Raw genomic sequence first — 119,105 nt, forward strand, 5'->3', positions numbered from 1 at the left:
TCCTTTTACATATTACTATTGAAATAAAATACACAATGTAAATTTTAGCACTGGAGAATGAAAATTAACTAGTACGGTTTATATTAGTTTTCATGTTATTGAATAACCATTTAATACATATTTTTTGATAATAAAATATAAAAACAATTGTAATGAAAATCTTAAAAAGTTTATCAATAAAAAATTAAATTTATCATTTTTATATTAAATAATAATATAAATATTTTTATTATTGAATTTTTCTTCTTTTTAGTATTTAAAGTTAAATTTATTTTATCCAATAAAAATTAGCGTATACATAAAACTCAGTATAAACTTTTAAATAATTATACTTAAACCAGAATAAATTAAAATATTATATTTAATAAAGGTTTGGTGAAGGATACAACAGATAAAACCAATAGTCACGTGTCAGTCAATTTTTCTATATTCATCATCGAAAAAATAACATATACAAAATGAAAATTTATTATTTAAAATAAAATGAAGGTGATATGACGTAATTATTGATAAAAAATTATAAAAAAGCTATAAGAATGTAAGTAAGGACGTGAGAAAAATACAGGTGCACCAAGAACTTGTTACGTTGTCGTTTTAGCCTTTAGCTTACTCATTTAAGTCAAAAGTCTACTTCATTTTGTCATCGACGTTACTGAATTAAACCTAAGAAAAAAATCAGCATGGATTTGATCGATAATTTTGGATCCTAAAATAAGCAAAGTCGGCAAAAAAAATTATATTTTTTACAGTTTAAAGTTGTTTTTATCAGCAAAAACTATGGAGAAAAATAATTATTTATCTATATTGTTCTTATCGTTTTTAAATTTAAACAGAAAAATGAAAAAAAAAGTATATGATTTTTGGTGCGGAAATGAATGGTATTGATTTGGTTGTTCTAAAGATGACATTGCAACCATAATAATAAATAATAATAATAATAATAATAATAATAATAATAATAATAATAATAATAATAAATATATACATATTAATGGTGATAGATAAAAGAAAAAGGAGGGTAGGAAGAAAAGAAGAGAAGTTGAGAGAGTAATTCCCGATGAAGTAAAGATTAGCAGCGAATCAACAATGGAGTGTTGCAGTCGTCGACCTTGTTAGCAGTCTCACTCGCACTGTAAAAACTGTGTATACTTTTTATTTATCTTCTCTCAATTTCTTCCCATTTCTCTCTCTCTTTCTCAATGTATTATGCTTATGCAATTGCAATTGCAAAGCATTTCCGATCCAGAGAGAGAGAACCTTTGTGACAGCTCTATCAACCCACGAAAACCCTATTCAGGGTTAGATTCTTGATTCTTTCGTTTCTCTGCCCGAGATCTCGCTCTGTACTCACGGCTAGGGTTTTGGTTCGCTTCTTCGTGCGTCCGCCATGGCGAGTTCTTCGGGTTCCAGCTGGCGCGAGGGAATGTCCTCCGACAATATAAAGGGTTTATGCCTCGCTCTCTCCTCCAGCTTCTTCATCGGTGCCAGCTTCATTGTCAAAAAGAAGGGTTTGAAGAAGGCTGGTGCCAGTGGACTCAGGGCCGGTATCCTTCATTCTTCACCGTCGATTGCATTTCGTTTCGTTTTAGTTTTCTACTTCTTTTACTCGCTACTGCCTTTGATTTTAACTGCTGTTTATTTCTCCTGCTTCACTGATCTCTGCCTATTTAGTTTTTGTCCACTTGTTTGGTTTAGTGTGTGGAATGGTCTAGGTTAAATTTTCTGGGGATCTGAAGTTTTTTCTTCGTTTCTCTTGGCTACCCGAGTTCAATTGTCTGAAATCTCTCAAGTTTAAACTCGATGCGCTGTCTTTTTGTATGACTCCGTCTCATTTTACAACACAAATGGACGTAGAATAAGCAGACTGAGTGATATTTTTAAATTATTCTGACGGGCTTGCGGGAAAGAAAACAGTTTTGTGTGCTCAATTCTAATCCATTTTTTAGGAGTTTTTTTTTTTTCTTTTTTTCTCGTTTCAACAATATTTTCTTGTGCTCCTTGGGATGAAGTGAAGAGAGATCTGATTGTTTTCGCGGTGCGTTCACCGACACTCAAAAAATGGAGTCTGTGTGACCTGAGTTCCTGCTTTAAATGTTAGAAACGTGGTGGAAAAACTGGCTGCTAGTTAAACGTTTACTCATCTGTAGGGAAATCTCTTATTCTTCTCCTGTAGATACACTTTTTTTAATATTTAAATGAAATGGAGACTTATCAACTCGATTGATTCAGCCTTAGATTTATTTGTTTACTACATGCTTATCTTTTTCTTTGAATCATTTAATCTATAAATAGTTGTTGTCTAATGTTTCTTTTTTTCTGGCATTTGCTCTTTCTGTTAGGATGGATATAGTACAAGTCCGTTCACTTATGTTATCGTGCTGTTACTAGTTTATATTATTTTGCTTCATGGTCTCCTTGATGGATCATGTGCAATAGTGACTGATTATACAATTTTATCTGACAGGAAGTGGAGGTTATTCTTACTTGTACGAGCCACTTTGGTGGGTGGGAATGATAACAAGTGAGTTATACGTTATTCTGTTTGGTTTTTATAGGACCAGTGACTTGAATGTATTGTTGATTTTTCCTTTCCTAAGTGTATCCTCGAGTTCCCATTTTTTTTTATAGTTTTCTTGAGCTTGCAGTTATTTTAGAAATGCAGAAAGTAATGTAGTTACTATGCTTTTATATAAATACAGATTCAGTTCTATGCAGAACCTTAACTGATCGAAAGATCATTCATATAATTGTTTTCCCCTTCATCTCCCTGTTTCCATTTTCTGGAACTTATTACAAATATTTATGCACAAAAGTAAATAAAGGTTGCTAAAGCCTGTACCTTCCATCTATTCAGTCTAACTTTTTCTTTTCTATTTTTTCTTCACTCATTTTCCAAGCGAATATTTCATCATGGACAACAGGCCTTTTAAAGACGTTAACAAAATTTCCATGAACAATTTATTGATACGAGTTGCTTATTATATTGAGCAGATTCAATTATTTTCTAACACATCTGCAATTTCAACAGTGATTGTAGGAGAAATTGCCAATTTTGCTGCTTATGCATTTGCTCCAGCTATATTGGTCACTCCACTTGGTGCTCTCAGCATTATTATCAGGCATGAAACCACTTAGTTTTCAGATTCTTGCTTGGCTATTGGTACATTCTGACTTGTGACATTTTCTTGCAGTGCTGCTCTTGCTCATATTATTTTAAGGGAGAGGTTACATATTTTCGGAATTCTTGGTTGTGTTTTGTGTGTTGTGGGATCTACAACAATTGTTTTGCATGCACCTCAAGAACGGGAAATTGAATCTGTGACAGAAGTGTGGGATCTTGCTATGGAGCCAGGTAGCCATGTTCCTACGTGGTATACTACTCCCTGTACTCAATAAATGTTGTATTGAATGACTAACCAAGAAAAAGATTGTTCTTCTGCAGCTTTTCTCTTGTATGCGGCTTTAGTTATAACGGCTACTTTTGTCCTTATCTTCCACTTCATTCCTCTCTATGGGCAGACACACATAATGGTTTATATCGGTGTTTGTTCCCTTGTAGGTTCTCTAACGGTATGTCTCATTATCTCGTTGATGACTTTCTAATAGTAGTTTTTCTCTTTGTTATTTCCTCCCTGTATTTGTATTGTAAGGTTTTCCTTTCTAACAGGTTATGAGTGTTAAGGCTCTTGGAATTGCCATTAAGTTAACACTGTCTGGGATGAATCAGCTAATATTCCCTCAAACTTGGGCTTTCACTCTAGTTGTAACAGCTTGTGTTCTTACCCAAATGAATTATTTAAATAAGGTACGATTTTTTCTTGAACCATAATTTGTTGTGTAAGTCTTTTAACTTTTAACATGTTGCCATCACATATGACCTTGTGATCTCTAAGTAAACTACTGTGATTGATTGAAATTTTTGTCCAATGGTTTAGAAATAAAGAACATAGTTGGTCACATCCACTGTTTAATGAATACATAGTATCAAATATGTAAACAAGGGAAATATGTAAAATGCTTGCATTTAAATGATAAAGAAAGTCCCCAGATTTGACAGGAAAATTGATAGCTAAATGACGAAGAAGATCAACAAGGTAAAAAGGACAGTGTGACTCTCATTTGTCAGTTGGCCAAGAATTCATCATCTTTTAGTATTTTTTGGAAAACCCTGAAGCTAAAGTTCCAAGTTTCACCCGTGTGGCATGTGAACTGTTGGGAATTCAAAATCACCTTCATTTTGAAGTGGATCCTACATATGCAGTTAGAATAGTTATGCACATGGAAGCTTTGGCTTTTTACGAGTCAGAATATAACATTTATCTATCATATTTTTCGAAAAAATATAATAAGAATGAGTGGTCGCTCAGAATAACTTAATTAACACAACAAGGAATTTTATTTAGTACAAAAAAGGAAGGAAAATATTAATCTAGAAAGTAGAAATAGTGAATGCACTAACCAGTGCTCACTGTGAAGATATTTTGCCATGGTAGTTCCGCCGTAAATTCCTTCAAATCTTGTGTTTTGCATTATTGATTATGAATGAGGAAGAAGTCTTTAGTCCATGTATTTTCTTGAATCAGTAAATTAGTGAATTCAGATTGAGATGTTGATCAATATTCAAATGGCTGAAGTTGGGTAATAACATTGGAAGAAGGTCTGAGAACGCAAGTGTGATGAATTTTATAATTTAAGACTGGGAGAATTGTCAACAATACACTCTATATTATTGGCTGGAATTTATTAGAAATAACAAATGCACATAAAGGAAGGTTAAGGCATGGTTGTCAAACTCGAGATAACACTTAGACTCGTGATTTTATGACTCTAGGTAGAGAAAATGTATTAACTTACAATCAAACTCTATTCTGGATAAATTCTGGACAGTTTGTTAAACTCGAGTTAAGAAGTGAGAGTCAAAGAGTTTAAAAATTAATGTAATTTTTTACCCCCACCCTAACCCCTTTGACCCCATAGCTATAGTGTTTTCCAAAGCTCAATGATTTGAGGAAATTAACTCCTTTTTAAAATGTTCACTTTACTAATTTGTTTGTACAAATTTATTTATGATTTGGTCATTTAAATGGTTTGATTTTATTTAGTAATAATGTTTTATCTCACTTTATTTTTGTAAATGCTATTTTGCTTTATTTTAAAGTTGAAATGTTGATTTTTTCCCTAAGACTATTATGTTATGGGAATGTCATTAATTGTTTTTTCAATATCATCTTTTTATATTGGATAAAACTTGTACGTGTTTATGAATCGAGTTTTTAGAAGCTTCATGAGTTTATGTAGTCTTGAGTTTGACAACTTTGGGTTAGGTATCTGAGTGGTTTATTATAGGAATAAGTTCATTTTCTCTCTGGCTTTAACGTTTGAATTTGCAGTATTAGGATAAAACTACATGTTTTCATGGTCCTGGGTGTATTTTGTCGTGGTTCTGCTACTTACTAAAATTATGCAATTATTTTTATGCATATTAGTCTCATGATTTGGGGTATACTGAATACTTCTTCCTACTTTACCATTCATTTGATATATGTTTTTTTTTTCATTTCTGCAATCAGGCACTGGATACTTTTAATACGGCTGTGGTATCTCCTATATATTATGTCATGTTCACAACATTCACCATTGTGGCTAGTGTTATTATGTTTAAGGTAAGTTTTTTTGTCTAACAGGTATTCTTGGACGGCACTACATTGCTTTGCTTTAAGATTCTATCAGTTTTGTTAAAGTAATCAGTATTGGTTTTATATTGTTTAATATGTTTTAAAGCTTCCTTCAGGATATAAGTTTTAAGTATCTTTCTTTCTACCCTACTTTAATGTTTGTTTAAAATTCCATTTGTTTTCATTGTGACTGTAAAATAGAGCGCAACATTATGAAAGATATTATTAATAGAGGCAGAGAAGCTCAGACTTGAGAATTCTTTTTTATTTGCTCCTTGAAAGTTGGTGAAATCCCAGCCCTCTGATTGTTTATATTTATGCTATACTTTTGTCAATTGTCATTATACTACTTGTTAGTTTGTTAAGGTTTACGCATGTAAGAAGAATATTGTAGAAGTCTCAATAAGGATAATGGATCAATTGGTGGGAAAGCCCGATCTCCTTTCCAAATGCAGAGTGATCAGAAAAACTGGCGGGGAAACCTTCACGAGGGATTTGAGTCAATATTATAGATATGATTTAAGATAAAAGTATTATGACATTGGTTGGATGGAGTGTGTAACCAATCCGTTAATGGGAAAAGATGGATTGTTGCTGTTAGTTTGTTAGGATAATGCTTAATATCATTTTGTTTTGGTGTTGTCACATGATATTCAACGATATTTGTATGCTGGTTGTTGACTATAAGTATGTCGACCTAGTTTTATTTGCCAATACCTTTGTGATAAAATGCTTACAAATGAAGTGCGAGGTAGATGCTTTTATGAATAAACGTGAGTGTAGATTCAATAGGTTGTTAAGCAACTTTTGTTGCTTCCCTTATTAAGCATACGGAAATGCATATATTTAATTTCATCAATTCCTGATGTTCGAATTACCAGTTCAAATGTTTCTTGCACATTCATTGTCTTTCAAATCTGGATTATTTTGAAAGTTAACCTTTGAGAATTGAATTTGATGTCAGGACTGGGATAGGCAAAGTCCAACGCAAGTTATCACAGAAATATGTGGGTTTGTGACCATTCTTTCAGGAACTTTTCTTCTCCACAAAACTAAGGATATGGCTGATGGTATGATCTAGTTACAGTATCAATTTCATATTATTAACGACACTGCAGCTCATACGTATAGTATTCACACGTATTTTACTAATAATACTTGATGTGCAGGTTTACAGACATCTCCATCTATCAGACTTGCTAAGCATTCAGAAGAGGATGGGTTTGATGGTGGGGAAGGCATTCCTCTTAGACGGCAAGAATCGATGAGATCAACATGATAATATTTCTTGTATAACATGTTGCTTTTCTAAATGAGCTTGAGGCACTGGGGAGGGATTTTGCCAAGTTCGTCGTCTGTATTTTACTCTGATTATTTCCCTCCCCGTCATATTTTTTTCCTGATACAGTTGGAGTCGAAGGATGAGAGTTTGGCATCACTGTTGATGATTATGCTTTCTGACCTTCCCTTGCGTACTCCTCTACTCTCCTCCGTACCCATTGTAATTTTCTGAACATTGATTATATATAGTGTACCTCAGTTAAATGAAAATATTCATCATCAAATTTTGAACTGGACACTCTCTGCTGCCATTTCAACTCCATATTTTCTGCTTCTTTTACCTAAATATGGGAAATCAGGCTTGTAAGATTCCAGCTCCAATGCATTGCCTGCCTCATTGTTTTAAATTTTAGTCCATATATAGATTCAGCACCATGCACAGTAAAAAAAATAGTAAAATGCAAAGACATTCCAGTTTTTTTCTTTTTAATATAAACAACACTTCTGTTTTTTTTTAACTCTGTAGTTTTTTTCTTTACAGACTTCATTCTATGTTGAACTTGTTATTGCAAGAATTAGGAGTTTCTTGACAATATTGAAGAAACTAAGAAATTTCAGAGTAAGTTCAACAGAGGATAAAAAGGAAGCAGGAAACGCAAATTAGTAAAGATTTCATTTTTCTTATATATTTGTAACTTATATATTAAATTACTAATGGTTTTGAAATTTTACAGATTTTTACCTTCAACTTTTTAAAGGACCATGATTATCTTTTCTGATGTTTTATTATTTTATATTAACTCTTTATATTTTCAAGTTAGTTTTTCAATTTTTATTAAGTTCAAATATTGTTTTTTTTAATTACAATTTAACCGAAATAAATTGGTACATGGGTAGTAAAATCTGAGTGAAAAAAAAAGCCAGAGTAAATTTAAAAAGGGTTAAATATGTTTTTAGTCCCTAAACTATTGGTCGTTTCTGGTTTTCGTCCCTCTTTCAAAGTAAGGTACGATTTGGTTCTCAATCTTTAAAAAACGTTCGTTTTAGTCGAAAAAACGAACATTTTGAGGACTAAAACGAGGACTAAAAACAAAATTTTGAGGACTAAAACGAACGTTTTTTAAAGATTGAGGACCAATTCGTACCTTACTTTGAAAGAGGGACGAAAACCAGAAACGGCCAATAGTTTAGGGACTAAAAACATATTTAACCCATTTAAAAAACTGTTTATATGAAATAATCTTTATTAATTATTATGGATAAATTCAAGAACAAAGTAAAAAATGATTTAATTAAAATTAATGATTTGACATGCACTCTAATCATATAGTTACAAGTTCATAAAAGAATTGTATTATAATTTATATTATTATACATTAAAATAATCAACATGTTGAGTAATGTTTTCATTCTTTGCTATTTAAATTAGAATTTTTAAGATTTGAGAGGAGATGCATTTAAAAGAATGAAGTGCGATGACAATTACATATGAATTGTTTAAAACTATGTTAACATTTATTCATCAAAATATAAATTTTATTATAATTTTAAACCGCTTACAAACCATAGCTTATGTTATTGAACTTTCTCCTTTAAATTGTATTTTCATCATTTTAGGAGTCAAAAAGAAAATTTTAATATTACTATCATTTTAGCTTAAGTAATAGTTTTTAATTTTACATTACAAACTATATTAGATTTTTTTTTTCATCTTAAAGTGTTTTTAAAAATTGATATGTAATACAACTATTAAAAATATTATATTCCAACTTAAAATATTCATATAAATATATAAAAAATATTGTTGCAAAATATTTCCATTTGCATAAGATAAAAATATTAATTATAAATTCAAAATCATATTTAGGCAGTTATAAAAAAAATTCTGAATATCTTTTACTTTTATGGAAATTATATTGCGTTATTTGAATTGTCGTTATTCTCATGTTAAGGTGAAAAAGTATATCCTCGTTTGAGAATATAACAAATTATTTCCTTTTTTTTTCAATTATTTTAGAAATGTACAAAAATTAATAAAATATGTTTTAAGTTATGCCTGAGTATATTATTCGGACGATAATATTTTAAAAAATGTGATTTGAGATTATAAGATGGTAGTTATTATAAAGTATAAGTTATCACAAAATCTGATATAACAAACTTAGAAAAAAATAGTTCAATTATACGGAACACCAAAATTCAAAGGAAGAAAGTTAGAAAGTTGCGTGCGTGCGTGATGAACTAAAAGGGCTGTGAAGAGTGTTGCGATTGCTTTGTTTGGTTTGTTCTCTGAAACAGAGAATGGAAGTGAGCGACAAAGTGAAGATGGCTGCTTCTCTGTGGTTAGAAGGCTTTGGAGAAGCTTGTTGCCTTCATCGCGTTGTTCTTCTGTGTATGAGGTCCCACAACCTTTTGATGCGAACTGGCCAGTGTTTCCTCTTAAATGGTTTCATTTTTTTAGGAAGGTATTTTCTTTCCCTTTAATCACATTCAATTTTCTTTTCTCTACTCACCATTTTACCCGTTTTAACAAAAAATCACACCCCATCCTTTAAATTACCACAACTCTGCACTGGGAAATCAAATTTTGTAATCCAACGGATGTCAGACAGCCTTTGTTACTTGTCTTTTGTTGTGTTGTGTTGTGAGTGTGATCAATTTGCTATATTGGGTTGTTGGCGCACAGGGAGATAACGGAGGAGGGTTATTGTTACCTGGTTCTTCATAAGGAACGGAGAAATAGGAGAGCTTTGAGGGATAGACTTAACAATTTACTACAGTTTTAACGTTTTTGGTCTCCTATGGAAATTGTTGTCAAACATTTATGATCTTGATAGTGGTGTCAGTACCATTTTGCTCCTCTTGATTCAGTCTTCAGCAGTTTTCACAAAAATATATTATTCAGTGTGAAAAATTTAAACTTTCTGTTTTTCATTCACTTCTCAACCGTGTATAATGGAGTTCACGGTGCTCAGGATTTGAGGATTGTATTGTTGGAGTTTATCATTCCAATCTGTATATTCATATGTTCTTTATGATATTTATACTAATAGGCATTAATTGGGCACACTGAATTTTCAGAACTGAAATATTTGATAGATAATCCTTTTCACATCAGCCTTTCTAAAAAATCAATATTTTTCTCCAATTTACTGGGATATACGTCTCAATTTGAGTTTTAGGTAAGTTAGCTGTCTGTGGTTGGACGAGTGGGTTTTGGAGGGGCCAAGGTCTGCAAAATGAAATCTGTTTGTCCCTTATAAGTGCTTTGCTCATGAAATAATTGAACTAGGTTCAATTTATTTTAACACGGAGAATAAGAATTTGCTGCCAAGAATTGGATTATGTATACTTTTGACGTAATGAGTGGAAGAAATCTGATTGACAATTAGGTGTTGATACCTGAATATTTTTTGTCGTCTATGGATTGTACTTCACAATCACGAATCTGACTTCTACTTGTATAAGAATTTGAAAATCTTTAAATTTTTGTGCAGTATATTCGTCCTAAAGTCAGTTGTGATCCCTGCATTGTGGTGGATATTACCTGGTCAATGCTCACAATTTGTTTCTCATGAACTGTGTGACTTAGGTGGCACTTTGAAATTTTATTCTTTCTTACGTCTGGCACTCATTCAGCTCTGTTACGTAAGTATAAAATGTACTACTTTTAAAGTGCACACTGACCATACAAAGTACTTTGTTGTGTTTCTTTCCAAGTTGATTCTGTTTTCCATTATAACACATGGATTTTCATTATTCATATTATTTGAAGAATCTTTGACAAGTTTTGCCTTGAATGTTTGCATAATTGCTGAACCAGTTTGGAAGAATCTATTAATGAGAAAAGCATGGAAGGTCTAATGAAAATATGAAATTTCAAAAGTCAATGTTTGCAATGCTAGTTGTATAATTCCTGAGATTTTTTTATTTATTTTCTTTTGATGCAATGCATTTTAGATATTTTGGTGTATCTAGTTTGCACAAGAAAAAACTCTGCAATTTTGAATTTGGTTTTCCATTTAATCTGTTGTGATTGTCCTTCTTTTTGTTTCCTGCAGGTGCTCTGGTTTTACCCATTATACGTGTTCAGCATAGTTCTCAGCACAATTTGGTAAGATTTTCTTTCTAATCATCTGTCTTGCATCTTTATTTTCATTTTGTATATCTTGGGCTGACCATGGTTATTTAGTTATGCTCGTTGTTAAGTTTTTTCATATGTGTACATGTATGTCTGAAGCTTCATCAACCAGGTAGAATAAACAGAGTGCTCTTAAGCGGACTAGATATTCTCCAAACATGAAAAGAACAAAACGTAGAAATATTACAGCCTTTCAGCCCATTCTATATCCATATATGCAATCATAAATATTATAAACTGCTTTTTCTATCCAAAATCAGTGCTGGGCTGGAATTCTTGTTGGAAATTATAGTTTATAAAGATGTGATATGGAAGGGTGATCATGTAGAAGGGATGTGGTTGTTTTTAGTTTTCTACCTGAGTTCAAGGCTTGGAGGTTTCTCCATTACTAGGTGCTTTCATCTAGAGGTTTGTGGTAACATTTAAATCACCTGCATGACTATCCACATAATTGGTGCCATTGATTTGATTGATGCTTATGTAGAGGCTATTGAATCCACTCTCCAATCAATAGATATTGTTGCAAATTGTGGCTTGAAATTGAAGGAAGCCCTTAGTTTGGTTGAATGAACGTTCAGATAGGGTGAGCTCCTTGATGAGTAGCATCAGGAACCTAAGAAGCACAAACACATTTCTGAAACGCTGTTTCCATCCAATGTGGCCAGTCGGATCAGACATGGCCTACCTGCTGGACATGTGAATCTAACGCCGCTTATTTCCACTTTTTTCACAAACTCATGTGGTTTTCCATCATTTTTCGTGTTTACCCCATTGCTAGTCACTGTCTATCAAACTAGCCATTGTCCATAGTTGAACCAGTGTTGGTTCTTGCCCATGCAGGTTAAAAATTGATATATTTTTTTGGAATTTTCTTTACAATGATTGTTTCTCAAATTCTCTTACATTTTTTTTATGGAGTAAGATGTCTCTTAGTAATATTTTTATGAGACTTATTATCATATGAATATATGCATCTTATTGTGATATTTGATCTTAGATCTTATTTATTTTGTGATTTTGATAATATTTTCTAATATATATATATATATATATATATATATATATATATATATATATATATATATATATATATATATGAGTGTGTGTGTGTGTGTGTGTATAAATATATATAAGCCGTGTCCATGCTTCATAGTCAGGAACATTGCCAAGTTCCCTGTGGAAATGCATGATGACATGTAAGAGGGATTACAACACCCGCAGCATTCGTTGATTTCACCTTCCAAATTTTGGGTGTGAATGACAAACATAACCGAGGCTCCTAGATCTAAACATCAAAGATTTTATGATCAATACTGCGTGTATTGAATCCAATTGAACTGCACCAAATAGTGGCTTCCTAGAGTGGAAATCCATTAGATTGGTTGTCTAGGGCAGGAGAAATTCAGTCCTTATGTAGTTTGGACTCCTGTAGAATGATGACATATTTGATGTGTGTGATTACATTTTTCCCCTTTTTAATTATTTCCAGACGAAAAATGAGGAAATTATTTCATTTGAAGCTGCTATTATAAGTGGAAGGACTAAATTCTGTTCTATAGGAGGACTCAATTTTCTCCTCGATGCAAGAGGCTTCCATGCGTTTTATTACTGGCCAGCAAAAACCTGAAGGGTACAAATTAGTCATGGTTGTGCTAGGCACCTTTTCTGAATATGCCCCATTTTCTCCAAATAAAATACCCTTTCACTGTCATGGTTGTTGCTAGAATTTTGTTGAAGTGGTACGATTACATGGTTTTCCAAGTGCAATTTGAATAAGAGAGAGCTTTTGTTCCTCAGCAATGTCTGTTAATAGATAATTTGCCTACAAGGGACATTTTTAAGATTAGTATGTCCTATCCTATCGTCCATATGCAGAAGACAAACTGTGGTGTTTAGCATCTGTTTGGAGACTTATTTGCTGTCTTTTGCTTCTGAGCAGTCTAAACATTTAGCATTTAGCATTTATTCCTATCAGAATTACTAACACATTGTTTTTAGGTACAATGACATTGCCAAGTATGGGTATGCTGCAATGGGAAGATCTAAGCTGACTGTAGAGAAAGGCTCAAGCCAAAACAACTCTCCAAGTATGCAAGATGCTCATCATGTAAAAGGACCGTCTGGCTTGGGAGGGTAAAGTTCTAATTAATAGTTACTTTGCAGAGCAATATTTTTTTTTTCTATTTGGTATCAGTTTTTTTTTCACGGTAAATAGTGGAAAAGGTTCAGCTACTGTGTTTACTTAATTCAGGGTCATGATTGGAATAGGACAGCAGGTGTACTCGATACTGCTTTTGGGTGTTTTTTTTCTTGAGGTACTAAAATCGTTACAATTTCAGTTTCCATGAGTGTAGGATAACATTTGCATGCTCTGATATGCAGTAAAAATAATCCTTACATATGCTATTTCTGATGTTATATGCAGGTATATGCAACAGGATACATACCATATATAGGCAAGCTGATTAATTTTTTTCTCCTTTCCTGGATGTATGCATATTACTGCTTCGAGTACGTGGTCTGTAATTTCATCTGTTATTTGATGTCTTTGATAGTTGAACGCATGCTCATTAAATATGTTTTTTTCATTAGGTACAAATGGAACTTCAATGAAGTGGCTCTTGACAGAAGGCTGGACTACTTTGAGTCTTACTGGCCATTTTTTGCGGGATTCGGTGAGTATGCTTGCAATCAACTAGAACTAATCGGGAGAGTTAACAAATCATCTTGGCAAGAGAATTTCACATGTTAGATCATGAGGATTTCCTTTGATTGGTTTTATGCGATAAAAGGTTAAATCATAATCAGTCTCTGTAACACGCGTAAGTGACAAAGTTATAGGTTGTAGGTGGAAGGATGATGACTATGGGAATATGGATGAGGTTTGGAGAATTTCAACATTGTGAAGTGGAAAGTTAGTTAGCAGAATCCATATAATTCATATTGAAATTGTCTCCATAGCTGCTGAAGTTTAAAATTCATTCTTAATTCTATCATCTTGAAGAATGATAAACTACATTGGAACACTTTTTTTGTCCAATAATTTACCTATGTTTTGCATGATATTTGAGATTAATATGTAACTTATGTCCTCACAGGGAGCCCGTGTGTTTTGGCCATATTCTTTTTCTCTCCCCTTGTTAGTTATGGGATTATGGCTATACTTTTCCCACTGGTATGGTGACTATGCTGTTTATTTCCCTTCTAGTTTTTTGTCTCCTGCATTTTTTTTTATGTATTTTTCGTTTCCTTTTGATATTCAAAATTAAAATATCATGAATAAACTATATACTGAACTATAAACTTATATTGTATATTTCAGTTTGTTCTAACTGCAGCTGGGTCAGAGTCAGAGCAAGAAATATCCTTCGAAAAACATAAGTGGAGAGCTGCTGGATTGGAAAGACTTCCAATATTTTATGTTGCAGACAAAGTGTCGTAAGCTCTTCATTAAACATCCGTTTGCTCTAGACATTGCATTAATAAACTTAGCTACTAGGCAAGTAGACCCAAAAGAGTAAAAGGGTGAATAATGCCTAATGATTTTATATGATAATTGAAGACACTACATACTCCGATGAGTCAGTTGTTCCAATGATCATGAAAATTGCATTTTTCTTTGACGAAACTGAGGCTGCCAAATCCTTGTTAGTAACCATACATTTTCTTCACCTCTTCTTTGTTGCTGCCTCTAAATACATGGATCTTTCAAGTTGAAAATATATGTTAAAAGTTAATGTTATTTTTGTCTGTTTGATAGAAATCTTCACCATTTGCTATAGATGGAAAATGCTGCTATTATTTGGCCACTATAAGATATTAAACTCTTCCAGTGGAAAAGGAATTGTCTAATGTTATATTGTTATAGTTTAAATGATTCTGTGATTCTAGCTTATGATCAAAAACTAATGTTTCTTGATTCTCAACTTATTTCTGGTAGTTTACATTTTATCCAGAGTGTCTTTTTACTCTTAGTATGAGGTACAACATGCAATGAATGAATCGCAATTTGATGACCCAAAATTCTGGTAACGAGTTAATGAGTGATGGTGAGCTTGCATGATGCATTATGATTTTAGCCAAACTGATTGGTATTTGTGTAGGCTGTGGATATTATCTCTTTTCCCACTGGAAAAAGGGGACCAGGTGCAAGACAGAAAAGAACAATAAGGTTGTCGTGGTCAGTTATTCTGGCATTGCTGATGACAAGTGAGAACACAAACAGATTTGTCCTCAAAGGCTGTATTTATTTTATACTTTACTATGCAAATAGTTATTCAGCATATATGAGCAACTCCCTCCCACCTTCCCCTTTCACTTTTGCTAAAAGTTCATCAATTTGTTTCTTTTGCTATATCTGTCTCCTTTTTAATGGTGTAGGACCAATTTTATGTAACAACTGATGTGATGGGCTGCACACGTGACTCAGAATTCAGACGCAGAGAGATCAAAAATCACCAAACTGGACCACATTACAGACAAAATTACTGTATAGGAATCTACTCCTTCCTAACATTTTATACAAACCATGCTGTATTTAAAACATGGTCTTTGAAATTTGAAGTGTGCATATATCTTTCAAGCAGTGATGGAATGCTAGTCTTTGAAATTCTCTTTCATCTAATGCCAGGCTTTGAAATTTGACAGTTTTTTTGTTCTTGTAGTTCATGTGCCACAGCTACAAGAGTTTGTGGACACATGCAGTAGTTATCTACTACCTGATAGAAAGTCCTTGAGTTCATATATAAATGTGTCAAGGTAAATCATATCTATGCAGGTTCTCCTTTATGTATCATTTTTTATGTTTTAAATAAATGACTTTTATCTTCATTTTAGTAAATGGTCATTCATTTTTCTTATTTTAGTTGAAATTAATATCAGAAAATTAAATATAAAAAAAATTATTCATGAACAAAAAATTGATTAATTTAATTTATAGAAAATTTGTTCTCCTGTTTTCTATATAAACGACGTGTACACATTGAAACATAATTTGCTGCAACAAAGTTTTGTATGAAATATGGGCAATTGCATATATATTTATTACTTTTGTTTACGTGTTAATGTTTTTGCTATTCCCACTCCCCCTTTTGTTAAGTTCACTCCAACATTGTAATGAAACTAGTTACTGGATACCCCTAATAAATATTGTGCAAAATTACAACCGATAGCAGTCTCAATATAAAAATTTATACCAAACAAGTTTATAAAGCATTAATATATATGTTGTGTGTGTGTGTATAGATAAATAGATAAAATACAGTAGTTATTTAAGATAAAATAACTAATAATAATAATAATAGTTTTAGCTATATTTAGGTAGAACAATATCACGGTTGAAGACTCTGTAGGACAAAAAAAACACATTAAAGGATCGAGTGCCATTTTACTTTTATATAATATTTTTCCTTTTGAATTTTACGATATCAATTTTTTTTTTAAACTTTGTTTTCAGAGATGTTAATGATTTTAGTTCAGTTAATATTTAAGATATTATATCTAATGCATTTTCTTTCCAATAAACTTAGCCTTTACTCCAAATCATATAAGTCTCAACTAATGCAATATAAATTATAATGTTGAATAATTAAAATACAATTTTATACCTAATGTATAGTTATATTATATTATTTATGTTGAGATATACGTTACAAGATATAATAATTATAGTGGCCTACTTCTTTAAATTCATATTTAAAATCAGTACATCAAGTCAGCATTGACTTAAACTTGTCCTATGTACAGTGAAGTTTGAATTCCAATAAATAAACTATATAAAAATTTAAATATATTAAACAAAATATAAATATAAAATAATATCTAAGATATTATTCAGAAAGAAATAAATGTTAAGGACGAACTCTGTAGTACCTTCTCTAACATACCTTTCTGCATTTATTAAATAATTAATTAAAGGGAAGGTCGTAAAAATTTGTATTTTGATAAATTTGATGAAATAAAAAATTATTACTGTTTTTTTTATCTCACATGTTATGCGGTGGGAAAGAGTTTAGCAGAAAAACATAAAAGCAGTGAAAGAGTGGAAGAGAGAATCATTGTCCCATAGTTTGAGGACCACGCGCGGCACTGTTACAGAATCACACTTGCTTTGCTCAAAACCAAACCCGCACTTGGGAGGCATATGATTGGAGCACGTGAAGCGCGTGGCACTTTATTATTATGATTCGCTATTCACATATTCGGTGAGATGGTCCCCACCCAATACTTAATACAGCTTGATCGATGGATCGATAGAATCCATCCTGGCCGTTCGTTTCTTCCTTCAATCTCTCTCTCATCATTCCTCCGTGTCCTTTCCTTAAACACATAAAGTGAAAACCCCAAAACACGTCTTCCGATATCCTTATAATTAAACATGAAATAATTATTTTTTAATCCTTAGGTCAAAACTTGAGTTTTTCCTACTAACTAAAACCCTTGTATTTTAGTACAACTCCACTGTCATATACTATTCCCAATTTCATAGTTTTTCAAACCTTGGAGACTTTTTATTTTGATAAAAGAAGGTAAATTTTAGTGTAAAGTGAGTGAAAGTTTAGTTTTGTCTGGTAACAAAGTAGAAAGGTAGGGGTTTCCATATTCACATGTTTGTAAAAAAACATACACACATATATTAATATAATGTTTGGTTTGCTGTTTTAAACATTAGTATCTATGTTTGGAAATTGGATTGTGAAATCGAAAAAAGAATGAAAATTGGGAGAGGAAATAAGGGTAAAAGATAAAAAGGGAAAAATTAGAAAGAGAGAAGAATGATTGGGCAATGAACAGAGTGTAGTAAGTAAGTAATCTGAAATTGACTGTTAAAGTCAACACCAGAGTCATTTTCCTTGCCGTCCTGCTTCTTCATTATCTATGCATTTCTCTTTCTCTTTCTCTTTCTTTTGTCTTTTTCCCATCTCCATTATTCAATCTTCAACTTTCCCATTTTCCCCACTAAATATATATATATATATATATATATATAACCTTTTTTCATCATCTTTACATCACCAATTCTTTAAATATCACACCATCATCAATGTCAAACCAACCTATCACTTCCTAAACCTATACACAATCAACCAATATCATAGGTATACCACTAAACTAATAATTCAAGATATGCTATGGAGTGAGGATTTCAATTTTGAAGTTCTTTTATAAGTGAGAAAAGAAGAGTGGTGAAAATGAATGGCTTCCATCCTCTGACATCCCCTGAAGTTTATAAACTGAGATCTGTATAGTGAAGCTACCAATAATTACTATTTATATACTTTACCCTCACACTCCTTTCTTTCCTCACAATCCTATTTTGCTTAGTTGTCTTCTGCCATTCTAATTATTTTATCTTTTTCTGTTTACAGTTTTACTAAAAATTATTTCTTTCCTGCTGTAAGAGGAATCTTTGTATTAATTCATTTAATAACTTCACACAAACAATCAAAGTTAAAAGGGAAATATCATTTAATAGTAACACTAGAAGGAAAATAAACTGGCAGCATGTTTAATACAGTATATATATGCTATTTTATGAGTAGAAAAAATTGAATTATACAAGGAAAGAAACAAAAACATATATGAGGAGTAGCATGGAAGGAAGGAAATCAAATCTTTCCATTTAAATTCCTTTGTTTTAATATTTTTTTCATGCTGTCATACATAGAAAGAAAAGAGAAGAAGCAAATAAAGTAAATGAAAATAGCAAGACAAATTTCCTCCTATACAAACTCTCTCAGTCTCCTACGTCCCTTTGGACCAAAACCAAACATACCGAGATCTCCAGATCAAGCTAAAGAAAATGCACTCTCTACAAAGAAAAGAAGTGCAAAAAAATGTAAATAATAAATTAAAAAAAAAAAAGCATAATCAGAAGCACATCTAATTATCTACTCAACTGTGATGAGCATGAGCTAGCATGCATCCATGGATTTTTCAAAAGCACTCACTTATCACAAATTCATTCAACTCAACTTCCAATCTGCAAGAAAAAAATGGAAAAAAGAAATCCAATAATCAAACTGCAGCTCTTCCTCCACAAATTACAACTTCAAAATACAAGTTAAATGGAGGAACATATATATATATATATAGATTGAAATTTTGACATATTTACAGCACAGAATCTACAGATGAAAACGAAACCAACTAACCAATTTGAGAGTTCATTGGGAGCTGTTAGGAGCATCTTCTCCACTCTCACTGGGTTGATGTTGATGTTGATGCTGATGCTCCAAGGGATGATGATGGTGATGATGGTGATGGTGATGAGGATGATGATTGTCGGAATTAATATTGAAACCAGGTCTTGAGTAAGCATTAAGGGCAGCTAACATGCCGAAGTTGGAGTCGGACATGGCGAGACCCAGATGTTGAGAAGGTTGCTGCGGCATTAACATTGACCCTAATTGCAGAGAACCCGCACGTGCGCCTTGGAATTCAAGCGCACTCGGAAGATTGAACCTTGGCATGAAACCACTCTGAGGAAAAGGCCACATCTGACTCTCCGAACTCGCAGAGGATCCACCACCGCCAGAAGAAGAGGCTGAAGCGGCAGCTGCAGCAGAACCGGAAGAAGCCGCGGTTACCGGAAGCATCCAAATTGTGCTGCCCGGAGGTCCACTCGCTGGAGCGGGTGCCACGGCCCACATCGCTGTGGCGGGTAGCAAATTCGTGGGCCTGAGAAGCCCAGAACCAGCTTCGTTTTGCTGCTGGGGCTGCTGCTTCGGTAGCTGTAGATTCGGAGTTTTAGGCGAAGAACCGTCACCGCTCTCGTTCTGTGATTGGGAGTTAATGTTATCGTCTTTGAACAGATCTTCTCGGTAGCGTTTCCTGAGATAGCTATCGCCGGAGTCACCGCCGCCGCTGGGAAGCGCTTCCGCGATTTGATCGGCGGAAAGAAGTTGCTGCTGGTGCTGTTGGTGCTGCTGGTGAGCGTGAGCGTGAGGGTGGAAGCCAAGTAAAGCGGTGTGCTGAAAGGCTTCATCGTAAGGGTGGTGAGCGAGTGCGAGCGCGCCGTGAAAGGTGTGCGGGGCCGACTTGGACGGCGGTGCGGACAACGTGGAGCCGCTGCTGCGGAAGGAGACGTTGAGGGTGGAGAAATTAGCGGGGATGGTGCCGGTCCCGGTGGCGGCGATGATGGCGGGCTCGGCCTGCTGGAGGAGCCACTCGATGGTCTCTCCGTCGGACTTGTGGCCCAATTCTCTAGTCAATTGGAAAACCCTAGCAGCGCAGGTGGCGGGCATTCGAATTCTGCGGCCGCGGCCGTCTACCTTGGTATGCCTGTCCTTGGTGGATCGCTTGGGAGGGTTGGCGGCGGGGGAGGGCGCGGCGACGGCGGTGGAGAGCGGTTGGGTCTTGTTGGCGGAATCATCAGATCTGGTGGCGATGGCCAAGGAGGCATCGATGATGTGGGAAGAAGCTGACGCAGAAGAGGAAGAGGAGGAAGAATTAGAAGAAGAAGAAGTGGTGGAGGAAGAGATGAAAGGAGATGGAGGGTTTGGCCTGACAACATGGGAAGAAGAGGATTGTTGGTGATGATGGTGGGGGTGTGGACGAGGATGAGTAGCACCACTAACACCACCACCACTACCACCGCCGCCACCGCCAGCAGCAGCAGCTGCAGCTGCTCCTGGTGGTGGTCCTGTGTTTGTTTTTGTGTTGGTGTTGTTTGTGTTGGTGATGTTTTGCTTGTTGTTTTGCAAATCTGATAGTTCCATTTGGTGGGGGAGGCTCTGATCAGATTTACTTGTCTTTTTTATTTTTTTGTTTTTAATTTTTCTTTGAAGGCAATGGAATGAAATGGGTTTGGATGATGAATCATGACCCCCATTCTTCCGACTCTATCTCCCTCGTCCCCATTCTCTATTTCCCTTTTAGACAGAAAGAGAAAGAAGAGAGACAAAGAGAGAGAGAAAGAAAGAAAGAGAAAGAGTTTTTAAATTTTGAGTCTTTGGACCTCACTTTGTGGGGTTCTTCCCTTTTGATTGACTATTGTCTTCCTCTCTGCTAAGACCATAACACCAAACACAAAGCCACTCGTGGGGTCTCGTAAAAGGAATGCTCAATTTTCCCCTTCAAAATTCCATCTTTCTCTTTCTTTCATTCACCCAACAAACTCCAAATATGTTTTCAGCTTCAGAGATATGTTAAATCTCTAAGTAAAAGATAAAAAGGTAAGTAGGAGTTCTGGGGTTGATGATGAAGTGGGTGGGTGAGATCGTTAATGCCATACTGTATTATACTGTATTATACTGTATAATGTATACTGTTAATGTGTAGAATACAATAGAATGAATACAGATAAAGGCATCTAATGCACATTCTGTGTCTTTCTTTCTTTCTTTTTTATGCTTTTTCTATATTTCAATTCCTTTTCTCTCCCATGGTCAAATTTGGTTGAGCACTCCACTTTTTCACTAGTGGGATCATTCACAAAGACACAATTGCCCCTCTCCCTTTTCATGCCATCATCACTCTCCTCAAATTCCATGCAACACCATTCAAACAAAAACAACATTCATCAGTTTCTTAATCTAAATTAGGCTAATGCACTGTGGAATCATCCACATCCAATCTCTTCTCAAACAACCACATTGGAAGCTTTATATTCTTTGAATCCCATCTGAATTAAAGTTCATCTTACACACATGTCACATTCAGTGACTAAAAGTAGAACCTTTATCACTAAAATGCCTTAGCCTACTATATATAGACTCAATAATCTCAAAGGAAACAAAACCATTTCAGCTCAAAAGGGTCGAATGATTGAAATCAGGATTCACCACTCCTATTTCTGTGATTATCTTTTACACCACTGTTTTTCTTTCACTAAATATAATTATGTAAGTTAGTATATCATGTCAAAACCATTAACATGTTCAGAAACTTTACACAATAGTTTAAAAGAAAGAAGAAAAAACTGATAATGGAACATTAACATAAATATAGGGTGCAATTGGTTTGATCCTTTCATAAATACAGTAAACCAAACTTACCACATTTTCACCTTAATCCAAAAAGTTCAAAGCAGAATGAAAGAACCGTTACGCAATCATTTCAAATGTTTGAACTTTCCATATACTTATACATTGCATAACCCTGATATTATTATATACAGGTAATTTCAATTTTTACACACATGTCAACCCTTCTGTGTAAATATTCCATGAACGGAGAGAAAAAGTAAAGCAGTGAAAAAAAAGACACTTTTTTGACTAAGTAAAAATACAGTTTTTCCTAATTGTTTTTCCATTGGTTGCATTCAAAACTTTCTATAATGTTCTCCAGCTGGAGAAACAAGCTGTACCATTCTGATTTAAAAAATTAGATGAAAAGTTTGTGTATTCTGCAACCCTTTGAGTTGTATTTTTATGAAGTGTACAAATTTGTCCTGTCACAACTTTGGTGACCAAACTTGGAAACAGTACTTGATGCGTGTCTCTATCAGTTTTACTTTTTATATATTTCCAGCAGCTATATTATTCTGGTATCAAAATTCAGAAATCTTGAACTAAAAATAATGAAAACACCAATCAGTCAGAGCTTAAAAAAACAAAAGAAAATTACAATCCAATCTGGACCCCCTTTGGCTTATTATAGTGTTTCAGATTGTACAGATAATGATAACACGTAATTAAATGTACTAACCAAACCTTCGTCTTTATCTCTAACCTCTCATGACAGTATTAAATTCAACAAATCAGTTGCCATTATCACAGAGATCACAATTAATACATAAAAAAAAACAAAGGGGCATGTTGGTAAATGAGTATTGGTTTTACTGTAGTGCCTGCTGCTTGAGGACAGTCACAGTGAAAATTACTGTTCATACATCACACCACCTTTGTTTGGTTCTTTCCTATAAAAAAAAGGTTCTTGACAGAGACTTCTCCATTTGGTGTGTATTATTATTGTTGAATTTTGCTGGAAATTCCAGAAAAAAGAGTGGTGAAATATGAAATATGAAATATGAAATATGAGATATGAAATAGCAGTGGTGTGGTTTGAAAATGATGGTGTGGCAGAAATTGTCAGAGGAAATTGGTGTGTTTGAATGAAGATGATTAAAAGATAAAAAAAGAATGGTGTAGGTGTTATCTAAATCTGTGCCTTCTGCTAAAAATAAGTTTACTGTGTCCTATCAGTGGTATTTCAGTGCCAATCTTTATTTCTTTCTGTTCCTGCTTGCTTTCCTTTTTTAAAATCTCATCTTCCTGCTAATCAAGCTTTGCCAAATATAGCCATGCAACCATTTTTATTCAAAAAATAATAATCAAAATCATTCACTTTTGTACATCCACTTCCAACAAACAATTAATACATATTTTTATCTTTCTCCCTTTTGTAGTTTTTGATGGATGTTATTATTAATAGTAAATAAATCAATCTAATATGCTAAACAAATTTCTTTGTGTTTCGGTTAGATTTTTTTTAAACCCATAATATAAAATGTTATAAATTTATATGTACTGTTATTAATATTATGTTTCTATAAAAAGAAAAGTCAAGAATAATTGCATGCATTAAATTTAAATATTGCTTCTTCTTTCTTTGTGTCACTCTTTTTGTTTAAACATTCTTTAGTAAAAAAATTATTGATGATTCTTAAGTTGTTTTTTGTTACTCATAATCTCTGTTGCCAAATATTACATAAACATAAATATTTTTTTTTATAAGGAAGAACACACATTTCAATTGCAATAACTTGTTATTATATGCAACTTTGTGTACATAGGGATGAACTTAAACTTCACACACACATTCTTAATTTAGTATAATGAATTAAAAATTATTTATATGAGTTATAAAGTTATTTTAAACTATAAATCTTAAACATAACAAATTGTTTAGTCTTTATCTGTACTCTTAGTTGAAACACTTATAAATAGATTATGAAGGTGAGTTATCATATGATATTATTATTAAATCATTCAATACGGTATATATCAGAGATTCTTCTTCCATAAATCTGTGTTTTTGAATGATAGATTTAAAATAGTTGAAATAATTAAATTTGAGAAGAAGAAAAATAAAAAACGAAATTGTTTGAATTAAAAAAATAATGATAAAAAAATTGTGAAAATTTTATATTAAAAAATATTTTATAAATAAAATTAATTATTAAATTGAAGTGAAAACTAGATTTATTAAAATATGAAATAATTATTATTATAGTTAGTAAATAAAAAAATATGTTTTATAATAAAAGTATATTAATAAATTATAAAAAATATATAAATACATTTTATTTTATTAGTTATTTTTATTGTTTATTTTATATAACAATAAAATATATTTATAGATACTTAATTATTATATCTTCTATATTGATTCAAAACTATATAATAAATTAATTTAAAGTTTCAATAGTTAAATGTAAGTGTTTGAACAGTGTTTTCTATTCAAATCTTTCCAATAGTAGAAGGAAAGTTCAGAAGGTGAAAAGTCATAACATTTTTAATATTATTGTAATCCTCAAATTTTGCCCTTTGATAGTATGTCCTTATTTCTTGCCCCCAAACATTAGGAAGATAAGTCATGAACAACTTATATAAAACATATAGATTATAGATTGATTTATTGATATTTTTTTACTCAATATAAAACTCAATTTTATAGTTGAACTCCTATTAAATTTAACCTAAAAATAGAAATGTAATATAATTAATTACTCTTAAAATATGAATTAAAGAATAAAGGTAATGTTATGTGAAGAAAATGTGCATGGATGGAAGGAAACAAAGGGTCAAATAAAAAAAATTAAAGCTGCAAAAATTCAGAAACTTTCTCAGAGTTTGAGTCTTCTCCCTCAACATGCTATGCTTTCTGCAACGTCACCTTTGCACACATTTCTCTTATTTATTTATTTATTTATTTATTACTATTTTTCATATTTTTATGTCTTACAAATTTATGCAAAGGGGATTTTGGTGAGACCCATTTCAGATTTGCTGCATCACCCTTTTACTTTGTCTTTTTCTTTCAATTTTTAAGTTTAAGGATAACGATATACCTGTCATTTTTTGTTTTCCAATAGAAATTGTTTTTATTTTCATGCTTAATAGAATATGTTATTATTTCTACCAATCAGATAATTCTAATTAAAAATCAAGTATTTGTTAAAAATTAAAAATACAAAATACATGTTTAGTTTCAACCACTTCTTACATTATTTATTATTTTGATAAATATTATCATTTGTAAGAAAAAAAATTCTTTTAATAAACTAATTATGGTGTCTGATTCACTCTATCATTTAGTTGTTCAAAGATACAGAAATATAACCATACCTGTATTTCAAGAGAATGAAATACATTTTCATATTTTGATGTGATTGGGAATAGCAGGGGCAATGCAGAGAGCGCGTGAGAATCACTCCCTAATTATAGAAATGAAAGGAAGTGAATTATCACCTTTGCAAGTGGACCACCCCACTTCACCTCTCTTATTCCCAGTTACATGGAACAATTCAGACATAAATAATTAAAATATTCAATAAATTATCAAAATTAACTATTTATCATTTTAAATATCAAATCATGTTTACTATTTTTTTTTATATTTAATGATTAAGTAATATGTTGAACGGTTTTTTTCCAATCACGATTTTATCTTTATTAAATTATATTAGCTTTTAAAATTTGACTAATTTCAACCACAGTGTATATTTACTTTATACCTGTAAAACCTAAAATTAAATTTATTTACCCTCTAATCACTTCAAAAATATATTTAATCATCACAATAATTGAGTTGGTATTATATATGGTAGGTATTGAAAGTTTAGTGTAGGATTCAGATTCATTTATTTTGTTCTCACCAACACACATGCTTCTTCTACATTGGCAAATTCGAAAAAGGTTAAAGTTATGCATAATTATGGATTCTACCAAAATTAATTAATTGGTTGGTGTTGTCAGAAGAAGAAATTCTTTCTTTCTATCTATATATATATATATATATATATATATATATATATATATATATATATATATATATATATATATATAAAATTGTCTTAATGGATTGTGAACGTGGCCCAACTCACTTTGGGCTAAAGTGTGCTGGCCCAATTACATAATACTGAAAAGCAATAGCCTGTAAGATTGAAGAAGGTCATGATTTACACGTTTTTGTATGTTTATGAGAAAGAGGATAACGGTTCTCACCAAACGTGTGACATGTTGGGAGTGAAAGACAAAAAAATCCTTAATATTTGTTCACTTGAATGGATTTGAGGAAGAGTGATTGAGTGGATTTGAGAGGATTTGAAAATAAATTTTTTTGTTGTTTATTTAAGTGAATATGGAGGTAAGTGAGAGTGAATTTGAAAGCAATGTTTGTGTAAGAATTAGTGTAGGATTTGATTGATTTCAAAGATTAAAAAAATTTACTTTCAAATCTACTTTCACTTACTTCCAAATTCACTCAAATAAACAATAACAAAATTTATTTTTAAATCCTCTCAAATTCACTCAATCAGTCTCTCTCAAATTCATTCAATTCAAGTGAACAAAATCTACATATTGAAAACAAGGTAATTCTCTTACAACATATATGCTCCCTAAGGAAACATTTTAGATTTTTTTTACCAGTTACACACAATTCTCATTCTTTTAATAGTTACAAATCAAAAATTCATAATTATGAACTAAGAAATAAGTCTGGAAGGCAATGATTGTGTGGTTGAATCACTTTATTTTATGGGCTTTGCCAGCTTTATCTCGAGACACTAATGGGCCTGAAATGACAAATAAAATGGGTTGCTTCCTGCACCCTTTCATATTTCTTCATCCATCCTATCAAAAAAGCTACAGGAAATCTTTTCCCCTGACAGGGAGGGGTGATTTCTGTCCTGAAAAAATATTCCAAAATTGTTTTTGTGTTCCAGAAAAATAAATTCCAAAAATGTTAGGGTGCATAAAGCAATTCTGAAAGATTCATATCCTTCAAAAATCACTCCTTTATAATGCCATGCCAGATCAGATAACTAAAATCATCTGTTCAACACCTTCCATCAGTCACTAGTTAATTTTTTTAAAAAATGTATTTGATGTTTTAACCTTTCTAATTGAAAAATATTCCTGTGATACATTTAAACTTTTTACATTCGTTTAACATTATCTTTACTTACTTTTTCTTTATTTTTTTCTTAAAAAAAATACAAAACTTTACATTTTTATAATCATTTTACCCTTATATTATGTGTCAAATGAATGTAAAAGTGTATCATGATACAAAACCTTACTTTTTATCTTTTTCTTTCTTGAAAAAATACAAAAATTTACACTTTTATGACTATTTTATCTCTCAACTCTGTCAAATGAATATAAAAGTATATCATGGTATCATTAATTTTTGCATAAATAGACAGTTGCTTTTATATTTGAAGGTGACATATGACAAGATAATTTGACACAATAAATGATAAATATCTCTTAAAAAAACGAGTTTTGCATAATCCCTTTTGCTTTACACGTTCCAAATCTCTCCTTGGATGCCTTACTTGCCTTAACTCTATATAAGTAAGGCTTTGGGATATATAATTAGTTAAGTATTTAAATTGATTTATGTTTCATAAGCTTTTTCCTCTGATAAATAACAAGAAGTGAGCAAAGTGGGAGAGAAAAAAAAGTTAAAAAAAGTTGAAATAAAGAAGGGAAAGAATTGAGAAACGGGACCCAATAAGCAGCAAATGGTGGTATCCTTCGTCAGAATCCTGTCACAAACTCTTTAGCTTTTTCTTTTACTTTTCCTTTTCTCAATAATTCTCCGATCATATTTTTTCTTAATTTTGATTCTCTCTTAGCTCTCCAAAGCACCTTTATTCCCTGGGTTCTACGAAAAGCTCATCATGCATCAAGACATTATCTTATTCTTAACACCAGTTTTAAGAACATCACTTTATAACAATCTCAACTTCCATGTTTCTTTCTCTTCTTTTCGTACCTCTTTCCATTTTGTAGTAAATATTCCATCGAAAGAAGAACAGCGAAACCATGGAAGAGTTTGAGTATGAAGAGGTTGTGAAAGCAACAGAAAACTTCAACCCCAGAAGGGTCGTAGGGAAAGGAAGCCATGGGATGGTGTACAAAGGATTTGTTCGATTCAAAGAAAACAACAGCTTCCGTTTGGTCGCCGTAAAGAAGCCATCGCAAGGCCTTCAATCTCTTCACGACAACTCCAAACTCGAAAACGAAATCCGAGTTCTATCTTCTCTACCTGAAAACCCTCACGTGGTTAATCTTCTGGGAACCACGAGTGGTGATGATCACGGCCACAAACTCATTGTGATGGACTTCATGCCCAATGCCTCTCTCCATGACTTGCTTCATGCCAATGAAAACCCACCCACGTGGCCCAAACGCGTTCAAATCGCCATGCAAATCGCTCGTGCGGTGCAGTTTCTTCACCAAGGTAAGCCTGCGGTGATTCACAGAGACATTAAACCCTCCAACATATTGTTTGATTCACGTTGGAATGCGAAGTTGGCGGATTTCGGACTCGCGGTGAGAGGGGTTGATCCGGTGAGTCGACCCGCTGGGACAATGGGGTACTTGGACCCGTGTTACACTACCCCAGATAAACTCAGCACCAAAAACGATATTTTCAGTTTTGGGGTTGTGTTGTTGGAGATCATAAGTGGTAGAAAGGCCATCGATGCCTGCAAAACACCGGCTTCAGTTGTGGAATGGGCGGTTCAGTTAATGGATGAACAAGTTTTGAAAGAGATATGTGACGCGAGAGTGGCACTACCGGGTTACATGGTTGAAACGATCACTCGCCTGTTACGCTACGCTTCACGTTGTGTGTCAGAAAATGAAGATGAACGTCCTTCGGCTGGTGAAATTGTTATGGGAATGGAAAGTTGGCTGGCGAAACGAGTAAGGTTCCCCGTTTGGAGGCGCGTTTTGAATGGGTTGGTTTGGTTGAGGAAGAAGCCGATGATAAGTATTGGTTGGCAAACTCAGACCCGAATTCAGTGTATAGCAGAAGAAGAGAGCGTGGTAGAGGATGCTGGTGTTGCAGGTGGGAAGATATCCATCACCATAAGGGAGGTTTTGGCTGATGTTAACGTTGGAGTGACTCAAATTCAGATGAGTTGACTCGCTGCGAACCGGTTAGTCATCCAACTCGTTTGGGTCAACGGTCAAATCAGTTCAATTTCCCAATTAAAAAAAATTTGGGAATTTTGTTTTCAGGTTTGAGGTTGCAATGCTGGGCAATGGGGGCATGCACAACAAACATTCGTACCAAGCCAAACGTGATGGTTACGTACGGGGTAGACAATATAGGCAGAGACTATCTAAAGCTTTATCATGAAACTTTCCCTTTTCCCTTTAGTTTAATTCATGTCAAAAATCATATTTTAGTGTTAATTACTTCCATTCTTTACTTCTTTGAGATAATAAAATAAAAATATAAAAGTATTTTGTTGAAACCGCGTGGTGTTGTTTTTATTTATAAAATCTTTTTCTTCCCTAAAATGTGTTAGATTTTTATGTTCAACATTTCATTTATCTGTGTGGTTGTCTTCGATTTGGATTCTTGGTGTTGTAGTAGTACTGTCCCAGATTTGACATGTTTGTGTCTTTACCTTGTTTCTTTATTGTATCTAAACTAAAATGATAATTGAGTATAAGAAGACAAATTATACTACAGCTATCAGATCGATTCAGCTTTACGTTGTTATCGTTTATTGAATTGAACAGATTTGAAAAAAAATTACTTTCGTCGCCATGTTTTTGTATCACATACTTCTTCTTGGCACGACAAAGTTTCAGATAAAAAGGGAATCTTAACATCTGAATATTACACCAGTTTAAGACTTGGCAATGAAATTTCCCAGTGTTACAAACTAACGATGAAAGTTCGTTGACATGAATCAGATCCAAAGTCTACCCGTTGAAGAGGATAAAGATTTCCATACTCGCGACATCACATACTCACTTAAATTGAATCGTTAATTGATGACACAACTTTTCATATTTTGTTCTTCGATCAATCAGAGAGTGAAAACACACTTGACTCATTCAATCTTCACTTTAACCACACCAATTAATTAACTGAATGCTCAAATGCGATTTATCTGTTACTCCAAAAATTAATTTTCTGGAGTGTATTAATAAGGTAAAATGCAAGGTGACTATGATATGACGTCGCTGCTTTGGTTCTTGGTTATGGTGTACACAGGATATTGGCTAGTTTCGTGATTTGGGCGACCCCATGGCATAAGTGATGAAGGCTTGGTCCTCTTCACTTTCCAACCACGAGATCACATTATGCACCACCAGCACAACTTTAAAACGGGAAAGCATCAAACACAACACCAGATTTTTACTCAAACAAATATATGTCACGTATTATAAAGAAAACTCCCGGCCGGTCCTATAACCTTCCCATTTTTTTTCTTTTATCTTCAACTATTTACTTATTTTACAGATAAATTGGGTTCTAAGATCTAACTCTTAGCCTCTCTTCAAAGGGTGTGGAAGTTAACAAAGAATCATAACCAAAAGAAAAGTTTCTCAACTACTTTCATTCTTTTCCTAAATCAAGACAATGTGTCAAAGGTCTGAGAGAAAATAAAATTGTACATTTCGAATAAAACTGTAATGCTTCCGAAGAAAATAAGATACAAGTAAATACCAAAAATAAAGTACAAAAGAACTACAATTAAATTTAGTGAATGACCTAACAAAGCGGGAACTCTTTCTGCCTCTTAATGTTTAAGAACTTGGATTCCTGGGGCAATTGAAATTCCCCTCATCCTGCGGAAATAATCAAGGGTTATTTATCATTCATTTTGCACACTTCGCTGAAGACACATTTTCACTAACAAAGAAAAACAACATTAAATCGATTATAAAAAACTAGACATTCTGCCGAAGGTTTCAAAGAGAACACATATTCCGAGAAGAAAATGAAATCCTCAACAATGTTTACAGCAAATACTCCCATACAAATATATATAGCCATTACATGCTTTAATGAAACAGGTAGCAAAGACAGGGTATTGAGACATAATCATGCATCATCTCACATAAATGTTCCCAATGTATTAAACCAAGCAAATATGCATACTAACAGATGAATATTCTTTGATAAATCACTGCACTTGAATGTCATACATGTTTATTTAAAAATAGTTGCAGTAAAAAGGTCTAATGCGATCAATTAACTCATCATTCTATGCCTGACACCATAAATGAAACCATAAAGAGCAGAGAATTCAAATTACTTTTACAAATTATTACCCTAAATTCCTGATTCAATTAAACCCTCGTATCGAATTATTTTAAGATACCACAGCACGACAACACGATCAACAGTACTTCTGAATAAGAACTAAACCAAACAAGCATCGATTAAGAAAACTTTAAAATTTACCAAAGCTTATTTATAACAAAAACAAAAAATCAGACCGGTCTCCAGGTTTCAACTAGAAGATAAGAAACAGATGTCCAAGCAGGACAAAGAAAAAACAGAGAAAAACAAAATTGAGAAAGAGTATAATTTACCTATCCAGATCCGACGATAATGTTGTTGATTGGAATGAAGATGAGCTTGACGAAAAAACCGACGAATCCCATCACAACAAAACCAATCGCTGTACGCACGGCAACCTTAGAGAATTCTGAAATACCAAACCGATCCAATAAATCAAGATCCACAGAACATAAATTCAATACTGTCGAAAAAGAATGGAAACATAAGAGAAATCAAGGAAAAGATATGGAAAGTTAGGTTTAGGGTTTCACCTTTACGATCGGGTTTGTGGCACCGCTTGACGAGCCTAACACTGTCTTTGGCAAATTCTCTGAGCGGATCGAACACAGAATCAATGGCGTCCATTATCTCTCTTTTCCTTCTGCCTTTTGGATCTGAATTGAAAACTGAATAAATATGAAAGCTGGTTGACGAAGGTTGAATTTTATAGAACTCAAAAAAAAAAAAAAAAACTTGAGTTTGGGTTATACGTGTACTGGGCCAATAGCATGGTGCCATGCTGGATCTTACGATGACTATTTGGAACTCTACATTGTCCATGTCAAAAAATAAATATATAAATTTAAAAATATTAATTCAAATTATTCAATAATATTTTAAAGCACACAAATTGAATTGCTTGTAGTATATAAATCAATTTATTTTTTTTCCAGCCTAATATTAATTTAATTGTTGACATTATTATAAAAGCTTAATTTTATGTTGATAGTATAAGTAAATGTAAATGATTAAGATTTATTTTAATTATTACCTAATTCAATAATTTTAGGGTACAAAATAATTATAATTATAATTAAATTTTATTGGTATTATTTATACTATTATATAAAGAAAATGAACTATTCACATAATTTAATTAAATCACTATTTATATTATTGCATAAAAGAATACAAATTTTAACCAATTTTAATATATTTTCACTTGGATAATTTTACAGTTTATTAAATTAAACTAATTTTATCATGTATCAAAATACATGATGATATAATTTCTTTCAATCTCCTCAATTAAAAACTAGCTACATAATTTCTTATGACTTGATATATAATATTTGAAAATTTTTTAGGAATATGAAGTGGGTAAAAATTGCTTAGCAAAAAAGTGAAAAATTGTGAGAGATTATATTGTTAAGAGGCAATGGACTTGTAGATAATATTTTGTAGTTGAATAGGGTGTTTAGATCCTGATTTTGAATAGAAAATTTCTTTAAAACTATTCTGGGTAGTTTCATTTCCTCACTCAACAAATTTTTATATATATTATTTTATTTTTAATCTCTTTTTTTATAATTACAAAATTTAACTCTTCGTGACATTTATAAAGTGAAAGAGAATTTTTTAATAAGTAGTTTGAAAAGAGAAGGAAAATGAAAAAATGCATTTGATATCAGAATTCGTCAAGGCACTTCATAAGCAAAGAAAACAAAAGGAAAGCTAAAACACAAACAAAGTTGCAGAAGAAAAACACAAGACAGACCAACCCAAACTACACAAAATCCCAAGCTTTGAACAACGCATGGGAAATCCTTATTTAATGCTAAGTGCCAAGACCGATCCAGCGACCATCAAGTGCTTGATGGAAGACTTGTCTGGGAGGAGTTTTGAGCTGCACGGTGACGATTGTTGTTGAGCCAGACCACGAAGATCTTGCGGCTTATGCCCATGTCAGTGCAGAAACGTTGAATCTCCTCTCTGTTACCCTTGTGAGGTTTCCAGCCCAAAATATCAGCAAACCTTCTCATTTGGTTCTTCTGCTCCACCGAGAAGACGGTCCTCTTCCTCCTCAGTGGCCTTACTTGCTGCAGTGGCTCTGGGTTGTTGTTGTTGTCGGTAGCCCTTGCTGGGTGAAACGTCCCGGAAAAAGGAACTACATCAAGAAGATAATCATTTTCTGTTTCACTTTCCTGCACGGGATTGTGCTTGCGGTGAAAGTTGCGGTGACAACCGCAACATGCACAGAGGAAACTGTCCTGAGAGTTTCGCTCGGCGTTTGGTTTCATATACTCACTGCACCCGTCATAGCAAGCTCCTCCAATGGCCACTGCATGGTTGCGACGGCACTCCTTGTACTCAACCTCTTCCTCGTCGCTTTCTTCAACTTGGTTGGTGAAACTGCTGGTATTGATGCTTGACATGGTGATGTTGATGGTGATTTGTGTTGAGGGAGAGATGTTATATAGAGTAGAACTGAAGGTGGGATGTAACACGTAATTACATGTTACTGCATGATTATGTCATATTTCGTTGCATCCTAAGATGTTGTTTTGTTAAACATATTTGTTAAACAAACTATTCAAAAGCTAATTCATCCCATCATCTTACTTTCTGGATTAAAGTGGAAGCATTAATGGTTATTTAATTTTTTTCTTCACTGGTTTAATTAAGATCTTTGGCTCTTTTAATGAACTTCAGCATCTCTTATCAACTAGTTCTTTATCAGGATTGACAAGAGACAAGTTTTTAAGTTTAGAGTTTCGTCATACTTAAAACAAACTAATAAAAAGCCTTAATATATAATTATATAGTTATTAATTTTTTTTTCATAACACAGTATTTTAAATAGTGAAAGATTTGTTGTTTTTTTATATTTAGGGTCATTGAAATTTAAAATGGAAAGAACTCTTTAAGAAAATAAAATTGAAACATAATAAAAGAAAAACAATTTCTTTACATTAAAAATTTGTAAAAAAAACAGTACATGGCTTCTTAGCATGAACAAGGCACTATAGATAATAGTGCGAGTTTCCTTTCAATAATATATATATATATATTAAATTTACAAAACACATATTAAAATTTTTCATCAAAATTAATTGAATATCGATGTTAATTTTTTCTTTAATAAACACATTAAGATTACCAAAGGTAAAACACAACATGTATGTGTTAAATTACCAGAGTTTAAATAAAATTAAATTTTTGTACTGAAGTTGTAATTTTTTTTCTTCTTATTATACTAAAAAATAAATATATCTAATTTACCCTATTATTTATAAATTCCGAAGAATAAATATAAATCAAGTTTAACATCTAATTTTCATTTATATTTGATATGATAATTTTATTTGTGTGGTCTAAAAGATAAATATTTATTTTTATATAAATAAAATTATAAGAAATAATTTTAATATATAATTTATATTATAATTCTAACGTATTATAAAACATTTTGAATACATAAGTTGTATTAAATTTAATTTGTAATATGTATATTAAGTTTTGAACTCTTGAAAGAGATGGATATTGCTTCATAATAATACCAATTCTTTTGACTACTGAATTTTAAGAGATGGATATTTATTTTATATATTTAAAACCATCATTATAAATAGTTTTTAATAATTAAAATTCATCATAAATTATTTGAATATTTAAGTTATTTTTAATTTTGAATTGTAGTATTTATTTTTTTAACTATTTATATTTATATTTTAAATTATTTTACAAAAATAAATAAGAAAAGGGCAGGTGGAGATTATTGAGATAGATTATTCTAAATAATATACGAAATTTAATTCTAAAAGAGAGAGACAGAGAAATAGCTAGAATATTTAATTGAAAGTATATAGGTAAAGGTAAGTAACACTGTAATTATTTGAAAAAGAAAAAGTAACTTTGTGTAATTTTAGCCTTCAATGTAAATTTTTTTTAGGATATAATAAGACGTAGGTGAAAGATTGAAATTTTCTTAAAAGATGTAAAGCGAAGAAAAAAGAAAGCTGAAAGACAGTAAAACCCTAATTCAGACACACTGGAATTATGGATAATAATTTTTTTTTCAATTAATTAAAAATAATTATCAAAATTAGCATTATAAAGGGTAAAATACCGTATATACCTCTTGAAATAAGAGGTAAGAGATATTTTATGAATACCTGTTTTTAAATGAAAACACTAAAATTAAATAAAAGTAATTGACTTTTATTAAATTTAAATAAATCCACTTTTTTAGTAAATTATCGCCATTTTAGTTTTTGAAACACTGAAGCAATGTAACTGAAATTGAAATATATTGGTGCAGATACACTATCTTTGATTCTCTTTTTCTAAATTTATTTTTATTAATTAATTTTTGAAAAGGTTCTAGTTCTCATTTAATAATTCTTTTATATTTAGAAGGGAGACTCGTTAGAATTATTAATTTTCAATAAATGTTGATCAACATATAAGAGATAATCCTAGAATGAGAACTTGTTAAAATGAACTTACGCATAATTTAAGAATTTTAGAAGCGAGACTCCTTAAAATTATTGGTTTATAATCCATTTCAATTAATAATAAAAGACAATATTACAAAGAAAAAAGTTCCTGTTTTTTTCGAATAAAAAAGTTACAATGGATTAGTCATTAATATGATCATTAATTGATATTTAATGTAACAACTAATTTCATTAACTTAAGTTGTGTTCTCATGTGTTGCCTTAACTCCTGTAACTATATCATGTTGACTACAGATGTGTGACGCAAACACCAAAGTTGAAAGTTTTGAATAGGGCATTTATTATATTTAATAAAACAATTATATTTATGCACAATTAAACCATTAACAAAAAATACATTAATGATAAAAAATAATATTACCTTAAAATTAAAAAATAATTGTTAAAATAAATAGTAGCCTGTATCTAATTAAGGCTTTATAGTGAATCTTAAAATTGGTATAAATGGTCATTTTTTTAATTCGCAAGGTTAATGAGCGCACTTTTTTATTATTACGACGCCTTCATTTGTTGGTCTTGTATTTTACATTTTGTTATTATACATACATACATATATATATACATACATACATACATACATACATACATACATATATATATATATATATATGTAATAAATGTCCAATTGAAATTTTATTTACATTGTCATCATAAGTTAAGGTATTTGAGATAAATATATTTAATATCAGAATTTTAGGAAGCGTTACTAAATATACTTTTTTTAATAGTGAGAACAGTTCATCAACTTCGGAATTTTGAAGATTTTAAATTCTAAATTAATCATATAAGGAATGGTTACTTTTAAAAAAGGTATTGTAGAATGTGGATTGCTTAATGTCACTGCCCAATACAAATATACGTGAATATTTTTCTCATTCTTTTTCTTTTCTCATGATTTACATTGAAATGGCATCCTGAATACTCCAAGGTATGTCGGGATATTCTCCAATACAATTGACAGACTCGGTTATCAATCACTAGGCAACATCACACGTATTCCAACCTTTTTCATTTTTGAAAAAATGAACAAGAACAAGTGAGATAATGTCACGTGAAATATGGCATTCGTGGTATATTTATCAGCACAATGCCACTAAACAATACAAAATCACAAAGCATCTATAATGTCAACTTGAAATCTAGCTATATTTGTTAAAATAAAAAGAATTTATGTTATCCTAACTTTTGAATGTAGATAGCGTGAAGGAATTTCTAAGTTGGTGTAATGAGATAACTGCAACTTAAATTTTGCATGATTACAGAAAATAATGGGACGTTCCCTCTAGCATTTGAAAAAAACAAAGACAATTGCATCCTCTTAGAGTTCTTGAGAGTCAATTAATGGAAGTTCAAAGTATAGCAAAACAATTTGTCACCTTGATTGAATGTGTCACTCGTTTCTTCTCAATTGACTGAAAACTAATCTCATCAACAGTTCCTTTTTATTCAGTTCAATTTGATAACCTATTCCACTACCAATAGATTATGCTCCATCTGATTTTACATCACTTACTTAATGCTCCCAAGTGATGTTTTTTATAGAAAAAGAAAACATTTTATCCAATACAAACTTAAAAATTCTTGGCGTATCATACCAATTAAATCACCAGTCAAAACTCCATTTGCCACAACCCAAGAAGATACAATTACCTTATTAAAATATGAACAATTAGAGTCATAACACCCCGACACTTAAGCATTTGTACTGTTGGGTAAACCTAAAACAAAAAGAACAAAGAAAACAGACCAACTAACAAAAACTGGACTCAAAAATCTGCTATCAATTCTGCATTGAAAAAAAATCTACATTCCAAGTTCAAAAATAATCTAATCTAAGTTTCAAAAACAACTCAAATCAATAAAATGAAATAGCAAACAATCCAAATAAACATCTAAACAAGAATTGATCTCACCAAGACAGTGTTTACATCTCTTTCTCTCAAGTGTTTCAGTGAAGTTGTTTAACTATCGGCACATCATCCAAATTCACATTATCATAAACTTGGAAAACTTTTAATCACACCAATTAAATTAGAAATGCATTCAAGATCCATAGTGTTTCTAGTGTGTCCGTGGTATAGGTGAGGTAAAAAGAGAGAAAAAATCAAGGCTAAAACAGGCCATGGCACAGGTATGCAATTTAAGAACAACATCCGTAAACTTACCCATTTCCCAATGCTTAGAAGGTCTAAGTGACTCTTCTCAACACCTGCTCAAAAGTTATTCTCAGGATGGATTATCCGACAGTTGACAAAGGCTCCAGTTGTAATTCAGAAAACAAATAAAATTTATATTAGGCAACTCACAAGTTAAAATATTATAATTTATACAACACGGTGAAACATAGTAAAAAAATCTTCTATTTGAACTCGTCAACTCGGTTACAAAATGGCGTGTTTGACCGACTTCACACGACTCTACCAACTTTACATAAAAATCAGGTTTGCTTCTGAGTTGACTCGAAAGCTATGTGTACAAACATAAACTTGTCTAAGTTTACAAGTTAATTCGCCTGATTGATAAGCATGGTCCTACAAATAAGATGCTTAAACCACTTACTTTATAACAATGTCATACCTAAAAAAAAAAAACACTTCAATTTTTTTAATAATTACAACTTTTTAAGAAATTACACATTTCATAATTGACTCTAAATTCTAATATATTAATAGATCATCTAAATTGCTAGAAAATATGGAGACATAAGTATTAATTAGCATTACACTACAAGTAATATACAATTCCAAAATCTATCCGAGAGACTACACACACTTAACGAGAAGTAAAAAAGAAAAAAGCATACGATTTTAATTGGCTTGAATAAAATCAGTACAAGAATATACTACCCTTTAAACAATGTTTTACCATACGACTATAAATCAGGGAAAAATTTACCCACAGAAATATCAAAGACTAGTTACGAAACACTATTGATATTTTGAAAGTAATATCTTCACAATTTGATTCATTTATGTCATAATGCTAAAAAAGTCAAGTTGGATGGGTTGTCTCTAATAGTTTTATTTTCTTCAAAATTATTAAATATTCCACTTTCTTTAAGAATACTGACAAAATATATTTCAAAGTTCATACACTTACAATTATTTGAGACATTTTCATTGAAGTTGTGCATGCACGTACTTAAAATATCATTCTTTATCGAATAAATATTTCTTAAATATTTATCATGTTCGTATGTTTCTATATACTTTTAAAACACAGATATTTTTACTATTTAACAAATATTTATTCCATAATATTTTAAGTTTGAACATCCATAATTTCAATGAAAATGCCACAAATGTTTATAAGTATATGAGTTTTCAAATATTTCTCCTTAGTATTCTCTAAACAGGAGAAGTACCTAATAATTCCAAACAAAGAAAACTTCTAGATAGAGTCATATCAAAGATACAGCTTAACTTTTTGAAAAATATGACTTAAATGCATTAGACTGTTTAGTACTAAAATCTTAATATTTCTTGTATAAATTTGTTCCTCATTTACTGTTTTATACTAAAACTTTACGTTGAGGTTGAAGCTCTAAAATATTTCTGAAGAGCTTAGTTGATCCCTCTCACTTTCATCTATTTATAATAAAGTTTTGATACTAACACGCATGGAAGATCAAAAGTCTACCCTAAACACCTAGGTTAAAACCTAGGTACTACTCCATATACCAAATTAGCATATTATCCTTAAATAAGCTTAATGATTATACATAGGTAAAATTATTCTAACAATCCATTTCAACCGCATACATATTGTATAAACCAAACTTAGAATAGATAAACTCTATTTGAGATCTCTTTAAAAGCTTGGTCTATACAACAAGATACATGTATGCTTCAGACCATCAACAGACTGACAGACACGAATTGCAGGGGCTGATTTTGACAAAACTATCGGGACTAAGAAGTCGAAGAATGACCGTATAGACACATACTCCCACTCTCATTGAACGAGAGAAATGGCAAGCGCTGATAAAAGTGGAAGAGTTGTGTTTTCGAAAGACTGTTCTCCTTTGTTTATCAAAGCACCCGAAAATAGACTTGACAAAGGGCTAGTGACTCAGAAACGAATTACTTTCTTCAATCATAGAAAGTAAGAGCGAGGTCTCCCTGGCTTGCAAAATGAAATAGATAGAAATCTAGGGATTTCTGATTCTAAGGTTTAAAAAAAATTGTGATTTCTCAATATCTGCAATGTTTAATCTGTCCTAGGTCACAATGGGCTGGCTATCGCAAGGACGAATCCACAATCAACTCGTGAATGATGCTTGGATGGACCACGAGAAGGTAGATTGAGATAGCACAACTTCTATTATGGGGTGGCTTTTATGGAGGTTCAGAACATAGATTGCAAACACGCGCTTAAGATCCATATAACAAGCGAGGAGGAGTAGGGATGGAAGGTTCTCATTAATTCGAACGAGAATGATCATCGCTCAACGCAACAATCTTGATCAAGTGCTCACCAGTCGTAACTGTACTAATGGAGACGACAGACAGACGGTGGATAACGAAGGTCAACAACAATAGAAACCAAAAAACAAAAATAGAATACAGTAGATAATGAGATTAGAAGAACAGAACTATTGTTCGCAAGAAAAAAAATTAAGGCCGAAAGTGATGATAACCAATAAAGACAGAATAAAAAGAGACTTCTAAAACTTGCTCTAATACCATGTTGAGATTGATACGGTAAAATATTTCTTGTAGACTTAATTGATCCCTTTCACTTTCTTCTATTTATAATAAAGTTCTGATAAACGTAGATAGAAAATTAAGGGTCTACCCTAGACACCTAGTTGCAAACCTAGGTATTACTCGGTCAAGTAGCACACAACCCTTAAGTAAGCTTAATAATTATACATAGGTATAATTATTCTATCACTTTGTTTCAAAAGCATGCAATATTTTTGGGAATATGGAAAACAAGTAGTATTATAACTCTTAGGAAAAAGGTAAACACTTAAAAGCACTATAGAAATATTGTGTTATGAACCATAAATGCAGTCATGAAAATCAAATTAGAATTCAAGAGAAAAGTACACATAATCTCTCAAAACCGAAGTTAAAATATGGATAACAAGACACGTACTGATTAACATCAAACTCCAGGCAATACACAAATGGTGCCTTTTGTATATCTTTACAATTATGGCTGTTGGATGTTTTACATGAACATAATCATGCATTATTTCGGTGATCGCAGCTGAAAGTCTTTGTTTCAATACACAGCCAAGAGGTAATGTATTTCAATTATGACTATTTTATATAGCTTCTTCTACAAATTGAGGAGACACGGGATCTTCATGAAAATAATTTCTATTAATAGCTTTTTAATGTATTACTATATTATAAAATAACTTTCATACGTTTTATAAAGGAATGCTAATAATCTCTCCATGATAAATTTGCATTTTCTTCAATTACTTTTCTACTTCCCCTAACCTCATGGCAAGGCAACAATTATCAGCTGAGCAATAGAGCTCACAAAGAAAGTAGTAACTGTTAATTTGGGGACAGACATCCAGATGTCTCTTATCCGGATAATTGTATCTCTTAGCGGTCAATATTAAAGACTTATTATCATTAGAAACATGTTCATAAAAGTAAGTACAGTACGAGAAAACAAAGACAAACATATCTCGACACAAAAGATAATATAATTAAAAATTACCGAGAAAGTAAATTACATCCCAACAGCAGCAACAACGGCAATACTTCCACTATTTTGAGCAAAAAAAAGCTGACAGCCCTGCTGAACACGAATATTCATCAAAAATAAGAGAGACCCATAAAAACACAATCTCCTAAGAATGAACTAGTGAACTTAAAAAAACAAAAAAAATGAATTACATATACAAAATATTGAATTACATCTTTTCTATCCAGCTTAAAACTCTTCTCTCCTCTTATATCTTTCCTGCTTCTAGAAGATTAACCTTTCCCGGTGGGTTTTATGCTCTGTTGTTGGAATTTATAAGTTGGTGAAAAGAGATGGCTGCAACTTAAAAGGGCCATAATTGTTGTGTGATGTTCATTTTTGCATAATTAAAGAAAATAATGGAACGTTCCCTCTAGCATTTGCAATTATGCAGGTAAAAAAAAGACAATTGCATCCTTTTGTAGTTTTGCGTGTCAATGAATGGAAGTTCAAGTATGGCAAACAATTTGTCACCTTGATTGATGTTGTCACTCTTGTTTCTCCTCAATTAACTGAAAACAAATTTCATCAATGCTACCGAGAGATGTTGGTAGCTCTTGAAACCAAGAAGAACAGAGTAAGATTATTCAATGGCAGTATTCCTTGTCCAACGACTATTGATCCTCTTTATTTAGATACTCCATTCAACTTCTTTCTCAACGCCAGGAAAAACCATCAGAAAGGGCCTCCTGAAATATAATATCACAAAAATCTGCTAAGCAGAACAACAACAAATAAACAGATAAATAAATATAAGAATAAGTAGCAAAAGTAATTCTCAAGGGCAAATAGCATCAAGTAATTTACAGTACCACTGAACAAGTGAGAACACCGGTTAAAGTAATAGGTGTCACACGATCATGATGATTGACTGCTGTGACAACAAAACTCAGTGTCATCCCACAAGAAAATCATAAATCTAAGTCAACATTCAAAAATCAAAGACTTATAGAGGGTCAAGAATGAAAGGTGGAAGTGACTCTTCTCAACACCTGTCTCCAATGTTATTCTCAGGATGGATCCGCCAGTTGGCAAAGGCTCCGATTGTAAGGGAAGAAGATGCTTAAGTTGCAATTCAGAAAACAAATAAAATTTATATTAGGCCACTAACAAATTTAAATAATATAATTTATACGATAAATATACAATATTGTGAAACATAGTTAAGAGAAATAAATATTACTCCAATCTAAGGTTGCATTTGACACAGATAATGGAACAGTTTTGTCCTATTCCCCTTGGTTACACCTTTTTAGTGGAATAAAAATTGTCATTAGTTAACTTTTTAAGTTCAGTTTGATAAGCTATCCATTACTAATATCTTTCCCTCATTTACCTATTTCAACATTATTTTATAATGAAATGAAAATGAACACACACAAAATGGATATTGGCTCAGAACACATTTTCACGAAAGTAAATGGCAGCAGTAACCACGGACTTTTAATCATCATTTTCGGTTAAAAATATCCCAACCTTCTAAACTGAAATGATGAAACGTAGGGTTTAGGATTTACCTGTTCCGGTGGTACGGTTTCTTAATAATGCCAATCACATTTACTTTCTGATTCTCAGATTCAAAAACATCTCTGAGTGACAAGAACATTTAATCATCATTTTCAGTTAAAGATCCAAACTTCGTAAGATAAATCGAAGACATTTAGGTTTAGGGTTTACCTGTTCCGGTGATAAGCTTTGCGGTCTCCTGTTAATGGCAGTCGCATTTACTTTCTGATTCACAGATTCAAAAACATATTCCAGTGACGAGAACATGAAATTATCTTCCAATCTCATTCGTTCTCTTTGCTTTTTCTTTGTGTGAATCCCTCAACCTAACGTAACTTCTCTTCCCATCCAACTTTGTTTTAATGCAGGTTTAATAAGTTCGGAGGTCCCTGTGTATCTGTGGGTTCGTTTCAGTTGGGTCCTCCAATTTTGAAAGTGATCAATTTGATCCTTAATTTAACAAAATTGAGTCAATAATACTCTTTCCGTTAAATGCAATAAACGATATTAACTTTTCAAACATGTGGTATGTTGAAGCATCCTTCAAATAAAACTGTGCCATCTGCAAATAAAAGGATGTCTCAACATGCCACATGTTTAAAAAGTTAACGTCGTCCATTACATTTAACGGAAGATATTATTGACTCAATTTTGTTAAATTAGGAACCAAATTGATCATTTTCAAAATTGGAGGACCCAATTAAAACGAATCCACGAATATAAGGAGTTTCGAACCTATTAAACCTTTAATATATTATCTGTTGTGAAAAAGTAAGTGCGTTTTTTTTATTATATTAAAACAGTGATGTGACCTTTTGGCGGTTCATTTTCCCTCTTTGCAGCTTACGTTTTTAATTTCAATTTAAAAAAGTATATTGTTATTATTATTATTATTATGATTAAATATATTTTTTGTTTTTTGACTTTTAATTAAAATTAGAAATAATTTTTGTTTGAAATTTTAATTATTTTAATCCTTCAATTTAAACATATTTGGATTTAACCCTTTTTTATATTAAGAAGATAGAAGTTAACGAAAAGATACTATAAATTCAAGGAAATTATTAAACAACATAATTTTTATAGAGTGTATATGCATTTCATTTCATGAATACAAAAATTGGTAATTAAATTTCAACATTATCATCAAGAAAAGTATTGGTACTTGAACTCGCCACTGTACAACCTATTGCCATTACGAGGTTTAAATGCTGCAAGAAATGCATTAATGGAGTCGCAGAAAGCAAATAAAATTGATGGTCTATCAGTATCAAAGTATCACAGATGAAAAAAACCAAATAAAATAACCGTGTTAGGAAATTAGATATGGATATTTCTATCTATTCTCTTCATTTTGGTATTTTAGTTTTTATTTTAGATGTAATATTTTAAAGCGTTCAAGGTAAAAGATAGATATTTATTCTATATTATATGTGTATCATAAATAGTTTAATAGAAATTGTATTATAATTCAAACTTGTTATTGTGAGGCCCTGGAAAATTATAAGGTCATTGGGCCTAGAGGCAACCAGGTCCAGATTAAGGGAAATCTGACCTTAGCAAGGGTCTTTCTCCAAAAGTCAAAATCTCATTTCTATTTTTCCTTTCTCACTCTAAAAAGAAACTCTTGCTCTAAAGGTTTTCTCTGTCTTCTCTCTAGATACTCTGAACTTGGAACCATAGGAAGTTGATTCCGGTGCTGCCTAAGTGTCTGCGGAGTAGGGGGTTTCGTTTCTACCGAACAATTTCTTGTTTCGATCGGTAAGTTTCCTTTTCCCCTTCTCTTTCACTGTTCTAGAAACTAGGGCATGCGACTTTGCTGGGTTCGCGTACCTTGTACGTTTTCCTTCCATTCTTTGTCTATTTGAGCTCTAAGAGCTATGTTTTATCACCAATCTGGTGATTTGTAGGTTATGTCAAGTTTCGCTCTGTGTGGAGGGTACTGTTAGGGAACTCCAGTAGGATATACTGCTCATCTTCAAGGTAAGGGGAGCTAGTTACAATTTTGGATGATGTATGATATGCTTGTTTGATTTATTTGGCTTTTTACTGTTATGCTGTTTTGGTGATGAACATGTGTAAGTTGTGTTGGTTGAAAGTGAAACAATCGTGTAACCATGGTTTGATGATTTTGATTTGACTTGGATATATTGGTTGGTTGTACTGCTTTGTTGGAGAGGTTTGAAGTATGTAATGTTGGTTATGTGATTAGTAAGTAGGTGTAGAGGTACTGTTTAAGGTTACTATGAGGGGATGGGTGATATATATATATATATATATATATATATATATATATATATATATATATATATATATATATATATATATATATAATTGGGTATTTGATGTCTAGAACAATGTAGGATAGTGTTAATAACCTAGACAATTAAATCATAACTTGTTAAAAGCCTTTCTTTGTTGGTAGGATAGAGGGGCTTAAAAACCTGAGTTGGCACATCCCTGATCATAGAGCAGCCCTGGTCTAGTCCAGTACGTTGTGACTAGTCATATGTGCTAGCGCCGAAAGTGAGTCTGATGCGTTCAGACATCTGAACCCTCTTCGGTGACCAATTTGGGGGAAAGTAAGATCTCTACTACTAGGATGAAAATTAGACAAGTAGTTTACCAAATAAGAACTCTGGGAAATAGTTAGAATGGACAGTGAGTGGATACACGTATTGTTTCAGGTTGGTTACGGTGAGGTAAGGGGAGTTAGATTTATTTCTTAGTTTCAGGTTGAAATAAACTGTGTCTGATGCAAATCTGGGAAAAAGGGTGAAAAAAATGGGGTTTATGGAAATCTGGTGCGATTCTGCATAATTCTGCAGAACGCGCGTTCGTCCAATTGTTAGACCAATTTAGCGTTCGGCCAAAATGTCGTCAGCGTTCGGTCTTGTGTTCTGCGAGCGTTAGCGTTCGTCCTTGGCATGCGTTAGTGATATTTGAGTGTTCGTCCAAATAGTATGCGATCCATTATGATGTTCGGTTTTAGCGTTCGACCTGTATCAGGTATTTTGAGGTTTAGCTTGTAAGCGTTCGGTCTTGGTGTATTAGTGATGGTTAACGTTCGGTCTCGATGAGGTTTATTCTCAGTTAGTGATCGTTCTCGATGATGTTCGTCCTCAGGTACTTGTCATAGGTAGCGCTCGGTCATGATGAGGCTTGATATTTGAGCGTTCGTCCAAACAGTATGCGATCCATTATGATGTTCGGTTTTAGCGTTCGACCTGTATCAGGTATTATGAGGTTTAGCTTGTAAGTGTTCGGTTTTGGTGTATTAGTGATGGTTAACGTTCGGTCTTGATGAGGTTTATTCTTAGTTAGTGATCATTCTCGATGATGTTCGTCCTCAGGTACTTGTCATAGGTAGCGTTCGGTCATGATGAGGTTTGATATTTGAGCGTTCGTCCAAACAGTATGCAATCTAATATGGTGTTCGGTTTTAGCGTTCGGCCAATTATGTTCAATCTAATATGGTGTTTGGTTTGAGCGTTCGGCCTAGTATTGGTTGATCTCACAGTGTTCGTGCAAATGGTGTTCGGTTCTAAGTTTCCTTTGCTCGTGTACTGGGTTGGATTAAGTGTGCAAAATGTTTGAAATGTATACTGTGAGGTGATTTATGTGAAAGTATGTAAATGCATGTGATATGTTAGATTACTGTGATGATATGACTGCAAATTTAAATGATGAATTTGAGTATGAATTGGACATCTCAGGGTGAGATGGATGAAAGTGATGTGTGGGGGTAATGATGTTGTCTGTATAACTGTATGGAGCTTTGAACTGGTATGTCTATCCCTACACTCGAAGCACTATTCATACTCAGATAAGGAGAGCAATGTAAGTGGTGAGAGTAGAGGGAGGTTCTCGTTTATAGTCTTATAGTTTAGACATAGACAGATTGGGGGATTTACCTTGCATAGTGTTGGGGGTGCTAGCTGAACTATGCAAGTGCAAAGACGACCAATAGTTCGAGAGTTATACTAATTCGGATGAGTCGCGTGAGTGTTTGAGGCATGGTTTAAAGTGTTACGTATTAACTGTTTTATATGTACTAAGCATGATGATTATTAATTGATTGAACAGTATGATTATTGCCTGTTTATCTAGCTCACCCTTGCTTCTGTGTGTGCTGCTTGTGTGTGTGTGCTGCTTGTGTATGTTTTTCTTTGCGATGATCATCCTCTTAGATGAGAGCAAATGTTGTTGAGGAAATACCTCTAGAGCAAGAGCTGGAGGAGAATGATGTTGCTGCACAATCTACTTAGAATTTAGATATTTTAAACTTTTGGATATTAAATACTATAAACTGTCTAAGTTTGAAAATTCTGTATTTTGCTTTGAATGACTGTAATTCCTTGTTTAATATCAAGTCATACTCTAATTGATCTCTTTATTTATATATTTTGGGATCTCACAGTTATAAAACATGTTGAATACATAAGTTGTATTTTAAATTTAAATTGTAATATGTGAATTAAGATTTGAACACTTGAAGTTCATTAAAATTCATTTTAGAAATAGATATAAGTTAATAATGATTAACTTCTGTGTTGTAAGAGATAAATATTTATATTTGTATATTTAAAATTTTCATTATAAATAGTTTTTAATAATTAAAATTCATCATAAAATATTTTGAATATTTAAGTTATTTTTTATTTTGAATTGTGGTATTTACTTTTCTAACTATTTATTTTATTTTTAATTCGATTTTAGAAATAAATAAGAAAGGGCAGTTGGAGATGATCAAGATAGATTACTTTAAATAATATACGAAATGTAATTCTAAAAGGGAGGAAGAAAAATAGGCAGAACATTTAATTGAGAGTATAACTTTGTGAAATTATTATAAAAAAAAAGTAACTTTCTGTAATTTTACCATCAATGATGATTTTTTTTACCATATAATAACACATAGGTGAAAGATTAATTTTTTTAAAAGGTGTAAAAGAAAGAAAAAAGAAAGCTGAAAGACAGTAAAACTTGGGAAATATTTATTTGAAATAATGGCAGATTTAGGAACTTAAGTATAATTTAATAAATTTACAACTCGGACTCCTTAAAATTATTGGTTTATAATCAATTTCAATCAATAATAAAAGACTATTACAAAGAAAAAACTCCCGCGATTTTTCAATAAAAAAAATGTTAAAATGGATTATTCTTTAATATGATAATTAATTGATATTTAATGTAACAACTATTTTCATTAACTTATGTTGTGTTGCCTTAACTCCTCTAATTATATCACGTTCACTACTAGTATGACTCAAAGGCCAAACTTAAAGTTTATGATATTTATAATAAAAAATGTTACTTTTTCACTTTTTAATGGTTCAAATAACATTAATTACTCTTTTATCTAGTACACGGTATATTTTGATTATTATGTTTGGTTGGACGAAGAGAATAAAATAAAGTGTGGAAAAGTAAAACAAATTAAAAAGAGATGAAACACAATGAAAATTTATCTGTTAATTATAAAATCGTGAAAATGAAGAAATGTTAACATTTTAAAAAACAATAAATTAATTGATTAAAACCAAGTAACTATATCTAAAAGAAAATAAAAATGTTAGAAATCAAGGAGGAGCAACATCTTTCTCTCACACTTAATTTGTTATGTAAAAGAAAGTTCTTTTCAAATTTTATATGATTGTTTTTTACTATAATAAAAACAACATAGGAATAATTGTAAATTTAATTATCTTATTTCACAATATACGTTTCATTATAACTTGATTACTCGATTTTAATGGTATGATCGAGATGTCTCCAACTCAAAACTAATTAAATCGAGAGAGTTATTCCGAATACAATAATACTTGTCAGAGACTAATAGAATCGAATGTAATTTCTAAGTGAGCCAACTTAATGAACTCATTATTGAGATTTCAAACCAAACCTGGGTAGTATACAAAATTCATACAGTCCGGACAGTCAGAATTTAGTATTAGGTTTTGTATAAAAAAATTAATAATTTTTTATATAATCATAGACCGTTTGACCAAATACAAACAAAAACTGATAACTAAAAACTGCCAATTAAATTGAATAATTTAAGATCGTAATTAATATATGATTAAAAAAATAAATTAAATAAAGACTAATTTAGATAATTAATTACATAAATAGTTTCTTCTAAATTAAAAACCCATATATAATAGAATAAATAACATATTTTACAAGAAAATTGTTAATATTCATTATTATATAATTTACTGTTATATGGTACATGTGACGTACTTGAACATGAGAAGAGTTTGAATACTTATTATTGCTTTTAAATTAAGTATTCATTTTCATACTTATTTTTATATTTAATGATTGAAAATTTAATCTCATTTCTATGTTTATGTTTGTACTGGCATTCACACGCTCTTATTTGTTTTCAAATACACTAATTATTTTATAAAAGATAAAAAATATTATCAACACAAAAAAAAAATCAAATATGATAAATGATATACATCATACTCGTTCCCCGATTATCATACACAAATATCAAATAAAACACTAAAAGACAAATGGATAAATGTCAAATAAAAAAAAATAAATATAAACCTTAGAAATAAGTTGATAAACTAAGAATTAATGAAAAATTAATATAATATTTTAGATGGCTTAAAAAATTAAAAATATTTTAATGATTAAAAAAAGATGAATACAAAGACGAAACATACACAAGGATATCTGAGCACTTTATTTATCACAACAATGATTTTGTAATTAAAATTACAAATATTATTCAACTATAAAATGGTTTTTAATCATTAAAATAAAAATTAATATTAAATTATAAATTAAATTTTATAATTTTATTATTGGTATTATTTTGTTATATAAACAATTTTTCATTATGAGTACTTATTTAATTTTTAAGAAATAATTATTTAAAATAAAAAATTATATATATATATATATATATATATATATATATATATATATATATATATATATATATATATATATATATATATATATACATCATGCTGTTACTTCGTCAATCGACAGTGGAGTGATTAAGATTTTAAATTTTAAAATTAAAAAAAAAATGATAATATATAATATTCAAATTTTTCAAACTCTAAGATATCAAGATTTTGTACACAAGAGAGTAAGTATACGTTTTAGTATCTTTTTATCGAATATACAAAATTATCTATATGACAGTCATATATATAATTTATATTGTTTGAATAAGGAAAATATAAGACAAATTATTACATATAACTGTTTAAAGGATAATAAAATTGTAGAAACTATAATAAGAGATACTAATTGGGCTTAATGGGTCCTCTCGCGGTCAATTTAGACTACGCGTGTATTAGGTTTAATAGTCTTTCGATCATTTACTGAAATTGTGTTTCTAAAAATATCTTAGGGAAAAATATTATTTGACATACTTAAATTTTTAACATTTATTTTAAAAAAATTACTTTTTATTTAAATAAGTACAAAATTTACACTTTTATAATTAGTTTATTCTTATATTCCGCAAATGTAAAAATATGCATTACTCTATTAATCCTATATAGATAAAAGACAATCGATGTCGAAAAAAATGACACTCATTTTGGTAAAAAAACTAAATGAATGACTATGACACTAAACTATGAGATAGTGAAAGTAATCCTTCCTTCTAAACTTCTATAAGAGTATAAGTAACAGTGAAAAGAAAATTGTGTTAAAGCTTGTTATGACAACATGAGCTGCGTTGGGAAGTCTAGGATATGCATCAGGAGACGGCATCACACATTCATCGCCATTGAACGAAACTTTTCTAGGAAAACTCCACCCTTCTCTGAAGCTGAACTTTCCTCTATCTTTATGCAGTAAAACCTCTGTTTGCACATTCCCATTCTCTCCATGTGTCAGCAGCATGTCATTGTAATACGCCAGCCCCCAAAACATCCCTATGTCTCTCAATTTTCCATAAACTGTCAGAGGTTCGTAGTTGAAACTGAACACTTGTGTTACATTCGCTAAGTTAGGATGCTGCACCACCAAATTCCATTGGGAATAGTTTTTCACAAAGTTCATGTTTGTGATTGTGATCTTCACCCGCCAGTGCTCTTTGTAACTTTGTTTCACATGCCAGTGAATACGAATGGGGCACATGTGATGTGAACACCTGATCACCACTGCTGCTGCTTCTCCGCGATTTGTTTGCGGTGGTTGCAACACTGAAGTCTTATCTGAACTGAAAATTTCCAAGTTACAAGGAAACCATAGAATAAGACCCTCGTCCGTTATATAGAAACAGAAAAAAAGCAGTTTTCAAGCATTAAAAAACTCAGGATGAGAAGAATTAATTACTCCACACAAGTTGCTCCTGGTAGTCCTTGGCAATTGCAACTGCATGTGGGACAAGGAACAATAGTACTGTTGTAGAATGCAGACAGAGAGACGCAGCATTTTGGAGCAGGTGATGCTAGAAACTGGGAGTAAATACAAGTCACATTCCAAGTCTCTGCATGCAAGCAAAAAAAACATGACATAATAAACCAGCAGACATGTAATTAACAAACGTAATTCCAACAAAAATAAGGATTGTTTTGGCCATTGTCTCAGAAACGTACAGAAACGTAAGTAATGACAGTGATCCTTGTGGCACTCACCCAAGACTTGTTGCCATCTGTGTCCATCTTTGGTAAACATGGTCGGCGGGACTTGAAACGGTGTCCCACAGCTATAGCCTGGAATTCCAAGGGTGAAATTTTCTGGCATGGTAAAACCGGGACCTGAATCGGATGGTTTGACATAATTCATTTGGAAGGTGGCACCAAGTTTTGTATGATCTTGTTTAAGGGATGTAAGGATCCCAGCTTTGCAGCAATTTGCGGTCTGCATGTTGTAGGGGGTTCCAGGCATTAGATCAATGATAACTGGTTCTTTCTTGCAACAATGTGGTTTCTGTTGTCCTCTAAATCTTGTGCAGTTCCCTTGTTCCTTTGCCTCTGCTCCCAGCATTGACCAAATCACCTCGTCACCTTTCCATGCCCAACCCAATCTCCAACCAGGCTCCTCCACGTGACGAAATAGTTGGAAGTTGTATATCGATACCCTCACCTACAACGTTAACCGAACACACCATAAATCACGTATGGTATTTGATTTATACCTATGTGGTTGCCGTTCCAGAGATTTATATATACGAAACTATATATGCTATAAATAATACAACATGCTTGGCTGACGTGGCATGATCGAAGTGATTGGAAGTGAACCAAGAGACCGGACATAACCCTAACTAACAGACAAAGGCGTACGCATCTCAGTGTTTCCTTAAGAATATCGAAATCCCGCAATGTTACAATGAAGAAGCAGAAGAATCAAGACTGGATTTTTGAAGAGAAGTTAGAAAATGATAATGTTTAAGCAGTGAAAATTAGAAATGCTTACGTCGACTGTGTCCCCGTTGTCGGAGAAATAATCCCATGTGATGGTGATGTTACCAAAAGGATCCAAGGAATCGAAGGCATCTGAAAGAGAAATGGATCAATGGTGATGAGAATTAATGATAAAATAGAAAGAAAAAAAGAAGGGGAAGATTTACAGTTGGAGGCGATGAGGGAGAAAAATATGAAAATGAAAGCGAAAATGGTAGCCATGATTTGGGTTAGAGAAGGTGAAGATATGTGCTGATTCAGTGGTGCTCACTCTTCACCAAACCCACCACAACACTATTTCTAGCAATCTCACTCTATATATTTCTCTCATTATATATACCAATAAATAAATAAAGACATCGTCTTATTTAGGCTTAATACCTGTTTTTGTCCCTCTTTTTAAGGGAAATGTTCACTTTCGTCTTACCTTTTTCAAAAAGTTCAATTTGGTCCCACGTTGTGAAAAAAGTGTCCAAGTTAATCCTTTTTGGTCACGGCGTTAAATATTTAACGATTCTGGTGCCAGCTAGGAGTGTGGTGTGCAACGTGGCTTTTTACTTGCGTAACGTGGCAGTTACAGCTTTCCATTAACTGAGAACGTGGCAGTGGCAGTGGCAGTGAGATTAAAATAGTGATTGTTAGGGTTTGATTTGGGAGCCTATTTCGAAATTGGTCTTTGAGGATAAGCATTTTGGAGAACCTGGAAATCAAATTTGGGTGATCTTGAAGGTGAAATCTGCAGAGGATATCGAATTCCGCAAATCAAATCAGGTTAGAGGTTTTTCGAAAATGTTTTCATTGTTGTCGCGTTTGAGGGGGTTTAACTATGGGTGAAAGGTGAAATTGTTTTGTGTGGAAAGTTGTCTTCTTTTGATGCATGATAGTGGTCCCATAGGTCTTACTGTCTTACTTTAACTGAAATTAGTGGTCCCCTGTTTGCATTTGCAGGGTTCGGGTAGGGATGTCTGATGACATGTTTCGGGTAGTGGTCCACCATGGTGGGACCTTGATCAAAGAAGTCCCCTTTAATTATATAGGGGGAGAGATAACTAATTGGGACGTAGACCCCGATAAATGGTGTTATTTTGGAGTTTTAGGTTCACTTAACCATATGGGATACATGGAAGTAGAAGAATTATATTACAGTGTCCAACATGTTCTACATAAGGTTGATGATGATAAAGGAGCTATGAACATGTTGAATGTGGCTAAGTATTTGGGGGAAGTGAACCTGTATGTTGTGCATGGGGTGGACGAAGCAACTATCTTACAAAATGATGAGAATGAGATTCTTTTGCGATGTGAAGGTCATGCAGAAAGTGGTGAGGATAGTGGCGTAAGAGGAGAAGCACATGTTGAGGGTGGTGAAGAAGGAATGGAAGACGTAGTGGAGGGTGCAGTGGAGGTTGAGAATGAGGATGCACGGGATGTTGAGAATGTAAGTGAAGGATTGGAGGTTCAGAAGCAGGATTTACTGAATGTTGACAATGAGGATTGGTTGGATGTTGAGCATGACGATGCATTGGAGGTTGAGAAGGAGGATTCAGTGTATAATGAGGATGTTCAGCATGAGGATGCAGAAGATGATGAGATTGCAGTGGAGGTCGAGAATGAGGATGAAGTTGAGAGTGTAAGTGAGGCTGAAATTGAGGTCGAAAGTGAAGAAGAAGTGGAAGTGAACAGTGATGATGTAGCAGGAATGGATGATTTGAGTGGTGATGAATACGTGGATGATGAAGACAGTGAAAAAGAAACCCAACAGTGTAGGGGTTTGTCAGATGATGAGTGGGAGTCTGATAAGCTTTTAACTCCTGAAAATAGTGCAAGTGAGGAGGAGGATGACAATGATGATACAATAGATGTAGGTCCTTTTTCAAAATATGCAAAGCAGAAGTCCATGGCAGATTACAAGTGGGAAGTGGGCACTATTTTTACTGACAGGGAAGAGTTTAAGGATGTTATTAGAAGGTATGCTGTTCATGCTGGGAGGGATCTAAAATTTATGAAAAATGATAACCGTAGGGTGAGGGTGACATGCATGGGTGGCCAAGGTAAGTGCCCATGGCTAGCTTATTGTGGTTATTTGCCATCACGAAAGATTTGGCAATTGAGGAAGATAATTGATACTCATAGTTGTAGTAGACAACTTAATATTAAACTGATGAATGCTAAGTGGTTAAGTCAAGAAATAGATAGATCTTTAGTTGAGAATCCTAGTTTAAAGGTGAGTGATATTCGTACTAAAGCATTAAGAAAATGGAATACAAATGTTACAATATCCAAGGCAAGAAGGGCAAAGTTAATTGCCACAAGAATGGTTGAAGGAGATTTCATAGAACAATATAAAAGGGTGTACGACTATGGACATGAGCTGTTGAGGTGTAATCCAGGCTCAACAGTGCAAATTAAAGTTGACTCTCATAATGGTGACCCAATCTTTCAAAGAATGTATGTTTGTCTGAAAGCTTGTAAAGATAGTTTCATAAGTTGTAGGCCCATTATATGTTTAGACGGATGTTTTTTGAAAGGTGTTTACAAGGGGGAGCTGCTGACTGCTGTTGGTAGGGATCCAAACGACCAAATGCTTCCCCTTGCCTATGCAGTAGTAGAAGTGGAGAACAAAGACAGCTGGACATGGTTTTTGCAATTGTTAATTGAAGACCTTGGGGGCAGTGAAGTATGTGGAGGGTGCACATGGATGTCAGACCAGCAGAAGGTATAAGATATGGTTTTTGCAATTTAGTTAATGATTTTGTATACGATATGGTTTTATTACTAAATTTAATTGTGCAGGGGTTAGTCTTAGCTATCCAAGAGCTTTTGCCTCGGGCAGAACAAAGATACTGTTTAAGGCACCTCTATGCAAACTTTAGGAAAAGGTTTGGTGGGCAGGTATTAAAAAATCTGATGTGGAGTGCTGCAACCAGCACATATCCCCAGGCTTGGGAGAGAGAAATGCTGAAAATTAAAGAAGTCAATGTTGAAGCATATAAATACCTCATAGCCATTCCCCCAAGGTAACCCATTAGCCATTATATACACATTACTATCACAGATGTATTGTAACCCATTTGAGAAATGTTATTACCAGAGGTTTTGGTCAAGGTCTCGCTTCACAGCTCAATCAATGTGTGATACCCTTGATAACAACATCACTGAAGCTTTCAACAGTGTCCTCATTCATGCAAGAGGAAAACCAATTATAACAATGATGGAGGATATCAGATTGTATCTCATGAAAAGGTGGGCCACCAACAGAAGCAAGGTGGCATCTATGGAGTTCACAATATGCCCAAAGATAAAGAACAGGCTTCAAAAAGAATGTAATTTGTCTAGATTTTGGCTGCCAAGGCAATCTTATTACCACAGTTTATATACATCTTCTTATTTACGTTCATTGATGTGTTTTATTTCTTTCAGTTGGGCTACACGAAAGATTTTTGAGGTTAGGCACACTTCATCTGTTGGGAACAAGTTCACAGTGGACCTGGACACTAAAGAGTGTAGCTGCAGAAAGTGGATGATCAGTGGCATCCCATGCTGTCATGCAATTGCAGCAATGAACTACTGTAATGTTCATCCAGATAATTTTATACCCAGTTGCTTCAGAAGATCCACATATGAAGAGGTGTATGCGTCCATAATTTTTCCACTCAATGGTCCCCAACTATGGCAAACGACAAATTTCAATGATGTACTACCACCACTGATAAGGAAGTTGCCTGGGAGGCCGAAGAAAAAACGCAAGTTGGAGGCATGGGAGTTAACTAAGGATGACACTCAAATGCGTGTTGGAGGGCATAGGAAAAAGTGTAGCATTTGCCGTCAGACAAAGCACAACAGGAATAACTGCCCTTTACGGCCCCAACCAGCAGAAGCAAACCACCCACCAGAAGCAACCCAGCCACCAGAACCAACTCAGCCAACACAAACAACCCAGTCATCAGAAGCAACCCAGCCAGCAGAAGCAACCCAGCCAACACAACCAACTTCCCAAGCATCCCGTCCACCAAAATTCAGAGTCAGAAGAAAAGATAGATAGATAGTTCTGGATCTTTATTATGTACTGTACGGTCTTATTTTGGTAACAGACATGTATTGTCTTTTTAGATGAATTGGAGGATATATGTATTGAATATCATGTACTTTGGTGACAAACCTAAACTGCGTTTATTTCATTAATCAAAGTGCTTTCATCATGTTTTGGTCAAAGCTTGTATTTAGATTTCTAATATGTGCCATTAGTCACTTCTTAAAATGCATTATTGGGTTGACCTGTTTCAATCTTAATATGCATTATCTGCTTGTGAGCCGTACGGTAGAGGACGAGCGTCCTAAGCGAGTGGAGGCAACAGGGCTGAACAAGCGAAGCGAGGACGAGCGTCCTGAGCTAGTGGAGGTAACGAGGGGCGAGGACGAGCGTCCTAAGCGAGTGGAAGCAGAGCGAGCGGGGCAACGAGGGGCAAGGACGAGCGTCCCCAGCGAGCGGAGCGAGGACGAGCGTCCTGAGCAAGTGGAAGCAACGAGGGGCGAGGACGAGCGTCCTCAGCGAGCGGGAGCAACAGGACTGGACGAGCGGAGCAAGGACGAGCGTCAAGTTGTGATATTGTGTATTGGGATACCCAGAGTGGCAGTAATAAAGAGTTTTTATTCAGTTAAGTACCATTGTCAATAGCGAGAGGCAAGTTACGTACTCAGGCACGTAACACTCAGTCATATGCATTATTGGGTTGACATGTTTCAACATCTTTAAACCAAATGGAGAGCTTGTATTTAGATTTGTAATATGTGCCATTAGTCCTCAGTCATATGCATTATTCGGTTCACCTGTTTCAACATTTTTAAACCAAATGGGGGACTGATTCGAAGATTTTGTACATTGCATTGCATAACTGATGTTACACCAACCAAAACACCTTCCCATTGTCAACGTACTTCTTTCAAGCATCCAAATACATAACAAGTATTAAGCCAGCTTATAACAAATAAATCACGATCTAACTAAATCAACCTAACCACAACATCCAAATACCCAAATTCACGATCTAACTAAATCAACCTAACCACAACTTCAAAATTACAAGGTCAACCACAATAAACACACACAAAGCTATAACTAACAACTTCATCATTTTCTGGATTTTTTGCAAATCCTTCACTGCATTTTCCAGCTCACTTATTCTCTTCAGAATTGTGCAATCTTTTTCATCCACGTTGTCTTCACAACACCACTTGAAAAAGTTACAGCAGCTCCCAATTGAAGATCCACCCTGTTATTCACCATGTTAGGGAATTTATGAACAAATGCATCAAATCAACTAAAGAAAACATTAACTGACAAGGGTATACTTAAAACCTTGTAATGAGGACAACCCCAAAAATTTCTCCCAATATCACCGCAGTAACAAGTAGGGATTAACCCACCTCCCCTAGAAGCACCACCATGGGACGAACGAGAAGATCCTTTGGCCCAGCTTTTCGAAAACGAAGAACACCCTTGGGAACCCATTCTCAATCCTCAAAGACCAATTTTGAAATACCCAAATCAAACCCTAACACTCAGAATTTTAATCTCACTGCCACTGCCACGTTCTCAGTTAATGGAAAGCTGTAACTGCCACGTTACGCAAGTAAAAAGCCACGTTGCACACCACACTCCTAGCTGGCAGCAGAATCGTTAAATATTTAACGCCGTGACCAAAAAGGATTAACTTGGACACTTTTTTCACAACGTGGGACCAAATTGAACTTTTTGAAAAAGGTAGGACGAAAGTGAACATTTCCCTAACATGCATAAGGCTTTTTTCGCATGTAAGAGATAAGGTGGGAAAGAAGACTATTGTATTTCAGAATATTTGAGGGTAAAATTTTTATTGTTTGTTTGAGTAGATTTATAGATAATTGATATTGAATTTAGAATTTAATTTATGTGACAAATAAAAAAATTTGTTTAATTGATAGAAATTAAAAACTATTAAAATATTTATAATTATTAAAGTAATATAAAATGATAATTGTTAATATTATATTTAATTGTAAAAATATTTATAAATAATAAAAAATTAAAATTAATAATATATATATTATTATTATTATTATTAATAATAATATTAATATTCATGTTGATGGTGCTGAGAATCCATTTCAATCACATACATTACGTATAAAAGGTAAAATTGAAATTTATGATAAATTAAACACTTTGAATATACCAGAAAAAACAAATTATATATATATAAATAAAAGGAGGAAGTGACTAATTATGTAACTTCAATTTTTTTCTTTATTTAATTTTTAATATTATTATTTTAATTATTTAAAATTTTTAAATCCTAAATTTCTTATAATGTTATCATTTAAACAATTCACTTTACATCAAAAAGATTTTATATTTGCCAACTAAGTAAATTATTTTTTAAATTACCTTGTCCGAAGATGTGATGATACAAAAATATTAGTTTTATTATCATAGCCTAATTAATATAAATATAATGTATGTTTAAGAATTGTAAAATATTTTTTCAAAAATATAAATACTATATACGATGATATTTGGTATAAATGTATTTTAATATTTTATACTTATATTTGAAGTTCCACATCTACTCCGTGTCATCGTTTACAAAATATTTTAAAAAGATATTTGTCTAATTCAATGTTTGCCTAGTATGAACATTGCAAATTAGTATTAAAACACAAAACAAATTATTTTGAAAGTTATATCGTAATTTTTCATAAATAATGTTATATTCAAAATAATTGAATTTCATGAGTTAACATGGTATCATTCATCTACTTATTAGAACTTCAATTTCATATAATTAATTTTTTTATGTCCTCTAAGTCACACTGTTTAATAACGACTTTATAAACTGAAGACCTCATTTGATTTTCACCACCTTAACCTTATTCTCTATTACAAATTTAATAGAATCACAACTTATTTAATATGACAATTTCCTTGAGAATTATTTAACATGACATTTCTCCTTAAGAATTATTGAATATCACATTTATCTTTGTGAATGACCATGTTAATAAATTTTTCACAACCATAATATGTTTGTATCACATAATTTCCTATGTTTTTGTCATACAAGACTTAATTCTATTCATTTGCACACACCCTCGCTCGAGTAATTCTCATATTATCCATTCTCATTAAGTCATGAAACACCATATTAGAAAATTTCTATATTATTTCAATCAAGTTGCAATTAAACATTAATAATTAAATTCATCATTTAACACTAAACACAAATAAACCTGTAAAACAATAAATTTTTAATACAATGAATTCAACACCAATAACTATATTTTCACTTCATTATCACAAAAATCATCAGAGTTAGTTATCTTTCCTCTTTTAAGTCATTATATTGTTTACTAAGAACACCACACTCACATACATACATATATATTATACACTTTATAATACTATTATTTGTAGGTATAAATAATCATATTTATATAATTCATCAAATATATATAATACAATAATTCTAAATATTTATATAAGTGACGCAATATTCTTAAATTTCAAAACAATTAATCTCCGTATTGAAAAAAAATATATTTATGTCTCATACCTCCTAGCACTCATCCAATAGCTGTAAGTTATCTATTTCATCTTATAGTCTTAAAACTTGTAAACTACATTATTGTGTTTTTCAACTCAAAATAAAAATTTTCTTTTATTAAAATTATCATGACCATAAGCATAATACATAATATTATTATTGTATCTTATTTTTTAAGAAATATGCTTAAAAGGTTTCCCATCAATTTCAAAAGTTTATCACTTTTTCAACCAATATATTAATTTATCTCTTAATTTATTTGACAAATGAACATGTATTAAAATATTTCACATATAAAAATAAGATGAAATAAGATTACGGGCATGTTAATAAATAAATAAATTGAAATAAAATATATAAATAAATAAAAATGAAGTTTAGAAACACTTACTAAATAAAAAAGAAAGACGAAGTTAAAAACACCTCGTTAAATAAAATAAAATAAAAAATAAAATTATAAACATTTCATCGAATAAAATAAATAAAAATAATAAAATAAAGTAAAAAATAAAATTAGAAGCAATAAAAAAAATACAACAAATGAATAAAAATAAAATTATGAAAACTTCACTTAATAAAATAATAATAAATAAATAAAAAATAGACGATAAACACCTCATTAATAAAATAAAAATAATAACAATAAATATAAATTATAAACACTTTACTATTAAAATAATAATAAATAAACAAGTAAATAAAAACAAACTTATAAATATCTTACTGATAAAATAAAAGTAAAAATAAAATTATTAACATCTCACTAATAAACATCAATACTATCAACAAATAATGTTTATCCACGAAGTTTGGTTATTATTGAGAAATCATCAATATTCTATATTTTCTTATAGCGAGAATACAAAATAATTCAAATATATTTTATTTATTTATATTTTTAAAGTATCTTTTAAAAGGAAAGCAGTATTAAAACTGCAATTTGTTTAGTTTTATATTTTGTATATTTGACAAGATTAATAAACTAACTACTAATTTATTTAATTGAATTATAAACTAGTTTCACTAATATAATTAAAAATGTTTGGCAAGTAATTCAAAATTATCTAAGTGATTTCAGTTCTATAAAACTTTGCTAACATCTAAGTAATTTGATTAAATTATAAACTAGTTTAACTAATGTTTATTACTGTTATTTTTTTTTTTGACTTTTATTAGTTATTTTAATCTTATCAAGATGATTAGAGTATAGTACCATTTTTAGTATTCATTTGGTTACTTTTTAATATTTTATTAATTTAAATAGAAATTACTTAATCTTATAAATTGAAGTAACTAATCTTTCATCACATGAAATTATATAAAAACTGCACATAGTGAAAATAAAAAACAAATTCAATGTTACAATTATTTATATTGGGAAGTCAAAAGATTTTAATTCGGGAAAACAAAAATTAAAATTAAATAATATTCACCACTTACTATGAAACGAGTTATTAAAAAAACTTATATCATTTAAAAAAAATAAATAAAAACAATAATAGATTTAATAACAATTTAATTATATAAAAATAACTAAAATTATAATTTACAGTAAGATATAATTTCATTCTTTTTTCTTAGCATTTTTATAATTTAAATTGGAGTCAGCAGATAATATGAATATTATCTAATTAGAGGTTCACACATGTGATAAATTGGTTATAATTTATAAGGAATTGTATTTACAATGATATGATATAAATTAAATTCGGTTTCAAATTCATTTTAAATCAAACTGTGCATTCTTTTATAATTTTTAAAAAATAAACATTCAAGTAAAATAAATTTCTATAATTTCATTCACATTTATGAAAAAATATTTTTTTTGAGTTTATTTATATTGAATATATAGAATGAGGTTAATGAAATAAATATGATGTTTTTGCAATTATATTTTGGAAAGAAAGAAAGAAAGAGGAAGAAGAAAGATAGGGCAGTGGGTGTCGCCACATATAAAATGCCCAAACCAAAACCAAAACCTTCCTTCTCCTGTGCTCTTCACAGTCGGCTTCTTCCCTTCTTTGCGTGATTCCTCCTTCCTTTTCTCTTGGTAAAGCTTTCATCTTTCTTCTTCCTCTCTGTTTTTCCATCCCATCACTTCCTGCATCACACCTCACATGCCATGCTTTTCTGTTCCTCATGCCAATCACGATCTGTTTTCGTTCCACTTCTCATGGTGCAAAACCTACACTTTTCTGGGCTTGTGGGTAAAAGTGTAATCTTTGTTTCATACATCTGAAACCCTTTTGAGTTTACCTGCCCTTTGGTTTTTTAGCTGTTTTTTTTCTTTGATGTGATCAATTCGTGTACTTTTCACCCTTGTTTCGTTTTTTGGGTCATGATTGTTCTTTCATCTTTTGTGGTTTCTTAGTTGAAGTTTTTTTTTTTTTTTTTAGTTTTGGTGTTGCATACTACGCAGAATGAAATCCACAATCTTGTTACTGTGTATGTGGGAGCAGTTGCCTTTGCATTGTCTTCAACCTGTTTCTACCCTAATTATCTACCCTAATCGATCTCGGATGTCAAATCTGACATGCACTTAGTTAATTGCAATATTCAGTGAAATAAATTTATTTTGCTCTTTCAATGTTTTTTGTCCGTAAAAAAAAAATGAATTTGTTTTTTATTAGTTTCATGAAGTTAGGGAGGGGACGGGAAATAATTGGCAGTGCTATGTATTGGTCAGTATATCAAGCAGTGTCTGAACTATTTTTGCCTTTATTTTGAGAGTTTAATTAATTTTGGTAAGATTATAATGATATTTTACTATGCATGTGAAACTGAATCGTGTGGATCATACCCAGCACTTTCCCTCTGATTACCGATGTTTTACTTCTTTGATATTCAGTTAATTGTATTTCAATGCGGGTATTCTATGCCCTGGTGAAGTAACTGAAAAACTATTTTCTGTAACTGTTATCCTTTTTCGTCTTAGTTTGGGAAACTTTGTTTTTTTAGAATATGCCTGAGAGGCCAGTCCTTGCCTATTCCATCTTTGTACATTGCAAACTTGCCAATAAGCTACTTCTGTTCATTGTTATATGCCTTGCTTCTCTCTCCTCACCTTCATGAAAACATAGCTAAGACACAGACAGTATGTCTTGTATTTGTTCTTTTTTCACTGTTAGATTGCTACTTTTCCATTATAAAATATTTTCATGTCTGTGTTGGCAGTGCTTTTAACCGGTAGTGCCATGTGCACCACGGCAGATATTTTTCCAATTGGCATAGGCAATTTGTGAAGTTGCTGTCATAGGATGCAATGGAATGTTTATATGGCTGAATTTTGGCCTTCTGCCATAATGAATACTGCTAAGAGGAGCAATAGTTGTTTAGGCCTTCTCTGAAACAGTTTTTATCTTCTTTTAAATTCTGTGGTATATTGGCTAAAATTTTTGACAGTGTGCTCATCTTTGGTGTTTCTATTAATCCACTGATTTCTATCAAGAAAATTACTGTATCCAATACGCGTTGAGATTGGACATCCTTGTTGCATTATTGGCCTTTTTTTCCCTTCGCATCTTTAAGAAAATATTTCATTCTTTCAAATAATATTTAGATGTTGATTTAACTAAGTCAAGGGGAATGAGAACTGTCTAACTGAATTTTTATTTGAATGCAGGTTACACAGTTAAATTTGAGGGGAGACATATTTGGTTGTTCTGAAAGCCACCATTATGGCTGTACATACAAAATTCCGGCTCATTACTTACTCACAGGAGATTGTTGATGGACAGCCTATTTTTGTCTCTTCAAACTGCCTTCCTACCAAGGCTTTGAAATATGAACCTGCAGGTCATTCTTTCCATTCTGCTGCACTTAAACTTCGTGGTGTTCAGGAAGATAAGAATGAGGCTGATGACAAAAAAGTGCCTGAGGACAAGGAACAAACGTACCTTCCATCTGATTCTTATAGCAGTAAGAGCAAAAAGAAATCTGGTACTGGGGACAAGCAACAAGATCACTATGCATTATTGGGTCTGGGTCATCTAAGGTATCTGGCTACTGAGGATCAAATCCGTAAAAGCTATCGTGAAACTGCCTTGAGGTTTCATCCTGACAAACAGGCTGCTCTTCTTCTCGCTGAAGAAACTGAAGCAGCCAAACAAGCAAAGAAGGATGAAATAGAAAGTCACTTCAAGGCAATTCAGGAAGCATATGAAGTACTGATTGATTCTGTGAAGAGAAGGATTTATGATTCCACAGATGAGTTTGATGATGAGATTCCCACTGATTGTGCTCCACAGGATTTCTTTAAGGTGTTTGGTCCTGCTTTTATGAGGAACGGACGGTGGTCAGTTAATCAACCAATTCCAACACTAGGTGATGATAATACTACATTAAAAGAAGTTGATAATTTCTACAATTTTTGGTACTCCTTTAAAAGTTGGAGGGAGTTTCCTCATGCTGATGAGTTTGATCTCGAGCAAGCTGAATCTCGAGACCACAAGAGGTGGATGGAAAGGCAAAATGCAAAATTGACAGAAAAAGCTAGGAAGGAAGACTATGCCCGGATTCGCACTCTTGTTGATAATGCTTATAAGAGGGACCCCAGAATATTGAGAAGAAAGGAAGAAGAAAAAGCTGAGAAACAAAGGAAAAAGGAGGCTAAGTACCTGGTGAAGAAATTGCAGGAAGAAGAAGCAGCCAGAATTGCAGAGGAAGAGAAGCAACGAAAAGAGGAGGAAGAGAGACAAGCTGCAGAAGCTGCTTTACAACAAAAGAAGGTGAAAGAGAAAGAGAAAAAGCTTTTGCGGAAGGAGCGAGCTCGCCTTAGAACACTTTCAGGACCTATTATATCCCAGCGTTTACTTGATATTTCTGATGATGATGTAGAAGGGCTTTGCATGTCTCTTGATATTGAGCAGATGAGGAGTCTCTGTGAAAACATGGAAGGCAAACAGGTGTTATTAGAGCAAGCAAGTGTTTTGAGAGATGCAATGAGCTCCAAGAAAGAGGTGGCTGATGAAAAAACCAATAAAAAAGATGCCAATGGTTCAATCAAGGCTAATGGCAGTGCTTCTCGAAGCAACGTTGAGAAGAAGGAGAAACCTTGGAGTAAAGAAGAGATTGATCTACTGAGGAAAGGAATGCAGAAATACCCCAAAGGAACTTCACGGAGGTGGGAGGTTATTTCAGAATACATTGGCACTGGAAGATCTGTTGAAGAAATAATGAAGGCAACTAAAACTGTACTCCTCCAGAAACCTGATTCATCAAAAGCTTTTGACACATTTCTTGAGAAAAGGAAACCTGGTGCACAATCAATTGAGTCTCCACTTTCAACCAGAGAAGAATTAGAAGGTGTATCAACTCTTGCCTCAACCAATAGCACAGAAGAGTCTCATAGCAAAAGTACAGATAATCAGAACTCTGCATCTGCTAATGGAGTTTCTTCAAGTTCAGAACAGGATGTGTGGTCTGCAGTGCAGGAACGAGCACTGGTTCAAGCTTTAAAAGCCTTTCCAAAGGAAACAAGCCAGAGGTGGGAGCGAGTTGCAACAGCAGTACCTGGGAAGACTGTGAATCAGTGTAAGAAAAAATTTGCAATGATGAAGGAGAATTTCAGGAACAAGAAAAGTGCAGTCTAAATGTCATGTGACATCTTTTAGATTTTACTGCTAAATTTTTTTCGAGAGTATAGGCTAGTTTCAAATTCCTTCAAATATCCATATACTAGTTTGAGTCCTACATTTTAAGTTTTCTTATCTTATTATTCATCTCATCTCTTTTGATACCGTACTTTGAACTTGGAATTAATACATTTACTTGTTATTCATCAAACCTAATATTCCATAACTGATATAACTATACCTCCTTTTAAAATCCAATATTCTACCACGTTATAATTAAAAATGAACAAATATTTCAAGTAATTATTTAAATAAATTAAAATGGAATGTTTTTTTTAACTGTTCGTTCTTATATTTTCTTATTAAGTGTTATTTGTTTTAAGAAAATTGACGTTAAAAAAAAAAACACATGTTTTCTTATGACCTCAATAAAATTGGAAAATGATACTTGAACAACTTCATTTGACAACATTTAGACACGGGACACGTGTCTAAATGTGAGCGGTCCACGTTTTTAATGAAAAAGCTGTTCAAATCTGACGTGGCAAGGGCCGGTCAGGAGTTAGAAGTTGCATTTGAAATTTGAAATTCATTTCCAACATTGTACAGAGAGAAGCGACGCGAACATTCAGAGGGAGGCTGTGACCTAGAGAGAGAGCCCGAGAGAGTTGGAGAAAGGGAGTTCGAGCGAGAGAGGTCGACGGATTGCTTGCCGGAGTGTCGCCGGACAACGTTGAAGGCCGTCGGAGGTCCTCAAGCCCTCCAGCCGGTTCCGATTCACGGTCGCCGCAGCTCCGACGTTGGCGAACGAACCGAAGACGGCGTCGTCTTCCCTCCGGCCCAGCGAACTAGGTGCGCGTTCTGAGTCTCGCTTCGTCCCACCTGCTTCCCTCCCTGTGCCGGACCTTTGCATTCACCGCCGGAGTGCCGCCGGAGTGGCGACTGTACGGTGGACGAAAAAGAGGGGTTTTCCGGGTTGTTAGTCCCACCCACACATTTTTCTTCTTGTGTGTTCCAACCGGCACACGTTGTGTTCACTGAAGGTTCGTTTGTTTTATTTCAGTGGAATGAAGCTTTAATCTATGTATGATGTTGTTTGTGGATGATTTTGGTTATGTATGATATGTTGTTTGTAAGCTGTAAAAATATGACTTGTTAGATGACGGTGGAATGTTGTTTATGTATGATGGAGGTGGTTTGTTAATAGTATTTGTTGGATGAATTAAATGTGTGGTGATTGATACTATGGACATGACACATGGGTTATCACATGGAATCATTAAAAGTGTAGAACTGTAGCACACTGATTCACATTTTATTCGAATTGTTGGAGAAGCAAAAGTGCATTATTACATTCAAACTGTAGCAGACTGGAAAGAAACACACGCAGCTGCCACGGTTCACATTGGACAATTGGGCTTTGGCAATTTAAGGAAGCAGCTACTAATTCACTTGAGCTGGGAGGGTGCACTCGGTCCAAACAGCTGATGCTTGTCCAGCTTAGTGAAGCCACGGTCCAACACAAGATCACACATCCCGCACCAAGGCAATGAGGCCCACGGAAGAAGGGAATGTAGCACTCCAGCCGAAGAGAAAACAGAAGAAAGCAAGAAGTGGTGTACACGTGATGTAGAGCTGGACACGGTGCATTCCATTTTCGAACAAGAAGCACACTACACGTTGGAGGCAGCAGAGCATACAAGAAGCGTGGGAGATATTATTTTCTTTGGTTCAACTGGAAGACGCATGGCCTGCACACTGACGCCCCAAGAGAATAACAAACACATCCAGCATGGTCTGGAGGAAGAAAATAGAAAAGAAAGAGGCTGTTCTCTTTCACTCTCGGGGACTGATAACTGCCACCTCCAGAAATGCAGAAAGAATAGCTGCACGCTTGCTGCCACTTTGGTTCAGGAATTCTCTGAAAAGAGGAGTGGAGAAATTATTTTTGTAAGAGAGGTGGAGAACAAGAGAAGGTGGACGGCCAGGAGCAGGGAGATTCTCCAACAACAACTCTAGGTTCTTATCTTTTTTCCAGGGGCTCTGGAAGAAAGGGGGACGACATTCAGCATGCAGATGGGGACGAGAGAACTCTCTCATATTGTTTTTGTTTCTTGGAGAACGTTGCCTTGAGAGAGGAGAACTGCACCCAACCCACACCTCAGTACACATCCAGCTGCCATATACTTCTCAGACGGACTCTCTCACCTTTGGCTCTTGGTCTTTGGAACGTTGCTTTTGGAGATAGGAGGACTGCATCCAGCTGCCAACTTGGAGGCGCACGTTCACTAGCCAACTCGTACGTACACATCCAGCTGCCATTTGGACGAACGTCCAATGTGGCTCTAAACGGACGAACGTCCAATTTGGATCAAATTGGACGAACGCTCACTCTAGCATCGCGCGCTCAGGCGCGATATGCCAGGCGCGACTTTTCCAGAGACTGGGGCGCCTGGGCGCGACAGGGGCGCCCGGGCGAGAATTCTGCAGAATGCAGAATTCTGCAGATTTGAGACCAGAACCTGGTTTTACCATTATCAACCTTTTTTATTAACTTCTAACACCCCAAATCCATGTTTTATACTAGATTGGACTTACCTAATTGATTATAAACGTTCCTTATTCAATTCTTAAGGGATTCATACTCAAATTCAGCCATAAAACACCAATTTTCACCACTTAGATACTCAAAATCCAATTCTACCACTTTACACTTATTTTGATCAATTTGATGGATCTAACAAGTCATAATACAGTGGGTGAAACTGTTCCAAAGGCTCAATAACACTCTAGATCCCAAATACTCAAAATCACTACCTCACTTCCTCTCCAAATAACTAAAAAGCTATGAAATTTCAATTTCCTTCAATTCCAAAACATACAAGATTTCATACATGAATCAACACATCAATTTCAGTCCAACCATACATACAACCACAATTTTCCAGCATCCTACTCATGCAACCACTATCAACATCCAGAAAATCCAACTCCCCTTACCTCTTGAAGACCTCCTAGCCAAACTTGAATGTAGTACTTCCAAACGTTCTCTGCCTCACCACTGGATGCAGCAATCTTTCTAACTCCTCAAGATGCAGCACCAACACTCTTCTTGAATCAGTCTTCTCAAGGCTTGCAAATCCGAGGCCTCCTTGTCCTTCAACAGCTCCGATTTTCACCCTCTCACTATTTTGCAGCAACTCTTCCAATCCGTAAGGATCCTCCCAACCCCTTGAATCTACCAACTCTTCCCCTTAAGAAGTAGAACCCGTGCACTCCCCAGCTTCTCCCTTTCCTTCCCTTAGTGTTGTGCCCATTAAGAAAATGATGATGATTCCTCTTGGTGGTTGGAGCACTTCAAAGTGGGAAGACCCACCATCCACCAGCTGCACCATCTGCTGTTAGATAGCCGTCTCCCACTTCCAGAAACGTGCAGCCGCCTCACTTCTTACCACTCACGGACGTGCTCCCCTTCCCCACCACTTTTTCCTTTTAAAAAGAATAAAACACCCTTGGTCCTTACAGCAGACGCCCACTTGAAACTCTTCCCCCTACTTCTTATTTTTAACACAAAGCATGGTCCTTACATTCTCCCCAACAACAACAATTTTCGTCCTCGAAAATTAAGCTTACCAAAACAAGTTGAGATACTTCTCTCTCATCTTGTCCTCTAACTCTTAGGTAGAGTTGCCATACCACAACTCATATAGCAAACTTATCCGGACAGTTCCCACCGCTCAAAGAGCTTATCTGGACAACTTCCACCACATACCAAGAGACAACTCTATGCTAACCTACATATCATGTCTCACACCAAAATCAGGTCAAAACTATTACCTTACTCACATAGCAAGAGATCCTCTCTAATTGAATGTTTCTTACTCCCAAAATGTGGCAAAAACCGCATACAAATTTTTTTTTTTTTTTTTTTAAACCGATACTATTGAAGGTTCCGGTATGCGTGACCGGAACTGTGGACACAGTAAGGTTCCTTGGCTATAAAACGAGGTGCTAGCCGCGTTGGGCGACATTTCGAAATGTTGAGATCTGAGAGCATCCGAGAGAGAGATCTGAGCACTGAGAGTTCTGAGTGTGGGAGCTTGCGAGATCTGAACCCCTGAGAGTTGGAGATCGGAGATCTTGAACGTGAGATCGGGAGCCCTTTCTAGCCAAACTTCAATCTTCCCGTTCCAAGGTTTTGCTCCGCCTCAAGTAAGCACTTCTTTTCTCTTATATCTTCATTTTCTTTACCCAGCTCCTCCTTCTCCTTTACTTCTTACTTCTTTTCTTTCCTTTCTTCTTTCTTGCTTCCTTTCACACACTATTTCTTTTCTGAGCTTTTATTACTCGCACTTACATTCTGCTTTCTTCTTTACTTTCCGTTTTGTTATTTTCACTTCTGCTCCTGCATTTACTTTCCTCTTCTTCTATTTTCCTTTTATTAACTAAAAATCTAAGAACACACTGCCTTAACAAAGATAAGGGGTATATCGGCTGGAAACCAGACGTTAATCTCCCCTCGATTGAGGGTATGGCAGAGACAATCGGGTAGAACAACGCCACGTACCCCATAAAAACAGAAAACTTAAAAAGAGGAATTTTATTTGTATGAACCGAACATGGACAATAATGGACAAAGACGAATGGACATAGATCCGTTTAGTAACCTTTGCGAGGACCGTGAAACAGACCAGAGACTAGACACCAAACAACAAAGACCGCCTGGACGAAGCAAACTTAAAAGGAACCAAAACAAATAAAGAAAACACTGACGATTTTTGTTTTGTTCATTTTATTTTATTTCACTATTTTTATGCTTTTAGAAACACTCTGAGAAGGAGGATGAATGAGATGGAGATGGAGAGGTACACCGGTCAGCGGTGGAAACCTACTGATGATCAGGTCAAAATGATGACCAATATCTTCAACTACGGGGTCACACATCCCAGCAGAGCCCAAGTCGTCGAGATTGCATCTCGACTCAGGGCCTTCGGAGAAGTCAGTGAATATAATGTACACTGCTGGTTCAACAATCACGGCAACCGGGTCAGGCGCTGGCAAGCGGAGATAGACCCCAGTGGCACTCAGTTTTCTCAGTTACCGCTGTACATGTATGGTAAGAACCCTAATTACCACTATTTTTATTATTTAAATTATATTATTCTTCCCCTTCTATTATTGACACCAATTTTTTTTTTTTTTTAGAAAATGGCTGGGTAATTATGAGGGCGCCGAGGCTGCTGAATTTGTTCCCCGTTCCAATCATCATCGAAGATGACAGGGACGAACGACAAATCCCTCCACCCATGCTTCTCACATTCCGAACCAGAGCTCCCTCGACGGAGCTCTCCCTTAGACCACCACAACCCGTTCGAGAATTTTTCCGTTAAATTTTTTTTTTATCTGTAACTTAACGATCACGAGTGATCGAATTCCGAACACCCATTATTTGCTTTTGTTTATTTGCCTTATCTGCGTATTTTATGGACTGTAATATTTAACGATCACTTATGATCGACTCTAGAACATCTTTTATTTTAATTATGCATTGTAATAATTATCTGCCCTGCTAGTTATATATTTTTCTAACGATTTACTTACAGGTTATCGTCTTACCAACTCAAGAGTATCAGAAGAGAAAAACCCCACAGAAACACAACCACCTGATTGTAATTTTTATTGTATTTATTTAAAATATATATATGTACTTGTTCATAAATTCATATTAATTTATTATTTCACAGTTTTTGAAATTTGACTCAGAGTTATTCTCAACAATTTTTTTTTTATTTTTATCAGGCCCAAACGGAAAACAGAATAAGTTATCAATGAGTTTGAAAACGCATTAAAATTATGTATAAAATTGATCAAGATTTTAACGATGCTATAATACTCGATGAGGTAAACAAAACATTAATTTTTCCCCAAACTTAAAACAACCTTTATGTTTGCAGACTCTAAATTAATCGATAGAATTTCACATTAAGGTAAAAATAACAAAGTATTAATGAACTTTGAAAACACAGAACACATACGTTTAACACAACCTGAACCGGGTGAAACTGAAAATTATATTGGCTCACAATGACATTGAAAACAAAAGACATATGAACGGGAGCCGAAATCTGGTTTAGACACATAGAGATTGATAACCCAAAAATGATACATGTTAATGAAATGAATGAATGTTTAAGGTTGAACACGACAGGATTAAAGCATTAACTTGATGACAAAAACGGTTTAAACAGTGTTTAGGCTTAAACACGAGCGATGGACCAAACATGGCACATCAAGGTTAAGACAGGGAGAATTGAACTCATAATGATAACAAATTTTTTTTTTTTTTTTTATAACCGTAGTCATGGTGTACAATCAGAGCAAGTGCTCGAACCTGTATGCATACTCAGTCACGACATATTTCCCGGTATTAACTGAAGGAATTTAATCTCCAGGTCATACCTTACACTGTAAGGCAAGTACTCAGTATATGATACCTCGTCCTCATTTGGACATCTCTTAACATTACAAATTCTCTCAAAGTCCCTAAACCACTGATCAGCTTCATTCGAACTGTAGTTCCGTCAAACCGGGCTGGATGATGTTATAGAAAGTTTTCCAAGTTCCACACTTGGACCGGAATAACAGAAGAGAAAACACCCTGAACGGTTCTGCCACTAGTCACTCACTTTAATGAATTGCCTTTAAGTGTTCTCAGATGTTACCCTCGCGTTCTCGGCAAATACCCTTGCGGCTTCTAGATTAGGCAGGGTTATGGTATTTTACTCCACCAATGCAGCATTCTGTTGTTGCAACGCTTGGAGCACCACAATCAACATCTGATTAGAGTCAGACGGATCAACTCCCTGGGACGAAGGAGGAGAAGAAGTAGGTACCATCTTCTGTTCATACAAAAAGAAATACCATTAGCCTGACACAAACCAACACAACTTCCAACCCGAGACCAAAGTACACAATCACAAACGAAGCGCACCCACAACCTACAAGTTTCTAAGGAAGAACTGCTCTGATACCACTAATGTAACATCCCGATTATATAATAACCAATATTATATAATAAAGACGTTAACATCCAAATATAGAGAACAGTCGGAGTATGACGTGTAATTAAATGTGAAATTACAGTCATCCATAAATAAAAGAAATTGAAAATTTAAACTTGAACAGTTGAAAGGATTAAACACTACAAGTGTTCAATCAATAAATTCTAAGAAGACTACCCCACAATATCCGCAACCTCTAGCTCTTGATCCAAGGGAAACTCCGCGACAACATCTACTCCCATCCAAATGGATGATCATCGTCAAAGAAACATACCCAAACAGCACATAACAAAAAAAAACAATGCATGGGTGAGCTAGATATAAAAAGCATGTTATACAATTTAAAGTGATATACAAAAGTCAATAATACATGGTAAATCAATATCACAAGACTTATTACGTTAAACCCCGACTTATTACTTTATATCCCGACTCGTCCGGACCAGAATGATTACCGAGCTATGGCGGGTCTTGCACTCGTGGTGGCTTTATGGAACTTGAGCACTCCCGCTCTGGCACTCCCGCCTGGTGAAACTTTGGGCACTCCCGCCCGGCCACAATCACGAGGTTAATCCGTTATCACTCACCTTGGATCATATGGAAGCATCCAAGGCTAGGACCTCCTGCTACTCCTCACCACATGTTCAATCCTCTCTACATGAGAAGAAAGACCATTGGAGTTTCAGGATGACCCCCAAAACTGAGCTACCATGTAATCATTCTATACAACCCCAAAACACCACCATGTATCCTCTCCTTGAGGATCATGGAATTACGTCCATGTATCATATTGTTACTTTGAAAATTAACCACAATTATGAATAATCAGATACCTCCATATTAACACAACAAATCCGACATATTTCATACATTCACATATTTCATGTCATAGATAATATTCCAAACATTGGTACATAATTCAATCCAAAAGCAAAGGAACTTAAAATTCAACATATTTGTAAAATACTATTTTGACGAGTACTATTCACTGGACACTATTGGACGAACGCTCACTCAATTTAAGGACGAACGCTCACTCAATTTAAGGACGAACGCTCACTCAATTTAAGGACGAACGCTCAAATCAATGTGTTAAGGACGAACGCTCACTATTTGGACGAACGCTTCACTATTTGGACGAACGCTCCACATTTTGGACGAACGCTCAACAATTTGGACGAACGCTCCACTATTGGACGAACGCCAACTATTTGGACGAACGCTCATATATTCGGACGAACGCTCACTCACTGTTTGGACGAACGCTCAATGCTGATCATTTTGGACGAACGCTCGGTTTGGACAAATGGACGAACACTCACAGATGAAACCAAGGACGAACGCTAAGAATTGAACTAAGGACGAACGCTCACTCACACTCGCTCAAAGACCGAACGCTCAACACTGAATTTAAGGCCGAACGCTTGGTCGAGCCATTTGGACGAACGTTCACAAGTTGAAGTCATGGACGAACGCTCGTAGTCTGGACGAACGCTGACGAACGCTCAAAGAGTTGAAGTCTTGGACGAACGTTTGATCGAGCCATTTGGACGAACGTCCAATGTGGCTCTAAACGGACGAACGTCCAATTTGGATCAAATTGGACGAACGCTCACTCTAGCATCGCGCGCTCAGGCGCGATATGCCAGGCGCGACTTTTCCAGAGACTGGGGCGCCTGGGCGCGACAGGGGCGCCCGGGCGAGAATTCTGCAGAATGCAGAATTCTGCAGATTTGAGACCAGAACCTGGTTTTACCATTATCAACCTTTTTTATTAACTTCTAACACCCCAAATCCATGTTTTATACTAGATTGGACTTACCTAATTGATTATAAACGTTCCTTATTCAATTCTTAAGGGATTCATACTCAAATTCAGCCATAAAACACCAATTTTCACCACTTAGATACTCAAAATCCAATTCTACCACTTTACACTTATTTTGATCAATTTGATGGATCTAACAAGTCATAATACAGTGGGTGAAACTGTTCCAAAGGCTCAATAACACTCTAGATCCCAAATACTCAAAATCACTACCTCACTTCCTCTCCAAATAACTAAAAAGCTATGAAATTTCAATTTCCTTCAATTCCAAAACATACAAGATTTCATACATGAATCAACACATCAATTTCAGTCCAACCATACATACAACCACAATTTTCCAGCATCCTACTCATGCAACCACTATCAACATCCAGAAAATCCAACTCCCCTTACCTCTTGAAGACCTCCTAGCCAAACTTGAATGTAGTACTTCCAAACGTTCTCTGCCTCACCACTGGATGCAGCAATCTTTCTAACTCCTCAAGATGCAGCACCAACACTCTTCTTGAATCAGTCTTCTCAAGGCTTGCAAATCCGAGGCCTCCTTGTCCTTCAACAGCTCCGATTTTCACCCTCTCACTATTTTGCAGCAACTCTTCCAATCCGTAAGGATCCTCCCAACCCCTTGAATCTACCAACTCTTCCCCTTAAGAAGTAGAACCCGTGCACTCCCCAGCTTCTCCCTTTCCTTCCCTTAGTGTTGTGCCCATTAAGAAAATGATGATGATTCCTCTTGGTGGTTGGAGCACTTCAAAGTGGGAAGACCCACCATCCACCAGCTGCACCATCTGCTGTTAGATAGCCGTCTCCCACTTCCAGAAACGTGCAGCCGCCTCACTTCTTACCACTCACGGACGTGCTCCCCTTCCCCACCACTTTTTCCTTTTAAAAAGAATAAAACACCCTTGGTCCTTACAGCAGACGCCCACTTGAAACTCTTCCCCCTACTTCTTATTTTTAACACAAAGCATGGTCCTTACACATTGACCGGTTAGGAGGTAATCCCTTTGGTTCTAGGAAAATATCCTCAAAATCTTCCAAAATGTCCTCCAACTCTGCTTGCTGCTCTGGGTGCAATGTTTCACCTTCATCCACCCTCTCCTCTAATTCTGTACAACCCATATTCCATACCAAAGAAACCACTTCAATCTCAATTTCTTTCAATAATGTCGCTGGTGTAATAACTCTTTTTGTTAGAGTTGGGTCTCCTTGAATTCTCACTTCCCTCGCATCTTGGTTAAATCTCATAGTTAAAGTCTTCCAGTTAGTCTTAACTTCTCCTAAAATAGCCAACCACAAAACTACCAAAAATAGATCTACTCCACCTAATTTAAAAAGATATAATTTTTCCTCAATCATCAATCCCTTCAATTGCAAAAGCAAATTTGGACAACATCCAACAGGATGCTTCTTATGCCCATCTCCCAAACAAACAATGTAGGAAGGAGTATTTTCTACTTCCAAATTCAATTCCTCCACTAACTTGGTGGAAATAAAATTGTGGCTAGCACAACTATCAATTAAAACTAACACCTTCTTCCCTTTGAGCACCCCTTGTAACTTCATAGTATTAGAAGATATCAGCCCACCTATAGAAAAGACTGACAAATCCATATGATTCTGTTTTTTCTCCTCTTCATCTTCTTCCATGTCTTCCTCATCATCTCCCATAATGAGAACTCTAATATTTTTTTCAGGACACTTGTGTCCCGGACTAAAAGGTCCCCCAATATGAAAGCAACGCCCCTCCTCTCTTCTTCTAATGTATTCAGGATAGGGTAGATTCCTCATTCCCATGTTTCGGCAACTCCCTATGTCATTACTCCCAACTCGGGATTCCATCATGGTTCCTCCTTCCTTCCTAAACATGTTGGCATTATTGAAACTTCCTATTTCGTTCCTTGTCCCTTTCAAAGTTTCCACCCTGGAGATCACCCCTCCACTACCATGATAACGATTTTGATAACCTCCACTTCTATTAATAGTTCTCTCCCCCCATTCTATTCTCCTTCGAAGCTTCCTCCACATCTCTCGCTATCTCCATGGCCCTCATGAGATCCTTAGGATTATGCGGTCTAATCTGACTTCTTATATTAGAATGTACACCCACAAAGAAGTATCCCATTAATTGTTTCTCCATCAACTCAGTTGCTTGTCCCACCAACATTTAAAATTCTTGAATATATTCCTCTATTTCGCCTTTCTGCCTAATTGATACCAACTTTTTGAATACTGAAGATCTTTCTTTTCCCCCAAATCTCCTAATAAGGGCTTGCGTCAACTCCTTCCAAGTGGGGTTATTGGTTTTTGTCTTCCAAAATTGAAACCAATGACTGGCTACTCCCTCCTTACTAGTAAAGGTCAATCTGATTTTCTCTCTAGATGTAACCTCCTGAACTTTGAAGAATTTTTCTGCTCTTGTTATCCATCCCACAGGATCTCCTCCTTCAAATGTGGGAAGTTCTCTCTCCTCGTCCATCCCCACTGATTCCCTCTTCTTTCGTCCTCCGATTCTTCGTCATTCTCATTCCTTTTCCCCACTCTATCTCCATTCATAGATCCTCTACTTCCTTTAGAGTCTCTTTCTAAATTTTTCCTTCTGCGCATTAATTCCTCCATCATTTCATTGAGCCTTTGAAAATTGGCTCTAGATTCCTCTCTCCATTGTCCTCTCCAACATGTTTAATCTACCCTCCGTGACTCTCTCTCCCTGTTTTTTTGATCCGGGAGGTTGGGCCAAATTGTTAGGTTTCTTAGTATCAAGTAACCTAGATACTATCTTAGAGTCAATAATCACAACAAGTTTATGAATTCTCACAAGGGAAAAACAATTTTATTGAATGGGAAACTGTGAAAGCAATCAACAACAGTCAAGGGAAAAACTTTCCCTTACACATGACAAATCCTGTTTCAGAAATAAAACACTCGACAACCAACACAATACACCCCCAACTCCTTAAAAGACATAAACAAAACATAACTGACAAAGAAACTACTGCTAACTGCTATAAAACTCCTCCTAACTCCTACAACCACCACTTACTGACTGTTCTTTCTATTTTTTCTGACATAAACCTTCCAAGACCTATCAAATGTCTTCATGGTATTTACATATATTTTCTAAGGTAGGACACCCTTGGTAGAATGAAAAGTTGGTACAGGCTATCCAGGGAAGATTGTAATAAAATCAGCAGAAGAAATAGAGAAAACAAACTGACAAGTTTAGGAAACAAATTCATCTCCATAAGCAGGAATTTCACATTTTAACATAAGAAGCTCTAGTTGCTTTGTCAATGAAACCAGGCATTCATAAATCCATTCAAACTGTGGATGTAACACATCCTTTGCCACAAACTCGTGCACAATGCCATTGATTTCAATTGAGCTGCAACCAGGAATCTTTTCTACTCCTCTCTTCTTCATTATATTTCTTGCGTTCCTTGCCTCCTTCCACATTTTTGCCTCACTGTACATAGTAGCAAGCAAAACATAAATACCACTATCTTGAGGATCCATCTCAAGAAGTTTCAAAGCTGCCCTCTCTCCTATTAAAACATTACCATGAACACGACATGCAAAGAATAAAGCACCCCACACAGCAGCATCTGCTGCTATTGTCATATTTCTAATAAGCTCTTCTGCTTCCTCCAAATGACCAGCCCTTCCTAAAAGATCCACCATGCACGAGTAGTGTTTAAGCTGAGGAGTTATATTAAAGTTAAAGCTCATTTGGGAAAAGTATTTTCGGCCTTCTTCAACTAAACCTCCATGACAACAAGCTGATAAGACACCAAGAAAAGTGATCTCATCAGGTCTTAAGCCACTACGGATCATTTCTGAGAAATAGGATATAGCATCCCAGGCATTCCCATGAAGTGCTAAACCACAAATAATGGCTGTCCAGGTCAAACAATTCTTTTGAGGAACCTCTTGGAAAACCTGGAGAGCCTTTGCAATATTTCCACACTTAGCATACATGTCAACTAGTGCAGTTCCCAATGCAACATCGAGAGAAATGCTATGCCTTTTAGTATAATGGTGAATCCATATTCCTACGTCAAGTGCTCCTAGTTGTGAGCATGCACACAAACAATTAACCATGGTAACTTTATCAGGTTTGATTTTCTTAATTTGCATTTCATGGAACAGAGCCAGGGCCTCTTTACTATTCTTAGCTTGGACACAGCCACTGATGATTGCATTCCAAGGAACAACACTCTTTTCTGGAATTTTATACAAAAGCTCCCGAGCGACATCCAGAAAACCAAATCTAGCATACCCCAAAACCATTGTCGTCCATGAAACAATGGTCTTGTGTGCCATTTTATCAAATAGAATTCGTGCAGCCAACAGGTCTCCACACTTGACATACATGTCCATAAGTGCATTACTGAGTGGGATTGTCAACTCAATGCCATGTTCTGTGACATAAAGATGAAATTTTCTACCGAGATTCAAATCCTGCAGTTGAGAACAAGAAGAAATAATCCCAATCATCGTAATCTCATTTGGTTTCACTTTCTCTCCCACCATTTCCTGATAGAGTTTTTTAGCCTCATTAGCTAGCCCTCTTCTAACACATCCCGTAATCATGGCATTCCATGTTACCAAGTCTCTCACACAACCATTGTTGAACACATCATACGCTGCCTCCAACTCTCCATACGAGAGTAACATAGTTATTGATGCATTGTGCACAAATATATCAAATTCAAATCCAAACTTCAACACATGTCCAAGTACTGTATAACCAACACAATTCATAGATGGGAAAGAGCAAGCCTTGAGCAAGAAAGGATAAGTATGATTATCTGGTTTCGTAACACCAGATTGCAAAATTCTCTTGTACAACAAAACAACTCCTTCTAAGTCCCCACTTTCCACAAATCCCCTAATTGTCACATTCCAAGAAAATACATTTGGTTCTGGGATCCAATACAAGATCTTGGTACAATACTCAAGGGCCTGCGATTCAGATAAAGCACAGAATGTAACAAGACGACTTGCGGCAAAGCTGTCGTTAATGAAGCCAGTCAGGATCATCTGGGCCTGGATTTGCTTCAACTGGAGCAAGGACTGACACCTTTCTAAGAGAGAAAGGAGAGGGTTGTTTCGAACGAAGCTGTGGGAGGTGTTCCAATTGATGGGTTTCACATAAGGACACAAGGAACGAGTGTGTACACAACAAAGGAGACCTAAAAGTGGGATTTTTAAAGGGTATCTGAATCTCAGTTTGTTGGCAAACAGGATAAACATGACTTGCCAATGATCCACGAAACATGACTTGCCAATGATCCACGAAAGGCAATAATATAGTGTCGCGTTTCTCGTAAGTCCTATATAGAGATATAGATATAACAAGTGGGAACAAACAAAATTTTATGTGTGCATGATACTGAAGGATTGAAATGAATTAGGGTTGACAGTGAGAGAGAAGATGAAGAAGAAAGGGTTAACTTTAACGTTAGTGAAGAAGATCAATGTGTTGTGTTCTTTCGCAGGGTGTTTTGTTTTTCGTAATTTCAAAACTGGAAGCAAATAAAAAAAAACAAATGTTTTCTTATGACCTCAATAAAATTACTAAATTGCAGAAATAAGCTTAATTTTATTTACGACTTTTAGGAAAATGTAAAATTATTTTTAAATTCTGTTAGTAAAAGGTGAAGTGATAAGCTGCACGTTTAAAGATGGTTATATTTATACTGCTATCAAAGGAATCCCACTAATAAGAATCTTTGGATATTTGTTAAGAAATAGATAGATAATCTTTTTTCAAAATCACGAGAAGCATTTAATATCATATTTTTAATATAATTTTTGTTCTATAAATTTACATGTATTGTATTATTCTCTTTTACATCATTATTTTGCGAGGGGGAAAACTAAACGGTTAATCTCCTCGAAACAAATCGTGATAAATTCAAATTGCATCAACTTTGATCCCAGATACACTTATCACCAACATTATTAAATTAAAATGTAATACAAACAATACTTCAAATACTCTCATGTTAAAAAATTAAGCAAGGTAAAGAACATTCCTGAAATAGGATTACTAAATCATTTGCATTTTTTTCATATATTATGATTCCAAACCAAAAGCAAAGGTAAAGCAAATACCAAACCAAAAGGTCCAACATTGTTTCCCAGCACAAGCCTGAATTAAAAGAAAATAATTTTGTTTTAGAAACAACGAAATCGGAGGAGCTGCTAAACGGAGGTGACAGCCTCGAGCCTCAAAGGTGATTAAATACTCGAAGATGCACTAAGGTGCTGGTGGATGTGCACCATAGCTATCAGGGAGAAAATGACAGAAAATGTAAAGACACATTAATAAAACATTTTAAGATTAAACGATTGAATGTTCGATGAATCACGAAAATGTGACAGAGAATGTTGTGTCCAAGCTCGTCATACTAAAGTTACAGTAACTACATATTATGAAAACTGTCTCATGTGAGATGTTTGGTGGCAAGAAAAGGAATAAATTATGGTGCAGGAAGAGGAATTGGCTTCACAGAACTCTGAATACGGCGGAATGCTGTCTTTACTCTTTCCTTGAGACCTTCATTTTCACTCTCAACTTCCCCACTTTCTTTGTTGAGCTCTGCTATATTCCCATCAATGTTTATAATCAATTTACCATTTTCACCTATCTTCACATCTCCAAAGAGTGAGACGAGGAGGGCATGCATAACCTTCTCTGCCTTCTTCTCACTCTCTTCCTCAATTTTGATGGCATCCGCTTCATCCATTACTTTTGGGACATCACGGCTGATATTTAAAATCAGAGCAACAATTGAATCTGATACCATGTCACTAATGGGGTCTGCTGCCCAATGCAAGGAGACATGTTTTTCAGATTCTTGCTTCACAGTAACGTAGTCATGGACTTGCAATGTTGGAACTCCAGATTCCTCATCCACTGACTGCTCAACACTCTCGTATATCTGTTTTAGTCTATGCCGAATGACATTAAAGGCACAAGAATAAGGAATGGTAATTCTCTGAGTGATGCTGGCTGTTGATAGTTGTGAGAAGACGTGGAGATCATCAGGTGCCATTATCTGGTATGTGAAGCCTTTTTTTACCAGCAAACCACTGACGGTTTCACCAACTTCCGGTGTTTTCTCAGCTAGCTTCCCTATGGTTTTTGCCATTTTCTGGGAATTGAAATACATTTCAACAGATTGACAGTTTTTGGGAGTAAGAATTTTAGTGTTGCGATCAGCAAATTGAGTGATAAGCTTCTGTTTGAGCCTGCCCATCTCATTAGCTTCCCCATGAACAAGAATTATGTTAGGAGGATTGAGCTCTTCTAAGAATGCACTTGTTTGAGCAGAGTCAGCGTGAGCAGAAAAGGAAATGTAGTGCACCTGCATGTTAAGTGGTGCAGTGAGTCCATTCATGAGAGTAACTTCCTTGGGTTCATTGATGATGGTTTTTGCCAATGTCCCTTCAACAACATACCCAGGTAAAACACAAGCATTTTTCTTATCAGAGCACCACATTTCAAACAGTTGCCGTGACAACCCACTCTGAAGTCCACCAGGACTTGCCATCACAACAGATGGTCCCACATCTTTGAAAACATCAATGCTACTTAAAGCTGATACGTGCTTGAAGGAAAAAGGATTCGACTTTGCATTCTTGATCCTGTCATTCATGGAAAGGGTGTACGTTTCATAAACTGTCAAACATTTTTTTGCAAGTGGAGATGCATAATAGATGGGTATATTCTGGAGTTCCGGATGATTTTCCCAATACTCGTCAAGGATCAGAAGGAGCTCCTGTGCACGACCAAGGGCAAATACCGGAATCAACACACGCCCCCCCTGAGAAATGGTGGAGTGAATAACATCAGTGAAGCGTTTTTCTCGTGTGTGCCGAGGCTGATGGTGCTGTATACCATAGGTGGACTCTATAATGCAAACATCGGGGGAGAACTGTGGGGTCTCAGCAGCTCGGAGATGGCGATCTTCCTCGCGTGAATAGTCTCCAGTATAAAGCACTCGGACACCAGCTATGTCAACCATGAACATAGCAGCACCAAGGACATGGCCTGCAGTATAACACCAGAATCGAATGCCATTCACTTCTAATGTTTGATGGAAATCTATCACCTGCAGACATAAAATTTTACACGACCAAACTCGTAAGAGCAAAACAATAATCGAGTTTATCCAATACAAGTTGATTTTGCTTAGCTTATACGAAAAACTGAATTTATCCAAATATTAAACGCAGGTTGAAAATTGAAACAAAAAAAAAAGAAAAAAAAAAGAGGAATTTAGGGTAGTTGTATGAGTATAATATTTGATAACAAGCAAGAATGAAGAAAGAACCTCAATTTTATCCATGGAGCGGTTGATGTCCTGTTCGTCGTAAAGCATGTCTTCAACGGAGACCTTACTGACTTTGACGAAATCAGACAAGAGGAGCTTGTAAATGGCCTTGGTGGCGTAGGTCATGAAAACGCGGCCGCGAAAGGTGGTTTTTTCGAGAAAGTAGGGCAAGGAAGCGGCGTGGTCCAAGTGGAAGTGAGTGATGAGGAGGACGTCGACGGTGGAAGGGTCAATCTCATCGAAATAGGGCAACGCAGCCATGCCGGAGTAGGCAGGGTGTATTCCGCAATCGAACAAAACGGTTTTGCCTTTGTAGGTCATGTACACGCACGAACGTCCCACTTCATTACCGGCGCCTAATGGAGTCACTATAAGCTGATCTTCCTCTCTGCTGCTTCCGACCACACTCTCCCCGCGTTTCTTCGTCCAACTGCTCATTCCGATGCTCTTCTCTTTTCCCTTCTCCCTTCTCCCAACTCTTCAACCCTCCCTCAACAAAAATACTGCACTAACCCTAACAACTACTTTTCCCCCAAAAACATATTCAATTTTTTAATTTTATCTTTTATTCTTACAGCAAACGATTTCGTTAAATGAAAAAATAAAAAATAAAAACGAAAACAACGACCACAGTGGGAGTCGAACCCACGACCTTCTGATCCGAAGTCAGACGCGCTAATCCACTGCGCTATGCGGTCTTTGAGGAACATTTGCCTCTGTGTTCCCATCCTTCTCTCGTAACTCAAATACCGCACTACCCAAGTTATTTCGGTTACTCTTTACTTTCAAGTTACCAAAGAAAATACATGAAAGCTACAAAATCACAGAAATATTTGACAAGACTTTGATTGGAACCAAAAGGACCAAGTTATAGTTTTTATAATAATATTTTAGAAGATACAATATTCATCGAAGACCGCATAGCGCAGTGGATTAGCGCGTCTGACTTCGGATCAGAAGGTCGTGGGTTCGACTCCCACTGTGGTCGTTAGATTTTTTTTTTGTTGTTTATTTTTTTCTTTTTATTCATTGTTTATGTTTTTGTTTTTATTTATTGTTTATGTTTTTGTTTTTATTTATTGTTTATGTTTATGTTTTTTTTATTGTTTATGTTTTTATTTTTATTTATTGTTTATGTTTTTATTTTTATTTATATTGTTTATGTTTTTATTTTTATTTATATTGTTTATGTTTTTATTTTTATTTATTGTTTATGTTTTTATTTTTATTTATTGTTTATGTTTTTATCTTTATTTGTTTCTTATGTTTTTATTTTTATTTATTTTTATGTTTTTATTAAATATCTATACTTAAGTTACATATTTTCGATCTCTGTGTGGAAGATAATCGTTCTGACATTATTGATTTTTTGACAGAAATAACTTTTGATGAAATTATATTTATCTTTTGGACTGAAACTATATTACTTTGTTTCATGTGTTTGGATATATCTTTTACACAGTCTAATATATTAATTATGCGCTATACGATTCTGTATAAGTTTCATCAAGTTTCTCAGCCGAACAATCACTCAAGACCTTTGTTTATATTTGGTGTGATATAACTAGTACCTTGTAAATAAAATTCCTTTGCCGATTAAGAAAATATATTAGGTTTAATTCCTATTTTGGTCCCATTTTTCGCAGGGTCTGTTCAAATTGGTCATACTTTTTTTCAAAAGTTCACTAAGATCCCACTTTTCGCAAAAACGGTGCAAGTTAGTTCTTTTTGGTTACGGCGTTAAAAAACTAACGGCACAGCTGTCCAGCTGGAAGAAAACTGATGAGCTGTACATTTTTTTGTTGACGTGGCACTCTACATGGCAATCACCTTGCAATTGCAACCTTCAACCTCTGCCCCAACTCCCTTCCTCCCATATGCCCATGGCGTTCCTTCTCATCACCACCTTCTCCTTCTCCTCCTTCTCTTCCTCCTTCTTCCACCCTTTCAATTCCACCTTCCTTTTTTTCCCAATCTCTCTCTGCCTTCTCAATTCTAACCCTAACCTCACCTCTTTGGAAATCTCCAAACTTCAAAAACCGCAAAATATAGTCTGAGAGACGACTGATATGCCTAGTGAAAATCTTATCTCTATTAGAGATGACTGATATCATAATCTATATTATACACAAAAGTATTCATCTTCTGATTCAACCAGTGTCAAGCTTAGCAATAAACGCATAATTGCATACATTAACTGTTATTGTACCATAACTTTGTGAATTTATAGCAAACGTATTATTATCATTATCAGGTAGAGTAAATATCCACACAACACAAGTAGAAATCTACTCTCAATTCATGCTGCATCATCTTAAAGAAGCCTTTCATGTTGAGGCCCTACGTAAGAAAAAATTAGAGACATGGACACCATGATTCTAGGTTTTGAACAGACAGTTGCAATAGCACAGAATGCAATCATTGCACCACATCAGTGAACTTCCAGCTGAGATGTATAAAACAATAAGATGTATAAAACAGCATCCAGTGACTAAGAGTGTTCAAAAAAGGGCTTGGTAATCGTTTACAGCATCCGTGTAAACGATTACCCGAGAGAAAACTGGATTTTGTACAGAAAGTCCAACACAGGTACTCAGTCAGGTGAACTGGCGTCACCATTGTCCAAAAAGGTGAGTTTTAAGCACTTTTGCACTTTTCTTAGGGTGGTCCTGGTGTTTCAATGGTGGGAAGTGATGTTTTGGCACCCCATGATGGAGGAAAAAAACAATGTTTATGAGATGAGCAACTTGGGTGAGATAACATGCCGTCAACTTTGACCTTTGCTGGCTATTTTACTGATAACTTTTCCCACCGACCTCCAAATGATGTGATTCTTTTTTTATTAGAAACTAGACTCAAAAATCTTTCCAATGACTACTAATTTGTATTTTTTGGACATCTGAGTTGGTACAGTTTATTCTTTCAAGTTAGCGTTTCATATATTTTTGCCAACTCTGACCTTTGCTTGTTCTTTTGCTCATAACTTTCTCCACCGAACTCCAAATGAGTTGATTCTTGTTTTGTTGGAATCTATACTCAAAGACCTTTCGAATTATGCCTTAGAAATCAAGTTTACACCTTTTTTGACACAGTACTCGATTACAAGGACACTGTAAACGATTACCCGAGAGAAAACTGGATTTTGTACAGAAAGTCCAACACAGGTACTCAGTCAGGTGAACTGGGGTCACCATTGGCCAAAAAGGTGAGTTTTAAGCACTTTTGCACTTTTCTTAGGGTGGTCCTGGTGTTTCAATGGTGGGAAGTGATGTTTTGGCACCCCATGATGGAGAAAAAAACAATGTTTATGAGATGAGCAACTTGGGTGAGATAACATGCCGTCAACTTTGACCTTTGCTGGCTATTTTACTGCTAACTTTTCCCACCGACCTCCAAATGATGTGATTCTTTTTTTATTAGAAACTAGACTCAAAAATCTTTCAATTGACTACTAATTTGTATTTTTTGGACATCTGAGTTGGTACAGTTTATTCTTTCAAGTTAGCGTTTCATATATTTTTGCCAACTCTGACCTTTGCTTGTTCTTTTGCTCATAACTTTCTCCACCGAACTCCAAATGAGTTGATTCTTGTTTTGTTGGAATCTATACTCAAAGACCTTTCGAATTATGCCTTAGAAATCAAGTTTACACCTTTTTTGACACAGTAATCGATTACAAGGACACTGTAAACGATTACCCGAGAGAAAACTGGATTTTGTACAGAAAGTCCAACACAGGTACTCAGTCAGGTGAACTGGGGTCACCATTGGCCAAAAAGGTGAGTTTTAAGCACTTTTGCACTTTTCTTAGGGTGGTCCTGGTGTTTCAATGGTGGGAAGTGATGTTTTGGCACCCCATGATGGAGAAAAAAATAATGTTTATGAGATGAGCAACTTGGGTGAGATAACATGCTGTCAACTTTGACCTTTGCTGGCTATTTTACTGATAACTTTTCCCACCGACCTCCAAATGATGTGATTCTTTTTTTATTAGAAACTAGACTCAAATATATTACTACCCCTACCTTTTCATAATGTTGCAGCCAAATTTTTATGTTTTGGTAAAACCATATCGAGTGTGTTACTTGTAACATCCCGATTATATAATAATCAATATTATATAATAAAGACGTCAACATTCAAATATAAAGAACAGTCAGAATATGACGTGTAATTTAAGTGTGAAATTACAATCATCCAAATAAAAGGAGTGAAAATTTAAACTTGAACAGTTGAAAGGATTGATCACTACAAGTGATCAATCAGGAAATTTCTAAAAAGACTACTCTGCAACATCAGCAACCTCCAGCTCTTGCTCCAAGGAACTCTCTTCAACAACGTCTGCTCCCATCCAAGTGGATGATCATCGCCAGAGAAACATACCCAAACAGCACACAACACAAACAATGCAAGGGTGAGCTAGATATAAAAAGCATGTTATACCAATCTCACACTTAATTCATGTCATCATAGATACATATACAGGAACAATTATAGCATGCTCATTGAACCACAACTCACACATCTTTACACTCGCATAGTTCTGCTGGCACTCCCCAACACTATGCAAAGTAAATCCACATACACAACTCATCTTTACACTCGCATAGTTCTGCTGGCACTTCCCAACACTATGCAAGGTAAATCCACAACACACGATTCATCTTTACATCTGCATAGTTCAGCTGACACTCCCCAACACTATGCAAAGTAAATTCCCAACACACTACTCATCTTTACTCCTGCATAGTTCAGCTGGCACTCCCCAACACTAGCAAGGTAAATTCCAACACAAGACTCATCCGGATTGGTATAACTGTCGAACTATCAGTCTTCTTTGCACTTGCATAGTTCAGTTGGTCTTTCTCCAACACTAGCAAGGTAAATCCCCCAATCTGTTTATGTCTAAATTCAAAGACTATAGACGAGGACCTCCCTCTACTCTCACCACTCACATTGTTCTTCTCTACTTGAGCATGAACAATGCTTTGAGTTTAGGGATAGACAGACCAAAATACAAAGTTCAATAGAGTTATACAGAACAACAACACCACATATCACTTTCGACCATCTCTCCTCGAGATGTCCAAATCATACACAATTACACTATTCACTTTCACAATCATATTATCCCAGTAATTTATCATCTATCATGCATTCACATACTTTCACATAAATCACATTACAATATACATTGCAAACATTTATACACATAATTCAATTTCTAGAGAAAATCAACTTTGAACCCAATACTATTTGTAGAATACTATTCATCCGAGCACTATTCATCCAAACACTATTCATCCAAACACTATTCATCCAAACACTATTCATCCGAACACTATTCATCCAAACACTATTCATCCAAACACTATTCATCCGAACACTATTCATCCGAACACTATTCATCTAAACACTATTCATCTAAACACTATTCATCCAAACACTATTCATCCAAGCACTTGTGGAACGAACGTTACTGGACGAACGTCGTTTTCCAATCAACAAGCCGAACCCTACTTTGGACGTACGTCTTTCACCAAAATGACATGGACGAACGCTACTGAACGAACGCTAAACAATCAGGTCGAACACGATTTTGGACGAACGTTATCATTTCCTAAAATATCATGCCGAACGCCAAAATAGAACACATTACTCAAAATGGATCCTTCCAGGACGAACGTTAAGATTGAAGCCTCAGAGTAACACTATTTGAACGAACGCTAAGATTGACGTCTGAGAAAAATATGATCAAGATCAAACGCTATCCATCAGTAACACACTAAGACCGAACGCTCACAATCAGAACTGAACCAAGACCGAACGCTCAAGATTACCATCCGAGTATACTATGTTAAGAACAAACGCTCATACACACTAATACACCGCGGCCAATCGTTTATGATTTCAAACTTAGAATATCCAATTACGGCCGAACGCTCACATCACAATTAACCAAGAACGAGCGCTTAAGATTACTTCTTGCAATTTAAGGACGAACGTCTATGATCTATTATTTCACGAAGACCGAACGCTTAAACTTCCATCGTAAGAATATTAAAGTTATGGTCGAACGCTACAATCTCTAATACAAGAATACGATCGTCTAACTTCACTAAACAAACTCAGAACGAACGCTAACAACAGGCTGAACACTTACATCACAATAACGAACGCTACACTCATATGGAAGGGCAAACGCTACACTATTACGGAAGGACGAACGCTACACTCTTACTGAAGGACGAACGTGAACGCTCGTCAAACAGAAAACCGAACGTTCAGCGTAATTCTGTCGAGCAAGTTGGACGAACGTACTAATTTGACCGATTCAGGCGAACGCTCAGAATAAAAACCGAACGTTCAAAATTTGGCTTGGGCGATCGTTCAGAAAATACCGAACGTTCTTAAATTGGTCGAGCCATTTGGACGAGCGTCCAATTAGCTCATCAAATTGGACGAATGCGCCATTCTGCAGAATTCTGCTCGCAGGTTTCCAGAGACCCAGAAACCCAGAAAATCCCAATTTTTATCATCCCTTCCTTCCCAGTTTTGCATCAAACACAACATATATCATCAATCAAACGAAAAATCTAGCTCCCCTTACCTCTTCAAGACTTCCTTTGTGAATTCTTTGAATCTAGCTCCTCCCAAACGTGCAAATCAAGATTTCCTTGCAATTTTCAACAGTTCTCCACTTCCTCTCCCAGATTTTGCTGCAACAACTGCATTCCCACAAGAGGCCCATCTCCAACCCTCCTCTCCGCATATGAAAGGATGCTGTTGCTTCCCTTGAGTGCTCCTTGAACGGTTGAAAATGGAAGGACGAAGGGTTCCCTTCCTCTGGCTGCTCTTCCTCATGCCAAAAATGAGCCTCCTCCCCTTTTTGCAAAGCTCCCATTTCAGAACCCAGTACCCCTTATTTCTCCTATGTGTGCAGCTTGTTGAATGGTGCCAAAATGGGAGTAAAATCCGGACGCTGCTGCCCCTTTGCTGCTGTTTTTCAGCACCCATGCTCTCCACTTTTCCAAATAAAACAAAACCTACCTCTCCCTATGGCAACTAATGTTTCCTTGATTGACTCCCCCATCCCTTTCAAAAATAATAAAATAAGAACTAGGTCCTTACATTCTCCCCAACAACAAAAATTTTCGTCCTCGAAAATTGAGCTTACCGGAACAAGTCGAGATAATTTTCTTTGTTCAAACCATCTGTTAACATAACCTTACCTCTAGCTTGCCACTATAATTCAAAACCACAGCTCAAATAGTCTCCTTCGCCCATTGACCCACTCTTCCCGTTCCAAAGCCATTAATACTTTCTCACTTAAAGTTGACCCTGTAGCTTGCAACCGAAGGCTCACTTATCTCCCTTGCCTGATACATGTTTCTTTCACACCTAAACTCACTTATGACTCTTGAAGATTACCAAACACTCCCAACTCATGCTCATATGACAACACCAATACTGTTTCAAAGTACTCGTCCCTCACAAACCACTAATCCACAATTTTGGAAGCTCTTCATGCATATCTATTACTGACAATAACATGCTCACCATCATCTGCTGCGCTACTCTGATCCTTATACTTCCTTACTCACCAACTTACTTAAAAGAACACTTCCTTCATGACAACTGTAACCAGCAAAAGATCACCCTCGAAGAACCTTTCTCAGAACTTTTATGACCTTACAAAACTCTGAAAACTCTTCCCTTGCATAATAGCCTTGTCATTCCATTTCCTCAACACTGTTTTCTACTCCACAAAACGACCATGCCCGAAATCACTCCTGATTGTTAAGACTTATACTAGACTATGCCAACATGTCCTCTATTTCTCTTCTGCGATTCCTCAACCTTGTAGTTCTCCCTATGATTATACTGAGTCCAAATATTATTGCTCTAACTCAACCTCCATCTTCCTTTTGCACTACACGACTTAAACAAGAACCACCCAAAAATTTCGGACGCTGGTGTTGCCTAAGACCCCACTCCAAAGTGAATTCCACTTCTCCAAGTTATAAAATCCCATACTTGTTGCAGAAAACCAACCAAAACCCTTCCCTTGAATCACACCTCAAACTTACGAAAGAACAACATCATCTCTTCTTCATTTACAATTTGCAGACATCTTGAATTCTCATAACACTTGCTTCCATCTTTGGCTCAACTATACTTGATGCACCACCTTCGTTCTCCTTCCTTGTCAAGAAACCACTCCATATAAACTTCAAACTTGAGCCCTTAGATTAACTACACAAACGCCACATCACTCATAATTCTTCTTGCACTCATCCCGTCCAGATTAACTTAAAACCTTCTTCTTCAAGAATTGTCCTCTTCAACTCGGAGTCGTCAAAATACAAACCATATCTTTAATCCTCTAAACCTCAAGATACTCTTAACCAATAATACCAATCCTCTGACCTTATCTGAACTTACCAACTTACTGCCTTCTGCATTCCATCATTCAACATCCACTTCTCTCTTGATCAAACTCAGCCGAACACTAAACATCACCGTAAAACCATACCCAAAGAAAATTAACTTTATCACAACATGCAACTGCATAACTCTAAACATCTCAACCAACCCAAACTTCTCTGACTATTCTTGATACTCTCTTTAGCAACTTATACTACAACCACCCTTTTGTTACCAATAAGGAGTATTGGTAAATCTTGAAGAAATTTGTTTTGATGATGCTACAAGAAGTTTTAGTTGAAGAAGATATTAGAATTAGTTAAAAGCAATTTGTAGAAATTAAATGTAGTAGGAAATTCTTGTAAACCTTGTAAACTTGCATTTTTAACTGCAATAATCGATTATGGAATGGCAATAATCGATTATCACAAAGTCATACAGGAATAATCGATTATCTCTTCATATAATCGATTATCACATTTTGAAAACCCTGTAACGGACTTGAATAATCGATTATCACTTACAATAATCGATTATTCATGGCAGTTGGGAGCTAACCTTTGGCATTCAGTGTACTTGGCTATATATTTTGATTTGGAGAAATAAAAAAAAAAAAGGTTGTTGAACAGAAGCTCTAGCAGAATACTGTTTGTCAGAGGAAGTTCTCAGAAGCTATAGTTCAAGTTCCCTTGCTTGGTCTCGTGAACAGGAGAGGCTCGCGTTTCGTGTGTCGATTGTCGGAGCAAGCTCTCTTCGAGTTAGCAAGGTGCTCTGCCTGGTCTCGTGAATAGGAGAAGCTCGCGTTTCGTTTGTCGATAGTCGGAGCGGTTCTCTTCGAGTTGGCAGAGTGTTCTTCTTCCGGTTCGTTCGTCGAAGGAAGGTTTATTTATCTGCTTTATTAACTATTTGTTGTAATCTGTTAAACCATTTTTAGTGAAAAAGGTTAATCACTATTTATAGTGATTAACGACTGGACGTAGAATCTTTTGATTCGAACCAGGATAAAAATTCTGTGTTGTTCTTCTTATTCCCTGCACTCATTTTATTTTACGTATATCAACCGTTTGGAAATTTGTCTCTAAGAAAATTAAATTTCTAAAACGAACCATTAAACTTGATTTGTGACCGTAACACGCTTTCTAAGTATTTTATTCCGCTGCGCGACTCTATAACGATACCGATTGTTCCGACAATTGGTATCAGAGCTTGCTTTGATATTCTTTCAAATCTTTTCGAAAATGGCCGGTCATCAAACTCAAGTATATGCCGAGGGTGCTTCCATCAACAGACCACCACTCTTTACTGGTGATAACTATGCATTCTGGAAAGTCAGAATGGAAATTTTTATGGGGTCTGTTGATAGAGGTATCTGGGAAGCTGTACAAAATGGCCCTTATATTCCTATGAATACTGTTGATGGTGTAGAGACTGAAAAACCTTATTTTAATTGGACTGCTGAAGAAAATAGACGAGCTCAGTTTGATATTAAGGCTCGGAATATAATTTTATCTGCACTAACCATTGATGATTTTTTCAAAGTATCTGTTTATAAAAGTGCTCAGGAAATGTGGAAATTTTTAAGAGTCACTCATGATGAAGTATTGAATGTGGCTAAGTTGACTTGTTCGAACTCATGGTCTACATTAAACTCCTCAAGCTCAAGCGATTCTAATGAGCAAGAAAATCTATGCTTGATGGCCAACGATAAATCATCTGAAAGCAAAATCTTGAAGGAAAAGAAGGACTATCAAGGTTCCTCTTCAAGCTTCAAATGTTATGGATGTGGTGAAAGAGGCCATCTGAAAGCTGACTGTTCAAGCAACAAAAGAAGTAAAGAAAGAAAAGAAAAGAAAATTCACAAGAAGAAGAAGGTTCACATTGCCTCGAAGGATAATGCATCAACCACCTCTAGTTCAAGTGATTCTGTTGAAGAAATAAACTTGTGTTTGACAGCTAATTTTGATGATGCTGGAAGCCAAGTAAGTAATTCTAGCTATGAATCTAATGAATTTGATTTACAAAAGGCGTTTCTTGAATTACTTGATGAATCTGAAACATTGAATGCTGCTTATAAAAATATGAAAAAGGAATTTAAAGAATTGAAATGGAAATATGAAAATGCATTAGATGAGGAAGTCATATTAAGAAACAAAGTTAGTAATCTTGAAACAAAATTGTCTGAATCTAATTCAAATGAAAAACCTGTTGAGTGTTTATCTTGTAAAAGTCATATGTTTAACATTGACATACTTGAAAATTTACTTTCTAAAGCAACCAAGTCTGTCTCACATGTTTTTAGAAGGAGCAATGTTAGAAATAAAGAAGTGCATCATAAAAAGTCTAAAGTTAAGAGAACTCGTAGAGTTTGGGTTGAAAAAGGAACAACTGTAAAAACCAAACTGCATGGTGTTTGTTGCTTCTATTGTATGAAAAAAGGACATACTTCAAATAAATGTAGTATCAAACATTTTGATGTTCCTGATGGAAAATGTGCTTGGATTCCCATTATAAAGTAATTTGTCTCTAACCCTGAGGACCCAAATGAGATTATGGGCACCAAACCTCTCTTGGATGGTTTTGCAGGTTAAGTTCTCAAAAAGAGAGGAGAGATCCATGGTATTATGCTTTCGGAAATAATGATCTAAGAGCAGGAAGTGAATCCATCAAATGGCATTCAAAGCCTTGGTTCGAACTCCATGTGATTGAGCTAAGTGTTGTTTGAACTGTGTTATTGCACTTTGTTCTGGTTATCTTTCTAATTTTCCATTATTTGATTATTGTTATATTCATTTAAATGAGTTGGTTGATAGATTTTCATTGGCATTTTTAGATAATTAAGTTATTTGATGATTGAATTGGCATTTCCGTTTCAAAGATGTTTTCTGTGGAGATCTATTTATATGCATGCCATATGAGCTATGATTTGCTCCACATAAAGCTTGATTACAAACTGTGAAAATCACTGTAGAATAGTCTTTAAAAGCAGTTGTCAAAACTACATTTCCTTGTTTGAGTCAATTTTCCAGTTTTAAATTCTGGTTTGCCAATATTTCATGGATAAAATCCATTGAACCAAGATAAACAATGTTATTGAATTAAATCTGATTACTGCATATTGATGTTTTAATTTTTATATATGTTGTTTTATATGCAGAGTTGAATTCATTGGGTTGAACAGATTGGGATATGAGAGTGCATGAATCATAGCTGTTGTTTTGAAAGTTGTAAATTGTGTTGTCAAAGTTAGTTTTTTGAACTGATTGTGCTAGCTGAAATGCTTTCATATCAAACCTGTAGCAGCTGTGATAATTTCCATTTAAGCTACTGTTGCATTCATTTTAGTTTATAAATTGGTTGCTTAATCATTGATATCTTAATTGTTTGAAAAATGGTTGTTGATTTCGTGGGTTAATTGAGTATGCTAAAAGTTAAATTTGAATTGCATATTTAAGGGGGTATCTTTACTTTATGAACTTAGAAGAGAGGTTGGAGTGTTAGACATATCTTAGAATCAAAATCTATGCAAATTTTTGCATTTTTCGTAAACTTAACGCTTCATAATCGATTATCATCAAGTCATAATCGATTATTCATGCATTAAAATCAATTCTGGAAAATCTTGAGCAGATAATCGATTATCATTATGCATAATCGATTATCATGCAATTCTGGGCAGTAATTATTGAACTGATAATCGATTATCACAAGCCATAATCGATTATCACGCTGACATGTTCAAAAATAGAGTCGTTGGAGCATCCCATAACGGCTATAAACGACCATAAACGGCTAGTTTGTCCATTCTTCTTATAATGTAATATTTATTTTCATAAATAAAATGATCTCTTGATTATATGCATCCTTTGATTAATTGAGGGGGAGATCATATTTAGGGGGAGCCTTCAACATCCGATCTTTTTGCTTCTGATCAAAAAGGGGGAGAAGAATAATACAAGGGGAGAAGTATAAATTATTACAGGTATTGCTAACCTTGTTGTTGTTTGTTAGCTTGTATGTTTTGCAGGTAAGCCAAACTTGCTTTTAAAATTGAATTTTTGATCATCATCAAAAAGGGGGAGATTGTTACCAATAAGGAGTATTGGTAAATCTTGAAGAAATTTGTTTTGATGATGCTACAAGAAGTTTTAGTTGAAGAAGATATTAGAATTAGTTAAAAGCAATTTGTAGAAATTAAATGTAGTAGGAAATTCTTGTAAACCTTGTAAACTTGCATTTTTAACTGCAATAATCGATTATGGAATGGCAATAATCGATTATCACAAAGTCATACAGGAATAATCGATTATCTCTTCATATAATCGATTATCACATTTTGAAAACCCTGTAACGGACTTGAATAATCGATTATCACTTACAATAATCGATTATTCATGGCAGTTGGGAGCTAACCTTTGGCATTCAGTGTACTTGGCTATATATTTTGATTTGGAGAAATAAAAAAAAAAAGGTTGTTGAACAGAAGCTCTAGCAGAATACTGTTTGTCAGAGGAAGTTCTCAGAAGCTATAGTTCAAGTTCCCTTGCTTGGTCTCGTGAACAGGAGAGGCTCGCGTTTCGTGTGTCGATTGTCGGAGCAAGCTCTCTTCGAGTTAGCAAGGTGCTCTGCCTGGTCTCGTGAATAGGAGAAGCTCGCGTTTCGTTTGTCGATAGTCGGAGCGGTTCTCTTCGAGTTGGCAGAGTGTTCTTCTTCCGGTTCGTTCGTCGAAGGAAGGTTTATTTATCTGCTTTATTAACTATTTGTTGTAATCTGTTAAACCATTTTTAGTGAAAAAGGTTAATCACTATTTATAGTGATTAACGACTGGACGTAGAATCTTTTGATTCGAACCAGGATAAAAATTCTGTGTTGTTCTTCTTATTCCCTGCACTCATTTTATTTTACGTATATCAACTGTTTGATAAATTTTCTCAAAGAAAATTATTTTTACTAAAAGGACCAAATTAATTTTAATTGTGATCGAACACGCTTTCCACTCTCTTTCAAGTTTTTAATTCCGCTGTGCGACTCTATAACGGTACCGATTGTTCCAACACCTTTATCATCTGTTCTAAAACCTTTCTTCTCCTTTCTTCATCCACTGTGCCCTTAATTCTCTGACCTTATACTTTCTTACCAAACTGACATCCTGGTGTACTCCTTCCTTCAACATTTGAAATCTCTCATTTCAGCCAATGATCAAACATTTATTCTATACGAACCACTAATCTTGAAACATTCTTCTGAACTTGACTATGCATTATCCAATTGCGATTAATGCTTAACCACTCCATTTGGTTATTCAACTCACATTCCTATAATACTCCAATTCTCCTCACACACTTTATGTTCCCTCAACTTGGAGATCCGGCTTCTATTACACCCTCCTTAAATTCGTTCTATGTTTTACACACTGCTCCTCAAACCCTTCTTCTTCTACTTCCTATCCAAATAACGATTTCCCGTGGTCCACTTATTTCTTTCTTAACTTAAGCTTCAAACCATATATCACTTCTCTTATTCAGATTCCAATAACCGCCGATACATTGGTCCATGTTACAAATCTCACCCAATGCTACTCCGTCGCTCACCAACACTTCCCTTTCTTCTAACCTCTGACGTTATTGATACACTGAACTAAACTGATCTCTCAAACTTTGTCACACCCATGCTTACCCAAAGCTCATCTTATTCTAACTTTCAAACCTAACTCTTCTTGTGGAATACACGGTATCTGACCTTCTGACTCTATTCTTGAAAACTTCTTCACCCCAAAAACATTACTTATAAACTCCAACCCCAACATCTTCACCCATCCTTTGAAACTTAAACTTTGGTCTTCTATTTCCTTATCTTTGAGGCAAGAATTTGCTTTAAAGGCTCTAACCAATTCTAATGAAGGTATACATATCAAGTTGTCCTTGAATCTGCATCCCTCTACCACTATAGAGCACAGTACACTACTGTTGAGACCTCGGCAAGTGTACCGAATCGTACAAGTAATAAATCAGTAAGTCCGAATATCGTTTCCCAAGAGATTTGTTTTGAATCACAGATTGATTAAAGTTTACTAATTTAGCGATTAATAAACGTAATTTAATAACACAGATGAATTTTAGCATGCAGATGAAATTAAAGTGGTAAAAGCAGATGAATTAAAGTTCACTGGGGTTGATTTTCAAGTTCATCACTCAAGTAATTTTTCTACTAACACAATTCCTCAAAATTAAGCATCAACATCCTAGGCGCATGCAGTCCTGATCTCTCAGATGACCGTTCAGAATCATTCAAACTAAATCCTAATCTCTTAGATAATTCAGTTATCAGATTTGCCTTAATCACAATGTCACAGATGACTAAGAATTTCCTCCTATGTCTAGGACTCGAAATCCTTTAGCAGTTCTATCCTAGGTCCGCGGTCTCATACATTTCTCAATGATTTAACCGTTCAAATAGCTCAGATTCTCATCATAGGCATGAATAATAAAGATAGAACACAAAATTCATATAAGATCATGCATCAATATAGAAATTACAAAGAGTTTCAGAAATGTACTCTCAACCCCAGTGAAATGGAGTTCTAGCTACACATATACATCATAGAAGCGATAAAGGATGGACTGGATGGTAGAAAGTGTTGAAATTCCACTCCGGAGCACCCAAAACGAGCATGGACGCGAGCTGCAGAGTCTCCCCTAGCTTCTCCCCTCCAGAACTGCCTGGTTTCAGCCTCTGGATCGCGTTTTTAAAGAAAGAACCTTAAGTGATTTTTCGCTGGGCGACGAACGTACGCTCGCTGGGCGAGCGTCGGTCGCTGGGCGAGCTGTTCCAGCTCACTGGGCGAGCTGGCTCGCTGGGCGAGCAGAGTCAACTCGCTGGGCGAGTCAAACAGTAAAGTCAACGCGTGAACAGTAAAGTCAACGGATGAATAGTGCCGGTCAACGCGTGAATAGTGACTCTTTATTTTCTTCTCCAATCCTTATTTAACTGCAAAATAAACACACAAAAACACTCAAACTGATACAAAATCAACAATATATACATATTATACAACTTTTCATGAGATTTTACTCCATAATGCATCAAAGGAGATTAAAATAAGTGCTTAGGATATGCAATTCTTGGCACTTATCAACTACCACAAAGGCAAGAACAAGACAAAGATTTCTAAAGACAACCACACTGGAATCACAACTCTATCTTTCCCCAAACCTTCAAAATTAAGAAAGGAAAGTCATCTCTGGTAAAAGTCATGAGTGTGCACCCTCATCACTCCTATCAAGACGTTTTCTGTTCTCAAAAGCTCTAGTTGGAAACAATAATCTACTATCTAGACTTGGAGGAAATGGTAAATTACACCATTTAGACTCAATTCTTCATAGAGAAGACACGACAAACCCACAACTCACAGGTCATCCTAAAGACAAACTGCTCTGATACCATTAATGTAACATCTCGATTATATAATAATCAATATTATATAATAAAGACGTCAACATTCAAATATAGAGAACAGTCAGAATATGACGTGTAATTTAAGTGTGAAATTACAATCATCCAAATAGAAGGAGTGAAAATTTAAACTTGAACAGTTGAAAGGATTGATCACTACAAGTGTTCAATCAGGAAATTTCTAAGAAGACTACTCTGCAACATCAGCAACCTCCAGCTCTTGCTCCAAGGAACTCTCTTCAACAACGTCTGCTCCCATCCAAGTGGATGATCATTGCCAGAGAAACATACCCAAACAGCACACAACACAAACAATGCAAGGGTGAGCTAGATATAAAAAGCATGTTATACCAATCTCACACTTAATTCATGTCATCATACGTAGATACATATACAGGAACATTTATAGCATGCTCATTGAACCACAACTCACACATCTTTACACTCGCATAGTTCTGCTGGCACTTCCCAACACTATGCAAGGTAAATCAACACATACGACTCACCTTTACACTCGCATAGTTCTGCTGGCACTCCCCAACACTATGCAAAGTAAATCCACATACACAACTCATCTTTACACTCGCATAGTTCTGCTGGCACTTCCCAACACTATGCAAGGTAAATCCACAACACACGATTCATCTTTACATCTGCATAGTTCAGCTGGCACTCCCCAACACTATGCAAAGTAAATTCCCAACACACTACTCATCTTTACACCTGCATAGTTCAGCTGGCACTCCCCAACACTAGCAAGGTAAATTCCAACACAAGACTCATCCGGATTGGTATAACTGTCGAACTATCAGTCGTCTTTGCACTTGCATAGTTCAGCTGGTCTTTCTCCAACACTAGCAAGGTAAATCCCCCAATCTGTCTATGTCTAAATTCAAAGACTATAGACGAGGACCTCCCTCTACTCTCACCACTCACATTGTTCTTCTCTACTTGAGCATGAACAATGCTTTGAGTTTAGGGATAGACAGACCAAAATACAAAGTTCACTACAGTTATACAGAACAACAACACCACATATCACTTTCCTCCATCTCTCCTCGAGATGTCCGAATCATACACAATTTCACTATTCACTTTCACAATCATATTATCCCAGTAATTTATCATCTATCATGCATTCACATACTTTCACATAAATCACATTACAATATACATTGCAAACATTTATACACATAATTCAATTTCTAGAGAAAATCAACTTTGAACCCCATACTATTTGTAGATTACTATTCATCCGAGCACTATTCATCCAAACACTATTCATCCGAACACTATTCATCCAAACACTATTCATCCAAACATTATTCATCCGAACACTATTCATCCAAGCACTATTCATCCAAGCACTTGTGGAACGAACGTTACTGGATGAACGTCGTTTTCCAATCAACAAGCCGAACCCTACTTTGGACGTACGTCTTTCACCAAAATGATATGGACGAACGCTACTGAACGAACGCTAAACAATCAGGTCGAACACGATTTTGGACGAACGTTATCATTTCCTAAAATATCATGCCGAACGCCAAAATAGAACACATTACTCAAAATGGATCCTTCCAGGACGAACGTTAAGATTGAAGCCTCAGAGTAACACTATTTGAACGAACGCTAAGATTGACGTCTGAGAAAAATATGATCAAGATCAAACGCTATCCATCAGTAACACACTAAGACCGAACGCTCACAATCAGAACTGTACCAAGACCGAACGCTCAAGATTACCATCTGAGTATACTAAGTTAAGAACGAACGCTCAAACACACTAATACACCGCGGCCAATCGATTAAGATTTCAAACTTAGAATATCCAATTACGGCCGAACGCTCACATCACAATTAACCAAGAACGAGCGCATAAGATTACTTCTTGCAATTTAAGGACGAACGTCTATGATCTATTATTTCACGAAGACCGAACGCTTAAACTTCCATCGAAAGAATATTAAAGTTATGGTCGAACGCTACAATCTCTAATACAAGAATACGATCGTCTAACTTCACTAAACAAACTCAGAACGAACGCTAACAACAGGCTGAACACTTACATCACAATAACGAACGCTACACTCATATGGAAGGGCAAACGCTACACTATTACGGAAGGACGAACGCTACACTCTTACGGAAGGACGAACGTGAACGCTCGTCAAACAGAAAACCGAACGTTCAGCGTAATTCTGTCGAGCAAGTTGTACGAACGTACTAATTTGACCGATTCAGGCGAACGCTCAGAATAAAAACTGAACGTTCAAAATTTGGCTTGGGCGAACGTTCAGAAAATACCGAACGTTCATAAATTGGTCGAGCCATTTGGACGAGCGTCCAATTTAGCTCATCAAATTTGACGAACGCGCGATTCTGCAGAATTCTGCTCGCAGGTTTCCAGAAACCCAGAAACTCAGAAAATCCCAATTTTTATCATCCCTTCCTTCCCAGTTTTGCATCAAACACAACATATATCTGTTACCAATAAGGAGTATTGGTAAATCTTGAAGAAATTTGTTTTGATGATGTTACAAGAAGTTTTAGTTGCAGAAGATATTAGAATTAGTTAAAAGCAATTTGTAGAAATTAAATGTAGTAGGAAATTCTTGTAAACCCTGTAAACTTACATTTTTAACTACAATAATCGATTATGATGAAGCAATAATCGATTATCACAAGTCATACTTGAATAATCGATTATCACTTCATATAATCGATTATCACATCTTTGAAAACCTATAACGGACTTTGAATAATCGATTATCACTTACAATAATCGATTATTCATGGCAGTTGGGAGCTGACCTTTGGCATTCAGTGTACTTGGCTATATATTTTGTTTTGGAGAAATTAGAATAAAAAACGTTGTTTTTGAACTGAGAAAGCTTAGAACACTGTGTGTCAGAGGAACGTTCTCAGAAAGCTTTTTGTTCATTGTTCCCTTGCTTGGTCTTGTGAAAGGAGAGGCTCGCGTATCGTGTGTCGATAGTCGGAGCAGACTCTCTTCAAGTTAGCAAGGTGCTCTGCCTGGTCTTGTGAAAGGAGAAGCTTGTGAATCGTTGGTCGATTGCTGAAGTGGTTCTCTTCAAGTTGGTAGAGTAGTTCCATTCATTTTTATTGTTCATTATCTTGTAATCTGTTAAACAATTTTTAGTGAAAAAGGTTAATCACTATTTATAGTGATTAACGACTGGACGTAGAATCTTTTGATTCGAACCAGGATAAAAATTCTGTGTTGTTCTTCTTATTCCCTATACTTATTTTATTGTACGTACATCAACCGTTTGGAAATTTGTCTCTAAGAAAATTAAATTTCTAAAACGAACCATTAAACTTGATTTGTGACCGTAACACGCTTTCTAAGTATTGTATTCCGCTGCGCGACTCTATAACGATACCGATTGTTCCGACAATTGGTATCAGAGCTTGCTTTGATATTCTTTCAAATCTTTTCGAAAATGGCCGGTCATCAAACTCAAGTATATGCCGAGGGTGCTTCCATCAACAGACCACCACTCTTTACTGGTGATAACTATGCATTCTGGAAAGTCAGAATGGAAATTTTTATGGGGTCTGTTGACAGAGGCATCTGGGAAGCTGTACTAAATGGTCCCTATATTCCTAAAAGAACTGTTGATGGTGTAGAAGTAGAAAAACCATACTTTAGCTGGACTCCTGAGGAAAATAGAAGAGCCCAATTTGATATTAAGGCTCGTAATATTATTTCATCTGCTGTTGTACTTGATGAATTTTATAGAATTTCAGTATGTAAGACAGCACAGGAAATGTGGGAGGTCCTCAGAGTCACACATGAGGGTACAGACGACGTGAAACGTGCAAGGAAGAATACACTCATCCAGGAGTATGAGATGTTCAGAATGCAACCTGGAGAACCAATTTCTGATGTCCAGAAGCGTTTCACTCACATTGTGAACCACCTAACAGGTTTAGGTAAGAATTTTGACACTGATGAATTGAATGTGAAAATTTTGAAATCATTAGACAGGTCTTGGCAACCAAAGGTGACTGCCATCTCGGAGTCTCAAAACCTCACTCAGATGTCAACGGCGATTCTCTTTGGAAAGCTTCGTGAGCATGAGCTTGAGTTGAGAAGATTGACGGCTGAAGAAGATCAAGGCAAAAGAAAGACACTAGCCTTCAAGTCCGAGATCTCCAAAGGAAAGAACTCTAAAAGGATTGAAGATGATGACTCCGATGATGATGAAGAAAACATGAGTCTTATGATTAAGAAGTTTGCAAAATTTATGAAAGCCAAGGGAAAAGACAAATACCGTGAAGAAAGGAAAGAAAATCATGGATCTTCTTCAAGCATTAAATGTTATGGATGTGGAGAAAGAGGTCATGTGAAGACTGACTGTCCAAAAAATAAGAAAAGTGAAGAAAAGAAAGAAAGAAAGTTTCCAAAGAAGAAGAAAGCTTACATAGCTTGGGAAGAGAATGCTTCTAGTTCTTCAAGCTCAAGCGTTTCAGATGAAGAAGCAAATTTGTGCTTAATGGCAGACCTAGAAGATGCAGGAAGCCAAGTAAGTGATTCTAGCTTAGAGTCAAGTAATGAGTTTGACTTACAAAAGGCATTTCTTGATTTGTTAAATGAATCTGAAAAACTTGATGTTGCTCATAAAAAGCTAAAGAAAGAGCATAATGAATTGAAATTGAGATATGAAAAAGTTCTAGATGACGAAGTTGTTTTAAGAAACAAAGTTAGTAATTTGGAAACTAAATTATCTGAATCTGATACTATTGTACATCCTATTGAATGTCTATCATGTAAAAGTCATCTATTTGATATTGACATTCTTGAGCACTTACTTGCAAAGGCAACTAAGTCTAAATCATATGCCAAAACAAACTTTGAGAAAAGCAATGCAAGAAGTGGAAACACACATCTACACAAAAAATCTAAAGTGATAAGAACCCGTAGAGTTTGGGTAGAAAAAGGGACTTTTGTGAAAAATAAAGTGTATAAGGCTTGTTGTTTTTACTGCATGAAACTTGGTCACACCTTAAACAAATGCAGCATCAAACACTTTGGTGTTCCAAATGGTAAATATGCATGGGTTAAAACTGTAAAATGATGTATGTTGGCATAAACTAACCCCAAGGACCCATAATAAGATTGGGGACCTAAAGTCTTGCTCAAATTTGTTTTGTAGGAACTTATTAAGTCAAAAAAGTCACTGTGGTATCTTGACAGTGGTTGTTCAAGACACATGACCGGTGACAAGAAAAAGTTCATTTCTTTTGAGAAGAAGAAGCAAGGCTTTGTGACTTATGGAGATAACAACAAAGGTAGAATCATTGGAAATGGAGACATTGGAGGAGGAAACACATTGACTATAAAGGACGTATTATGTGTTGAAGGTCTCAAACATAACCTCCTAAGCATAAGTCAATTATGTGACAAGGGTCTCAAGGTAACTTTTGAACGTGATAGATGCACCGTATATCTTAAAGATTCTACTGAAATTGCTTTGCAAGGTGTTAGGCATAATAACATTTACTTGATTGATATTGAAAATGCATCTAGTCATAATATAACATGTTTAGTTGCTAAAGAGGAAAACCCTTGGCTATGGCATAAAAGAGCTGCACATATACATATGCAACATTTGAATAAATTGATTTCAAAAAATCTTGTGATTGGTTTGCCAAATTTAAAATTTGAGAAAAATAAACTTTGCTCTGCATGTCAAAAGGGAAAGCAAACCAAATCCTCATTCTCATCTAAAACTATGATTTCAACATCAAAACCTTTAGAACTTCTGCATATGGACTTGTTTGGTCCATCTAGAATTAAAAGTTTTGGTGGAAACTACTATGCTCTTGTGATTGTTGATGATTACACTAGATTTACTTGGACATTCTTCTTAACCCTTAAAAATGAAGCTTTTAAAGCATTCAAATCGTTTGCAAAACGTGTTCAAAATGAAAAGGAATTGAAAATCAAAACCTTGAGAAGTGATCACGGTGGTGAGTTTGAAAATGAATCTTTTGAAAAGTTTTGTGAAAAACATGGAATTGCTCATAATTTCTCTGCTCCAAGAACTCCCCAACAAAATGGTGTTGTTGAAAGGAAAAATAGGTCATTAGAAGAACTAGCTAGGACTCTTTTAAATGAATCAAATGTGCCAAAATACTTTTGGGCTGATGCAGTTAGTACTGCTTGTTACGTGTTGAACAGAATGCTAATTAGGCCTATTCTTAAGCTAACTCCCTATGAACTGTTTAACGGTAGAAAACCAAATGTATCTCACTTGAAAATCTTTGGATGTAAATGTTTTGTTTTGAATAATGGTAAAGATAATTTAGGCAAATTTGATGCTAAATCTGATGAGGCAATCTTCTTAGGATATTCTTTAACTAGCAAAGCATATAGGGTGTTTAATAGAAGAACCTTGACAATTGAAGAATCAATGCATGTTGTCTTTGATGAAATTGTGGACCTTGAGGTGAACCCTCTTGAGTCAAATAAATCAATTGCAGGTGATGAGGATTATTTGAGGGAAGCTCTTGAAGAGATGTATCTAAATGAAAACTATCCACCAGAAACTCAAAATGAACATCAAGTAGTTGATCCTAAAAGCTATCAACAACCAAGAGGACTTTCTCTGGACAACATCATCGGAGATATATTAAAAGGGGTAACTCCTAGACACAATCTTAATAATTTCTGCTTAACAGTAGCTTTTGTGTCTCAGGTAGAACCTAAGAACATAAAGGAAGCTCTTCAAGATGATAAATGGTGTGTTGCTATGCAAGAAGAACTTAATCAATTTGAAAGGAATGATGTTTGGCAACTCATTCCTAGACAAGATGATCTTCAAGTCATTGGAACAAAGTGGGTGTTTAGAAACAAGCTTGATGAAGATGGAAACATCACAAAGAACAAAGCCAGGTTAGTTGCAAAGGGCTACTGTCAAGAGGAAGGTATCGACTATGATGAAACTTACGCTCCAGTAGCCAGGTTAGAAGCAATTAGATTATTACTTGCTTATGCCTCTTTGATGAAGTTTAAATTGTACCAAATGGATGTGAAAAGCGCATTTTTGAATGGTTTTATTAAAGAAGAGGTATATGTTAGTCAACCTCCTGGTTTTGAGGATTTTAAATATCCTAATCATGTTTATAAGTTAAAAAAGGCCTTGTATGGTCTTAAACAGGCACCTAGATCTTGGTATGACAGACTTAGCACCTTCTTGATTGAAAATGATTTCTCTAGAGGAAAGGTTGATTCCACCCTATTTATTAAGAAAGTAGGAAAACATATCTTGATTGTTCAAGTATACGTAGATGACATTATTTTTGGGTCTACAAATAATTCATTATGTGAGGGATTTGCACAAATCATGCAAGGTGAATTTGAGATGTCTATGATGGGTGAGCTTACCTTCTTCTTAGGGCTGCAAATAAAGCAAATAGATGGGGGGACTTTTGTCTCTCAAACTAAATATTGTAGAGAAGTACTTAAGAAGTTTGGTATGGATACTTGTAGAGAAGCCAACACACCTATGGCAACGTCTTGCTATTTAGATAAGGATGAATCTGGTGAAGGGGTAAATGAAACCATGTTTAGAGGAATGATAGGATCCCTACTGTATCTAACTGCTAGTAGACCAGACATTATGCAAAGTGTATGTGTGTGTGCTAGGTACCAAGCTAATCCTAAAGAATCTCATCTAATTGCTGTCAAAAGAATTTTGAAATACCTTAAAGGAACCACTTCTTTTGGACTCTGGTATCCATCTGATGCTTCACTTAGTTTAATAGGTTATTCTGATGCAGACTATGGTGGCTGTAAAATTGATAGGAAAAGTACTAGTGGCACTTGTCATTTTCTGGGTTGTTCTTTAGTGTCTTGGCATTCAAAGAAACAAGCTTGTGTAGCATTATCTACTACTGAAGCTGAATACATTGCTGCTGGAAATTGTTGTGCCCAAATCTTATGGATGAAACAGCAACTGGAGGATTTTGATATCTTCCTTGATCACATTCCTTTGAAATGTGATAATACTAGTGCTATCAACCTAACTAAGAACCCCATAATGCACTCAAGAACTAAGCACATTGAAATTAGACATCATTTCTTGAGAGATCACATTCAAAAGGGAGATTGCCAAATTGAATACATTGACACGATACATCAATTAGCTGATATCTTTACTAAAGCCCTTCCTAAAGATAGATTCTATGAGCTTAGAAGAGAGTTAGGGGTATTAGACATGTCTTAGACTCCACATTTATGGTTCTTTGCAAATTTTCAAAATATCAGCGTTAATAATCGCTTATCATCAGGTCATAATCGATTATTCCAAACCTGGGATACATCCTCTACACTACCATAATCGATTATGAATCTTCAAACTCATCCCTGGAAAATCATGAGCAAATAATCGATTATCTTCATACATAATCGATTATCGCACAATTTCTGGAACGAGACCAATGAGCAGATAATCGATTATCACTTACGATAATCGATTATCACGCTACCAGTTTCAAAAATAAAGCCGTTAGAGACTCCATAACGGCTCAAAACGGTCATAAACGGCTAGTTCTTCCCTTCTTCTTATAAATAGGCCTCGATAATCGATTGTTAGCCATCTCTTTGCACCTAGAAACTACTGAAATCAAAATCTTGAGCTTCAAATCCCTCCAATTTTGCTCACTCTCTCAAACTATCACTCCCTCAACCTTTCTCCATGGCAGATTCAAGGAGACATCGCCGCAGAGCTGTTGGAGCATCCTCTTCCTCTCAACCACGTCCGGCAACGATTGATGGATGGATTTCAGATCAAGAAAGACATGCGGACTATGTTTCTTCCTGGCAAGAGAGACGCATCATGGCAGTAAAGTATATTCGCCTTGATTTTTTCGGTTTCTATGGATTTCAATTTCCAGCGCTGTTTAATGATCAAGGACTCTCAAATCTGGTGGAGCAAAACGGTTGCATTTATCCCGATCTCATCAGAGTGTTCTACTTCAACTTGCGATATCGAGATGGGATTATTTCCACCAAAGTCAAGGGTGTCCCTATAATTTTAGATGATGATGTGTGGACCAACGTTGCCCACCTACCCATCTGGGATGATGCTGTCAAAGTTCATCTCGGACTCCAAGATTTCGATCGCTTATTGACCTTCCAATCCTTCCTACGTCACCCTGAACAACAGACTAATCGAAGGCAATTGCTTGTTGGAGGTTTCAAGGTTGAAGAAAGGATGATTCACTACTTACTTGTCTGGATCCTCTGTCCTAGAGCAACCAATCATGCTCAATGCTCTGAACAGGATCTACTTCTTCTATATGGGATCCTGAATCACATCCACATCGATTGGCCTGCTCTCATTGCTGACACTATGGTAAAAGCTAAGAAATCCCATTCTTATCACCTTCCTTATGCTCTTCTTATTTCTAGAATCTTGGAGTACAAAGGGGTCAATATTGAAGGAGAACTTGTCCAAGCCACTCAAGTTGTTGGCTCGGAAATCGGCGACACTACCTTTCGTCAGATGGGATTCATTACTAGAGGCAGGGTCCTTATTCACAAAGATGATGATCATCCTGATGTAGTTGAAGATGATGACATGGACACTCATATGGCTGACCCCGTAAGTGCCGCTGCTCCGTCTGATGCTGGACCATCCAACATACCCTCCTCTTCCTCAATTTCTATGGAAGAACATTTTGCAAGGTTATCTAAACAATTGGAGGATATGAGTCTTGCACAAAAGACTCACTTTGAGGCGATTTATGATTGGCAACGATCTGTTGATGAGCACATGGTTGATCAATTTCTTGATCTTGATGTTCGCCTATCTAACATCGAGAATCATCTCAACATTCAACCTCCCGAGAGATCTCCTAGTCCTGAGTTTTAGATATAGGTTCTCTGTAAGACTGTTTTGTTGTTTACTTGCCATTTCATCTATGTTATAATTCAGTCTGTTATGTGTCCTCTTCCAATGTAATCTTTATTTTCATAAATAAAATGATCTCTTGATTATATGCATCCTTTGATTAATTAAGGGGGAGATCATATTTAGGGGGAGCCTTTAACATCTGATCTTTTTGCTTCTGATCAAAAAGGGGGAGAAGTATAAATTATTACAGGTATTGCTAACCTTGTTGTTGTTTGTTAGCTTGTATGTTTTGCAGATAAGCCAAATTTGCTTTTAAAATTGAATTTTTGATCATCATCAAAAAGGGGGAGATTGTTACCAATAAGGAGTATTGGTAAATCTTGAAGAAATTTGTTTTGATGATGTTACAAGAAGTTTTAGTTGCAGAAGATATTAGAATTAGTTAAAAGCAATTTGTAGAAATTAAATGTAGTAGGAAATTCTTGTAAACCCTGTAAACTTACATTTTTAACTACAATAATCGATTATGATGAAGCAATAATCGATTATCACAAGTCATACTTGAATAATCGATTATCACTTCATATAATCGATTATCACATCTTTGAAAACCTATAACGGACTTTGAATAATCGATTATCACTTACAATAATCGATTATTCATGGCAGTTGGGAGCTGACCTTTGGCATTCAGTGTACTTGGCTATATATTTTGTTTTGGAGAAATTAGAATAAAAAACGTTGTTTTTGAACTGAGAAAGCTTAGAACACTGTGTGTCAGAGGAACGTTCTCAGAAAGCTTTTTGTTCATTGTTCCCTTGCTTGGTCTTGTGAAAGGAGAGGCTCGCGTATCGTGTGTCGATAGTCGGAGCAGACTCTCTTCAAGTTAGCAAGGTGCTCTGCCTGGTCTTGTGAAAGGAGAAGCTTGTGAATCGTTGGTCGATTGCTGAAGTGGTTCTCTTCAAGTTGGTAGAGTAGTTCCATTCATTTTTATTGTTCATTATCTTGTAATCTGTTAAACAATTTTTAGTGAAAAAGGTTAATCACTATTTATAGTGATTAACGACTGGACGTAGAATCTTTTGATTCGAACCAGGATAAAAATTCTGTGTTGTTCTTCTTATTCCCTATACTTATTTTATTGTACGTACATCAACCGTTTGGAAATTTGTCTCTAAGAAAATTAAATTTCTAAAACGAACCATTAAACTTGATTTGTGACCGTAACACGCTTTCTAAGTATTTTATTCCGCTGCGCGACTCTATAACGATACCGATTGTTCCGACAATATCATCAATCAAACGAAAAATCTAGCTCCCCTTACCTCTTCAAGACTTCCTTTGTGAATTCTTTGAATCTAGCTCCTCCCAAACGTGTAGATCAAGATCTCCTTGCAACTTTCAACAGTTCTCCACTTCCTCTCTCAGATTTTGCTGCAACAACTGCACCCCCACAAGAGGCCCATCTCCAACCCTCCTCTCCGCATATGAAAGGATGGTGTTGCTTCCCTTGAGTGCTCCTTGAACGGTTGAAAATGGAAGGACGAAGGGTTCCCTTCCTCTGGCTGCTCTTCCTCATGCCAAAAATGAGCCTCCTCCCCTTTTTGCAAAGCTCCCATTTCAGAACCCAGTACCCCTTATTTCTCCTATGTGTGCAGCTTGTTGAATGGTGCCAAAATGGGAGTAAAATCCGGACGCTGCTCCCCCTTTGCTGCTGTTTTTCAGCACCCATGCTCTCCACTTTTCCAAATAAAACAAAACCTACCTCTCCCTATGGCAACTAATGTTTCCTTGATTGACTCTCCCATCCCTTTCAAAAATAATAAAATAAGAACTAGGTCCTTACATTACCAACAGTCTCAATACTTTTTTGTCAATTAATCGATTTTCTTAATCTTCAATAAAACATTTATTATTCATTGAAAGAGTGATTTGTGTTACTAAAATTGATTTAAAATATAATATTTACTGTTGTTCGTGTAAAGAAGTTTTAGGCTACAGAATTGTACGTGGTGAGAGTTCATATATCCATGTCATTTCAACTTATAATAAAAGACTGATTTTCCATGGGAACCTCAACATTTACGGTTAACATAAGCCATGGACATTTCGAAAATGTTGTTATGCCTACGAAATTCTCGGTCACTAGCACAAGAACCCTTTTACCTGATCCTTTTCTTATTGACTTCAACAGCACTTCTCACTAACTACTATCATTTGAAGAAGTAGATCTTCCAAAACTTAATATATGCCAAAAGAGTAAGAGACATGGCTGCTGGCTGTGAGCTATGCACTAGGCTGGCCATGGGAACTGACCAATTTGCCACATGCAAATTCACAGTTATTTTTTGTTCGATTTGTCACAACGAGAACGGAAACAGGAGTAAGAGAGCAAAGCACCACGTGAAATTCACAGTTCAACCATGTTCAAAAAACAAGGTAGCCAGTACTAACTTACATACCACATTCAACTTTGTCACAACAGTGCATGAGCTAAATTAATCGATACACACCCACAGCTCAATGAATTAATATTCCACAAAAGGGAAAGGACATGCAAATCAGCTTAGAATGTGATTAGTACTTTAATACAAGCCGCCCACATGCCTCAGACTACTCTCAATATCTTCCCTGCAGAAAAGAAAAAAGAAAAATACAAAAACAAGTCACCTTTAGTATTGATCGAGACAAAGTTGATAATTTTTCCAATAGAAAAGAATACGTAAGATCTAGCCTCGATGAATACAGTTTCCCGCAAGAAAAATTTTTGAACTAAATATTAGCATCAATTTTTATCTCTATTCTGATTAATTTGACCAATAAACAGAAACTTGAATATACTCAATTTTGGGTCAGTAGAATACCTGTCCAGTAAAATTGTCTGGGCCAGAAGGTGGATGTTGAGACCCTGTCCGTTCTTTGGCAGGATGAGTTTCCTGCTTAGCCTGTTCAAATTCCTCCATGTATGTTGGCTTGAAATTCGTCGTATATGACGGTACAAAAGTGTCACCCCTGACATCTGAAGTACCATGCCTAGGCACAGGATCTCTTCTTTCTCCTTGTCCCGGTCGTCCAATGTTCTGCTGTGGCATATAACTCCTTTCCCCTTGTCCTCCTGGAGGTCCAAAGCCCTGCTGCTGAGCATATTGTGGATAATTCTGCGGTGCTTGATCAAAGGTCAGTTGGGGGGTATAATTTTGCGATGCCAGATCATAGTTATGTTGGGGTGGATAATTTTGCAACCCCTGACTATAGTTCTGTTGGGGTGGATAGTTTTGTGATGCTTGGCCAAAGTTCTGTTGGGGTGGATAGTTTTGTGATGCTTGGCCAAAGTTCTGTTGGGGTGGATGGTTTTGTGATGCTTGGCCATAGTTCTGTCGAGGTGGATACTGATGTGGTGATGCTTGACCATAGTTCTGTGGGGGTGGATAATTTTGTGGAGGCGCATAGTTTCTTCCATCCCTTGGCATGGACTCCTGAGCACCGTAAGAGGGATTCCCTTGAGAGCTTGGCACTGGATTCTCTTGTCGGTTGTACTGACCAGGACTCCTATTCCGGTCTCGTCTTCCCTGATTTCTCCCATACTGTACTGGTGGAGGTCGGGGGATAATGGTTCCATTAATGTACTGATCTCCTATTTATCAACCACGAAAACATGCGTTGCAATCAAAAAGGGTAGCAAACTATTGAAGTCACATGATATAACTAATACTGAAATTGAACAGGAAATGAAGACATCCAATCAACTTCTTAAGCATGGAGAGATCTTCTGAAAAGAAAAAAAGAATCATACCCCCGTACTGCTTGTTCACTGGATCAATATAGGAATCTGGTAGCACAAAGATAACTCCAGGAAGACCTGTTCAGATGCAACAAATCAAACATAAAATTCTATCTTCTCTGTTAACTGAGAATAATATACTCACTTAAGGTATGTGCTGCATAATTTCTTATTATTAACAAAACATAAGTTGGCTTATAAAGCCAAAATACAGAGATAACTGACCGAAAAAGAAGGACCGAAAGCACTGTATCCACCCACGATTTTTCATCCTAAAATTACGTGAATGGTTAACTGATCTAGATTTAATCTGCATATCCTAGAAAATAGGATTGCACAACTTATTTTAACGAACTGGAAACAGACTAACATAAAATAAATATCTCCTAAACCAACCAACATTCTCGACAGTAACATGGAATTCGAGAGTGGGAAACGGGAACAAATACCTTCAAATTTTTTAGACTCTTCTTCGGTCATGACTGCCTGAAAGCCTGTGTAAGTTGTTGTGCTGCACGCATATATCTTCTGCTTCGCTTCTTCCACACTAAAAAAACACATATTTAAGTAAAGACCACTACGAACAGATCTACACAGTATCCAACACGCTCTCAACTAAAAATGAATTAAAAACCACAGCATGTCACGGGGCTTCTAATTTTTAATCAAAGAACTTCACTCATGATTTCGTGGTTATCAATAAATTTAGGTTAATAATAGAGTGTGTTACTGGCCCTCCTCGATATTTTTTCACAATATAACCTGTTTCAAGACTATGAGGACGAGGACAATAATCAAAACATTGTGATAGGAAGAGTGGTACAAGACATGACGGGAGAAACCTGATGTTGAGGCCTTTGGCACAAGTTTCCTCGTAAACACGAACCATTTCTTCGGGAGGGGGTTTGTTGTCCCTGGGGAAGTCCATGACGAAGAGCCAGTGGTTGTAGTCGCAGCCCTCGAACAGAATGGTATCGGGACCTATCTCTTCGGGGATGTTGCTCTGCGAGGATCTAACAGAAAGGAGAGAAGTTGAAGATGATCTGAAAGAACGGGACTGAACCACCCCCTTCAGAGAGTGGCAATTCCATGAAACGGCGCACCTGATAGGGGCGGAAAACGATGGCGCATGCGTGGCGGAAATGGACTGGGTGACGCCGGATAGTGCTCTGAGGGTTCGGCGGAGGCGAATTAACGAAGACGCCATGAGAGACGGTAGGGTTTTGGAAGATTAGGGTTTTAGGAATCTCTTTCTTGAAATCTTTGAGACTGAACCTCCTTTGATGGGTTAGGAACGGATATGTAAGTCACTTGATAGTGTCACACAATGCACCCGCTTTGATTAAGTATTCTATATAGAATTAAATAAAATAATATTTTTCTTTGACTAATTAATTAAAACTTTAAGCAATAATGTACGTATGAAATATATAATCCAGGTTTTTGTTACTTCTTTAATAATTTTAATTCAGCCCATTTATTTTTAATTGTTTTTATACAAATTTATATTAATTTAAAACTATTTGATATTATATATATATATATATATATATATATATATATATATATATATATATGTGTGTATTATAGTTGGGTTGACAAAATTTTCTTTTATAAATATACTTGAAGGGACTAAATACATTAAAGTTAAAAAAAAGGATTATTTTATTTATATATTGATTTTTTAAAAATAAAAGATAATTGGGGGAAGGCCGCCTAAAGCTTAAAAACTCTCCATACATATATAAATTAATATACTAATATAAATATAAAATAACGTAACTAAATTAATATTATACAATATTATAAGTTTAACCTTAGATCAAATATATTTACAAACCCTTATTTTGAGCGATGATAACAAACCATAAACACTTATGAAATAACTTTTATAAATTACATAAATGAAATGAAAAACAAAAGGAAATAGTTAATCAACTGAATAAATTAATATACTTATTTAGACAAAAAATAATATATTTTAAATATTATTATGATAGGCTCTCCAAACTATTTTAAATACTTGATTCTTAATATTTAATATTGATAAAAAATGTTGTTAAAATATTATTTAATATAATAATAAACTTGCTTATGGATGATTTATATTTTTAAATCCTTGTTTTATTTTAATTTGTAAGTTTTGATATTGTTTGTCTATGTAATATACTTGTTTAATTTGTGTGTCAAAATATTTTTTTAATATATATGATTGAAATTGTCCTAAATGTGTAAAAGACTTATTTATATAAAATGTATTGATAAACTTATTTAATTATTATATTGATAAACTTCAATAATTCCTTTGTTCGTTTAATCAATTATATTTTCAAATTTATATAATAATTTTGATATAATAGTTTAATGAATACATGAAATGAGTTTTTTTAATGTGTTTCATCATATTCATCTAACTATTGGATAAAAAGCACAGTGTATTTTTTTATGTTTACTATAATTTGTTTAATCCATATATTAACAAACAAACAATATATATGGTTAGAGTTATTTAATTAAAACATTTACACACTTATACAAAATTATATGTATACATATATATATATATATATATATATATATATATATATATATATATATGATTTATGTTAATTTTTTGTATTATACAACATTATTTTAATTTTTACATAATAAAAATATGAGAAATATTCAACAATAAAAATATTTATATAATAATTAAATATAAAAATGATAAATACAACTTTTTTATTGACATTGTTTTTGCAAAAAAAAATTATTACATGACAGTTCTTGTGAGACCCTAGATATTTAACGCACCAAATCCCACACTCTGAACCCCATTTAATGCACTGTACCACGTCAAAACCCACTCACCTCCACTCTGCATGCGCCGGCCATGTGTCACCGAGGGAACGTCCAAAAACGTTAGTGGAAAACAAGTGGCAGGCAGAGAATGGACGTTCGTCCTGCGTGGGAAGAGAAAAATATTTTCTGGAAACCTCTTCTCCATTCCTTGCATGCTTCATCTTCTTCCTAGAAAATCTGAATTAAAATCCTCCAACTTCTCTCTAAAACTTACTCACCTTCTCTCTAAGATAACTCACCGTCATCCACTCCGATTCCATTTCAGATACCGTAGAAACATTCCCTGCACCGTGAGCGTCGTTCTGAACCGAACAGAACTGAGATCTGAACTGGTAAGTTCTCGTCTCTGAATATTCGTCCATTTAGTTCATGCGAACCAAATTCTGGTTGCATGCATGGGTTAGAGGTCTGATCTAATTACGATTTTTGGTATGTTAAATTTAGTGAAAGTTGTTGAGTAACTCCTTGGATAGAAAGCTGTGAGAGAACGAGCGAGACCCTTGCATTTGGAAGTGCACTATTGAACCAGGTAAGGGAAGCTTTAGTAATTTAATTTAATACTTGTTTGATGTGTATGAAATGCCTGAAGTATACTGGATGTCTGAAATGTATGAAATATTTGATGTTTAAGTATGCATGAACGAGCATGGTTGCACTGGATGTATATGAGGAATATTGTTTGGAACTGTATGCTGAGAATGAAACGTGTGATTTGGAATATGATTAAGTTTCTGTATGGTTGGGGATGATAATATGAATTTTGTAATGTATGAGATTTATGGTGAAGAGAAATTGTAAGTTATGAATCGTATGAAAACTGTAAAGTTATTGTAAACTGAAAAATCTGGAAAATATCATGTTCTCTGCTTGATAAAATACGCTCGTCCTTGTACGGTCATATACCGTTCGGTTTCTCTAAAATTGATTTAGAGTGAAATTCTTTCATTTGGAAAGGATTCTGTCTTAGAACGAGCGTCCCCATTTGAATTGCTAATTGAGCGTTCGTCCTAAGTGGCGTTCGGTCTTAGACCGAACGCTCGTTCAAAAAGATAAATGATAAGTAGCGCTCGTCCTTATGTCGAGCGTTCGTCCTTGATAAGTAGCGCTCGCCCTTATGTCGAGCGTTCGTATTTGATAGCGTTCGACCTTCTGTCGAGCGTTCGTCTTTGATAGCGTTCGACCCTCTGTCGAGCGTTCGTCTTTGATAAGCGTTCGGCCTTATGTCGAACATTCGTCTTAAACGGCGCACGGTATTCTACCAAGCGTTCGTCCGAAATAGTGCTCGGCCTTATAACGAGCGTCCGTTCTAAATCGCGCAAGGTCTCCTATCAAACTTTCGTACTAATTGAATAATTATTGATTTTTAAATAGCGTTCGTCCTGATCTCAAATAGCGTTCGTCCATACAGTTAATTAACGTTCGTCTTTTTAGAGAAGTGTAACTAAGATTGAAAATGTGATGTTGTGGGAATTATAAAATGTGCGAACCATATATGAGATGAAATTATGATTTTGGAATTTGAACGAGCGTTCCAGGGAGGAACGTCTCTCTGATCTGAATATGAGAAATTGTGTAGTATGACCATGGTAAAATCGCTGATGGCTGATCATCCTGATATTCCGTGAGTGCTCGTCCTCATGTAGAGGGGAGTAGGTCATGTGTGGGAATGGCAGGAGACCCTAGCCCTATTGAGTACTTTGAGGCTGATAGGGTTAACCTCGGGTGGCAGCTGATGGATGGTTCCAGTTACTACATCACCCGGGTGCACGAACGCCTACGGTTACATGGATTCATACAGTCCGGACGGTCGTCATTTATAAGAGTTGGATAATTTATTCTATCGTGATTCATTGATGTATGTCGTGTGTGTTAATTTCTGATGTTAAATTGTATGTGAAATGTATGAATTAAATTACCTAAGCTTACCCTTGCAATTTCCTGGTGTTGTCTACTGGTTATGTACGTCCGTCTTGTCAATGCAATGATCATCCGTTGTGGATGTGAGCAGATGGTGAGGCGCCACTTGAAGATATGCTGGAAGGAGAAAATTTGGAGGACGCCAACCTAGTCGAGGTGGAGGTTAAAGCCGAGCAGTAGATCGCTCGCTCTTTAGTAGCTGTTAGTGGTTTTATTAATCTTTTAGGACGTTCGGTTATTTATTTTGTAAAACCGTTCGTTGTTAGCGTTCGCTGTTTTTGGACTTGACTTTTGTAACGCTACAATTCAAGCCGTTCGGCTTTTGATCTCTGTTAGTTGTAAAGACTGTTTACTGTCACTGTTAATTGTAATTAATTCTAATTAATGGTAATTACTATTTATTGGGATGTTACATTAGTGGTATCAGAGCAGTTTTGTTCTTTTAAGGACAAGTAGGGTTATGAGTACACTATGATTTCGTTGTGTGCTTGTATTGTGTTTAATGAGTTATGAAATTATTTAACTCTTGAACATAACTAACGTACGTTTTCTCTGTGTCCAGAGATTCACATGGCACCTAGACTTCCTCCGCCACCCCAGCCCAACGAATCGGATACATCCAACAACGCTCGGTTGTTGGAGACGGTGATCGACAGACTTCAGCAGCAGAATACCACCCTTATGGAACAGAATGTTACCCTGATGCAGCAAAATCAAGCAGCTATGCAAAGTTTGGAAGCTTCTCGATCCAACTCTGAGGCGACGCAGCGGCAGTTAATGGAGATATTGGCCGCAACCAGGGGCGCGGCTGGAGCGTCCTCTTCTAACGCTGCTCCACCTACTGCTGAGTGGAGTTTAGAGAGTTTTCTCCAACATCGTCCGGCCAAGTTTAATGGGAAGGGCATTCCGGACGAAGCGGATCAATGGCTAAGAGACATGGAAAGGATTTATGATGCTAAAAGATGTCCAGATGACAACCGTTTGGCATTCACAGAGTATTTGTTAACGGGAGAAGCTAGCCATTGGTGGTCAAGTATGAAGATATTATTGACCGAAGCTCAAAGTCCAATTTCCTGGGAGGTTTTCAGGGCTCGTCCAAAACGGGGTTCGACCATTTGGTCGACCAATTTTTGAACGTTCGGTATTTTTCTGAACGTTCGCCCAAATTAGCCAAATTTCTGAACGTTCGGTATTTTGTGAACGTTCGCCCAAAGTAGCAAAATTCTGAACGTTCGGTTTTTGTTATGAGCGTTCGCCCCAAACGGCCAAATTTGGACGTTCGTCCACATGGCTCGGCCAAAATATGCTGAGCGTTCGGTCTCCAGTTTGACGAGCGATCGCGTTCGTCCTTCCATATGAGTGTCGCGTTCGTCCTTCCATATGAGTGTAGTGTTCGTCCTTCAATTTGAGTGTAGCGTTCGTCCTTCAATTTGAGTGTAGCGTTCGTCCTTCCATATGAGTGTAGCGTTCGTTCTTCAATATGAGTGTAGCGTTCGTCCTTTCGTAAGAGTGTCGCGTTCGTCCTTCCAAATGGTATAGCGTTCGGCAGTAGAGATATCGTTAGACAACGTTCGTCCAGATTGCTTAGACAACGTTCGTCCAGATTGTTCAGAAATGACGTTCGTCCCAGTGTTCAGAAATGACGTTCGTTCTAATAGTGTTCGTCGTGGTGTTCGGAAATGACGTTCGTCCAAGAGTGTTCGGCCTGTGGTTTCGCGTTCGTCCAGATTGTTTTGTTGACGTTCGTCCCAGTATGTTCGGCCTGTTGTTTGGCGTTCGTCCAGTAGCGTACGTCCAAACAGAGTAGTGTTCGTCCAGTAGCGCTCGGCAGATGGCATTTGGTGAATAGTATTAAACATAATGAAAATTATATATAGGATTAATCTCCCTTATGTTAAACACACATAGGGTTCTCTATTTATAATAGAAAAAATATGGGCTAAGCCCAAAATACAAATAATAAATA

At 35.1% G+C, this 119,105-nt stretch overlaps 12 protein-coding genes, 2 long non-coding RNA genes and 2 other non-coding genes across 40 annotated transcripts; 7 read left to right on the plus strand and 9 right to left on the minus strand.

Annotated features, from left to right (window-relative positions):
- The first annotated feature begins 1,008 nt into the window (after positions 1-1,008).
- On the plus strand, positions 1,009-7,254 carry LOC108343212 (probable magnesium transporter NIPA4). Of its 2 annotated transcripts, none has more exons than XM_017581333.2 (9): positions 1,009-1,544; positions 2,465-2,521; positions 3,029-3,119; positions 3,192-3,352; positions 3,443-3,570; positions 3,668-3,805; positions 5,571-5,663; positions 6,640-6,745; positions 6,845-7,254. In XM_017581333.2, exons 1-9 carry the CDS (start codon positions 1,388-1,390, stop codon positions 6,952-6,954), a joined length of 1,041 nt encoding a protein of 346 aa, XP_017436822.1. In that variant the 5' UTR covers positions 1,009-1,387; the 3' UTR covers positions 6,955-7,254. The 2 variants fall into 2 exon arrangements, with proteins under 2 accessions (XP_017436822.1, XP_052735175.1); XM_052879215.1 differs by having other exon boundaries at positions 1,015-1,544; positions 3,428-3,570.
- Positions 7,255-9,108: 1,854 nt separating this feature from the next.
- Positions 9,109-15,927, plus strand: LOC108340922 (protein EI24 homolog). 2 transcript variants are annotated; one of them, XM_017578487.2, is made up of 11 exons: positions 9,109-9,421; positions 10,454-10,604; positions 11,018-11,070; positions 13,096-13,230; positions 13,349-13,412; positions 13,523-13,608; positions 13,690-13,772; positions 14,196-14,272; positions 14,420-14,535; positions 15,201-15,306; positions 15,478-15,927. In XM_017578487.2, the coding sequence occupies exons 1-10, from the start codon at positions 9,258-9,260 to the stop codon at positions 15,265-15,267; spliced, it is 996 nt and encodes a 331-aa protein (XP_017433976.1). In that variant the 5' UTR covers positions 9,109-9,257; the 3' UTR covers positions 15,268-15,306; positions 15,478-15,927. The 2 variants fall into 2 exon arrangements, 1 of the variants encoding a protein (XP_017433976.1); XR_008250048.1 differs by lacking the exon at positions 15,478-15,927 and having other exon boundaries at positions 9,117-9,421; positions 13,523-13,553; positions 15,201-15,224.
- A 2,765-nt stretch (positions 15,928-18,692) lies between these two features.
- On the minus strand, positions 18,693-21,112 carry LOC108343489 (transcription factor TCP8). 2 transcript variants are annotated; one of them, XR_001833496.2, is made up of 3 exons: positions 19,251-21,112; positions 18,996-19,078; positions 18,693-18,907 (listed from the first exon to the last, which is right to left on the minus strand). XR_001833496.2 is itself a non-coding variant. In XM_017581803.2 (2 exons), the coding sequence occupies exon 1, from the start codon at positions 20,814-20,816 to the stop codon at positions 19,263-19,265; it is 1,554 nt and encodes a 517-aa protein (XP_017437292.1). In that variant the 5' UTR covers positions 20,817-21,112; the 3' UTR covers positions 18,693-19,078; positions 19,251-19,262. The 2 variants fall into 2 exon arrangements, 1 of the variants encoding a protein (XP_017437292.1); XM_017581803.2 differs by having other exon boundaries at positions 18,693-19,078.
- Positions 21,113-27,690: 6,578 nt separating this feature from the next.
- On the plus strand, positions 27,691-29,480 carry LOC108343508 (serine/threonine-protein kinase-like protein At5g23170). Its single transcript, XM_017581833.2, has 2 exons — positions 27,691-29,218; positions 29,301-29,480. Exon 1 carries the CDS (start codon positions 28,098-28,100, stop codon positions 29,202-29,204), a length of 1,107 nt encoding a protein of 368 aa, XP_017437322.2. The 5' UTR covers positions 27,691-28,097; the 3' UTR covers positions 29,205-29,218; positions 29,301-29,480.
- Positions 29,481-30,607: 1,127 nt separating this feature from the next.
- LOC108343509 (protein transport protein Sec61 subunit gamma) lies at positions 30,608-32,019 on the minus strand. Its single transcript, XM_017581834.2, has 3 exons — positions 31,860-32,019; positions 31,620-31,735; positions 30,608-30,869 (listed from the first exon to the last, which is right to left on the minus strand). Exons 1-2 carry the CDS (start codon positions 31,951-31,953, stop codon positions 31,620-31,622), a joined length of 210 nt encoding a protein of 69 aa, XP_017437323.1. The 5' UTR covers positions 31,954-32,019; the 3' UTR covers positions 30,608-30,869.
- Positions 32,020-33,173: 1,154 nt separating this feature from the next.
- LOC108342541 (zinc-finger homeodomain protein 5) lies at positions 33,174-33,743 on the minus strand. Its single transcript, XM_017580330.2, has one exon. The coding sequence runs from the start codon at positions 33,741-33,743 to the stop codon at positions 33,174-33,176; it is 570 nt and encodes a 189-aa protein (XP_017435819.1).
- Positions 33,744-36,623: 2,880 nt separating this feature from the next.
- Positions 36,624-43,641, minus strand: LOC108343548 (uncharacterized). 18 transcript variants are annotated; one of them, XR_001833502.2, is made up of 8 exons: positions 43,218-43,526; positions 43,058-43,129; positions 42,533-42,602; positions 42,353-42,414; positions 41,714-42,229; positions 41,514-41,591; positions 37,994-38,085; positions 36,624-36,831 (listed from the first exon to the last, which is right to left on the minus strand). It is a non-coding gene; the product is annotated as an uncharacterized LOC108343548 (long non-coding RNA). The 18 variants fall into 18 exon arrangements; XR_008250004.1 differs by having other exon boundaries at positions 37,994-38,037; positions 43,218-43,525; XR_008250006.1 differs by having other exon boundaries at positions 37,994-38,037; positions 42,015-42,229; positions 43,218-43,507.
- Positions 43,642-44,650: 1,009 nt separating this feature from the next.
- LOC128197415 (uncharacterized) lies at positions 44,651-47,436 on the plus strand. Its single transcript, XR_008249948.1, has 3 exons — positions 44,651-44,807; positions 44,957-45,029; positions 47,237-47,436. It is a non-coding gene; the product is annotated as an uncharacterized LOC128197415 (long non-coding RNA).
- A 3,227-nt stretch (positions 47,437-50,663) lies between these two features.
- LOC108342400 (COBRA-like protein 1) lies at positions 50,664-52,722 on the minus strand. Its single transcript, XM_017580175.2, has 5 exons — positions 52,609-52,722; positions 52,455-52,534; positions 51,671-52,121; positions 51,369-51,522; positions 50,664-51,252 (listed from the first exon to the last, which is right to left on the minus strand). Exons 1-5 carry the CDS (start codon positions 52,661-52,663, stop codon positions 50,700-50,702), a joined length of 1,293 nt encoding a protein of 430 aa, XP_017435664.1. The 5' UTR covers positions 52,664-52,722; the 3' UTR covers positions 50,664-50,699.
- Positions 52,723-53,267: 545 nt separating this feature from the next.
- LOC108341741 (uncharacterized) lies at positions 53,268-56,483 on the plus strand. Its single transcript, XM_017579383.2, has 5 exons — positions 53,268-53,278; positions 53,390-55,157; positions 55,235-55,458; positions 55,603-55,764; positions 55,862-56,483. The coding sequence occupies exons 1-5, from the start codon at positions 53,268-53,270 to the stop codon at positions 56,481-56,483; spliced, it is 2,787 nt and encodes a 928-aa protein (XP_017434872.2).
- A 5,436-nt stretch (positions 56,484-61,919) lies between these two features.
- On the plus strand, positions 61,920-65,805 carry LOC108343240 (uncharacterized). 4 transcript variants are annotated; one of them, XM_017581382.2, is made up of 2 exons: positions 61,920-62,071; positions 63,644-65,805. In XM_017581382.2, the coding sequence occupies exon 2, from the start codon at positions 63,699-63,701 to the stop codon at positions 65,610-65,612; it is 1,914 nt and encodes a 637-aa protein (XP_017436871.1). In that variant the 5' UTR covers positions 61,920-62,071; positions 63,644-63,698; the 3' UTR covers positions 65,613-65,805. The 4 variants fall into 4 exon arrangements, with proteins under 4 accessions (XP_017436871.1, XP_017436874.1, XP_017436875.1 ...); XM_017581385.2 differs by lacking the exon at positions 61,920-62,071 and adding an exon at positions 62,086-62,228; XM_017581386.2 differs by lacking the exon at positions 61,920-62,071 and adding an exon at positions 62,089-62,224.
- Positions 65,806-77,289: 11,484 nt separating this feature from the next.
- On the minus strand, positions 77,290-79,978 carry LOC128197575 (pentatricopeptide repeat-containing protein At2g22410, mitochondrial-like). Its single transcript, XM_052879647.1, has one exon. The coding sequence runs from the start codon at positions 79,740-79,742 to the stop codon at positions 77,709-77,711; it is 2,034 nt and encodes a 677-aa protein (XP_052735607.1). The 5' UTR covers positions 79,743-79,978; the 3' UTR covers positions 77,290-77,708.
- An 838-nt stretch (positions 79,979-80,816) lies between these two features.
- LOC108343387 (cleavage and polyadenylation specificity factor subunit 3-I) lies at positions 80,817-83,399 on the minus strand. Its single transcript, XM_017581638.2, has 2 exons — positions 82,832-83,399; positions 80,817-82,609 (listed from the first exon to the last, which is right to left on the minus strand). Exons 1-2 carry the CDS (start codon positions 83,267-83,269, stop codon positions 80,975-80,977), a joined length of 2,073 nt encoding a protein of 690 aa, XP_017437127.1. The 5' UTR covers positions 83,270-83,399; the 3' UTR covers positions 80,817-80,974.
- A 56-nt stretch (positions 83,400-83,455) lies between these two features.
- On the minus strand, positions 83,456-83,529 carry TRNAR-UCG (transfer RNA arginine (anticodon UCG)). Its single transcript has one exon. It is a non-coding gene; the product is annotated as a tRNA-Arg (tRNA).
- Positions 83,530-83,745: 216 nt separating this feature from the next.
- On the plus strand, positions 83,746-83,819 carry TRNAR-UCG (transfer RNA arginine (anticodon UCG)). Its single transcript has one exon. It is a non-coding gene; the product is annotated as a tRNA-Arg (tRNA).
- A 27,162-nt stretch (positions 83,820-110,981) lies between these two features.
- On the minus strand, positions 110,982-113,718 carry LOC108325533 (multiple organellar RNA editing factor 1, mitochondrial). 2 transcript variants are annotated; one of them, XM_052879085.1, is made up of 6 exons: positions 113,482-113,702; positions 113,221-113,391; positions 112,828-112,925; positions 112,391-112,456; positions 111,462-112,231; positions 110,982-111,228 (listed from the first exon to the last, which is right to left on the minus strand). In XM_052879085.1, the coding sequence occupies exons 1-6, from the start codon at positions 113,583-113,585 to the stop codon at positions 111,217-111,219; spliced, it is 1,221 nt and encodes a 406-aa protein (XP_052735045.1). In that variant the 5' UTR covers positions 113,586-113,702; the 3' UTR covers positions 110,982-111,216. The 2 variants fall into 2 exon arrangements, with proteins under 2 accessions (XP_052735045.1, XP_017414147.1); XM_017558658.2 differs by having other exon boundaries at positions 113,221-113,718.
- Between the last annotated feature and the right edge of the window lie 5,387 nt (positions 113,719-119,105).

Source organism: Vigna angularis, chromosome 6, assembly GCF_016808095.1.
Source record: "Vigna angularis cultivar LongXiaoDou No.4 chromosome 6, ASM1680809v1, whole genome shotgun sequence".
Taxonomy (NCBI): domain Eukaryota; kingdom Viridiplantae; phylum Streptophyta; class Magnoliopsida; order Fabales; family Fabaceae; genus Vigna; species Vigna angularis.

Coding starts and splice junctions, on each gene's coding strand:
- LOC108343212 (XM_052879215.1), top strand. CDS start 1,388: ATGGCGAGTTCTTCGGGTTCCAGCTGGCGCGAGGGAATGTCCTCCGAC. Junction 2,522..3,028: donor GTGGGTGGGAATGATAACAA/GTGAGTTATACG, acceptor CAATTTCAACAG/TGATTGTAGGAGAAATTGCC. Junction 3,353..3,427: donor GGATCTTGCTATGGAGCCAG/GTAGCCATGTTC, acceptor ACCAAGAAAAAG/ATTGTTCTTCTGCAGCTTTT.
- LOC108340922 (XM_017578487.2), top strand. CDS start 9,258: ATGGAAGTGAGCGACAAAGTGAAGATGGCTGCTTCTCTGTGGTTAGAA. Junction 10,605..11,017: donor CACTCATTCAGCTCTGTTAC/GTAAGTATAAAA, acceptor TGTTTCCTGCAG/GTGCTCTGGTTTTACCCATT. Junction 14,273..14,419: donor TGGCTATACTTTTCCCACTG/GTATGGTGACTA, acceptor TGTATATTTCAG/TTTGTTCTAACTGCAGCTGG.
- LOC108343489 (XM_017581803.2), bottom strand. CDS start 20,816: ATGGAACTATCAGATTTGCAAAACAACAAGCAAAACATCACCAACACA.
- LOC108343508 (XM_017581833.2), top strand. CDS start 28,098: ATGGAAGAGTTTGAGTATGAAGAGGTTGTGAAAGCAACAGAAAACTTC.
- LOC108343509 (XM_017581834.2), bottom strand. CDS start 31,953: ATGGACGCCATTGATTCTGTGTTCGATCCGCTCAGAGAATTTGCCAAA. Junction 31,736..31,859: donor CCACAAACCCGATCGTAAAG/GTGAAACCCTAA, acceptor TTGGTATTTCAG/AATTCTCTAAGGTTGCCGTG.
- LOC108342541 (XM_017580330.2), bottom strand. CDS start 33,743: ATGTCAAGCATCAATACCAGCAGTTTCACCAACCAAGTTGAAGAAAGC.
- LOC108342400 (XM_017580175.2), bottom strand. CDS start 52,663: ATGGCTACCATTTTCGCTTTCATTTTCATATTTTTCTCCCTCATCGCC. Junction 52,122..52,454: donor ACAACGGGGACACAGTCGAC/GTAAGCATTTCT, acceptor TTAACGTTGTAG/GTGAGGGTATCGATATACAA. Junction 51,253..51,368: donor CCAGGAGCAACTTGTGTGGA/GTAATTAATTCT, acceptor GGAAATTTTCAG/TTCAGATAAGACTTCAGTGT.
- LOC108341741 (XM_017579383.2), top strand. Junction 55,158..55,234: donor GGATGTCAGACCAGCAGAAG/GTATAAGATATG, acceptor TTAATTGTGCAG/GGGTTAGTCTTAGCTATCCA. Junction 55,459..55,602: donor CTCATAGCCATTCCCCCAAG/GTAACCCATTAG, acceptor ACATCACTGAAG/CTTTCAACAGTGTCCTCATT.
- LOC108343240 (XM_017581382.2), top strand. CDS start 63,699: ATGGCTGTACATACAAAATTCCGGCTCATTACTTACTCACAGGAGATT.
- LOC128197575 (XM_052879647.1), bottom strand. CDS start 79,742: ATGTTTATCCTGTTTGCCAACAAACTGAGATTCAGATACCCTTTAAAA.
- LOC108343387 (XM_017581638.2), bottom strand. CDS start 83,269: ATGAGCAGTTGGACGAAGAAACGCGGGGAGAGTGTGGTCGGAAGCAGC. Junction 82,610..82,831: donor GCTCCATGGATAAAATTGAG/GTTCTTTCTTCA, acceptor TTATGTCTGCAG/GTGATAGATTTCCATCAAAC.
- LOC108325533 (XM_017558658.2), bottom strand. CDS start 113,585: ATGGCGTCTTCGTTAATTCGCCTCCGCCGAACCCTCAGAGCACTATCC. Junction 112,457..112,827: donor AGAGTCTAAAAAATTTGAAG/GTATTTGTTCCC, acceptor GCATCTGAACAG/GTCTTCCTGGAGTTATCTTT. Junction 112,232..112,390: donor AGTGAACAAGCAGTACGGGG/GTATGATTCTTT, acceptor GTTGATAAATAG/GAGATCAGTACATTAATGGA.